The 134,999-nt window shown below is 39.5% G+C and overlaps 4 protein-coding genes and 3 non-coding genes across 16 annotated transcripts in view; 4 read left to right on the forward strand and 3 right to left on the reverse strand.

Annotated features, from left to right (window-relative positions):
• Nucleotides 1–13,323: 13,323 nt before the first annotated feature.
• trnav-cac (transfer RNA valine (anticodon CAC)) lies at nt 13,324–13,396 on the forward strand. Its single transcript has one exon. It is a non-coding gene; the product is annotated as a tRNA-Val (tRNA).
• Nucleotides 13,397–13,556: 160 nt separating this feature from the next.
• On the reverse strand, nt 13,557–13,628 carry trnad-guc (transfer RNA aspartic acid (anticodon GUC)). Its single transcript has one exon. It is a non-coding gene; the product is annotated as a tRNA-Asp (tRNA).
• A 2,769-nt stretch (nt 13,629–16,397) lies between these two features.
• On the forward strand, nt 16,398–16,471 carry trnai-aau (transfer RNA isoleucine (anticodon AAU)). Its single transcript has one exon. It is a non-coding gene; the product is annotated as a tRNA-Ile (tRNA).
• A 10,673-nt stretch (nt 16,472–27,144) lies between these two features.
• Nucleotides 27,145–37,224, reverse strand: suds3 (SDS3 homolog, SIN3A corepressor complex component). Of its 4 annotated transcripts, none has more exons than XM_023277312.3 (12): nt 37,020–37,224; nt 35,325–35,394; nt 35,130–35,185; nt 34,495–34,566; nt 32,776–32,795; nt 32,487–32,643; nt 32,142–32,237; nt 31,840–31,901; nt 31,732–31,753; nt 30,310–30,415; nt 29,348–29,432; nt 27,145–28,033 (listed from the first exon to the last, which is right to left on the reverse strand). In XM_023277312.3, the coding sequence occupies exons 1-12, from the start codon at nt 37,129–37,131 to the stop codon at nt 27,935–27,937; spliced, it is 957 nt and encodes a 318-aa protein (XP_023133080.1). In that variant the 5' UTR covers nt 37,132–37,224; the 3' UTR covers nt 27,145–27,934. The 4 variants fall into 4 exon arrangements, with proteins under 4 accessions (XP_023133080.1, XP_035807355.1, XP_023133081.1 ...); XM_035951462.2 differs by lacking the exon at nt 37,020–37,224 and adding an exon at nt 36,681–36,901; XM_023277313.3 differs by lacking the exon at nt 37,020–37,224 and adding an exon at nt 36,236–36,600.
• Nucleotides 37,225–44,914: 7,690 nt separating this feature from the next.
• On the forward strand, nt 44,915–120,645 carry taok3a (TAO kinase 3a). 7 transcript variants are annotated; one of them, XM_055011648.1, is made up of 22 exons: nt 44,915–45,082; nt 63,447–63,525; nt 73,240–73,366; nt 81,734–81,965; nt 85,880–85,951; nt 86,723–86,824; nt 87,101–87,146; nt 88,763–88,859; nt 89,439–89,552; nt 91,743–91,834; nt 92,045–92,138; nt 94,350–94,431; nt 99,617–99,784; nt 102,073–102,270; nt 104,858–104,995; nt 111,292–111,528; nt 112,532–112,660; nt 113,521–113,724; nt 114,178–114,417; nt 114,898–115,110; nt 115,484–115,666; nt 119,270–120,645. In XM_055011648.1, the coding sequence occupies exons 4-22, from the start codon at nt 81,813–81,815 to the stop codon at nt 119,429–119,431; spliced, it is 2,724 nt and encodes a 907-aa protein (XP_054867623.1). In that variant the 5' UTR covers nt 44,915–45,082; nt 63,447–63,525; nt 73,240–73,366; nt 81,734–81,812; the 3' UTR covers nt 119,432–120,645. The 7 variants fall into 7 exon arrangements, with proteins under 7 accessions (XP_054867623.1, XP_054867626.1, XP_054867622.1 ...); XM_055011651.1 differs by having other exon boundaries at nt 73,245–73,366; XM_055011647.1 differs by lacking the exon at nt 63,447–63,525.
• A 1,598-nt stretch (nt 120,646–122,243) lies between these two features.
• Nucleotides 122,244–124,712, reverse strand: pebp1 (phosphatidylethanolamine binding protein 1). Its single transcript, XM_023276282.3, has 4 exons — nt 124,501–124,712; nt 123,376–123,485; nt 123,098–123,198; nt 122,244–122,689 (listed from the first exon to the last, which is right to left on the reverse strand). Exons 1-4 carry the CDS (start codon nt 124,633–124,635, stop codon nt 122,472–122,474), a joined length of 564 nt encoding a protein of 187 aa, XP_023132050.1. The 5' UTR covers nt 124,636–124,712; the 3' UTR covers nt 122,244–122,471.
• A 3,206-nt stretch (nt 124,713–127,918) lies between these two features.
• The window catches only part of vsig10 (V-set and immunoglobulin domain containing 10), a 14,559-nt gene continuing 7,478 nt past the window's right edge, over nt 127,919–134,999 (forward strand). The window contains exons 1-4 of the mRNA XM_035950995.2: nt 127,919–128,187; nt 128,279–128,584; nt 130,149–130,454; nt 133,365–133,619. Of these exons, the coding sequence (XP_035806888.1) occupies nt 128,133–128,187; nt 128,279–128,584; nt 130,149–130,454; nt 133,365–133,619 (922 nt within the window). The 5' untranslated portion in view covers nt 127,919–128,132. The remainder of the gene's footprint in view (nt 128,188–128,278; nt 128,585–130,148; nt 130,455–133,364; nt 133,620–134,999) is intronic.

Genomic DNA, 134,999 nt, shown 5'->3' on the forward strand with positions numbered 1-134,999 from the left:
AGGTGAGGCCTCCATGGATCAGACTTGTTTGTGCAGCACATCCCACAGATGCTCGATTGGATTAAGATCTGGGGAATTTGGAGGCCAAGTCAACATCTCAAGCTCACTGTTGCTCCTCAAACCATTCCTGAACCATTGTTGTTTTGTGGCATCCTGCTGAAAGAGGCCACAGCCATCAGGGAATACTGTTTCCATGAAAGGTTGTACATGGTCTGCAGCAATGCTTGTGTAGGTGGTACCTACCTACCTACCGTTTTCCATGAAAATTCACACTTTTATCCATGTGCTAACATAACTGCACAAGGGTTTTCTAATCATCAATGAGCCTTTCAACACGATTAGCTAACACAATGTAGCATTAGAACACAGGAGTGATGGTTGCTGGAAATGTTCCTCTGTACCTCTATGGAGATATTCCATTAAAAATCTGCTGTTTCCAGCTACAATAGTCATTTACCACATTGACAATGTCTAGACTGTATTCCTCTTTAATTTAATCAAAAATAAGGACATTTCTAAGTGGCCCCAAACTTCTGAACAGTATATATAATTTTAGTTGTTTATCTTCAGAAACGTTCACTTTTCATAAAGTAACCTGTAACTCTTAGGACTTCAAGAGCTCAAATCATGTTCACATTTCTGTGCTCTCCTTCTTGAAAATTTCATGTAAAACCAACAGTTGGTGTGTTTTATGGGGCGTTTCCTTCGTATGATCTAATGTCTCAGTGGTAATCTTCAGTTGTACAAGTATTTAGTTGGTCTTTTTAGTGTTTTCACTCCTAAAAATATCATGTATGAGATCACCACTGCATATTGTTGCTACAAAGAGGGATAATCTCACCATTTTCTGTGCTCAAAGCTGTGACAGATTGTGCACTTCATAGACCGTTGAGTCATTGTTCAGTAATACTAGTCATTGAGAGGTTTTAAGGATGAAAGGACAAATGAAAGAAGTCACAGATGTTGTTGCAGAGTGGAGGTCTGCATGGATATAATGAGACCTGGACCCGACACGTAGCCTCGTCACTGTGACTCATTCCTCCTCCAAGTCTGACTCATTCCAAATTTGAAACCCGAGTGTGACCCAAATGCAGCCGGACCCCACATTATAGTCCAGTCAGTCGGAGCTGCTGCACAGGAACAGTCAGATTATGATGCTTACGGTGACAGCAGGAAATTTCCTGATAATTTCCATTGAAAATAAACCAAACCTGAACTTGACCAGAGCCTGAAGCAAAATTCACAGCAGCCTGGAACAAAGCCAGCAGCACAGAGGAGATATTCAGAGATTGGCAACGTGTAGCTGGGAACAGGGATTTATCTTGACACACTTACCTAGAAAATGAAGAAAACGGTCACGGATTCTCTTCATTTCTGCATTCAACAACTCAATTAAATAATCCTGGGAGCAAAGGAAAAGAGGCGCCGCTTTACACAGTTCAGAAGAGAAAAGATTGGGTCATTTTTCTTCCAGAAAATGTCAAGCAGCAAATTTCAGAGATCAGTTTTAGCTCTCGCAGACGCAAGACACGACTAATCTGATTCATCAAATAATGTATTCCTAAAGTATTCATTCCCTCTGGGCTGCATCGTAGGTGGGCTGCAAAGTGCTAATTGTCCTTATCAAACATGAAAAGTTATTTGCTCTAATTATGTAATTCATAATGGCATAATTCCACCAGATATTACCATATGCAAAGAATGTCATGATTGGCATGTAGATAGTGGAGCCGGTGCAGCCATGAATGATGGATGATGCACGCACATATTTCCAGGAATCATTTTACATATGATTTAAATATCCCATCATCATTCTTGCTGGCTAAACTCTACGTCAGCGCTGCCCAGCAGCTTAAGCAGGCTACAGACTCTGATATGAACCATTATGTTACCTTTATGTGCCTTTTTAATTGATTTGAACTGACGATTCGTCCTATATTTGAGTTGTCATTGTGAATGAAGCTTAATGCTTTTCATAAATGTAAACCATATCATATATTTATAATGCTACATTATTATTATTTTTTAACATTCATCCATTACTCATAGTTAACAAACTACAGAATCAGTTTGAGCCATTTATCCATATTTCTTAGTGTACAGTTGCATCAGTATTTTAATCATCTGTCACTATTTTTAACTGCACTTTGAGATAAAAAGATAAAATCCTTTAATATATATATATATATATATATATATATATATATATATATATATATATATATATATATATATATATATATATATATATATATATATATATATATATATATATATATATATATATAAAGACTGTTTATAAAAGTCCAGAAAAAATCTGCAAAATAACTGTTGTTTTTTTTTTGCAACATATTAAACAAATTGATCTGCAAAATGATCTTTTTTTAAAATCTGGTTGATTTAGGATATTTTAATTGTATGTCATTTGTCTACCTGTTAGCTGTTCAAGTTTTTTTTTTACTGTGTACTTTAAGCATTTATCTATTTGTTGATCTCTCCACATTACTCCTGGCTGCAAAAATGCACTGTGTGGTATGAGAAGGCCCACTGGTTAATAATCACTGGTGTATATGATAACTAGGATAAAAGTTTTTTAAAGATGTATTTATAGATGGTGAACATTTTCTGACTTTGACAGAAATGTGGAGAAAGAAGGCTGGAGAATGTCCAACTCTTCTCTATGGCGTTTGCACCGAGCAATAAGATAAAAATATTACTGAAAATAAAAATAAGTATGATAAAGTAAGGCTAGAATGAAGAAAGCACTAAATAAACTATAATTAATAAATGAAGTAATACTGGCGATGATTCTGAGCTAGTAAAGTAACGGAACACGATAATGGAAATATTACACATGAAATTGAAAAGTTGCACCTGAAAAATTAAATATTGCACACTGCATTGACATGTTGTATATGAAATTGAAATATTAGTTTTTTTATCCTAAATACTCACCTCATCTAAATTTTCCACCATTTTGCATAGATTATTTAGTCTGTAGATGTCTTAAAGGAGCAAAATTCTCATAACTTATTAAACAAACTACACCTCACTGCACAGTAAGTACAGTTTACCAGACAACACACTGAACATGTGGTCTGGAATGACTGGAATTCTGGCTGTGATCTGTAAACACAAGAACACCAACTGCTGTGATAAAAGTGGATGCCAACCACCAGCTTGCACTGATTATATGTGGCGCACTTTCTGCTGAAAAGGCCAAAAAAGGAGGCAAAAAGGTGGAAAATTTAGGTAAGAACCTGGATGCAGATCCACGGGGCGTAGGAAAAGTGATTCTAAAATGAAGTTAAATCAACATATAGCAGTTTCTTTATTGGTTTGTGTTGCTCTGACAGCACACAAATGATGCATATTGCTAACCGTCACCACCAACTGACACAGTTGCCCAGGTTGTAATCTAATCTCCAACTTAAAGCACGAAACATCAGAAAAAAAAATGGTTTTATTCGGAGTTCGTGTTCATACATCCACCTCCACAAAGCAAAGGTGTTAATACAGATGGTACCATCAAAGTAATGCTGCTTATGTGAACGCACATTAAAGTCATGACTCACTTTTTTCCTCCCCCAACAAAAGCAACAATACTGGGCAATAAAAAACAAAATACCTTCAGTCTTGGAAGCATCTCAATCTGTGAGCCTTGGCGAAAGGAACAAAAAGGTCTGACGAAGGAATTTCTTTTCACAGAAAGGTGAGAAATGTTCCAATAATGCAGCAGCTGTGATTAGCGAGACCTTTGTAGAGTCTCAGTGATGCTATCAGTCCTGCTAAAGCGGAGACAAAGATCCGATAGTGTACTCACTTGGGACTTCTGCAAGGAGGAAAACAAACAGCGTGAGGTTTTATAAGCTTGGAGATGGTGTGTGTGTGTGTGTGTGTGTGTGTGTGTGTGTGTGTGTGTGTGTGTGTGTGTGTGTGTGTGTGTGTGTGTGTGTGTGCCAGGTTGTGCTTATGCATGCATGAAAGTGAACAAGAGTGGCTGCGTGTTTGTCGTAAACCCTTTAATGTAGAGTGGAACTACACCTTGCTGTCCAATAACATCCATCCCTCTTTTATATAGAGTCTGATGGCTGCACATGATGACCTTCTTGGCATTTGTGCTTCATGTTTTTACAGTTTTCGTTTTTTTAAAAAGTGTCAGAGGCCGTGAGACCTCCAGTATGTAAAAACACACGAGACATACAAGGTCCTACTTTGTGTAAGTTCACATACAAAACTTTGTTTTATGTATGAATTGTGATCGCTGCATTTCAATGCTTTACTGCGATTGGCCCCATGGAGGCGGTATAATGAAAGGACAACCTTTACAGACACCAAAAGTCTGATTTGAGAGATAAAACATGCTGGCCTTCATTACACTGGAATGTTTACTGTTGTATCTGTGTTATTTTAGTGCCTGTGATGAATTTAAAATCTGGTGTGTGTTATTAGAGGACTGAATATCACTATCTTATCGTTCTCCACAGGTTGCAATCTTTCTCATGAAGTATTCATGAAGATCTTGGAAAAATTTTAATTTGTCGCTGTCACATTGAAAAATAGCCTTTTTTTTTTTTTTTTTTTTACATTACAATAACTTTAGGCAAGCTGCTGTCACTGTCAGTGCATCACAACTGGGCTTGGTCTTGATTTGCATCTTTTCTTCCATCACTGATTAAATCCTTCCTATTGGGCAGCTTTTCAACATCTGAATTAATACAAACTCTGCAGTGCCTCCTCAGCAGGTTTGGTCCATCTGATTCAGAGGTAGTGCAGTCTGCCAATAGGCCTCACTATAATCATCATTTGGACAGTGAGAGCTTTTACTTGAAATTAGTTTAGAAAGTTTTAGTCCAATAAACATCACTTACTGTTCGGACGAAGAACAGTGGCAGCCTTCCAGTCAGAGATAAGGCACATCTGACTCTCTGAGGTTCTGTACTTTGGCAGGATTTTTGGTTTGGTTGTTACCACTCCTAAACTTTAGATACATTTTTATCTCCATTAGTTTTCCTGATGCCTGTGCAGTCGATTTGCTTGCAATGGATGCAGTCCACACAGTCACAAACTTTGGGTTTCATGCAGACGTCCACAGAAGGGTTCACTGAAACCCTTGCAAGTTTAGGCTCATGATGAAATTTACGCCATGATTCCCTTGTGGACACATGGATGCAGAAAGCATGCACTGGTCTTAAAGAGAGCATAGCATGACACTGGAGCTTAGATTTGAGCTAATTTGTCCCAGTGGCCTTTTGCAATATTGTAACAATAAACTTATTAAAGACATGTCGGTAAAACTGGGGCATTTGTATGGCTTTTGTACCAACTGAAAAAAGCCAGTTCCTGTACACTCATATCAGCCATACTTTGATTTTAAAAAGTCAGTGTTTCGGTCACAAAGGACCTTTCTCAGGATGTGTCAATCAAAGTGACATAGTGCTTAAATACAGCCCATAATTCCACAGTTGTGTTGGAGGTGTGTCCTGCATAGTCAAGATTCCCCCAAAGATCTAGTCATACAACATCTCCAAACCTCTTGAGAAACCAAAACAAGTCAGCAACATATATCTTTTTTTTACAAGACATAGTCCAGATCTACAACATTCAAATACATATAAACCACAAAGAAGTTCAAAATACCATTTACAAGACGATTAAGTCCACCCAAGAGACATATACAGCATATTCGTATCTACTAGCAATATGAACGTAGGCTTTCCCAAGATTACTCACATTATCCAAACCAATTACACAAAAATTTACCAAATAACCAAAAATGTTGACATTTTAATAATTCAGTGTAGAGATGATATGTGTCTGCAGGGACTGACTGTTTTTCAATTAATTGGGTATCTGGGGGATTTGAATTCTTGCAGCACAAAAGACACCGAAAAAGTACATCCATGACAGCAGAGCATTGAGCTAAATGCTAACATCGGCATGCTAACGTGTTCACAATGGCAATGCTAACATACTGATGTTAGACAGGTAGAATAGTCACCATTTCAAGCATTTTAGTGAATGTGTTAGCATGCTAACGTTTACCACTTAGCACAAATACGTATAGATAGGTCTGAGTTTTGCAGATATTAGGTCATACGCCAAAGTATTAAAAACAGAAATTTGGGCCAGGTAAAGCTATTATTGCTGACCAAAGTTACTGTAATGAATGGACAATACATACCAAACTTAATTTAGTAGATTTCACAGAAGGAAAAACATCAACAAGCAATAGCACAAGGCCTCTCTCAGGTAGATTATTTATATGTAATATTTATTACTGGTGAGAAAAAGTTGCAAATGTTAATTATTTCTCTGATAAAATATTGCTTTTTCTACATAAGGCATGTGTACATGTATATTTCAAACTTGAACAATGACCTCGCTAATTTGATTCTTTGATTCTTTCTGGACATCTAGACTCAGGTTTTATGCATGCTTTTGTAAGAACTTTTACCTTTCTCCTTCAGGTATGAGTACCAGTTGTCTTGAAGTCATTGCAATCTAATTTCTGTGGGAAGCAAAGCTGTTCACTCTCCATAATCAACAGCTCTCTGTATACCGACTGCATGTCATGGTTACTTTGCAAAGGGCAGTGTTCAGCCGCTTGTGAAGAAAAGCAGGCCTTGATCCATTCCTCCCACATAATTAACCATATTTCAAAGTTACTTTTTACTTTATACTTGAAAAGCAATTTCAAAGCATATACTTTCTTTTAAGGAAAGTGACATAAGAAGCTTTTAATGGTGGCATAACTGCCCTTCCTGTATGATGGCGATGACTGCAGATGCTACCAGTGCTCTGATCAATTGTTGCTGCATCAAACTGCTGCTCATGATACAATTAAATACAGTATCCTCTTAGATATGTTGAAGTGCTGCTTTGGAACCTCTGTCTCGCCTCTAACCTATAAAATAATCGTCTGTATATCTGTAATCATATCAGAAATCCACAGTTCTATGCACTAATTTAGTCTTTCCTGCTGTTGCATGCACTCACACTGTCACACTTGATTTCCCAGCTGTCTCCCATAGCACAGTGGTGGTACACTATTCACAGTTTTGCAGTGTACTGTTTCAGCAGTTGCTGCACAGTCTAAAGAGTAAATTTAACTTCACTAAGAGCAGAGTTTAGGTCTCCAGCGCCCACAGCAGCGGCTTGTTGTACACGACAACAGACTGCGACATAACAGCAGACGCTAGGCAGCAACTCATCTTCCCAAAGGACTTCATCAGCACCACAATGAGAACAGACCTCCTGGTTTTGTGCAGATCAAGACCATCATAATGTCGGAGCTGGCAGTCTGGTGGGACGAGCACAGGGAGGGAGCAGCAGAAGAATGAGTAGATGAATGCTTGCAGTCTGGAAGATATCTGTTATTGGAGGTGGAACCAGAGGCCTCACAGGACAGAAACTGGGGAGATCGCTTATAAAAGTTGGGATTACAGGTCAGAAACACTGATAGATCTGCACCACAGTCGAAGAAGAAGGCACAACGGAATCGCTGCCTGGCTCAAGGTTGGCCTGATCAATCCAAATTAGTTTTAGGCACAAAAACAACTTTTTTAAGTTTGGATAAAGATAGAAGAACTTCATTGTCCCAGTTCCAATCAAATACAGGAATAAATAGCACTCATGGTTAAAAGTAATGTTGACTGTTGGTTTAAAATGGGATATCAACAATGTTCTCTGCTGTCCAACGCAACCCTGTCTCCAAAAGATTCCATTTCTCTTCAACTAACTGTTGAAAGAAATGGATTTTGCTTTGAAGATGTATTTTCTCACCTGTGACATGGTAGAAAAGGCTTTCAGTTTGAAAGAACCAGAAAATACATGTAAGGAAATTGAAAAAGATAACTTTCAAGTTTGATTTTCATTACTGTTTAGTTTGAAAATATGACATTTTGGTCAGTATTTTTACAGAGATAACTATTTGTAATACACTTTTTTTAAGTTTAGGCACAAAAATTACTTCGTTACATTTAGTAAATTATCCTGGTTTGGGTTAAAAATGCAACACTTTCAAAACATCTTCTCCATTTTGTGTTACCAGGGTGACCAGTCCCACCCCATCTGTTATATTAAACAATATCCCTACTCTAGTGGGATGTTCACTGAACAACTGACCATTTTTTTTAAACATATATTTGAACTATTCACAGTACAAATGCCGGTTCTACTTCCATGAAAGTCGTATAAAAACAAAATTCTGGGGAGACTGGGTTGTCTAAGTCCAATGTTTTGTCAACCTGTCCATCCACCCCAACCTCTTCCCTTCGCAAACTTAGTGGTTTTATAACAAACTGTTACGGCAGGTGCCAGAGGCTCAATAGCAGGGAATGAGAGAGCAGAAAGATTTGCGTTTAAAATACTTTATTTGTAGACTCAAGGAATACATGCATAACAAAAACCGGAACTACAAATCCGAGCCAGAGGTCACCAAGAAAGAACTGAACGTAAACGCCTCTAGAGGTAAGGAGGACTAAAAACAAAACCAAAACCCAAAACTACAATTAACCCACTATTGGTATAACCAAGGCAGGAAAACAACTAAGGAAACCCAACTAATCAAACTCAAAACAAGCAGCAACTGTACTGAAACCCCAAAAGTTCTAACCTAAAAAACCCCAAAGGTTAAGAGCCGACGAAAACAGGTTGGTATAATCTACGTCTGGTGACTCTAGGGCTGGAGAACCTTACTGACACTAGAAGAGGAAGGGGGAATGTCCATGGGGGAATTCATCTCCTCTTGGTTCTTCCTACGAGCCTCCTTTCACTAGGCGGACACGAGGATGGTAGGTATGGCGTCCCAAGCGAGGCAGGAGAAGAGGGAGGTAAGATGGATCTGGACACTCCAGGTGTTGTGGTTGGTGTTATCCTGGTGGTTCTGATGACGGCCAATTTCCTCAATCCAACAGAATCCACAGAGAAGAACGGAGGACCAGATGGCAAACCAGTGAACTGGAGGAATCAGGAACCAACAGCAGGCAGAGATCAGCACGAAACACAAGGAAACAGAATTACTGGTTGAACAAAAAATAACGTGGCTCAGACAGTTCAGCTCACAGCACTGACTGGAGGGACGAAGACGGTCCAGCATCAAACCACGACTGAGCGCAGTCTTTATAGGGACGACACAGAAGCTGATTAGCCGGCCTCCATCCACCTGCACACGATCTGCTGATTGCAGATGGAAAACACCTGGACCTCTCATCAGCATCACACACCTGTAGGGGAGAGAGAGCAAGACCAAGGGAGGAGAGAGTCCTGCCACAGCTCACAGCCTAAGCTGTGGCTGTAACAGAAATACACCTAATTTACTACTTTGCTACTAAATATATTTGTTTATAATCACTTTAACCGCTAGATCGCACAGTTACAATGAAATACAATAAGCTGCTTGCTCAAATGACCAACAGACTCTCCATTTTAGATGTAAATACAACAAGATTCCATAGGACATATTGATGTTACGCTACGTATCATTACCTCACCATCATTTAACGGAACAGGCTGTGAAATTCAAGCATTTGCAGCAGCTTTCCCAGTGTTTTTTTTTTTTTTTTTAATAAACATTTTTTTTGTATATATATTGAATTCTTATTATCTGCCTATATGCTGCAGCGGACAAAATGAGGTGGAGAGGAAGCGTCCGTGATGTTTCATGCCATAAACACAAGGTAGGTGCGTCTGCTGCATACAAATAGCATCATTTCATGCCAACCATCATTACACAGTAGCATCATTAAACAGTGGCTCAGTCAATCAGGCCTCCACAGAGAGCCTCTGGCCAAGGTTTGTAATGCCACAGTGGTTATACTCTCAGACCTGCAGCTGTCTGGGGTCTGCTGGTGGATATTTTTGTCCTTGTCTAGCAGTTACAGATTTAGACTTTTTAAAAAGATAACCGGACAGCGGTTATTTTGACACCGTACAGCATCATGTTCAGAGGATATACAGATTGCTAACATGGTCAAAGATCAAGGTTTTGAAATGATTGCTCCTGAAATGAAATATGTAGCTTTGCAAGCAGCAATTTTTCAACACCTACAGAAAGAATTTACAAAGTGACCTTCTAAACTGCAGTCCTCTTAGTTACTGTTGCTGACCAGCTTTCCATTCTTGCACAGTGTAATTTTACCACAGTCTGTATAAGAAGAAACCGTCTATGAATTTAACACGATAACAAAGGCTGGATTTCCACTTTAATGTTTTTTTTTTGCAGAGATGTGAAAGTGGGTAAAATGTGTTTTTTTTTACTGCAATGTATAATCCTGCTTATATTACTTTGGATGAGGAAACATTTAAAACTATGCAATCTGGTTTGACTGCTTGGCTCACATAATTATATTAAAAAGCCTAACAGTTAAAAAAACATGTCAAAAGTCACATTTTCATTAAGCTGCAGGAATTTGACCCTTTTTGCTTCATGTTTTGTGCAACTCCTTGTTTCCCTGAAGCTACAACAGAAAAGGAGAATGCAAAGTTAGCATCACCAGTGGAGCCACAATAACGGGGAAACAGGGCAGGTTGAAATTAACTGGAATTATCCAGTAGAAGACGCTTGTATAATGAGGACTGAATTAAATTAGGGAACATAAAGGTGTCTTGGGTCAACCTGTGTGGGGTTGCTGAAGAGTAAGCGCCCTATAATCCAATAAAGAGCAGACTAGAGGTGCGAATGTCACCCTAAACTGAATGACATGACATGAAGTGCATCTTGGTTTTGAAAGTATTATTAGATGCAGGTAGTACGTTAGTTAGCTAAGCAGCAGGAAGTATATCTTTTAGAGCAGATAAAGACATTTGGTTTTTGGTTTTGTGAAGGCTCAAAAGAAGAGGTTTAAGGTACAACTGATTGTTTTGTTTCCCCTTTTATCTGAACTAGTGACCAATCAAATGCCATTTTACTCCCATGAAACCTCTACAGCAACGTAATTTTTGGAAGATTTGGTTGGTAAAATGTTTCTAAATCCGAGGTCTCGTCAACCTATCCATCCATCCCAACCTCCTCCCTTCCAGAAACGTCTTTCAAGATTTTTAAAATGGAGGAAATTGCTCTTATTCCCATCCCATGCAGGCCATGAAATCCAAAGTTTGACAGACCTGCCATACTCAGTTATAAGTAAAAAGCCATTTTATGGGAGATGATGTGGCAAATGGTCAACTGAATTACTTCAAAACAAGCTATACCCCCTTCTTCTTTTCAAATTACACAATGCAGCTTGTTAAAGTCTTTATTTTCTGAGCAGTTTTCGTCCCTGAGCTCCCAAATTCAGCAATAAGTTGAGTAAAGTCTGTGTAGACAGCTCCTCAAACAGAGAACTCGAGTCGCTGTGTTGCGATCCTCGGGACAAGAAAGAAAAAAAAATCTTAGATTAAGCGCCACAGCTTGATGTGCTTCCACTGTGAGAGATTATGTGATTGCATTTCACTCTCCAATGAATTGGACATTTTCCCTTTTGCCATTACTCAAGCTGTGGCAGATGGGAAGTGAAGTCATCAGCATGCGACGCCTATAACGCCCGAGCTGGGCTGATGTATTCTGAGACGGGATGCTGCTATAATCGGACCTAAAGGAAACAGATGTTGTGTTCCACAGGACGCGGCATCTCGAGCACAGCATGCCGGCTGCCAGGCGCCTGGTTCATGGGAGACATCGTGCTGCTTTTCATCTCCGCACTTCCTCTCACATCAGAAATAATCTTTTGGGAACAATGTCGTAAATAACAACCCCCAGTCGCTAACTGAGGCAAAGTGCAAACAACAAAGAAGAAGTCCCAAATACATCCTGACTACACATGCACAGGATTCATGTGCATTTTTTTCCTTTTTTTTCTTCTGCACATGCTAGGAAAGAAACAAATTGCCTTTCTCAATAGCCCAGACGTAGCTGCATACAAAATTACCTCTGAAAGGCCAGGGGAGAGGCAAAACAATTTCCTGACAAGTGCAAAAGCAGTGGGAGCAAAAGCGGGGGTTGAGACACAAAGATTATTATGCATAGCCAGCGTGTTGTCTAGGAAACTCTAATTGGAAGTCATTTTGCACTCAGTCCTAATAAAGCTAATGGAAGCAGAGGTATCATATCATGGTTTGGCAAATTTCTCCTTTCATTAGCTTAAATATCTGGAAGCGGGGTGTGTCTATTCACTGGCTGTCAGCAAACACACAAAAAAAAGAAAAAATGCTCCTATAGCTGCAGAAAGACGTCAAGATGGAGCAGAGAGTCACAACTGACCGGCGACAATCAAGCTGATGACGCCCCGACTCTGTCACGAGCCATAAAGGAGGCAGGAGATGGAATCCATTATCTCCTCCTCTTCACTACAAATGAGGCGTCGGCAGGCACTCGAGAGCTCCCCTCAATGTCTCGTGAAGACATCTCACAATCGATGGGCTTTAATCACATCATTTTCTCTCTTTCTTCACCCGCAATAAAGACAAGGAAATGTCTCAAGCTCAATCAGCGCTAATAACGCCGAATGGGAGGCGAAGGGTCATAAGTTCATCATACTGCAATTATCTGTGATGTTCTCATTAGAATACACGCAGTAACTTAGCATTAATTTATAGTCCTGTCCCTGTTTCACCTGATGAATACAAGTTACATTTTGCTTTAGCTTTAATATCAGTATTCTTTACCAGCTAAATGCTAACTAGCCTACAAGCAGTTTGGCTTAGTTCTGCTCACTTGCCATGACTGCAGTTAGCTGGTTTTTATGTTTTGTTTTGTTTTTTGTTTTTTTTTGCAATATATCAATCAATCAATCAGTCACTCAATTTATTTATATAGCATTTTTTAAACAACTGAAATATAACACAACAACATCATGTTATAAATGAAGAATTTAAAAACACAAGGACAAAAAATATCAAGTAATACGCGTTACATTAAATTGACTAAAATAAGTACATAAGTGATTAAATAGAGAAATCAATTGTTTCTAAGAAGAGTAATACACAAGTAAAATCCTTAAAATCAATTAAATCAATCATAAGCCAAACTAAAAAGGTGGGTCTTGAGTTTGTCTTTAAAAAATATCAACACTCTCTGCTGCCCTCAGAGCCTCTGGAAGGTTGCTTCGGAGATGTGACTTTAGGTTTAATTAAAAAAAACAAAAAAAAAAAAACAAAAAAAAAAAACAAAAAAAAAAAACACTAGGGTTCATAAGATGGAAGTAAATCTGATAAATTCTGATAAATACGAAAGAACCAGGTCATTAAGTGCGTTAAAAACCAATAATAACCCATCAACAATTAGATACGCATAGCAGCTGACATAATGTGAGATCTCGGTGATGGCCACACGAACAGCATGTAGTTTCCGTAGTGTAGTGGTCATCACGTTCGCCTCACACGCGAAAGGTCCCCGGTTCGAAACCGGGCGGAAACATATTTATTGGCTCGTATTTATTCTGAATAAAACGATTAATCCTATCAATTAGTGAACGGAAATTATCCAACCCTGTCACAAGAACGATAGCAACAGTAACTTCTGTCGTACTTGTTCAATATTTCTAAAGAAACACACAGCAGATGGTAGAAAATTTTAACTCCCCGTCGGGGAATCGAACCCCGGTCTTCCGCGTGACAGGCGGAGATACTGTCCACTATACTAACGAGGACTGAAGAGAAAGCAGTAATAGTCATATCAAAGTGGTAATAGAATGATTTCATGTTCATGACTAATTGGGAGTAATGTCTTGGCACTTCAGACAGATACTGCACAGAAAAAAACAAACAAAAAAACCCATAAGAAACACAGTGCCTAAAAGTAGAGAGCAATGAGATACAAATATGATGCATTACTGAAATAAAATATGTACGCTAAGACTAGAATGGAAATGTAAAAAGTAATTCTGGCAATTGTACTGAGGTTTCTAACATACTATATACTGTAGTTAAAATAGGCAATATCACACATGATAGTGAAATGATAAAATGAAAATATTGTACATTACATCAGCAGTGTAGTGCATGAAAGTGAATTACTGTACATGTTATAAAAATATTGCAAATGAAAATGAAATGCTACGCATGAAACTGGCTACAAGTAGAAAGAAATCAAAAATGTCTCTTTGGTAGCATGATGAGGTTATATTGCCAAAAATCTGGAAAAAATTGTTGAATTTCTTTGATAATTTTTCTAACAAATAAATAAATAACAGAATCAACATGTACAACATTTTTCCAGGTGTTACCAACAGTGGAAAAAATAGTGACTCCACATATTTTAGTTATTTTGCTACTTAGGTTTTTATTCTGTTTCCATCCTATTTACCTCAGTACTCTCTGTAAACACAAACTGCAGTTCAGGTGAAAAGTCGCTGATTTTTTGTCGTTTTTCTGTTACTTGCAGGTGAATCACTAATGGTATGTTGGTTGCACAAAGAAGTGCAGAATGTTATTTATTTATTTTTTCAGAATACAGAAGATTAAACATGCACCAAACAATATAGTAATTTTGATGAAATATCTAGATTTTAAGCTTTTATTTGAGTAATTTTCTTGATGGAAAAGCATTTCTAACTATGAATGATTAATTCAATATCATCAGAAAGTTGAAAATCCAACACTGCCCCATTGCTTTTACAGTTTCTAGCTGTGATAAAAGTGTAATTTTGGCGATTTAAAACCGGCTGTATTAGGCAACTTTAATTTTTTCTTAGTTCAATGCACAATATGAAAAGCTGAAATATACAATCAATAAAACCAAAACAACAAGCTTAAAGAGGCTTTAAATGGTAGGGATTATGGAGGTTTTCTGAACTCAAATGCAGAACAGATTCAGTTGCACAGTTAAAGGTTTGATCTTAACGAGTCTCTTAGGAACGGGGAGTGAAGCCTGCAGAAAGAGGTGGCTGGCATTGAAATCTTCAAGTGAGTGGTGTTTGATAAACTGCAGGTTACTGAAGGCATCTGAGTGTGGCATTTAGTAAGATAAGATCAACTTTATTGATCTCTCACCCGGGAAATTTACATGTTACAGCAGCTAGATACAAATTAGGCTTGAAGGAAGCAAAACAAGAAATACAAAAGTACAAAAAGGCGATGAATGCATTAAACATGTACAGAGTTTTACATTTTCACAGAATAATAATGGGGCAGAGAAAAATCTGGCAAGAAGTGAACTAATGCATCATGGTTTAAGTGCTGCAGCTGTTGATTAGTGATGAATCTCAGGTGAGTCAAGTGATCGTCCACGAACAGGGACAGGTGGCTGCATCCACATACACAAAAAAGACGAATGTGACAAGCAAAAGACAAACAGAAAACAGTAGAAATGCAAGGAACTGGGGAGAGAAAAGATGGTACCGTGACATATAAAGTCTCCTTAGAGCAGAATCTGGTTTGTCGCCATTATTATTATTATTATTATTATTATTATTATTATTATTATTATTATTATTATTATTATTATTATTATTATTATTATGGTACCTGATAATTAGATTTTTTTTCTTTATTTAAAAAGAAATGATAAATGCATCTTTAAAAATACAACTTTTTATTTTTTAAATTAGTGTCAAAAGGCTCTTTTAAATTTTTCTTCTTGTTTTAACAATGTGTAGAATCCACCTTATTTAGGGCTTTAGGGTAAGGCTTTATTTTTAGGACCTTACCGATGCAGATAATTGGTAATCAAGAAAGACTGATGGCCGATATTTGGACCCAAAAAACATTAAATGTAAAGTTTTAACAGCATGTAGTCACATGCTCAGAGAATCTGTCATTCATAACTGGGCTTCTTCATTAATAAGGGTGATTATAACTGAATATGTAAAACAGAAACGGGAGTGATTAAATTAGGACGCTCTCTGTTTGACTGAGATTGATCAGTTTGTTCCTGCAAGTATGTCTGCTGTTCTTCTCTATTTTATTAATCTTTCACCGTTTTATTGCTTTAATTATCTACTAAGGTCCAGATCTTAAAACACTATTACTTATTGTTTTTTTCAGACTTTGTTTCAGGTTAATCTGTGGCTGCCTTCTAACTTACCTGCTAGCCATTAGCATAGCCTCGCCCTCTGTGAGAGAAGCAAATTTTTTTCTGGTTTGTAGCAACGGTTGGTGTTTTTGTTCAGTTTTTGCTGCTTGAGAGACATTTCTGAGACCACAGATTGATGACAGACAGAGAGAGGAGGCTACATCAGACCTGAAGTATTTAATTTATCAATAATTAGTCAATAAAAATGCTGATAATCATAAAATTGGTGACACGGTACTTGGTCAGGCTGATAAGTGGCCTAGCCCTAGTCTAAAGCCACCACTAGTTCACACCACATATACACTACTGTTCAAAAGTTTGGGGTCACCCAGACCATTTCATGTTTTCCATGTCAACTCACACTTTTATTCATTTAAAAAAAAAAAAAGGCCAATTAGCTCACTGTGGCCGGTTAGCTCAGTTGGTTAGCGCATGGTGCTAATAATGCCAAGGTTGTGGGTTCGAGCCCCATACAGGCCAAGTAAGCCTTTTCTCACATTTCAGTTGTACTACAATGATCCAAATGCTATCAATCACACATGCAGTTTCACTGAGCAATCCAGACCAACATTACCCTCTACTGGGACTCCCATTTCTAAACGACTGGTAAATGTGAGAAAAATAAACCCTTGAGCAAGGCCCTTAACCCTACCTGCTCCAAAATCAGAATTTCCCCTCGTGGGATTAATAAGGGATAATAAAAAAAATGTGCTAACATAACTGCACAAGGGTTTTCTAATCATCAATGAGCCTTTCAACATCATTAGCTAACACAATGTAGCATTAGAACACAGGAGTGATGGTTGCTGGAAATGTTCCTCTGTACCTCTATGTAGATATTCCATTAAAAATCAGCTGTTTCCAGCTACAATAGTCATTTACCACATTAACAATGTCTACACTGGATTTCTGATTAATTCAATGTTATCTTCACTAAAAAAAACAAGCTTTTGAGGACATTTCTAAGTGATTCCAGACTTTTGACCGGTAGTATAAATGAAAGTTCACTGATGTGTTGTTATGATAGAACTCAACTGCAGCAGAAGACAGTAGAATCTAGACAAAAACACCATCAGGCACCATCATCTCAACACAATCAGGCTCGTTTTTCGAATGGTATGCATCTGAGCCACAGCTCCACCATGTTATTCAATGATTAAATCACATTCATCTTTTTCATCTGGCCTCCTCAGTTGCCGGGTTGCAGCTGATTAGTATTCATTTATGAATTTAAATTGAAGATGTGTTTGTCCCTGACTGGTTGCATTGCATGGATTTAGTGAGGACTAGTGGCTTCAGTGCAGTCTATGGTGGTTTAAACTCTGCAAATTTTAAAAAATGAGGAAACATCTTCACCAGTTTGACTTCACCAGATGCAGCTTTTAGATGGAATGAAAGAAAATACAACCAGAAACAGTAAAAGTAGCACAAATAGTTTCAAGGAACATTGTTGTTATTACCATGGTGGCTCATAATGACACTAAAGCCAACGACTGGATAGTATGGTTGGAAAATGACCCCAAATGTGGCTATTTTTGATACAGTTTTCCCTTCCCACTTTGGATCTTTCTTTTTTCGTCTCATGCCTTTGTTTACTGGTGCTGTGTGTCTACTTGTGTGTATTTGTCTTAAGCTGCAGTATGTTAACCTCTCGGGGCCACCATCAAAGTCACATCGCCTCGCATGACTGGAGCAGTTTGAATTTCACTTTGAACACTCGAGCGTTTGCACCTTTAATTTGGTGAGAGCAACACCTCAAGTCAGCTGCCACCCAATAAATGTGTGTTTCTGCAGCGCGCCGTGTAAAAGCCTGACGGCATGTACGAAGGGCTGGAAGTTGCTGCTATCTTGACTGGAGCTCTGATTTATCTGTCTTTTGTGAGTGTGTGTGTGTGTGTGTGTGTGTGTGTGTGTGTGTGTGTGTGTGTGTGTGTGTGTGTGTGTGTGTGTGTGTGTGTGTGTGTGTCGTTATGAAAGTCAAATTTAATGTCTAAGATATCATATTTATTTGCTAGACATACCTTTGAAAAGTCCCATTCTGCTTCATTTACTAGTTCAACATTCTGGGAAATACCTGTAATAGTAAATATGGAGCTAATTAACCCTAAACAAAAATCCAAAATGGTTTTAAGTGGGGTTTTATCCCAAGTTAGCCAAGAAATAGCACAGAAAAACCACAACATATTATTTTACACATTGTTTTTGTTGTGTACAGATACAACAAATGAGATAAAACCTGGTAATTATTGAGTTTTAGACAGCAGTAGAAGTATTTGGAGCATTTATTGAGGAAAAGACCTAATAATGCACTATGAAAACACAGTTTTTACAATACAGGTATAAGTCCTTGATCCAAACGCTTCCTTAAATAGAACTATGCAACCATTGTCAGAAAAATGTACTTAAAATATTAAAGTAAAAGTTAAATAATCCCTGTCCGTATTTTACTCTTATACATGATGTTTTTGGATAAATATTACTGTTGCATTAATGTGTATGCCACATTTAAATTCTCTAGTTAATTACAGTTAAGCTAATTTTAGCTACTTTTATATTGATCGACAGCAATGCATCATATTCTAGAAGATCACGGTTCTCTTAGAAACACAAAAAGTTCAGATAAACAACCCTGTTTTGGTGACAATCATTTTCCAGCAAATCCAAAAAGTTGTTTAAAAATGTATTTAACCAATGAAATAAGACAAATTTTTAAGGTCATTAATGAACATATAATCCTTCAGTTTATGACAAACATTTAAAATCCCCACATTTGGAGATGAGCAGTTTTCATTATAAAGAAAGGGTAGAAAAAAATCTGAAAAATAACTATTAATTAAAGCTGTCAGACAGATATAGTAGATGAAAAAGTACAATATTTAAGTCTGAGATGTGGTAGAAGTATAAAGTTGCATGATATGAAAATACCCAGAGCATAGGTGTCTTGAATTTGTATTTGAGAACAGTACTTCAGCAAATCTACTTGGTTATATTTCACAACTAGCATTAGAAGTGTTGGCAGGTAGCAGAGACAGTATATGAAAGTAAATAAAAACCTACAGGTTTCTTGAAGAGCAGTTTTGCAGCTCTCTGTGATGACTCTGACCACCATCTTGGCGGTATTTGACTCCTTACCTCGTGCCTAATCTAAAAAAAATGAGCAAAGCGGTGGAGCCTGAGTGAAGGTAAGTGTCTCTGAGAGTTAGACTGTTTGTCAGTGGTCACATTAGTAATTAGGTATAACTTTAAGCCTTAATACAATTCAAATGGGTGAGTTATGTACAAATCCCCCCTCTGTACAGTTGTCATTAATGGAGAATTTAGCTAAAGAGACAAAAATCAGTTCTTGTACCAGACTGTAAACATGTTTATTTGTTGCTGTAAAGATGGAGATTTTAACATGGACATCTATGGGGATTGACTCACTTTTGGAGCAGCCTCAAGTGGCCATTTGAGGAACTGCAGTTTTTTGGAAGGCTTTACTTTTGAGGCCTGGAAGTTACCACTAGATTTGGCTAGGTGAATTTTCTCTGCTGTTTCTTTCTGTTTCCAGTCTTTGTGCACAACTAAGCCAACCTCTAGATTAACATTTAAAATGCAGAAATGGGAGATGCATCTGTTTTCTCATGTAACTCTTAGCAAAGAAAAAACCAGGAGTGAGTTTGTCAGATGTGTGAATAGTCTTATATCCACATCTAATAAAACTCAGGACAGCGATGAGCATTATTTTCTGTCCTTCTTAGGTTGCTGCATCAAATAAAACACCAGTCAAAGCAGAGATAAATTGCATAGCCGGCTTCCTCCATATGCCTGCCTGCCTGCCTCTCATGAGGAAAGACGTGATCTGTCTGTTCAAGGCAAGGACCTCTCCAGAGGTGATGGAGCACCTCGTGGAGCCTCTGTGAATGCAGAACTTGCATGACAAACTATTATATACTAGCTATTTACAGAGGAGTGCGTGGTCCATCTCTCAATCTGTAAAAGCTCCCACATTTCCCTTTATCTGCGGACGCTTCTGAATAAAATATGCGGAAAGCCGAGACACCTCTAGGGAGGCTACGGAGAAAGCAAGGTCTTGATTCCTTTGGGGACCTTGTGTGGAGAGGCTGAGATGTCTTTCTAGATACTGTTATCGAAGCAAATCTTATCAGCGGAGGAGTGAGCTCACTTTTCCAACTGGACGCCAAAGTCAGCGTGAAGGTTGTTGCTTAGAGTTCTGAGCAGTTTATCAGAAATATGCTCTCTGTCCAAACAAGAAAATCACAATGGAATTCATTCACAGTTTTCTAAGGTTGTTGTGGGCAAATAGAAAGGAAAAAAGAAAACTGTGTTGTCAACAAATGAATTGAGGTCTGCACAATAGCTGGAATGAGTGAAAGAAATCTCCAAATACGCTCTGACCTTGAAATGACAAAAAGCCAAGGTAACCTTAGACTGTCCGGACTTAAAAGCATCTTGTGGTTTCCAGTAGGATGTTGACCTTCAGAATATGAATTTAAAAGGCGTGACACTAAATGCCACACATGCATTAGTGGTGGCATTCATGCAAACACAGTGCATATATTACATCAGGCTTACATTTTCAAGTCACGGGGCAGCCCATATGAATTCTCTTGATGCTTTCCCCTTTGAATCCTAAACTCTTTGTTACTGTCTCCCCTGCTAAATTATTCATGTCAAGACGACGCAGTGACTCTGTGCCACAAATATCTTGTCTTCTATCGCTTCTTTTGGTAATTACAGCGAGGGAAGCTGATTGGTCAGAGACATGCTGAACATTCCCACAAACTAAAGCATGTCTTCAATAACCAGAATCAGCTCCTATGCTGAATCTGCTGGGATCCAGGGAGCTGCTTTTCTATCTTTCTTGCTTTTGTACCTTTCAAGCTGCACATGGCTTTGTCACTGAAGTATGAAAAAAAAAAATGCCCAAGAGGGAGTTCTTTACAGTGATTATGGCCACTCCGCTACTTGTCTACACAGTGTAGCTGCTAGTTCCACCACTAGTGCCAATAATGGCAGTGGAAAGCTCCCTCCTGGGGATTTTGGCTTTGAAATTGCCTGCCATTCTTTTGCCTTTTCCTTGTGCAAATCACCTGTTCTGTATGTTAAGGACATCCTGGCCTTGACTACTGTCATCTCCTGCTCTCATCCCAATCTGCATGACTATGCATGGAGGTGACAAGGCCCTGACGGAGCAGTTCATGTGCATCATATCCTGGTGAGTTTTTCATAAAGTGGAATAAGTATTCAAACTCTTTATGCAAGTATAGGCAGCAACAGCACACATCTACAACAGCTGAATAAACTTCAAATATAGAACAGAATAGGATTAGATTCACTTTAAAGAGCCCATATTATGCTTTCTGTTTTTCCTTTTGTGTGCTGTATAGTTTTCGTGCATGCAAAAATTCTGAAAAGAGCAACCAAATGGAGTTATTCTTCCTTATATGGGATATTATATAGCCTGAAATGGCTCATCTGCAGTCCAGGGTTTTCTTCTGTTACTTATCGACATCACAATGTAACAAACTTGCATAGTGCCTCCCAATTGGCTAATTTACCATGAGAAGATGTCTTGCAATCCAACATTAATTCCTCACTACGGCCATTTCTATTAGAGCTACAAAACCAGCACTGTCTCACGTCCATCGTGCCAGCTGGCCAATCAGAGCAGACTTTGCTTGTTCGGGAGGGGCGACCTTGAAGGGACAGGAGCTAAAGCGGAGCATTTTATATAAACGGTGAGAAGAGGTGCTGCAGCAAAGTATGATATGAGAAAAATAATGTTATGGGGGGGTTGGAGAACCCAGGCGCAGGCACAGACATGGCAGACAGGTGGTGAATAGGAACAGGTTTTATTTTAACAAAACAGGAACTAAACCAATACAAAAAGAGAAAACCAACCAGGAGAAAACTAAACCAAATCTAATACTAAAAGAAGCTACGCTAGACCTACAAAAACCAAACAGGTATAATTGAACCAGGCAACAAAATGAAGTACTTGCAAAACCGGGGGGGGGGGGGGCAGAACTAATGGGGCCAGGTTGGCAGACAGACAGCTGAAGACAGAGGGGACCGACAGTTATCCGGGAATGAGGGTGACAAAAGTCCAGGTGGGGTTATGGCAGGCTGGAGACTGAAGCAGGTGAGAATCCAGAAGGAGAACTGAGTCCATGTGGGAGAAATCCAGGAGGGGGAGAAACAGAATCCAAGTGGCGATGCAAGTCTATGATCCGACAGGGAGTAAATGACAGAACTGACTTAAATACTGAGAGGTGGAATTGCAAACAGGTGACTAGAGTGAGCTAATTATGACAGCTGATTCACATTGCTGCAATCAGACTGCAGGCAGGTGGAACATTCAGGAAGGAGAGACACAGGAGAGAGGGAGACATGCAGACAGACAGAGGGAGCCAGAGATACAAGACAACGAGAGACAGGAAGAATAGGGAGAGACAGATGACAGGAAAAAAGGAGGGAGACAGAAGGGCAGGGGCTAGAGCAGGAATCATGACAAATAATGTGCTTTTTTCACATTTAAGACTCTAAACATTCCCTTGCAGACACAAAAAATAAACCATGAGCCTGTAAATGTGCATCGGAAACAAATTTGTCACTAAAATTCAGTCAAATAAGAAGTGAAACTAATCATTGTGCAGAAAAATCACAGGAATAATGCATTTGTTATCATCAATCAAGCATCATTTCTGGTTTGTCAAGGTGGAGTAGTTTATGAGTTGTTTTTACTCCACACTAATGCATAATATTACATAAAATTTGAGATCTTTTTGAAGTAAAATACCTCGATATACTAATAACTAAAGTTTGTGTGTTGTAGTAACGTGTGGTATTTCATTCTGAAATGCTGTATTTCTGTTTAGTTTCAGAATATGACAACCACTGATAGTCAGTTCCTGGAAAATCCTGCATGCATAATCTGACTTTAACAACTTTCCCATTGCTCCTTGAATGCAAGTGTATGAGTCAGTCAGTGTCAGTTCAGACAGAATTCAGGAAATATGCTAATTTGCCATCTCATAGTTTACTAATTTGTTATTTGTGAGGTGAAATGAAGGTCTATTACTAGATTTGGTTAAATTTGGAGAAGACGTTTTCAGAGCTGGGAATTTTTGTGATTTCACCCTCAAACTAATATGTTTCCTGTGAGGCCGCTTTCTCCAGAAATATAACTCTGCCATGAATTTTGTTGAGGTCACAGAAAAAAAAAAATGTTTTCTAGCAGATTCAAATAAAAAGTCGGTCAGCTGAGGCCAGAAATGTTGTTATGGACCTTGAAAACTGAAGAATGTGCATAATTTTCAAATGATGATGGCATTAGGTTCCTAGAAAGTTCTTGCAAGTGCATAAATATTTAGATGTGTCCCTATTTCCTACTGAAAATACAGTCTTTGGTCGGCATTTTACCAACTTTGAGGCTTCTAGCATTAGTCAAATTTGATGTGTGGCAAGCAAAGTTTCCAGTTTTGTGCCATTTTGACATGTAAAAACGGTGATGTGGAATCAAAAATTGTATATTCATACGTGCAAAGTTGCTACCATGTTGTTTTTTTGTTGAAATTTACCAACATATGAGGTTTGTTTCTTGTATGTTCCCACAAATATCTTTGAAATGACCACTGAACAGAGAAACTAACAATGTGTAACAGTGAATGAAATTTTTGTTTAGTATTTAAATCAGAATTTGTGATCGTGCCATTAAATTGCATTTGACTAAATTCACTGAGTTATTACACTGTCACCTTCTCATTTTGCTGAAATATTGCTCTCGTTCATAGGTGGTGAAATTAGCTCCAGCAGGAAGTCACACAGAAGGAATCTTACGAGCTTCAAAAGTGAAAGTGAGCTGTGATAACGCTGAATCCTTTAAAACTGGAGGGAAAAGCTGCAAGACACGCCTCATGTCCTCGGAGAGCTAAACATAGAAGGTGTTTAACAGACACCATTAGGCAATCTCTTTGAATTAGCAGAAGGGTTGTGGGGAACAAAAGAAAAAAAAGAACACATTCATACAAGGAGAAGTTTATTTTGTTCACGCTGAACTTTTCCAGGCCTGGAATAAGTGGAGAAAACACAGTAGTTCTAATGGTGAAAAAAAAATGAGGGTAAGAGGTGTTAAATTTTCTTCAGTTTGTTTGCTTCTTTTGTGTTTGGAAGCACTTGAAAAGCAGAGGAGGAAAGTGTGAGTACAGCAGCATTTCTGGCAAAAAATGAAAGAGCCTTTTTCAATACACAAGCAGAATAGTGCTGAGAGTTAAAAACCAAAAACACAACTGATACGATGACCTGATTTTGAAATGAGCAGCGGCTCCTTAACAACACGAATGTTTCTCTCTCAACGATCAGCTCTGCCAAATGATCCAGTGAGGCTGCAACTCTGTTCCATAACCAGGGGTCAAATATCAGCAGTCAAATGAGGAGCTTGTACTGTAAATGAATTTCTCTAACAGTGCAAACCTGCTGCAGAGCGATAAACTTGGCCTAGAAGGGTTGTCAAAGACCTACATCCTCTCCTCAGACCCCCGGAGGCAAATCTAGGTCTGCCTGGATCCCACTCGGTTCCCAGCAGATAGGACAGAGTGAGATGCAGCTCTGCCCTGTAGCCATGTATCGCAGCGCTAACATGCAGTGGAGCGAATGCTCAAATTAGGGGGAAGAGGATGAAAGAGGGAATTTGGTGCTGGAACTGGGGTTGGTGGGAGATTGTGAAGAGGATTTTTTTTTCTCTTATTGATGCCCAAGGTAACTTTTTATGCACACAAGCAACTACCAAAGAGTGTAAGAGCTCCAGCGAGACTCACCAACAAACCCAAACCACAGCCGGGAAGCTGCAACGACTCCTGGTCATGGAAGGCTGCAGATCTTCCTTTTGTTTTGCACATGGTGGGTGTCAGCAGGTGTTTTACACACTCCGGTAAAGAGACAGCGCGCACGAGGAAAATTGATTCATCACCGGGGAGCTGCCTACATGCCTAAGTGCTCCTGCTGGTTCTCTTGCTCACTCAGCATATTGATTTAAGACAATATAAACTGCCACCTCGAGTGAAAGCTCAAGACTGATGCACTCCCAGAGAGCGTGGGTAATTTGAAAGACATAGATGTGGACAAGGGTGGATAAGGGCTGCTGCTTGGTTAAATGGGAAGATTATAAGGCAGTGAAATGGGCCATCAACACACCACTTAAGTGTGCCTAATCTGTATGTGTAAAAAAGACACTGAAGTCAAGTGGGAGTACTTTGAACAGTTCACGAAATTCACTTGGGCAAACTTAAAGCAATTAGCATCTGCTCACAATCTCTGTGGTGATATAATGAAAGCTCTCACTGAAAGCCATTGTTCTTCTTCTTATTGATTATTATAGGTATAGATTATTTATGTAGCATTTTTGTGGTTCAGGAGCAGGACACTCAATCATGCAGTCACTTTGTAAGACTGTGATAATTTTTCTACTCAGTCATTTATAGTGTGTTTTTGATAAGTGTTTTTTAAGTTTGCAACAAACAAACTAAACTCAAGCAACTTGCATGCATATTAATTGTATCAAGACAGCAGCAGAAATCAGAAATGGCTTATAAATGATAAATATATTAAAACTAACAGGCACTAAAAGTGGTGTAATTTAATCTGACTTCTCCAGAGTCTGTAGGCAGCAGGAATCAGGACTAATATCTGAAGGCTAAGTTTGGCATGTATAGTTCAAAAGCTGTCAAGTAGGTACAAGATCTGGTGTCCTTGACCGGCACTCTGTCCTTCCCTGATTCCATATCAGTTAAAATGGCCCATCTGTGACGCCAAAAAAGACTCCCAAGAAGTCCAAACCCTGTAGGTCTCACATTAAGTGCCCAAGTGTATGTTTTTGTGGCCAGACATGCGATGCAATAAAGGGAGCAGACAGCGATCACATTCACTATCAGCCCCATTTCATGTCTTCGCAAGAGACTGAGCAATCACACCTGACGGCTTCTGGACAACAAGCCTTTTCATGATGAGCCTTGCATTTTGTGCAGCATGGCAAAACCGTAATTGCCCTCCTTGTCAGACGGTGTCATTAAGTCAGGCAAAGTGAAACATGCCATCCAGCTAAAGGAATAGGACACACAAGAGAGAAAAGGCAGGGCCACTCGGCTGGCAGAGACCTGCGCTGAATGCCAAATATTTCAGCTGTTTACAAAGTGAAGGGTGGCTGAGAGGAGCTGTGTGAGTGGACTGGAGCTGTGAGGTGACTCGGTCAGGACGATTATATGGAGACGCTGCTGAGTCGATGTGATGTGGAAAAAAAATATTCCCCTACAGATGATTTGAACACTGAGTATGGAGTTCAAAATATCTGAAGCAACTCAAAAGTGTATCTTTGCTGTAACATGCCTCTTCATGATCAATATGTGGCCTGGTTTAACATGTTAAAACTGCACTATGGTAGTCTTCAGTAGCTGGCAAGAGAGCTCGTCTTTGTGGTCCTTGAAGATGTTTCAAATCCCATCCAAGAGGGTTCTTAAACCATCCCAAATCACACAGCTAATGGTGGAACAGCCTGGTGAGGGACGATTCAAGGTGTAAATGGGACTAAAACTATCTGGGGATAGATCCGATATTTGTCACTTATCTTGAAAGAAAAGCACAATGGATCAACTTGTTATACAGTATGTGTTATATAAGTAAGTGTGACGACTTTTTTTTTTTTATAGCTCAGTCTTAACGCTCTCAAACGTGCTCCAGCAGGTGGCAAAAAACAGCCAGTAAATGCTAGCTCTTCAACACAGAATACACAGTTAGCAACTAGATAGTGAGTATTGTGGAGCATTCAGCAGCTAATGCCTGACAATTGCTTCAGACACTGGTAGAGGCCAAAACAGAGCTAAAAATGAGCAAATATCGGACCTAAATTTAATAGGGTTCACCAGAAAAACAACTTGAAATAAACGGTAATGTTCATGATAAGGGCCAGTACTCAAAATAGATTTACAACTGCTGCTTTACAATACCTCAAAGGATGTTGACTTACACATTACAATATGTAAAGTACTCTGATGCACAATATCGGCTTAAGTCCACCCAAAGTCTTTCAAATTCCCGTATGTAATAGTCTTCATGTTAATTTTCTTTTTTAGTTTCAGCAGTCATTAAAACAACAAACCTTTACTTAATAAAGGCAGAAAGCATTTTAATAAAATGGAACACAGTACAAATTAACAGTAATCTTACAATAATACAGTTGAACTCACCCAGATTGTTCACGTGAAGAGGATCATGTAAAATGACAAAAAAAAAACCCAACATATTAACAGTGAACTACCAAAATGTGTCTTTTTTCCCCCCCAAATAAGAACGTAAAGGTTTAACACACAGGACATTTAAACATGTAAAAACCATCAGCATAGCAAGCAGCCCCAGTGCCTTGATGACAGTGCAAAAGGCATATTCTTGAAAATGGCGCGACTTCTTCCGTTTAATGATCTTCAGTTAAACCCGAAGCAGCTTTTTTTTTTGTACTTGCTCGGTCGCATTACACCTGTGAGACATCTGAAAGCCTTCAAGACGGTTTCTATGGGTCAACATGAGGTTGGCTGAGCAAAATAACTTAATGATAAATGTAAATAAAACCGCACAATATAGAAAAGGTCTGTGATGACAGCAAAAATAGGCTTATTTGTAACTGCTTCCACACACATGCCACATAGTGACAAATAATTCTGGAAAACAGTGTCTATGACTGCTTTTACTGTACTGGTACTTGGTTTATGTTAGAAAAATCAGATGGGATATTTTGGCCATGGAAGACTGTATCCGTGTGTATGTTTGTACACTAGGGGGAAGTATATATAAGAATATGAGATGAAAAAGAGGCCACATGTTAAACTCAAATGAGATGCACTGAATAGACAGCGGATGGATGGATAAATAAACAGGTGGGGTTGAGACGATATTTCACGCAGCTGATCGTCGACGAATGACGAACGCTCCCCTCTGCAGCTGCCCCAGGTAGATCCTCATCTTTGTACTGTCGCTCGTCTTTCTGACCCAAATCTGTAAAACACAAAACAACGGAAACCCCTTAATACAGTCATTTACAAATACTGCATTCCGCAGTACAGTAGCTGTCAATGGTAAACCACCACTATCTACTAAAATTCAAGGTTATTCCTGACAAAAAAACCCCCCAAAACATTAAATTACACTTTTAAAGAAGAGCTTTTCTCAAGTGGAGTGATAGTTTTGTTTTGATGGGAAGGAAATTAGCACTTGTAAAAAATCAGTAAAATGCAACTGTAGCTGGTATCTGTTCAGGTTCTACTGCTAGAGAAACACCAAGGGGGGCAGGCAATATTAGTAACGGGGGTGAATATTCAGATCTCAAAATTAATATCCGGATACCACTGTCGACCGAATATTTGGATATTCGGGTCCAGCCCTAGAAAAATACCTCCCACTGCATAACGGACACCAGATTCCCTCACTGAAGGAAAATGGCTCGGATTTCACCTTTAATTTGTCACTTGTTTGTGCATGTGTAGCCGACAAAAGCACTTTCATACAACTGTAACATCACGAACCAACCCTTAGTCACCGGCTAGCAGCTTGCCAACAGCTAGCTACAGGCTAACTATGTAATACACTGTCTGCAGGCAGCAACTGAATGAAATTAAGTAAAGTAGCTTCAGATGTAGTTAACTACTTTTGCCATGATGGTGTAGCTCCACTTGTTACTTTTCTCTGGGGGCAGCTTCAGGCTAGTGAAGCATCATTAACGTAGCGTGACTGCTAGCTTACCTCGCTAAACTTCTCATGTAGCTTATTATTGCAAAAAGCTGGTTGCAAATGTTTAGTTTCATTAAAAGAAAGAAAACAAAAAAGCTCAATTATTTTCTTAAACAACTGTGCCCTGTAGCCAATGCAACTCAACCAGGACTACAGACCATTTTAACTGAGTATTAAGACACGTTGGCATTCACAATCAGAATCTGAATCACATACAAGAAATTCGACTTTTGGTGCATAACAGCAAATGCTGACAAGTAGAGAATTTAAAGAGACATATAAGATTTTTTTTCTAAAAGTGTTGACTATTTTCAGCAGCAGGACAGTGTCTGTGGCGTTCTGCCTGCTAATGAAGCAACGCGCCACCAGTTGCAACAGCGTGGCTCACTGATGTCTTTTTAATGGTTTTTGGACAACAACAGAGCAGAAGAATAAAATAAATCCCGCTTTGCCTGCACAAACGCTCGTCTGTCAGAACAATTCACTCGTCTTCTCGTGGGATTCTTTGACATTAATAAAGAATATTACCAGCAATGTCTTTTAGGCAGTAAACACAGAGCCTGGATGAGAAGTAAAGCTTACCTCATTGGTGCCCACTGAGCTGATGACACAGCTAATCTTTGTGTTGTCCTTTGACTCCAGGTAGATGGCCTGGCTCTTGTGGTACCTGTCAGCAGAAAACAGACGCACGACATCAATTTGACATTCTTGGTTAGGAATGAGGGGCCAGCCTAAGTGTAGACAGGAGAAGGGTTCATTATACATGATTTTACCCAGCTGAATAAACCCCATTCCTCCTGAGACGGCACTAAGTAGATAATTGGACAGGAAAGTCAAAACAAAAAGTCTGTTATTTTTTTAATGGCTCCAAACTGTCAGAGGACAGAACCAACTCTGAGGAGGAGAGACTGGCAACCAAAGCATTTGATCATTAAGGGCCCACTGAAGAATAATGACGCATGTGTCTCCTTGTGGCTTTCAGATGGCTCTCTGGTGGTGGCGTCTTTTCTAGTGATGAATAAATGAGACTTTGCCTTGAAAGAAAAGAGCACATACCTCAGAGCTCGTTCCTTTCAGCTTCTTCTGACTGTACCACAAGCTAATAGGACAGAATTCTATTATTTTTACCCCTCTTGATGACCTTATGTTCTGACAGGTTTGATGCGGAGCTCATCTCTCCAACAGAAAGGGCGGCAGAGCTGTGTCAGGTCAAGGATTTATATTCTCTTTGTATCTGCATCACAGCAGAGTGCCACGTGATTCTAATGCAGACATATTCACTGAATATGTATTTTTACCGGTGGCTTCAAGCACCAGCATATATTCAGTGGCTCATAAGTAATATCTCTTTCTGTAGCCCAGACAAACCGAGGCTGCCATCCAAGTGGCGAGAAAATATCTTCTGAAGATCAACCTCACATCAATGTCATCAAACGCAGGACAATGTGGCCATCTAGTGGTGGCACAAACTGCAGGCAAGCTATGTGGGAACAGGGAGCATGTGAGAGCAACACTTAGATGCCCGTTTCGACAATAAAACTCACCATCTTTTGTCGTAGTAAAGTTTCCCCTCCTCGATGCGAGCCTCGTAACGCTGGGAGGGGTTCTCCATGGGAGCAGAGGGGATGTGCTCTGGAGACGAAGGAGACACTAAAAACAGAAACGTCCAATAAATATCATAGAGCAAAGCAAATGTGTTAAAAATGTATATTATAAGGAAGAGTTTGGGGAAATGTTTGTATGTGTGTGAAGATCAATGCTACTCTCTTATCAGTGTGTTGAATTTAAAGTTATGAACAGCTGATGGTTAGATTGGCATTGTTCATAAAAGAACAGTAAGTCAACATGGTGCAGTGTTGTAGGGGTTACACACTGGAATATTTGTTTGCTGAGAGATTTCCTGACTTTTCTGCTGTAAACCTGATGCCGATGAGTTTTTATTTGTCACATTCCCATACAGTATGTGCAGCAAAATGCAAAGTGTCTATTCTCAAGGCAGTACAATAACAAAAAGACACTATAAAAAGAACAATTCTTTAAAAAACTATAAAAATTTCAAAAAAGCAATGTCACAAACAACAAGAAAAGCACTCAGAGAGCGCAGTATTTCGCCAAGGCTGCTCAATCGTATCATTTCTGACGGCTGAAATCTTGAAAAAATTTGTGGCAGAGCTCATGGCAACATAGAATATGGCCATTTAATATAGATGTACCCACAAACAAAATGACATTGTGCTGAGCACAGGCGTGTGTTATGCATGTGTATGTTATATACGGATTTCCAATCGTGTGACCTAAGTATGTAGCAGCTGGCAGGAATTCATGGGACTCAGAAACACCCCCACAATTTAATCAGTTGTTCCTTGTATCATTTCTGACAGATAAGTCCTGATAAATCTGCAGCAGTGGATTTGTAGTAGGATCACAATCATGTGATGGTCAGCAGGCAGCTGAAATAGTGTTCACTTCTTGTCATAGTTACAGTGACTCTGTGCCGTTAAGCTGCATCACTGACAAAATATAATCATTTGGTCCTTGTGTCATTTCTGACCTTCCCTGAAAATTTCATCCAAATCTGTTGGTCCATTTTTGAGTAATGTTGCTAACAGACAGACAGACAGACCAACAAACCAAAACAATGCCAATCATCACATAACTCCACCGAGGCTACGCCTCCTTGGCTAAGTAATAAGGAGGTAGAGATGCTAATGCTAAAGTGCAGTGTACATTGTGCAAGAGTGCAGTTTTGTGTGTGTATAAGTATGTTATACAGCTAAGCTAAGCGGCTGCTGTCTGCAGCATCATATTTAGCAAACAGACATGAGAGTGAATCAGTCTTCTAGTCTAACTCAGCAATACAGTGAACAAGTGTATTTCTCTCTAAATGACAAACCATTCCTTTAAACTATGAAACTCAGTTTTCAAGACAAGTGGAAATTAACTGCAAAAGGAGAGTGCTGACATACCTGGCCGTTTTGGTGACTTGAGCTGTAAAGAGAAGACGTAAAAATTATAAATATGAATAATTAGAATAATCGTCACGAAATAAAATCAAGAAATTCCAAAACACTTACCTTATTAAGTGTTCTTAGATCTTCCATTATCTGCTCGTCTGTTAACAAATAATTTAGCTGAGGTATGAAGAGTTAAGGAAAGTATGTTTAAAGAGAAATTGGCTGAAGAACGTAATCAGTTATGTAGATTGAAACTAACTCTGGTCTCCCTCTGACTGAAAACAAAACCTCTCCCGCATCATGACAAAGTACAGATACCACCAGTAAAAATGCAACTGATTGATTTACTGCTTTCAAATTCATCTAGTTACGGCTAACTCACAAACAGTACTCAGAGACTCAAAAGTTTCTGTGAAGGATATCTGGTGCAGGTTTTCTTCGTTTGTCTGGTATCGGGACAGGATCGTTGGGCCGCCTCCTTAATTTCCGAGTCATGATAGGTTTTACCTCCATAGAATCTATGAACAACAGAAATAATGACAGAGTGAGATGCGATCAATATAAAAAACAAACACCCTAAACTGGCAATTCAAAAGTTCAGACAAGAACATCTTAACTGTGTCTGAAAGTGCTACTTTTATCAGACAACTTGATAAAGTGTGAAGAGAAAAACTCTTTTCCACCCACATACTTTTTTTTTTAAACCCCATTTCTCTCTCTTCTGCTGAGCAAGTCCCTGATTAATAATCCTGTTCTGGCTCCCTTACCGCCTGTCAGCTCCATTGTTAATTTCTCGTTCTCAATCATCTTCTTTTTCTCCTCCAGCTCTGCAATTAGGTTTTCCTTCAGTTCAACCTTTTTATCATCAAACTCCTTCACCGCTGCCTTCTTCTCCTTGATGTAGTTCCTCTCAACCTGCTCTGTCTGCAGAGGGCACAAAGACAGAAAGGACAGACATAAAAGCAAAAGCATGCTTACCTTGTAATGCCCATAAAGTCACAGTTCTTTTACATAAAGAACATCAGTCAGTTTGGGAATATTATGAACGCCGCTTACCTCAAGCTGGAGGAACAGATCTGTAAAGGGAAAATAAAACATAAAGGGTCACAGTCACATAAAACAAACTTCAGTTCCGTGTCATTTTATCTTCTTTCGTTAGCCTAAAGACTAGAAAAGAGAATGTTGAAGGAGGGGGCCTAGTGCAGGGCTACAAAGAAACAGGGCCTTACAGAGAAAGTGCTAGCAAAGGTCTCTGAACTTAAAAGCCAGAGAGAAAACTTGCCATTAGGAATGCATCTTTTACTGAGTTTTACCCTTTTAACATTTTTATGTTCAGTCGTCAATTAGTCATTTGTGAATGCAACTACTGTCCTTCTTTAGGGATACTGTGGATCTATAACCACAGTCTCTTTTGAAATGGAGTCTGAGTAAAACAAACCTGGCAATTTTGATCAACCAAAAACTGACAGAGTAAAATTCTCACAAAAAGTGGGCAAAAGAAAAAAAACTTGCATATGAAAAGTTACTAATACTAAGTCAACAAAAATAAAATTACAAAAGCACTCAGAGAACGCAGTATTCCGCCAAGGCTGCTTATTCCCCCATATGGCATTGTCAGGAATGCAGTATTTTTTAATTTATTTTTTTTAGAAAAGCAGCATTTGTTTATTAGTTATTGATAATCATAAATCACGGCAACATAGAATGTGTCCATTTAATATAGATGTACCCACAAACAAAATGACCTGGCGCTGAGTACAGGCGTGTGTTATGAATGTGTACGTTATGTACAGATACCGAATGGCGTGACCCAAATATGTAGCGGGCGGCAGGAATTGATGGGACTCAGAAACACCCCCAATAATTTAATCAATTGTTCCTTGTAACATTTCCGACAGACAAGTCCCGATAAATCCGCAGCCATTGATTTGTAGTAGGATCACAGTCATGTGATCATCAGCAGGCAGCTGATGTAGTTTTCACTTGTTGTCATAGTTACAGTGACGTTGTGCCGCTATCTTGCAATGACACAGAAATCTTTAACAAATCCATGGATCCAGACTATAAGCTGCATCACTGCCAAAATCTAATCAGTTGGTCCTTTTGTCATTTCTGACTTTCCCTGAAAATTTCATCCAAATTTCTTAGTCTGTTTTTTAGTAACGCTGCTAAGAGACAGACGGACAAACCAACACCACTTAGTAAATATAACCAAAACAGGCACATGGTGAAAGATAGACAGGATGAGAGCAGATAAGAACAAAGCTCAGCCTTGTGAAACACAAACTAGATTCTTGTTCCTCTAAGTTTGATTAATTTGACCGTGAACTTCCTCATTAATCTGTCAATAACATGACATGTTTTAATCACCCTGTCTGCACATTAAAACTTCTGCCACATCTATGCTTACCCTACACGGTGCTTGCACTGTACTAACATGGAACTCCACTGAAACATAAAACCTATCTGACTGTCACACAGGCCAGATCATTGTTTAGCCAATTAATCAAGCATGGTGACCTGAATGTCACATAAAAACTGATCTGGACAACTTTCTGCTCAGTTGTCAGTTCCTTCCTTCCTGTCAGGCTGACTGCCACATATCAGCATCAAATGTTTGTCCTTCTCTTCTTATTTCCATCATATGGGCTACTTTTCTTTTCCAAGTTCTCCACTCCAAGCTGTTGTTTTGCAGCACTCGTGCTCCCTGCCTAAACAAAACCTAACGAAAGCAGAAAGCGCTCCAAAATCTTAACAATCTCAGTTTGTTCTTGCCTGCATTTCGGAGTCTCTCTTTATACTGCTGGTCCAGCTTCTTCATCCTCTTCTGATACTCCTGCAGTGTACCTGCAAAGACAGAACTGTGACTTGGGTGGTTGTGTAGGATGAGGAGAAGTTATTAAAACTGCAATACAAGCAGTCATCAAAATGCATCATCTTGCTACACATTCTGCTCTCAGCAACCACCCACAGTCTAGACTAGGTTACACTGACATTGCACTCGCATTTGGATTTACAAAACACAACCTATCATGCATCATTCTGAGTGATAAGAGCCATGTGGGACAGCCGGTGGTGTAACAGTACCTTCAAACAGCAACACTCAGCAGTTCGGAAACAGTTTGCATCAGAAAACAAGAGACAGATTATCTAAAATGAGCTGTTCATGGCAGAGGACTGGCTGCTGTCATCTGTTTCTCAGCTGGTTTCTTTTTTTTAGCCAGTAACAACGGCAGCACTTTTAAACTGCCTTTCTGGCCTGATGATGTAACCCCTGTCCACAAACCAGTGAGTAAAAAGTAAGAATTTGGCCGTGATAACAAACCCCACATGATAAAGTGCACCAGTCGTTCACACTACAAGAATTCCAAACACCTCCAATCACAAGAAAAGAACATTACAGTAATTACCTTCCTGTAATTGCTGCAGCTGTCTTTTTAGAGAGGCCAGTTTTTCTTGGTACATCCTGCGAAGAAATAAATCAGAGTTAATGTGACAATCCCTTCACCCTGTGCAGAAATGGGTCAAACACTCAAAACTTTCACTAATTTGTTTCTATAAAAGGTTAGCGAAGCTGATCCGAGCACAGCCAGCAAAACACTCACTGCTCTTTGATTTCCACATAGTCATCCTCGTCATGCTTGGCAAGGTCTGTTTCACTGGCATCCTCAGTGTCTGGAGAAAGGAAAGAGGGCATGGCAGGAGAAGAGCCGATTGAAATGTCAAAACTGTTTCTCAACTACAATTTGAAACTCATTCTGTTTTAAAAATGTACACTTCGCGTGGGTGTCGTTTCAACCTGATTAATAACTCAGATTTTCACGAAGACTCTTGGTGCAATTAGTCCACAGACACCAGAGATCCGTGCAGATCAAACGACGTGCCTGGCACTGGTAAGATAATGGTGCACACCCTGCTTGGGAATGCCCTCCGGCTTGGCAGACTGGTAGATCAGGGGGAAATCCACGTTTGCCACATACACTCGGATTGACATGAGGAAAAGTTGAGCCAGACGAAGCTAAGGTGACACATCTCACAACCGGCGGCTGCGCCTTTGGGGGCTTTTAAGTTCAAATCCGCTGACATTAAAACAAGGAGTTTGCTGTCAAGCGTTTGCCGCATGGTGTGAATAATCAGCACGGTGTCCGGCTAACTTGCTGTCAGTCCAGACAGCAACTCAATCCAAATGACGCTAGCATGTTCCAGCGATGTGGCAAACTCGGGGAAGCAAGTTGAAAGAAGCACCGGCCGACCTCAAGTCATTCGTCTTTTACCTTCAAAAGCCGGAACAGGAGAAGAGAGTAAGGCCCGGCCGGGTTAAGCTGACACAGCAGCTTTCATTTTCGGTTAGCATTAATGCGCTAGCTTAAGTTAGCTCCGTGCGCTGTTAAAAGAGTAACCCGATTCTAGCTTCACGTAGTTGGGAATATCCAGACACATCCGGAGGAGAGAAGAAGAAAAAGAAACAACAAAAGCAGCTGCTCGCTCGGTAGTCAATGTCAGGAGACTAGCTAACCTTGTAGTGCTGTCATCGCCTTTTCTCCTCTTGCCTTTCTTTCTCCTTTCACTGCAATCCGTGCTGTCTCGCTGGTTAGTGTGAAAAGGGCAGTGCAGTCAGTGGACACAGCAGCGCAGGGTTTCGCCTGCCTGCCGACCTGTCAGTGCTCGGCGCTAACGTTACGTAGCTAGTTGGCTAATTAACGTTGTGTACTCCATTTGGGGGTAGCATTAATTACAATAGCTGATGCGGTTTGGAACGGTGTGTAAAGTTAGTTTAGCTTACAGTTATGTTTGGTGGGCGACATTTTGTGCACAATAACAGTCTGACCAATGAAAATGTACTCAAAGCTGCCGACGCGGTTAGAGCTGAAATGCTAGTGAGTTAGCATGTAAATAAGTTTGAAATAGGTGGCTCAGTTTGCGACAAGCACTGGAAATGTTCAACAGTGTACCCGGTTTACCTAACACACATCCTCTGGTCCTGAGACCGAGCACAGGTTGGGCTGGGAGTAGTCTCGTAGCTTTCTGAATGTAGCTCGTAAGCTAACTGCGTGCGACTAGAACTCGCATTGGACTAGCTTAACCACTTTTCACAAACTTTAATTTAGACTTAACGACTGCTATAATAGCGCATATCGCATTGTACAAGAAAACTGTTTCCATTTGGGGTAAATACATATAGCTTCAACTGCCGCTTTGGGAAAAATAGCTACATTTACGCAATAACCCGCGCGTTTCTGTTTGTTTCCCAACAAGTAGACAGAGCCCGACGGTCAGGGAGCTTTGGGTGAATTCGTTACCTTCTTCCGAATCTCTTCCTCTAAAACTCCGATCGTCGTCGTCGTCCACGCTGTCCAGTTCCTCCTCGTCGTTGTAATAATCCACCATGGGTGATAGCAAAGTGGAAGCCATTTGTTCGCTTTGCAAATGTAAACAAACACAAAATAAACAATCAATCGGTGTTTTGCAGCCTGCTTGGAACAGCGCCTACAACTGGCAGGACCTCTGCTCGTCGAGCTGTCTGACCATATGCCTGTACACAATGTTTGCAGTGTTAACGTGTAGTATGTGTATAATACAATTAGTGTCGATTTTCAACTAATTAAAACAAAGACTTTGAGATAATGGGCACCACTCAATAACAAGCACGTTTTTTCTTGACATATAAAAGTTTACGGTAAAATATTTAAGCAGGCATATTTCCGGGCACAAAAGGAGTAGTTGGGGTCTCTGTAGCTCCATTGTTGACTCGCTTATATTAAATGTGTTTTGTGTTTTTCTGCGCTCAGAAGACAGAGTTCAGTAGGTTACTGGTGAAATCCTGTGTTTTTTCAGTTAAGCCACTATTGGTTAAGATCTTTTTCGCCTCCACCCTGTGTTCCATTGGTTAGACATCATGATCAAGCAGTAGTTCATCCTCACTTCTCATCCCAGTACATATTGTAAATATTATTACTACTATTTTATTATTATTTTATTACTATGGTTATTGCTACATAAGCTGCTGTAACAATATGAATTTCTCCTGGCGTGGAGAGAAATGAGGGACTATCTTATCTTAAACCGAATCAATCCTAAAACATTTTAAACTAGTAGCCACCAAAAGAGCTGTAACTTGTCTTCTTTTGTGAACAATTTGCCAGATATTCCTAACATTGTAGTGTTAGGCTTCCCCATACTGTCAGGAACTGAATACTAAATCTGTCTATTTTTGTCAGACTCATCCTAAAAACCTTTACTACTTGTAAGTGTGACCTGCAGAGTGACAATTAGAGGATGTAAAAACTTATTACGGTTATTCTTTCTCACATTATTAGAAATAATGTGGAGGGCATACCATACCTTGTTTGTCCTCTGAGGTAGCAATAACCCATTGAAAGGTTTTGCCAGTATAGTCACAAATTAAAACACAAAAAAACCTTGAATATGGAATGTTTCCCTACAATTTAAACTAGACTGATTTTCTATTTTGCAGCCTTCCTATGAAAGCTGCAACTGCAGATTTTAAAATCAGCTGTATCAGTAGATTGACTGCAGGCATCAACAAACAACTCAGCATTTGGTCTTAACATGTAGGCAACATGCTTTCCAGCATATAACCCACAGGGAAGCATAAACTCTAACTTAAAGTCAGACTGCTTATACAACTACCACAAAGGTTCCAGTTGGTTTCAGTTTACTTTTTCTCACTGCACTCAGTTTCACCGCTTCCTAGTGAGTCCTTTTTATACATTATGGCTTTTTGTAGAGACACGATCGGTCTATTGTTAAACTATTTGATGATTAACTGTTTTTAAACAAAATAAAAATTATGACAAAAAAAATCATCCCTGGTTCTTTCTTTTTAAATACAGATATTTGATGTATTTCTTAGAATTATGTGACAGAAAACAGCTATCTGACTGTTAGACAAAACAGCATAGATGGTCTGAAACTGTAAGAGGCGTTTTTCACCTCATCTGACATTTCATAGTCCAATGCAACTACTCTGCTGTCTGTGCTACAATGAACAACATCAGACATACACTGGACACTTTTATGACTCCCTGATTCTAGGGTGTCCGTAAAGTCTGGACACATACAAAAATTTAATTAACAAAAATCTTTTTTTTCCCTCACATCAGTGGGCTGGGAGGGTGAGGAGAGGTGGACATTTTCAAATGTCAGGTCCAGAGAGATTAACAGACTCCCTCCAACATCCTCCAGTCTCACATTCTGGAGTCATTCTTTTCTCTCTGCAGAGGAAGTTTTAAATGTTGGAGGAGAGAGGAAAGTCTGAGTTAGAGCTCCAAATGTTAAAATACGCTCTGAAAAGTCATTAAAAGTCCAAGTTTATGTTAAAATATGAACAGAAAAGTCATCAGTTTAGGTTGAAATGCAAACAGAAAAGTCACCAAAAGTCTCAGTTTATGTTAAAATACAAACAGAACAGTCATCAAAATCTGAGTTTATGTTAAAATACGCTCTGAAAAGTCACCAAAAGTCTCTCTGTTCGTGGATTTAACACTGAATCTAACGATTTGAAGCCACCAGCCACCAATCAGACACCAATACTTCAAATTAGATTTGTGGGGGTTCTTTGTTTCCGAAGTTATTTACATCTAATAGAATTTATACAATGAATTGTGTTTTACAAAAACCTATGGCGCAACACATTAGTAGAAATATGACAAACTAGCAAACTAGTTTAGCAATGACACATCTGGCCAGGTCATCATTGTAAAGGAGAAAATGTTCTCATCTGATCTTACCTGGTAAAATAAAGTTTAAAAAAAGATCCACTTTCAGCCATAATAAGTAACTTTTTCATGGAGGACCTGGAAACCAAAGCCATCCCCGCTCTGCAGACCCACACTCTGGAGAAGATACGTCCACGACATCCTGGAAATAATAAAATCTGGACACACACAAGAACTCACTGATCATCTGAACAACATGGACGACACGGGAAACATACAATCCACACACGAAGAGGAAATAAACCGGACCATTTCATTCCTGGACATGAACATTCACCACAGAGAAGACAGCAGCATCAAAATAACAGTTTACAGGAAACCCACACACACGGACCAGAACCTCCTCTGGACATCAGAACATCCACAGAACACAAACTACCAGTTAGAACACTATTAGAACAGACCAGCATCATAACAGACGATAAAGACAGACAGGAGGAGGAAAAACACATCAGAACTCACTCACACACTACCAATATCCCATATGGGCCATAAACAAAGGAAAACAACAAGCCATAAACAAAGAGAAAAAACTAAAACAAACAAAAACAAAACATACACAAAAAACAGACAATAAAAATAAAGACATAATCAGCATTCCATATATCCGAGGGACACCAGAACCCATACATCCCATAATGAGGAAACACAACATCAACACAGCAGTAGAACCACATTGAAAACTCCAGCAGCTATTAGTCCATCCAAAACACAAAAAATGCAACATCATATATGAAACTCCGTGTAAATCATGCGATAAAACATACACTGGAGAAACTGGAAGATCATTCAACACAAGAAGAAAGGAACAGCAGACAGAATAAAGGAAACAGCTGGACGACTCACAAGAACACAAAAAGAAAAAGCAGATGAAGAAAACAAAAAATCAGCCATCAGAGACCACTGTAAAAGAAACAACCACATCATGGACTGGGACAGGGGGAGGATTTAGCATCAGAGATCAACAAACACAAACCATGGATTAAGGAGGCCTTAGAGACCAGGAAGTGAGGGAGCTGTTAAATGAACCGGGAAACCTGGACTCCATCCTCCAGAGACCACCGGATGGCGTGATCAGTCTGACAGATTCTGACACATCTGTTAGACCGATCATGTGATAAAAAGGACATCAACACGCCATCAACACGCCATCAACACGCCATGATCACGTCATCAACACGCCATCAACACGCCATCAACACGTCATCAACACGCCATCAACACGCCATCAAAACGTCATCAACACACCATCAACACGTCATGAGCACGTCATCAACACACCATCAACACGCCATTAACATGTCATCAACATGCCATCAACACGTCATCGTCATCAACACGCCATCAACACGCCATCACACATCATTAACCCGCCATCAACACGCCATCAACATGCCATCAACACGTTCTCTGATGCTCTGAAGACTGCAGATGCAGCAGAAACATGTCAGCAAGATAAAACCATCCTTTCCTTATTGAGTTGTCGGATTAAAAGTAATGCTATTCTATAGATCATGTAAAAGGTTCAAACTGAGTTCATCACCAGACAGAAACTACTTTAAACTCCCACTAAATGGACTAGATGGTTTCATGTTTGTTTCTAGAGAACCACACCAGACAGGAAAGAACTGTAGCCATCAGTTAAACGTCATTATCTACACCTGGTTAGACACAAACCAAATCAGAACACATCAAACACAAAAACATCTCAAACACACAAGTCCATTTAGTCAACAGATACAGAAAAGACAAATTCTATTTCAGTGTCCTGATGGTGACACTAAAAGCTTCTTAATTAAAGAAGGAAAAAATCCAAATAATGTCAGCTCAAGAAATGATCAGTTCATTTCAGTTCAGTTTGAAGGTTTGGGTGAGTTAATGTGAGGAGTGAGAGTGTAAAGGAGTGTAAATTAGTGTAGGTGAGGAGCTGAGGAGGGCAGGAGAGGCTAATGTGAGGATTATGCAGCCTAAAGTCTGGAGATTTGGACAGAAAAAAAATACTAAACTTACCTCCACCAGGGTCCAAGAGAAGGTGCAGACATCCCAACAGCTGAAGAGGTGGAATCTCCTGTCCTGGGATCAGTTCATATCCAGCAGGTGGTTCAAGAGCAGGAAAAAGCTGCTTCTGGATTTTAAATCTACTCCGTTTATTCCAGACTGCTCACTTTACTTTAATATATCACACTTTAGAACAGAACTGACCACAATCTGGGAAGTTCCTCCTGAAATCTCCTGGTTCCTCCCAGTGCTCTCACTCATCTCCTTTGTTCTCCAGACTTCTTTCATTAGCAGCAGCTCACAGGTGTATCTGCTTCATGACATCACTTCCTCCCTGCACTTCTTGCCAGGTAGAAATAAAAGGCTATTCTGTCCATTTTCTTTCTGTTGCCAAGTTTCCTGCATTTCCTGCAGTTGATTTATTCATTTTTAAAAGGTCAAAAGAGGCTACAGTGTAGAAAAAAGTCATTTTCTCATTCAGAATCATGTTTCTTGTGTCATACAGGTTCTGAATTATTCTGCACATGTTCAGAAGTTTAGAGAGTCTAAACATACGACCAATAAGAACGCTGTAGAAGATCCACTGTCCAGTTCTCTGGTGATGCAACTAGATTTATGGTTCTGAAACAGCAGCCTCCCCTGTTACAGACTCATGCTACTACCTTAAAACCAAGACTTTTTAGCTACATACTATTTAGTTTAAATAAACCTTTAAAACTATCAGTACTTGAACAGAAACCAGCATTTTGGGTTGGCTAGAAAGTACAGCCTGAGTGAAACAAAAGCTTTAAAATTATAGGAACTTTGACAGAAAGATGTATTTTGGGTGGAATATGTGAAGTTTAGGGTGTTTTGGACCCAATCACAGGACAGAGAGTATATTGTATAAGGTGAATTTATTAACAAAAACAGTCGTTGAAGGAAGCACTGGTGGCTTAGGGCTGGCTGGGTGAAGACGATTAGCAGGTAGCGGTACGAAGAGCTCAGTGTGGAAGTCAAGGCTTGAACAGGTGAAACAGCAGTTGGCAATTAGGCACACGGGAGGATCTGTACATGAAAGTACAATGGATCGGAAAAGTTGCAAACAAGAAACACTGCTCAGCTGGTTCACAGGTAAAGGCCAGACACTTCCTCTGACAGTACAAAAGTTGTGGAACAATCTAGCACTGGAGATCTGAAAGAGTCAGGGTTTTCTAGAGCACTTGATGAGGTGAGATGAGCTGCAGGTGTGCCTCATCAGCCAGTTCCATAAAGCTGAGCCACACGCTCAGACACACACTGAAAGGGAATAAGGTAAAGAGAGAGAGAGAGAGAGAGGAGGGTAAAAAACAAAATCAGAAAACAACCTGAACACAGAACATGACAACAAAACCTTTAAAACCATGATTTGTTAGAACGATTTGAGTGAAATAAACATTCAAAACTATAGTACTTGGACAGAAAGTAGTAATTTGGGTGGTATAAACCTTTAAAGCCAGTAAAACATTAGCTAGAAAGTACTATTTGAGTGGAATAGACCTTTAAATTACTTGAACAGAATGTATTATTTATATGGAATAACTTTTAAAGTGTCTGGACAAAAAGTAGTACTTTTGGTAAAATACAGCTTTAAAACCAGAACCCATTAGGCCTGTTGGTTAGAATATACTATTTAGAGTACTTGGACAGAAAATAGTATTTTGCGTGGAATAAACCATTTAGCCCATAACTTGTTAATGAGAAAGTACTATCTGCGTAGTCCCAGGTGCTTCAGAAAAAAGCAACTGGACTTTTCAATAAACCTTTAAAACTATGAGAGATTGAACAGAAAGTAATACTGGGACAAAGCTTTGGAAGATAAGCCTCACACTTTAATGATCATCCAACTGACAAACAAAGGTCTTAGACGTGTGGTCCACAAACTGCTGTCTACTATTTGGGTGAAATAAACAGTATAAAACAAAAACTGTAAGTACCAGGACAGAAAGTAGTATTTTCATCGGAACAAATCTTTAAAGCCACAACTCGTTTGTTAAAAGGTAATATCTGAGTGGATTAAACCCTTAAAATTAAATGTACTTTGACAGAGTATTATTTTAGATGAAATAAAATCTTTAAAAATTATAAGTACTTGGAACTAAAGTACTATTTAGTGGAATAAACCTTTCAAACAAGGAGCCTGACACTTTAATAATGACCATCCAATTGATAAACAAAGGTACTTACTGCAAGAGCATCTTCTTGAAACTGAGGTCCTGAAGCTAAGGCCTAATATTTGGGTGAAGTAAACATTTAAAACTACAGAAAGTAGTGTGATGGGTGGAATAAATCTTTAAAACCACAACGTGTTTGTTAGAAATTACTATTTGAGTGGAATAGAAAAAATTACTAAAAAAAATTAAAATAAAATTACTTGAACAGAACGTAAAAAAACTTTAAAAATTATAAGTACTTGAACTAAAGTACTATTTGAATGGGATAGACCTTTAAAACTATACACACTTGAACAGCAAGTATTTTTTATGTGGAATAAACTTTGTACAAAAAGTAGCATTTTTGGTAAAATACACCTATAAAACCAGAATTTGGGTGGAATATACCTTTAAAACTATATGTACTGTGACAGAGTATTATTTTGGATGTAATAAAATCTTTTTAAAAATATATAAGGTACTATTTGGGTGGAATAAACCTTTCAAACAATGAGCCCGACACTTTAATAACGACCATCCAATTGATAAACAAGGATACTTACTGCAAGAGCATCTTCCTGAAACCTGAGGTCCTGAAGCTTAGTAATAAACGTTTAAAACTACAGAAAGTAGTGCTTTGGGTGGAACAAGTCTTTGAGAACACAATGTGTTAGAAAGTACTATTTCAGTGGAAAAGACCATTAAAACTGTTCATCAGAAGCATTTAGTATTATTAATATGGAATAAACGTTGTCTGGACAAAAAGTAGCATTTTTGGTAAAATACACCTTTCAAACCAGAATTTGGGTGGAATAAACCTTTAAAACGACGAGCCTGCCACTTCAACGATCATCCAGTTGTTAAAGGGTCCTGGAAATGTGGTCCTGAAACTCCAGCTTCTGCTGCTGCTGCAGCCATACAACATCAGATATTATTGGGTTTTTACTATAATGTGAAGTCCGAAAACACAGCAGCAGGTGGCAGCATTGTACTGAGTATATCCAGCACGGACTGGTTCGGCATCGGTGAAGTTGCAACACAATTGGGATGACTCAGTCCATGCATCTTTAATGATTTGCAAAGGAAATAAGGCATTGGATTGTTTTGTTTATACCCGCATTTTTAATTTAAAGCAGCGCTGCTAAAAAACAAAACACTTAATTCTTAGAAAATGTTGTTTTTTTTTCTTTACGCACTGGATTTGGGTAAACGGATTGCAAAAAGAATCATTTCTGGTTGTCGTTTGGTGTAAAAACGGGCGAGAAAGTTTGCGACCCAACTTTATCTTCCGGCTGTCTGTCAAAGTAGCTGTCAAACGGAGCCGGAGAGAGGGGCCGTGCTCCCGCTGCTCCGTCATTCAGGAAGTCTACACCAACTGACAGCACTTCGACAAGTCGCGGCGACAGCTCCGGAGCCGGACTAAATACTCCCGAAGTTAGACAACACAAGAAAAAGGTAAGCTGCTTTAAAAAAAATATATATATTTTTTTTTTTTCGTCTGTGTTCTTGTCGCTGCTGTCACCGTTCCTCCTCCTCCTCCTCGTTTAACGGCTAACACGCTACCAGCCCGTCTAACTGAAATGACACTTCCTCTTGGCTCAACGGCTAAAAGCTACTCAAGCTAGCGGTGACAGAGAGAGAGAGAAAAGTGTATAGAAACGGTTCGACTGCACCTGAAGTTGGGCAAAAAAATGACCAACGTCGCCTGGTTTCGACGTTGTTCGGCTTGTTTCAACGCCAGTCCGCTCAGAGGTTACTGAGAGCCGCAACGCTGATATAAAGTGCGTAGTTTTTTGGGCTATTTTTTTAACGTTTTTTTTTTATGTGCACGCACCTGCTGATTTTGAAATTCGGGGTATTTACGTTGAAGAAGATTCGCCGTATTTTTTTATTTGGTTCCGTCCTCCCCGGGGGTGAGTAGTGCCGATACATGACAGGTTGTAGTGGAGTAGGAATGTTATTTAATCTATAATTTTTATAAAAACACACGACACGAGCGAGCTGCGTGTTAAACTTGTCTTGTTATTTTTTAGCATTGTCACGCCGTGTGTGTGCTGTCAGTGTGCGTGGAGTGTGTCACATCCACCGTGGTACCGTCCGTTGCATCTTACATTGTTGTGAGTGAGATTTTACTATGAAAGCGCAGTCACAATGGCTTTCGGTTCCACTACACATGACCCGAACCCCATTTTTACAGTTTTTTAAATTATTTTTTTTTTTGCTACTCTCTGTGCAGCATTCAGATTGTAGTATCTGCAAAACGCTAAATACAACAACCGTGCGTCATTCATGTTTTTGACAAGAAGGTCATCACCTGCGTGCAAGGCAAGACAGTGCATTTGGTTAAATAAGCAGCGTTACAAAACAACAAAAAAGTGAATGTAGGCTATCATGACGCGGTTAGAAATGGCAGATGTAGATAGCAAGCTGAGCACTAAAACCCAAGCTGACCCAACATGATGTCATCTCTTCTGTGTGGAGAGCGCATGAGTGAGAGGCAGCAGACCCGTGTTCCATCCACTGCTAAACTGTGTCATTTGTAAAGATTTATTTTAAGAAGCCTGCCCACGCAATTTCAGCCACGGATCACCAGGATTTTAATCCCATATTATGACATTGCACCTGCATGCCATTCAGACTCGATTTTTGCAGTGAGCTGCAGGGGAAAAGGATGTAGTGTCTCACATTTGTTTTGCAGTTCCTGCAGAGAGTGTGTTGTCAAGTGTTTGTGCTTTTCTTTGCACTCTCTGTGTCCCCAGTCAGAGAGTTTCAGTGCCCTGATTCAGTTTTGTTTGAAAGACGCACCGCTGTTGTGCAAGTCCTCTCTTATTCCCCCTTATCTATTAGGCTCATCGGCCACCTATTGACTGTCCAGCTGAGGAGGAGAACAAAAAGTGACATGCTTTCTAATTAGTGATGCTATCTGGGGCAGTTCATTATTTATGATTTTGCTTTGATTGGGCCATTTTCTGGTAAATGCTTCATTCATCCAGGCTAATATCATGCACAGGTTATCATATGCCAAGTGCTTGTTTACGGAGAGTCACATCTGGAGAAGTAAATGCGTAAGCGTGCACAGTAAGTAGTTTCAGCATCAATACAGCGATGTGCGCACGCGCAATACTCCCGTTGCAGGAGGTATGATGTCAGGTTTATCTGAGGCACCAAGTGGTGGTTATGGCTTTCCATAGCTCATCTGTCTGATATGACATTATTTACTCCAATTTAAGGGCCCACAAAACAACGTTTGTTGACATTTACAGCAAAATGAGTGAAGAACAGGAGAGAGGCACTTAAAAGGAAGATTTGGTTGCAAAGAGAAACAAACGGAATTTTTTCAGCGACAGAAAGGATGACGTTGATCAAAAACAGGTACTCTGTCATGTAACTTTCAGTACCACATGAGGCAGCATGACTAATTTTTTTTAACCATTTAAGTCAACATCACAAAGCCACTACAAAAGAGTTTTTCCAGTCATCTGGTGAAATCTCCTCTGTTTATTTTTGTTTGTTTTGCAGAAAAACTAAATATCTCAATTCCATTTCCAGTGCTTGTTGTAAGAATTTAAAGCCCAACGGCCAAAAATGTAAGAGATTCAAGTGCATAATCAATACACTTATGTCCTACTTTCATTTGGCCTTTGTTAACCACAGGATTACGCAGGTCTATATGTAATGTGACAACAAGCCTACTCTAGCCAGGGGTCTTCTCATGAATTTGCACAAATCTCTTTGAGCACCAGTGCTGTGTGTGTATGTGTGCGTGCTGATGGATGCATTGGGAAAGGACACATCAGCTGCTCTTGACAATTGGCTGATGTCGCTGTCAGAGACGGGATGATGGGGTCGGGGGTGTGAGCCAGACATGATCGCACTGAGGCCATGTTTGCACCAAAGGCAGTCGCACGTTTGCACATGGGACTGGTTTATAGTGGGATCAAGCTCAAGTCAAATGCAGTTTTTTGGGGGGATGACTGGCAACACGATAGAGGAAGACTGTGTCACATCAGCTTTTGTTTTTATATTTACCAAGCCTTCACAAATATAGCACTTAATTCAGTTAAATGTTATTTTCACCACTGGCTCTCTATGATTACTTACAATATACGGTATTGGATCTTATTAGTGAAACCCTGGGCCTCATGCAAGAAATTTTTTTTTTAATTGTTGCAATCTACAGTATTCATGAGGTGAGGCATGTGGCATTTATTATAACGTAATTTTTCAGTTTCATTCACAAAAATCCGACCTAAAAGTAAAAGTAAGACATGCTGAGTCATGGTTCTTCCTTTAGAAATCAGCAAACAAAAAAGTAACAAATTCAGTGTCGTGTTAGTGAACTGAAGCAATAAGAAATTATTAATAATATAAGTGCTAAAGATGTGTCATCTGAATAGTACTGTGGTTTGGCAGACGTAAAAAAAAAATAGTTCGACATAAATTTGATGCTAAAAATGCCTTTCTAAACCAGAATGAGAGACACTAATATGAGAGGCAGTCAAGGGGCAGTCATTGAGGTATTGGATGAGGATTTTATAGGCCATAATATGTGCTGTTACACTGTCAGGTGGAAAAGAGGATAATCTTGGACAGCGACTCGTATAAAGACCCTGAGGCAGAGAGTCAGTGAATGATCCTTACAGCTATTGGACAGTGAAAGTTCCAGTGCCAAAACATACCAATAAAAATATAAAAAGCACCTCAGTAAATTGACAGCTGTGATGATCATCATTATATGATGACCTGCATGTTGATTTTGTACTTTATTTTAGCTCATTCCTGCTAAAAAAAAAAATCAATAACACAGAGGTATTAAGGTATCTTAAGTCAAACAAATTGAAGGTAGACCATCCATAAGTTGTCTATTCAATAGTAATTTTATCTGTACGTAAAAGACGATATTTTATATACTCAAAACTATGCAAATTTTCTTAAACCATTTGTTTGTGCTTTTTAAACACAAATTTATTTGTATCAGCGGTTTGTGCATGAGGCCTACTGTATTCAGTTTTCTATTGATAACTGAACTGCAGTTGAAAGCTCAAAAATAGCAAGGACATGGGCCTCGAGGTGAGATTGTTTGACTTCCACACAATGTAGTCGATCCGACGGACACATTTTTAGTTTCTGTTGTCAGACAGCTGATCATGAATAAAATATCAAGGTGACCAATAACTCCTAGCTTCGTGTATTGAGTATGCTGCTGGTTAATAAAACCGAGGTAATATCAAAACCTGTATAATGTTCCATTTTTTTTGGCTGAGAAAAAGGTGTTGGTTCCTTTTCATTGTTTTGTACCGTTTCAGAAAGAATGAATTGACCTTCGGTTTACATGACCTGACATTACCAAATAAATTTACAAGTGTAAAGCAGAACAAGAGGTAGATGATGCTTCTCGCCAACTCCTCACCTCCAAAATCTCCACGAGGACTGTCATGAAGTAGTTACACTGCATTAACACTGGCATTTGTGGCAGGAAAAGGTCATCAGTGTGCTCACTGAGTAAGTCACTCAGTTAGAAGCGTTTTGATTATATAGTAAAAAGGCATGGCATAGAACAGAGGGAAAGAGCCCCAAATTTAGTGACCAAATTCAAACCATGTGTGAAGCGTTTAAAATGCTGCAGAGTGTTCAAGAAAGACCGAGTGTTAGCGTACTGTAAGTCTGAGGATCCTGATGACAGAATTTGTCCTTGTGGGAGCTTTAAATGAATACATTAGCTTCTCAGAGAGGAAATGGCCTTACCGAAATGGAAAGCTCAGTTCCAACTCCTTAATGACAGACAGAGTTGCATGTTTTTTTCTGGGTGCCTGTCCTCATGTCACTGGGATGTACTAAAGGCTGCGGCAGATTATCTCTACAACAAATAGTCAATGCTACCCTGTAAAACAGGCTACAGTAGTTGTAATGGTTGTCATGAACTCGATGTGGCTTTTATAGCTCTTCTAATATGCTGCGCTGCCTAATGCAGTCTGTTTGAGTTAAATCCTGACTGAACACCTAGAAAGCGCAGAGGCCCATTTGTGTCCTTACAGAATCTGGGCCTTTACTGTCGCACTGACAGTCACAACCTCCACTGTCTCTGCTGTAATCTACTAAGTGATTCTGAGGGTGTATGAACGTCAGCCCCTATGTGGATGTCAAAATAAACAAGTTTACCTGTTCTTCTGTTAATGAGTTTACAGGCTGTGTACCTGGTCAGCTCCACATATCTGTGAGAATCCATTATGATATTTCCCAGTAGTTTAAACCCTTGATGTAGTTGTATTGTTTTGCATCTAGGGCAACCTGTTGAAGTGAAAAGTTCCTTCTACTTCCATGTAATGGAAGGAAGACTTTTGAAAAATGTATTACAGAATTGTCAGTTCAGTTGGTGTTGCAGCAGTTTGGTGGTTTATGCTACAGTACCAGAGCACATCAATATTAATGTGCTGCTGTCAGGCTTAATGTTCTGCAGTGATCTGGTTTAGCATGTCTAATATAGGAATGCTGTCTCAGATGACGAGGAGCATTATGCCCTCTCTACCCCCACCTCTCTTCAATGAACAGATCTCTTCATGCATACTGCTTTTAATGATGATTTCAAAAGACGGCGAAGCTCTGCACTGCTGCAAAATCATGGTCTTGTGAAGCCAACAAGAGATAGTACCAGTACAGATATTTGGTAACAGGGTTAATGCACGGTAGAAGTAGCACTTTATTTAATTAGCCAATCGTATAAGGACTACATACACAAGCACATGTTCACAGCGGGTGCATCCCTAAGTCTTCCTCTGGTGGGCGTCAAGGGAGACTCAATCATCTTTCTTCCTCATTTAATTGAATGTGTGTGTTTGAACAAAACATGTGAAGATCTTTAGTCCCTCTTAGCAAAAGGTCTTTATTTATAATCCATCTGTTGATTCATGTCCACAAAGGCCAGCTCACAACCAGAAACTCTTTCATCTCCATTTACTTCTGGATTTAATGGAAACAGTGTATTTGCACCACTGACCATGATAGGAGTCACAGGGAAAAATGTGAAATGGATCTAGTCATGGCCTAGCAGCTGGTGCAGACCTGAGTCATGGCCTTGGTCTACTGAAAGCTGTCTCAGAGGGGAGGAAGTCACGGCCCAACAGATGTCTCATCAACAAATGCCTCCCCAGTGATGGTGCCACTTCTGCTGTTCACTCACCTCCTTGCGTTGCTGAAAACTGTCTTGGTCGGCTTTAAATTTCGGTGAGCAGTAATGGATCGAGCTGTCAGCCATTGAAGTTTCCACAATGAAAATATTTCACACATCAAAAGGCATTTATTGCAGTGTTTTATATGTAAGCCTGTCTGAAGGCACGTGACCGCCTTCATTCAACTGGTATTCACAGACTCTCCACTAGCATCTGGCTAAACTTGTTCTCTGCACCGATATCACATGTTATATACCATAATACAGAACAGATTGGTTGTTAAATACGTCATTCTTTCTTGTTCATTGCATGTTCTATTCTTTTCCCCTTTGTTTTTCTCAAGCATACTAAAGCCTGTGTCATAAGAGAGGCATTTTGGCAAGTCAGCCTCGGTGGGTGTGGGAGGTTAGCACGAGTGACTTGATTACAGCCCTTTATTAGAAGTGCGCCTCCAATCCTCTGGCGAGGTTGCAGCTGTGACCATGAGTTAGCCCCTCCACCCACCCACCTTCTTTTCAACCCTCATTATGTCCAGCTACATCTGTCTCCAGCTCTCCTGTGAAATCTGCAAGCCTCTATCTGCTCTCCTATGACTAGGTCAAGTTGAAGTGCTGGGGAATTATGAGCAGCCATCACCATCACCCAAAGAGACATCGCCATTGCTGATGGCTGGCTTGTCTTATCTCTGCCCACCACCACCCCTCCTGGGTTTAGGGCTTAATTTAGCTTGGCAGAATAGAGGAAAAGGCTCAGACAGGAGTATTTTTAGAATGACATCGTTCACTGTAATAGGGGTCTTTAAAAAATTGAAAGCGTCATGTCATAGGCCTAGAATTTGCATCTGTTCTGCTGACTTTCCCCTGCATGCAAGCGGCTGGGAAAACTCCAGTGTACTGTGCATCCAGTGCATCCTAGCAGAGAGGGATATGTCAGCAAGGCTTAGGATGCACGGATGTGATGGACACGTTTGCTGATGTGAGTGGGGGTGAGGTAATACACTGCACAACACTGGTCTATTTTGGGAGCTTCCTTTGCCTGCCCAAAGCGTTTTTTGTATCTTGCAGTTATACATCATAATTTTTACTCAGCACCTTTTCAGACATGTGGTCGAACTTGTCTTTCATTTCTTTTTGAGTGTCTTTGCAAAGCACTTTTGTGTCAGCATGCTGTGGCTAGCAGTGGCATCATTCACTGATAGTTGATATGCTTTTATCACAAATGATTCAGAAGTTTTGAAGGTGATGTTGCCTGTAAAGATGGCACTGAACTTTTTTGGTCTCCCTGCTGCCGAACCTGCCTCAGATGCTTGATAACTCCTCATCTGTTGGGATACCAGAGTGTGTGCCAAACCCACCCCATCCCCCCAGTCCCAAGAGAATCTAGGCCTCTGCCCAAGCTCTGTGCATCCGTAATGCTGTGACTGGATAGCCTCCATTGGGTCAAGTGGAGATTTGCCTCATGATGAATCTGGGGGAGATTGCGTTGTGCTCTCGCCAGCCAGCAATGTATCAGGATAAATGTGACTTTTATTTTTAATTTTTTTTTACTTAACTCTGTGTCTCAGCCAAGCAGGATATTTTTTAGCAGGATTCCCCCGCTGGTGATTTAAAACACAAGACAGCATCCAGGGCTGACAAATTATGGAGCTTACACTGTTTCTGCTGCAAGTATCTCTCTTACTGAGCTCTTTTTTAGCTAACCCCTGATTCATCAGACTGGATGTGAATGTTGTGTCATATTGCATGAGGGAACATAGGAGTTTCTCATGAAGAAAAAGAATGCAATACAAGCCAAAGTAAGTAGTTCCACCACCCTTTTCTTGCCTAATAGTCCGTACTAGGACGGCTTTGCATGCTTTTGTGAACCCAGAGAGCCTCGAGGTTAAGCTGAACAATTGTCCAATTAAACTGTGACTTGGAGGAAACTCTGCCAGTCGACACCCCACCCCACTGCTTCACTCTCTCATTCTCGTTTCCTCTCTCGCTCACACACAAGCTCTTGTCATACACTAACACAAATGAACCAGATGTGCAACGCTGCAAAGGCACAAGGCTGTGAATCTTAGGATAATTGCAGGGATGATACTGTCCCAGAGGGCAAATGAGGAAGTAGTTAAATTATCAAGTTGTCAGGGTATCAAAGAATTCAATGCATGCACACACCCTTCCTGATTTATTTATTTTTTTTATAGATGGCAACCTGCCTGACCCGTGTCCAGCTATTGTTTCCTGCTATGATTCCGGGGTCATGTCCGAGAGGAAAGCTTTTTGTGCATTCTTAACCAGTTCAAAGCGAAAGATCAGGAATCAGGCCAATTTCACAGCCAGATTAGGTTTCAGAGTTCAAGCTGCTTGTCCAAGTGGTGAGAACACACAAGATAACTAAGCAATATTTCATTGATAAGCTTTAAAAACTCGTGATAGTGTCTAGGTCTAAAATGTAACATTAGTAGTGTCTGATAATCTGCCGCATTGTAGGAAAGTCAAATGAGCTGTGGCTGAAAACACATATCCCAGCACACATGACTGTTCAGGTCATAAAAATGATTGAGCCATAATACAACAGCAAGCAGGGCTACCAGATCTGACACACCTTGACATTCATCTAGTGTAAGAGCTTTTCTCTATCTATCACCGCTTTCTATTCCTTCTCAAACATTAATACATATGCTCTCTCTCACTCTGCTTTATTGAGCTCTGTGTTATAAATAAAGGGTCCCTGTTATTAATTTATGTCCTTTCCTTGTTTTCTTGACAAATATTTGAAATATAAAGGTTTACCTGATTAATTATTGATCGGCAAAACACAAAGGACCACAGTGTTTTTTGTGGACTGGAGGGTCATGGCGTCTGATCTATGTGTACAAGCGATATCGCACTGCACAGTTAAAGTAGAAGATGTCTGATCTAGAGGCCGCTCTCTTATCCCAAAGAGACAGAGTGTGAGAGAGTTGTAGAAAATAATAAATCCCACCAGGAACAGCAAGCCTTGACCAACAGCGAATGTTAAAAAGGGAAGAAAAACAGCTAAATGTGTTTTTTTTAAAATAGCAACAGAGCAGTGTACTGATTGGAGAGCGAATGTTCTCAAGCGTATGGTTATGAGCATTAGTCAGATTTAGGCCATCAGGTTTACACTTGTGAGCATGTCTTTTCAACCTGACTCCATTCAACAGAAAATTCAAACTAAATAATTAAAATCAAATCATGGAAACATTTTAGTAACTTTGCATCATTTAAAGAATTTGTCAAGCAGAGAGCTAAAACCCATTCATGTTCTAGCATTGATCTAGTGTAACTTACTGTTTTAAATGTCTACAAACTGAAGGTCATTTGGATCTTAACTGCTGGTTAGAGAGGGAGAGAGCGAGAGAGAGAGAGGAAAACAACAAGCACTTTGCTCTTTGAGTGGCAAGAAGATTTTGAGTGTTTTTTTGAGTCTTTGGCAATATAAAGTTCTGCACCTCTATGGAAACGGCACAACCATGGCTAGAAAATAATGCCATTAATCAGTAAAATGAAAAAAAAAACCACTAAAGATGAATTTTTAAAATTAATTCTTTTTCAAAAATAAAAAATTATCCTGTGATAAACATACACATCGGTTTTTGAGGTACCTGCAGGTGTTACAAATACTGGGGGGAAAAACATCTACATCCTCAGGACAGGATTCGGCGGTCTTCCTTCACCTCAAGGAAGAGGGACACTCATTTCAGGACACCAATGTTCAGATTTTGGACAGGGAGGACAGATGGTTTGAGAGAGGCGTGAAAGAAGCCATCCATGTCAAAGTGGAGAAGCCATCTCTGAACAGGGGGGGTGGTCTGCGACGTCATCTTTCACTATTTTACAATCAGGTCCTTTCAAAACTCCCCAAAAGAACTACTCGGCAGAATGACTCAGGTGAGGTGGCTCATGCTAACGACCCCGATTAGCATACGAGGGCTCGGTGAAACTCGCATTTCAACGACCCCCTTTGTGTCACTCCCTGGCTCCCAACGACCATCGTTGAGGAGCCAGGTGGGCCTTGGCAATGGTCGTCGGAATGTGAATAACACTGACCACACCTCACAGGGGTTATAAGCCGAGGCAACATCAACCACCACCAGAACTGAAGAAGCCTCTTGGATGAGAGGTGAAACGTCTTCAAGGAACCTTCTTAAAGTCCAGTTGGATTGATTTAAACAACTTTAGATAACCATGACCTGGATGAATGAGAAACTACACGGACATTATTGGACATAGTTTCACAAACAATTGTTTAACACAACCCATCAATATTTAAGTGCCCAGGGTTTTAATGATGCAACACTTTACAGTTGATGCTTATCGATTCTTCTTATGTAATTAGCTTGACCACTTGCAGTTGTTTCATACACAGAGACAAGTGGTCTTTAATGTTATTAACAAACATGTAATACACTGACATGTAGCAGCTGTAACACTGGTGCTACCTTAAAGTTATTTGTCTGGATAAAATGTGTCCTCCACAGGGCAGATATTTCATTTCTTTTTTACCCCCATTTCTCTTTTTTTCTCTCTGTGAGTAAAAGAGGGTTGGATGAATCAGTACAGATCTAAAAGAGGAAGGGGGAGGCTAAGTTCTGAGCCTAAATTAATTCCCAAACTAATTGCAGGCAGACTTTACAGGGGATAAAAAGCTGAAATCCTAAAGCTTAAAACCCATGGGCCCTCTCCCACTCTCCGTAAACCCCAGTGATGATGTACATAATTTATACTGTCAGTGTATATTTGAAAAAGAAGAGGAAGAAGCAAAACACAAGGGAAATGACTCAGTGGCCTAGATGCATGTTTCCTTTTTGGAGTTTCCTCTGCTTAATTTCCTCCCGCTGTCTTTCTCTTTCAGTTTATCTGCTCATTCTCTCTTCCTTTAAAAAGGCAATCGAGGCAAGAAAGGTTATAGGTTAGTGTGCTTAGTCTTAGTATGTCCTGATGCCTTTGAGACATAAGAACCACGAGTCTTCTTATCAAGGTATTTTCGTGTTGACTTTGACACACTGCTGCTCTACAGTCATCTAGAGAAAACAATTGGGGCACTGTGTCACGTAAGCAGTCGGTGAGCAAGACAAAGTTTGCGGTGTTTGTCTGAAACTACTTGCAGACTTCGACGCATCTCTTGTGACCCCACCCCAATCTTTCTCGTCTGTTCACGGTCAACAGAAAAGCCACAGGCTGCTTCAGAAAATGGCTCCCTGTGATACAATAGTGGTTGCAGGACATTTTTATTCAGTCTGTTATGAAGCTGACAGCTCTGGGAGTCCAACCCAGAAATGTATAACCGTGAATCACAACATCCCCCGCCATCTCATGAGGTCTGGTTGAATGACTGCATGACATCATCGCTTTTTTTTTTTCCCTCCAAGAACACAGCCTTCAAGAAAGTCAAAGAGGGCGTCTCATCCGCCCAGCATAGTTGTCTTACATGGAATCCATTCACCGAGCTGGGAGATTTACAGTAGACTCATGTTCATCGCTTCAGCTTTGTCTAGAGGACAGTCGGCATTGCTCTGATTTCGGCACACCATGGTTGGCAGATTAAGGAAACAAGGCCGTTGAAAAGATTAAGACACTTCCTCAGGCAAAGAATCTGAATCTCTGTTCTCAGTCTGTTGCACCAGATCACCAAATAAACCTGATTCACTCAGTCTGTCTGAGAAAAGTGGACTTATTCAAGGACAGTAGTAGCTTGACTCTACCGCTCATGGCACTGAAGCATCAGTCACTCCTCTGAACTGCTAATAGCAGCTAAACCTGCCTGTTAAATTTCAGCCCCTCTTTAATATTTCATAATGAATAAAACTGAAGAGCCGAATGCATGTCCTACTCACTGTAATAATTTCTCTCATGCACCGCTTTCACTATGGAGCATTCAGTAGGCCTCTATTAATCTTTCTGCTGCTCTTGATTGGAAAATCCTGTTGGGCTTTAGAGTAGCACTTCACTCAACTCTCAGCCTTCCTCTTCTACACACGCACACACACACGCACGCACGCACGCACGCACGCACGCACGCACGCACACACACACACACACACACACACACACTTGGAGCAGAAACTAGAGCAGCTGGTGTGTACTTCCACAAGTTGAAGTCCCTGTGTGTGTGTGTGTGTGTGTGTGTGTGTGTGTGTGTCAATGTGCCCTGCTGATTAAATGACTGTAGCACTTCATGTAATGATTACATGCATTCTGTGTGTGTGTGTGTGTGTGTGTGTGTGTGTGTGTGTGTGTGTGTGTGTGTGTGTGTGTGTGTGTGTGTGTGTGTGTGTGTGTGTGTGTGTGTGTGTGTGTTTGTGTGTGTGTGTGTGTGTGTGGCTGTGTACATGTGATAAGCCTATGTGTATCTGCACATTTTCTCTCATATGTTGAAACTCATGTATTTTGCATGGCCTTTGGGGAAAGCAGAATGGGGCTACAGCACATGGATGACTCACAGGCCGGTGGAGACATTTGACCACTGGCACTTGTTACAGTGGTGTCGGGGCCATGGCTAGGACTCTCTCAGCATGCATGTCTTCTCTAAGACACACATGCAAAGCGTGTTTGAGTCTTTGAAGAGTGAGAATGGCTGATGTGGGGGCGATAGCCGGCCTCAGTCATGGCACAGTGGGTATAATTCATAAGTTATCTATATAGGCTGTCATGTGGCCTTGATGTCCAACAGACTGAGACTGATTGCTCTCGGTTTGACATGCTGTCATGCATGTGTGTGTGTGTTATCAGCTGAATATTTGTTCATAGTGGAAAAAAAAAGCATGACATGTGCTTCAGTATGCTTGCATAGTATTGTGTTTCTTTTTGATTCCACTGCTGTCGTGTTTGGGTGTGCAACTGAAGAACACTTTTACAGCCACAATGAAATCAATACAGCTGGGAATTGATAGTGTCATAAACAGGCCCGGGGTTATTGCCTCGTCGATACGATCCTTCTAGTCTCCTCAGTCCTAGCTGAGCCTGTAGATGTGGCCAATGGCAGTGAGTGTTACACACAATGACGAAAACACTCATCAAATGCACCGCATTGTCTCTTCCACACCAGTTTAGCGCCAGAAGCAGTTCGATGTGGGTCACCCAGGGTCAATAACAATCTGGCGCCCAAAGGCTACGACCTCACCAACCAAATCTAATTGACATTTGCCTTTAATTGTTCTCTGTCACCTTCTCTTCCCTTTTTTTGTGAATTGACAATAGGAATATAATAGTGCTTTTCCCACAGAGGAAGCTGCTGAATATTATGCCCTATAGTATTGACATTTAACTGCCACATATGTATGAATTTTTGTGGAAACTGTCAACTTTGGATATGAATCAAAAATGCTTTTGAAGTAAGTATTTTAAATGCATTTCCCATAGCAGTTTGTGATGTGAGCCTGGAGTTATGTGAAATAGAAACTTAATGTCTTTCTTGTTTTGTCTTTCTTTGTTTTGCTTGAAGTGTAAATGGATAGAAAGGTGGTAATCAGAGCCTTTTTCTTTCTTTAGGCCACTAGGTATTGATCCATCAGCTTCTGTAACTAAGCCTCTCTATACTAGCCCTTCTTGGTGAGAAATAAAACCAAGCTGTGTCTCACGATTGCTCTTTCACTCATCCATAGCAGTAGACAGGCCTATTTTGTCCTAGTTTTTGTGTACTTAACAAATTTAAATCTTCATAAACACCTTTATTTACATTGAATTTCCTTCAAATTGTTCTCCGGCTGAGAATAATTTGTGACATTTATGTGACTGTGCTATTTTGGAGTAGGCTTTTATGGTGCAAACATGCAAAAGCAGGAGGAAAGTCCCAGAGGGAAAAGAGTCTAAAAGTTGAATAATTATTTATTTTGTTATCCTTAGATTGTGTTTTTTTCTTTTCCCTGGTGTAGTCTTAGAGTATTAAAATTGTAGTACCCAGAGTCAAAATTTTTCCCATGTGTCAGAGCTAGATTTTTGTTACAACCTTGAACATTATGCATAGCTTTACTTTAGTATTTTTATGCTTGGAGGTAATGAATTTAACTGATTTTTACATTTTGATATTCAGACTTAAAATGTAATCAGCCATTGATATGAACGTTCAGATGATGTCTTGAAAGGTTGCTGTCTTGAGCTCTCTAAGTATTTAAAATTCAGTATGTGAGTGCAGATGCCAAACCATGTTACCTCCTGATTCAAATCTAAATTTTTCAAGTAAATACACAGATACGAAAAAACATCATTGGCTCTGTGAGTGTGTTCGTTTTGAAGTTGAAGGTGGGTGTCATGAAGCTGAGCTGGTTTAAACAGATTCTGACAGATTCTCTGCTGAACCGGGTGACCCAGGGTCAGCTTTATGGATTAAATTTGGCTCGTGTGCGGGCGAATGCAATGCAGATTACACCCTGTTAACCCTCGGATTGAATGGTCTCCAGTCACCCATCCCGTCATTTACCCGTGATACAGACTCATTAGCCAGCAGGACCACCACCTGAGCAGGCCACTGCAAATTTGAAGGCTGTAGAGGTAGCAGAGTCATGCCTGACTTGATCTCTGACTTCTTGATGATGATAGGATTTACATCTACAGGACATGCTTTGTGTTGTTTTGAGACCATATCCACTCCAGCTGGTGGAATTCAGTGATGGTGGCTTCTAATTGCAGTGAGCGGGAGATGACTTTAGGATTCAGAAGTCATTAAAGATGTTCCAAAATATAAAGAATGCTCATGCAAGGGGAACGGTGGGATTAAATAAATCATGGCTAGAATCACAATGTGATTCTAGCCATGATTCGTCGAGATGGAAGACCAACCATGGCTAGAATTAGCCACTATAGCAGTGGTTTGGAGTCATAGTTTCTATATTGTTAATAAAAGTTTTTTTTGTTCCTTGGCCTTCAATAGTGTGTCAGAGATGTAGTGTTTTTTGACCAAGAACCTTTAAATGAAACAATGCTTGGTTGACTGCACCAAATGGAATTGGAATAATGGTGAACAGCTCAACAGTTGCCCTTCACTAAACTAAATTTAGAGTTCACCAGAGTACACCAGATTTTGGGGGGGTTAAATGCTCTTCTCGTTTATCAAAAGTAAATTTTGTCACAATTTTTTTGCCTTTTTATGATTTAAGCTGGCATGATAGTTGCAGTTTTGAATGTGATTCTTGTCTGGTTCAGGATTTAAAGACCCTTTTCTACTGAAAAGCAGGTCCTTGATCATCCACATATTTTATAATGACATATTCAGTCATTTTCTGATTGGATGTTTTCTATCAGCAGGTATGTTTGGTTCTGTTTGGGGAAAGATTGCGGTATTTCATAAATAAACACTTTGCCAAGGTTAGGAAAACATTGTGATTTTCATTATAAAGATAAGTTTGTTTTGATCTGTATTCAAACATAATCGTACTTTAACATATTAGTCACGATCAAAAGCAGTCTCCTTTCTTAAAGTTCAGTGTTTGTGTTGACTCCTCTATCCACTATGACCACCTCCTAATACGGACTTTGTCATTGTATAATAAAGTCGCCTTCTTCCTTTCAAATAGAGCTGCTAGAGGGCTTTGTCAGTTCAGGATAAACAGATGTTTTTTGGGCTCTTGCTGAAACGACTGATGCTGTTGTTCTTTTCAGGATCACAGCCTCCTACAGAGGCAAAGATCATGCTTCTTGAACACCCCCCACACTTTGACCTTGTTTCCTCGTTTTCCTCCTCAAGATGACAAAATCAGTGGAAAAGTTAAATTAGTTCAGTTCAATTTTTATTTCTCTTTCAAGCCAAACATCTCAACCAGCCCACATAGGATCACAACACTTTGAAATTTAACAAAACATACTCCTGCTCATACAAATACAAAAGCAAAAAGTGAACTGTTCACAGTGTGGAACTGTTACAGCTGATACTGACAAAGGGTTTATCAAAGTAATGTGTTAATGATAAGTTTGTACAGAAGCTGCTTTTACTGTGACCTACGCTCCTACTTAGTCTCCTGGAGCTATTGTGTGTTTACTATCTATTTCCAGATATCCTTATTTGTCACAGCAGGAAAAGCACAAGTGTAACTAATTGCATTAATGACAGCTTTGTTTCTTTTTATTGTTCCACTGTTGCAGTCATTTTATTAATTACACCTATGATTGTTTTGCTGTGACATCAAAAGCTGCCATAAAAAGGCAGTGATGGTAAAAGGAATTTATTTCAAGTCAAAACACTGGGGAACCACAAGGATAAATTCAAGCGGTAACCTCCAGTACTGAAAAATGAAGGCCCAAATGAGTCTGCAAGCAGTTTGGGAGGTTTTAGACTGGATCTGTAAACCCCTCATATGACCAACAAATCTGGGAACATTTCTCTTCCGATTATTGGAAGGAGCAAAATGGGGTTAATTGGACTAAAACTCTTGTAATGTGAGCCAAGCTTGAGGACAAGTCAAGCACTGAAAAAGTGTTGGTTTCAAAACCACTGTTCAGGAAACCTATGAGTGGCGTACAGAGGTCTCGTCCACCTTTATATACAGTATGTGGTTAAAACCTATAGACGTTTCTAAAATTTTCATCACCATTCCTTTTAAAAATGTTTGCTGTGAAAAATGTCATTTCTAACCAATTCTAATGACACACACACACACACACACACACACACACACACACACACACACACACACACACACACACACACACATATATAAATTTTACACTATCAACTGGATCACTTTCTGTTCAGTAAATTTTTACGTTTCTGTGGATGACAGTGGGTCATGTGACAAACTATATAAGCAGGGATAGACATTCATTAATCTCAATCTGTTTCAGTTTGTGTAGGTCACGTTTCTCAGTCCTTATTTCTCTTCCTCTTACTGCTTTTTCTTTGTCTTCAGTTTTTTTCTTTTTCGTCGCCTCTTCATGACTTCTTTGTCTCTTTCTCTTCTTTATTCAAAATATGCCTTATTAGCCCTAATACATACAATACACTCATATAGAAAATTCTAGTACTGTACATACTCTTACTGACACACAGCCAGAAGCCAAGCTACTGTAGGATTTTTGTCCAAGTTAGAAAGAGAAGATCTAGGTTAGTGTGAGCCCTAGAGTGATTCAAGTGTTATTTTATGTTTGTACTTTTTTATATTTATTTACATCAACTTCTCCAGGGGACAGTGACTAAGGCATCACTGCTAAGGTGCGCATATGCAGTCCCTGCAAATCACTTCAGATTAATTGAATGGTTTTTGGACATAATTTGCATAAAATCCAGCATGTGCATGTTGGTGTTTGTTCAGTGAGTCAGCTTAGAGGAGGTGGCGCTGGTGGAGGCGTGCTTTTAAAATAATGAACCGGCACTGTGCGGGGCCTACAAGGGTTTTCGAAAAAGAGTTTGGCCAGAATGATTGCCCGGGAGAAAAGAAATTACATAAACATAAAACTCCCACATTTAGGCATGTTTTCCTGCAGGCACGTCATAGAAGATGAGAGATACACCAGGAAGCTGTCATGATGCAGCAACAAATATTTAAAAAGTAAAGCAAATGTTTTTACTAAGCTGCCTTTTCGATTTGAGTATAATTCAAAAGGCTTTTGATATCTGTACTAGGTCTTTTGGGTGTTTTGGCAAAAAATGGCTTTGTCCTCTTCAAAATCAGGTGTTTTGAAAGTTAAGTTTGTTTAAGAAATTGGAAACGTCTTTATTGTTAGAGCCTTAGTGCTTTTAAACCCTCAATTTAGTTTTAAATCCTAAAAAAAGTTACTTAAGATTTTTATTTCACAAGAAATAAAATTGCAAACACGCACATTGTCTTTGTCCTGTGTCCTTGTCTTTGTCTGAGAGCTACCAACCATAGAAACTGAGGTATTTAATCCATTTAAAAATAGAACAAAGGTGTGTTTGAGATCAAAGTTCACTCAGTTTACTGCCTCATTTATAGTGCTTTTTCTAGTTTCAGTTTGCTGATTGGGTACTTTCCAGGTTTTCTTTTCTGTCCTCCCAGTTCTCTTTGCAACCTGTCTTCAACACAAATCCTAAAGTTAAACATTCATCAGTGATCTTAAGTTTGATTTTTGGAGTGTACAGCAATTACAGAAAAAACTGAAACCTCATTGTGCTTAAACTTCATGACAACGACGATGATGTAATTTCTTGCACTTTGAAATAAAAGTGCAGCAGCTTTCTTCCTGTCACTTCTCTAAAGCCACCGAGAGGGGAAATAGTCACCACATGTACAGATTTACAGTTTATAGATAAAACACACATCCGGAAATGTTTCATTTTGGTCTACAGTAGGGCTGAAAAAGTAAAATATTATTGAAATCTCAGTATGGCCAAGTACACTATTCAAATCCCAATTTTAATTTATTTTTTTTTAATAATGGTCAAATGTATCACAACATGTAATTAGAAAATAAGCTTTTGGATGTTATGGAAATGCCCGGCCTACAAAATCATATTTTCTAATATAAGGGAACAGGACTGTTTGGTAGAGAAGGCAGCAAAAGTGAAATCATCCATCCATCTATCCATTATCTATACACCGCGTGATCCTCATTAGGGTCGTGGGGGGTTCACCTGGTCAGGTCAACAGTCTATCACAGGGCTACACATAGAGACAAACAGTCACACTCACATTCACACCTCTGGACAATATTAGAGTTACCAATTAACCTCAACATGTTTTTGGATTGTAGGAGGAACTCGGAGAAAACCCACGCATGCATGGGGAGAACATGCAAACTCCATGCGAACCGGGGATCTTCTAACAGCAAGGTGAAAATGCTAACCACCAAGCCACTGTGCAGCCCAAAGTCAAATCACTGTTTTCAATTTCTTTCAGTGGAAAAGAAATGCAGAAACTACTATTCCCACTGAAATTGTAACTTATATCACAATGTCTGTCAAAATATTCCCCAACGAAAAATTCCCAAACTAAAGCACTTTATCCATTTTATTCCAAGCAGTCAGGTAATTTTTTTTCCAAATTACTTACACTGACCAAACACCCCTGAAATATGACATCAGTGTCTCCTAAAGTATAGAAACCCATAGAAATGATTGCTTCAGTGGCAAAACCACTCTTCTCCTGCTCTTCAGCTCTCTATCCTGTTCAATAAGTGTGTGTATGAGTGTAACCTGTTGATCCTCACAACACGCAACCCCCACTAGTGGTACCCACGTACAACCCCCTTGCTCTTCATCCTTTACCTTCTCTGATGTGCAAAATTGTCTGTGAGGGACTGTTGAATAATTTAACATGCCGGTGACGGAGCTCTGTGACAGTGCACTTAGTGTGTCTGCTTGCTTCATTCTGTGTCTGTGTGTGTGTGTATGTGTTTGTGTTTATTTAAAGACGACGGGTCTGAAAAAAGACAGTTCAGAGATTGATTTGTTTGTGTGTGAGAGAGACCGTGGTTTTGGAAAAAAGCAAGACAGTCAGACCACACACACTATTGACCGGGTTGGAGGGAAAAAAAAATCTTTGCTGAAAGGGTGCTAGCTGGCTCTGATAGTTGCCAGAGAGGATGAATGGCTTTAATAGAGAAAACTCCAGGCTTCGCTCCAAAGGGACGGACGCACACACCAACCCCGCTGGATTCATAGGATTTTTCTGAAAAAGCTTTCACACTGAATGAGGGATGGTCTTTGTGTGGCAGAGCGAGTGTGACCAATGCTTTGCATGTGTGTGTGTGTGTGTGTGTGTGTGTGTGTGTATATATATGTGTGTGTGTGTGCTTGTATGTGTAAGTATCTGTATATTTTATGACCTTTTAGACAAGTACAGATGTGTCCAATGCAGAAAGCATACTGGTAATGCTTTAATTGATGGCTCTGTGAGATAACCATGCAGCTTCACCCAGCGCTTGCCCTCAATCTCAGAGATCTCAGTCTTCTCTCTATTTATGGGAAGGTTTAGGTACTGTGAATTTATATTTTTAAGCCTCCAAATTGGGAGAGAACACTTCTGTAGCTTCCTGAGTAGAGAGTATTTTTAGGCCAACTCAAAATAAGTACAGTGTGTAGTCCAGTGGTCATTGATTGCTTGTCTCCTCTGAACTTTCAGGTCTGGGAAAGAACTTTTCCAAAGCAATCCTTTTATACACTGAGACTTATGTTAGATCATCTGGTAGATTTTGATTTGACTGGAATTAACTTTTTATGTTTTCTTACCATTGATGAGAAATGGATGGAGAGGGTAGATGCAGATTTTCCAGTGCAAGCAATATGAAAGAATGAATTTTTATTTTGAGCTGAACAATATCTAGCTGGACAGTAATCTGTTGCTTTCATTTATTATCTTAACTCTTCCTTTGTTTGGGAAAATCTCAAGAAATATGATCAGTTCTTAATTGATAAAGAGAAGTTAATATCTATTTTTTAAGGGAAAAAAGCAACTGTTATTCATTTTGCAGTTATTTTCTGAAACAATTAATTGTTTGATCTTATAACATATGTAATTACCAATCATAAAAGAAGACAAGCAAACCAGATTTTTTCTCCCATTTTCTTTTAAAACCATAGTCTTGTTGATTCATTTTGCAGTTATTTTCTCAATCAGTTAGTTCCCCCAATTCTCATCACACGTGTTGTTTTATCTCACAAGAAGACCAAAGATGTGGAATTGTCTATCATGAAAGAAGAAAAGTAACCAGATAGTATTTTTTTTCTTAACTTTCTCTCAGTGATTCGTTTTGTAGTTATTTTCTCAGTTAATTGTGTGATCTTTAAATTTTCTCCCAATTCTCATCCCATGCTTTGTTTTGTCTCACTAAGAGACCAAAGATATGGAATTACCTACAATAAAAGAAGACAAACAAACCTGAAACTATTGCTATTATTTTATTTATTTTTTTGGCCACTTTTCTTTTAAAAATGTATTTTTTACAATTAATATTTAAACTGCAGACTAACTGATTAATCGACTGATCATTTCAGCTCTAAAAAAATAACTACAGGCATATCCAGTTATATGAATAAAAAATTTATCCAAAGTATTGCATGTGCATTTGTTTTGGTTGGGTGAGTGATGAAACTATAAGTGTTGTGACATCAAAGGCTCAAATAGTGACAGTGCATTAGTCCACCACAGGCAGCTCTTCACAATAGAGAGATTATCTTTCCCCCACAGGCCACTGGCTACTCCCAAACACCTTGCAAAAGCCAGAGGCCAGCTTAATATTGTATAGCTGCCACTTCGCACACAGATCCTACATATGGACACGTGTGAGGGGAACAAGTAGTGTGAAAATCTTTCTCACGTGTGAAGGCTTTCATGTGTCATTGGTTGTACCACCCCCATTATATAACACCCTGTAAGGCTGCATCATGGCAAGTGGCTTTTCTACATCAATATGGAGATTAAGATTGATATCGACCTAAAGCTGTAGGGCAAAAAATGGAGCCATACTGCTCTGCTTAGTCACCAGTGTGAGCGACGTGGCCCGGCACTATTGAGAGCTAATCTGCTTTAATGGACATGTCTGTAGTGGCGGGGTCAGTGTGGGTCATGCACTTTTAACATGCACATTGACACATGGCTTAAAGGTTGCAAGCATTTAACCATTTAAAGTTTTCATAATGTATTGTGATGACTCTGGTGGTCAGGAAACTAATGAACATTTAAATTAAAAACTCCCCTCTAGCATTTAGGCTGCATTCTGTCACAACCACAGCTTGGACCAGAGTTTTTTTGCGGTGAAATAACAAAATAGCTGCGTGTTTGAGAGACAGTCAAGAACATGGTGGTACACCAACTAGGTGTAACGCTACAGTCGTGTTTCTAAACCTGTTAGGCATACTGGTCTGGATCTTTGTATTTAAACTTTCTCAGCATTTAAGTTTAGTTATACAATAACGAACCATATGACAGTATGGTGTTCTAGATCTGCCATTTATCCATAGCCTTGACATCACAAAACTGTAAGTCTTTAAAAATTTTTATATGCTTTGTTAGAACTTTTTCCACTTACTACTACTACTGAAACAGTGCAGAGATGTGTTACAGAATTAAGATCAAACCCTGAATGTTTATGCATTTGCTTACAAGGTGTCCCAATACTAATACTGTTTAAGAATAGAAAGAAAGTGAGAATGAAAACTGATTTAATTTACTAGCATTATTAATATAAATTAGATTTTTTTTTGTACTTTATCTCTAACGATCATTTTTATGCTGGGTTTAGCTAAACTTTTGCTCAGTGCAGTGGTTTGATCAAACTCTGTGTCCTTTGACCCTAATTTTACTACTGATAATTCAATTTTCTGAAGTCGTTTAAAGAAATTATTTGACATTTTTGAAAATTATTTGCTTTCTTGCAGAGAGTTTGATGATTGTGGCTGTGCATTAACTATCAAGCTAGATCCAGCATCTTAGCTTAGCATATACTTGAGACAAGAGGAGCTATTAGCTAGCCTAGCTCGGTCAGGCTTTTTACCTCTGTTTTCCACCTTGATGCTGAGCAAAGCTAACTGCTGACTGAAAACTGTCTTGGACTCTTGGCAAATTAAATAGGTCAATATTTCTCGAAAAATTTTCACAAGTGGTGGTACATGGTAGATTTCAAAAGCAGCTCCAGTGTTACTTTTGTGAGGAGTAAGGTCACTGCTCAAAAGTTTTCTCTACAGTCCTTTCCCCTGTCATGTCTGGAAAGACAAAAACACATTGCTGATAAAGTGGCAGAATACGTTTTTTGTTTAAGCAGGAATTAAAAGCTCCCAAGCTCATCTTTTTTCAGTGGTTCATCCTCAGAGTGATTGAGTAAGATGAATATGTAGAGGACCGTGAAAGTAAAGTTGTGCCAAATTCAACTTTAAACATCCACAACACAAGTAAAGTAGCCCCTGTGAGGATTTGAGCTGTTGCTGCTTTAGGGCAACAAGAGGAAATCACTTCAAATAAACTACAGATTAAGAATCGGCCCAGGTAGGGTTTTAGGTCGGTGGATAGGGCACTTATTTGTCTCTTATTTGTCCCTCAATCCACCAATGCCCACATTTATGTTGGCATTAGCCTTAAAACTAATCTGAGAAGGTAAAAGTCCTTGGTGTGTGTGTGTGTGTGTGTGTGTGTGTGTGTGTGTGTGTGTGTGTGTGTGTGTGTGTGTGCGCGTGTGTGTGTGTGTTCGTGCGTGCGTGCGTGCGTTTGTGTTCATATGCATGCATGTCTCAGTAGTGTCACTAAGCTCCTGAGATGAGAGCTGCCCCGAAGTCTCCAAATCCTGCTTTAGAGCGTCGAGTATATATGTGTGTATGTGTGTATTCTTCACTCTGTGAAAATGAGTCACTGCTATAAAAATCCACACCATGCCACCCTGGCAGGATAATCAGAACATAATGTTTAGTTTCTTTCTATCTCACTGGATTAGTTTATTTTCATCCGGGGAGAATTTTCTGTATTGTGAAAATCGCCCCGTATTTGGTTCCCTCAGCTTTATTTAAAGCAGCATGCCACTATGGGACACGATTTCAAGCACACCTACCTCCAAGCATGACTCATCAAAAGCCCACCTCAGTCGTCATCAGCCACACTGGGAATCATTGAGAGTTAAATATGCGAACTTTCAGTCTAAGTAGCTTTGATTAAATTTAGGCAAAGTTGTAATAAAGACAGATAACGAGTTGTAACCTGCACAGAGTTTGAGATTTGCCAAAGCTGCTCTTCATATTTTAAAGGTAGTCAGTTGAACTTTATATTCTACTAATGGCAAGTGAGTATTTTTTATTTCTTGAAGACCTGCCTGACTAGTGACATGCTCTGCAATGCTTGATGCCACAAAAATCCCCAGGTTTACATCCAGGTAGTGATGTCATTGCGGTTACCTGCTGCAGCCTGTTCACATTCTCAGAATCCCTGGAATTATGCACATGGAAAAAACTGAAAAGGAAATAGGCATGAACTTGGCCAAAGTCCATATTTTCTACCCGATATCACGTCCAGCTTGATGAATTGTTTGGCCAGTATCTCCGAAAGCTGTTCAACTGGATTGTTTTGCCCAAGAACAGAAATACAGTACAGTTACTGTGGCCAAGTTGTGCCTCGGAAATTGATGGCTTGTGACTCAGAATTTATGATTCATATCCCAATGTGGGTCTTGTAACAAGAGGAGTGGACAGTAAGATGTGAGTATCAGGATTTTGACTATTAGCCAGAGCACTAATGAACTTTGTCAGAAATGTATGGCAAAGATCAACATTTCTAGTAATGGTGGCATTTGTAAAGCACATTCCAATTACGGGCCTTAAAATCAGGAATTTGTCAAACCAATTGTCACTGTCTTTAACTCTCTCATTTTCTGTGACACGCACTCTTTATCTTTCTTTTAATCTCCTTTCATGTCATTACTGTTTAACACATTATTACATCCTCTCTGTCAGCTGTTTTCTCTCTTTGTTCAACAGATTACACCATGTCAAGCCTCAACTGGCCCCCTAACCTTTGTAACCTATTCTTTTCTTTAAACACAAAAACTCGTGCGCACACACACACACACACACACACACATTGAATTCACCATCTCAGTAACACTTAACATTGCAGTTGCAGTATATGGTATACCTCCTAACCACGAGGCCACCAGACACCCCAGCTGTTCTCTTTAGTTATTTAATGCAGCCTTTTGTCCCACTTGCATTAAATGTGCAAAGACATGTAGTTGCAAATATTTACTGTACAACAAAAAGTGAAATTACAGAAGCACAATAGCATCATTTTATAATTTGACTTTTGCAAGTCAATCCACTTAACCCTTTTTTTCTTTTTTAATTGCACTGTGCATAAAATATGTGTTGCCAAACTGTTTCTGCTGCTGAAACTCACAGATTGTTTTAGGGAGGCCCAAACTTTGCTGTGCTTTGCTTGGAGAAGAAAAAAGTATGTATTCCAGATTAGATGAGCGACCTTGAAAAAAAAAAGCTCCTGTGAAGCTCGATGCTGATCAGGTAAATGTAGAAAGGCAGGAAGCCCCATTTTTTTTTTGTCTTAGTTGATAAATTTGCCATATAAGCTAACATAAGAAACCTCCATTTCCTGCTTGCTCATAGAACTGCAGCTAGGTTCAGTAAGTGCTGTGTGTCATTGTTTAATGTCACTTAGAGTTAACATGGCAGTCGAAGACACTTTATGTTAACAGACAGTGTTATATTACTTCTCAAAATCAGGTGGCTTTGCACATAGTCTTATCCTGTACAAGATGAGTCTAGCCTTGTTATCATTACTCCATTAAATGATGAGGCAATCAATAGAAAATGAATCAGCACTGAACAATCCTTGCTCTGTGGTTGCAGCTTTAGCAATGTAGGGATATGCAGCTTTTCCTTGCACTATAAAACATTTGAAGAGGATGTCAGATGTTTTGTAAGTCTAAATCCTGATACTCTGACTAAACAGGGCACTAGAAGATGTCTTGGGCCCTGGCAGGCCTTTTTCATTAATTATTTACTTTTTGTAAACTTAATTAAATATGATGATTTTGTTTGACTTCATGTGTATCCATCCAGTTACTTTTGAAACACTAACCTTTGGGCACTTTCGGTTTAAAGTGCTATATCTCCCACATAGTTACTTCTAGTATATATTAACTTAAATCTTCTAAAATTACTGCTGATATTTGAAGTCTGAGGAACCAAAAACGTGTAGCTGTCCAAATACTTACTGTATTATCAGATCGATCTTTGATATTAAATAAATTTAAAATGGTCTTGTAGAAGAACTTGAATATAACACACTGCAACCTTTTTTTCTTTCACTCCTTATGCTATATATCTATATCTCTATATTCTCTTGTTGGTGGGTCATGAATGGCAAGGAGGGTGGAGCGAGCAGTGAGGAGGAGAAGTGTAGCCACAACTTTCCCAGAGGCTCATGCAAGCGTCAGTTTGTGTTATAAATCATTCAGGGACACTCAGAAGGGGCACAATACATTTTTATCCCTCTTCTCTCATCTCTCCATCCTCTCGCCCTGTTTTATTATTGAATGCGGTTCCTCTGAGCACCCAATCTGCCACTCGGCACCATCAAAAAGAGAAAGAGGGTTGTTGGGGTTAACCAAGGAGACAAGAGAGAATGTTAAAAATGAATTAAATGTAAGAAGTGGAGCCATTCCTGTTAGATCACACATAAAGAAAAGGTCACAGGGTCATTTATGTACTGAATAATGGATCTGCTGTTCTTTCTGATTGCCAAGTTGCTTGAAGATGGTAGTTTGGTGTTATTGTGTGCTGGTTGTGTAAATGACCCTGTGTGGAGTTAAGGGTCGGGTTATGTTCACTGGTAACGCTGTGGCTCCTGCACCACCTGCTTGTCAGAACAAAACGCAGCGCTGTAGCTGACAGCGCTCTGCTGTCAGAACAACTCCCTCACATTTGATGTGTATGGGTGAATATACTCTGTGTCCATGTGCGCATGTGTGGATAAAAGCAAAATATTGTGCTTCTGCTTGCTTGTGGGTGTGCGTGCGAAAGCTTGTGTTTGTCTTGTGTGCTGTGTCCTTGAACTTATGTATTTGAAAGAGGAAGAGGGAAGATGTGTTGGCTGCAAAAAGGAGACATTTCCCTTGTATGAAATGCCAAGACATTTAGTTTTAGAGATGCTGTCCACCCTCTGATGTCTGGGATTGGGCTCCTGGTGACCCTGAAAATGGACAGACGGGTGTAGAAAATCATGCGAAAGGAAATGATACTTGCAGACCTCTGAACTCCAAGCAGTTTCTGGTTGTTCTTTGCTCCTGTGACGTTTTTTACTCACTGTGGGCTCATTTTTCACTGCAATATAAAACCCTGTATCTCTATGTAACAGCACAACTATGTGTAGAAGTACAGAGAACTGAAATGAAAATGGAATTTCTTTGATCATTACCTTTAAAAATAAATTACAAAAACCTGACCTGGAATCACCATGTACAATATTTTTGCAAGTACCCACATTTGTTATAAGATACTCGAACAAAAAGGGGACTCTACAAACATCCATCCATCCATCATCTATACACCGCTTGATCCTCATTAGGGGGTTGTGGGGGGGCTGGAATCTATCCCAGCTGACTTGGGGCGAAGGCAGGGGACACCCTGGACAGATCGCCAGTCCATCGCAGTGCCACATATACAGACAAACAATCATACTCACATTCACACCTATGGGCAATTTAGGATCATCAGTTAACCTCAGCATGTTTCTGGACTGTGGGAGGAAACCGGAGTACCCGGGGAAAACCCACACATGCACAGGGAGAATATACAAACTCAATGTAGAAAGATCCCGGGAAAGCCGGGACGCAAACCAGGGATCTTCTCACTGCAAGGCGAAAGTGCTAACCACTACACCACTGTGCAGCCCCTCTACAAACATACTACAGATATTTTACTACACTTTTTATTTCAGCATCTTTCCATGCTTGTCTCCTGTCTCCTCTGTGTAAACACTGCTGAGTCGCTAGTATTAGTTTAATATTAGCAAAATCTCTTCCTTTTTTTCAGAACTAGATTCATGCAAATAGTTCATTTTTAGAGAATTTTTAAAGGCAGACTAAAGGGCTTTTGATGAAATATGATTTTAAGCTTGGATTTGGTAAAATTTTCTAATGGAATGGCACATTACAGATTAGTAGTTCAAGAGCTGTTGAAAGTTGAAAGTGTGATCATTCTTTCTGTTTTTACACTTTGTACCTGATAAATGGAGTGATTTTGGCGATTTCTTTAAATATAATATGCTTTTCAAACCCTACGGCAGGCTTTGGGGCCCAAAGGATTGAGAGAGCCGCACTAGGTGCAGGTTTTTGTTGTTTTTTTATCACCACCTCACTAAGATAACAAAACACATTTGTTTTATAACAGCCTTTCTTTTTTTGTTGTGTTGGTTACTCTGTCATGTTTCCTGAAGCTGTTGAAATAAGGGATCATTGCTGTGAATCCTTGGAGTTGTTGAGAGGATAATAGCCGACAATCATTAAAGAGATTTTCTGTTTAGTCATTCGACCATCTGCTATTGTGAGGACATTTTAAAGCTTTGCCTCTGTTTGTACAAGGCGAGCATCACCTTCCTCTAGCTCATCTTCAGTTTTATGAGCAAAACAATGACCTTTGTTGTGTAAGGAACATGGTATAAAATGCAGTCCAGATGCTTGTGGAGACTGTAGAGCCTTTTGTTTGGTAATATATCAGTTAAAAAAAGATTAAAATACAAGCATAAAGTTGCACTCAGCTGAAAATTGCACCAGATCACTATCAGACACAAGGTACAAGAGAAACTGCAGTATAAGAATAGAGAGGTTCGTATAGTAGTTGCCATTTACTGCAATTAATGATGATTTTTATCAAAAAGTGATCAAACTGTCAAACATTTCTGAATGTATCTAGCAAGTGTTTGGTGTATAAAGTGTCAAAAAGTCGGAAATCATTTCACAATTTTATAATGTATTAACCTTGTAATGATTTAATTGTAATCCAACCATCTAACCTTTTATTTTTTGGTTTCTTTCCCTTGTCTGTCTCCAGTACAGTCTTATTCCAGTCATGAAGAAAGCTGCAAAAAGGCAACCCTGGACTTAAACTGAGAAGTTCGAAGGAAGAGAGAGAGGAAGACAGAGGATAGTCCAACATCCCCTTTACACATTTCCTACAGGTAGGTTATAGATAGAGCCGAGGCAGAGGTATGTGTTCTGTGCTGTTTGTATGTTTGCCAAGGCAAACGTATGTTTTTTCTGCTGCTTGTTTGTCTGTGTGTGTGTTTGTCTACCCAGTTGAACTTGGTAGAGAAGTGGTCTATTAAATTTTGATGTGGATCCAGATCACCTTCTTTAAAGTCTCTGTCTGGTCATTAATTTAACTCCTAAAAGCTGATCTTTGTAAATCAAAGTTATTTATTTAGAATATTTTTTTCAATGAAAATAATCCCTTTTTGTCTTAAAATGACCTGTAAAGTCACTGTAAAGTTACTCTGTGCCACGAAATGACACATTGTAATATTAGAGAAAATCTACCATGCATGTTCTAGTGGGAAACCGAGTCAGAAGAGGAGGAATGATACCAAAAGCCACTGTGTGAGGAAACAGTAAAAATTATATACTGCAGTTCACTGCTCTGGATGACAGTGGCCTTGTAATGGAGATTTTTGCTTTTATGAATCCGCTGTCTTTAAATTACGTCTTTTCTTTGCTTTATTTTGTTTTGAAATGTTTTGTATAAAGTTGTTTTGCTCGGGCATCACTAAGCTGTAGTGATTGAAGCAAGCCTGAGGTTTGTCTGTGGTTTGGAGTCTTTTATGAATTGGGCAGTAATGTAAATCCTTCCATCAACTTGTCATCATCTCACAGGGAGCCAACAGCACTCATTAGATGCAGTGGAAAGTCAGACGCGTGTGTCTAAGTGTACATTCTTGCCGTGGGCAAAGATTGCTACTGAGTCACACCCTGATTGGGAAAACAGCTTGTGGGTATTGGGTGTGGTAGAAGGAAATTATTTGGGTTACAGAATCTGTGAGAGAGATGAAAAGTGATTTCTAATATCTGGACTTCCCCACACTTGTAGACTCAAGGGCAGACTAGCCAGAGCTGTCCTGTTCCACAATCAAATACATAAGAAGACTCTCTTTCACTGAATTAAATAGTCACTGGTCAGTTTTTTTTTATTACCTTGTTTTATATGCTGAAAGACACATCATGAGTGAAATAAGCAGTCAACGCCATGGCTGAGCATTTCCACCTTGACACTACAGTGTACCAACAACAGTCTCATATAGTGTTTGTGCAGGGTTGTAGGTGAGCTGGTGTGCTCAAACTGCAGTGAGTTGGGAGGGTTGAGTGGAGAAAGAGGGGAAGACTGCACATTCTGGAGGGAGCAATGATGTAGAGTTATTTTAAAGTAGGAAATGATTGGTTTTAATGAAAAAAAACCTTCTAATTATGTAACTTTGAAACCCAGAAATGAGTTTTTAGGGGCTTAATTAATAACCAAAGAGGAACTTTAAATGTTGAGTATGAAGATCTTCATCTGAGGGTTTCATTTGAGAATATTAACAATGCTATAATACTCATTTGCAGAAAGAATTATCATTTACTATATTACTTTATGTAGGCCTGTCTTGGTTTTACTTTTCATACATCTTTGCGAGTGTGGACACGATTTTGAAAAGAATCAAACATAACATAATAACTGTGAGCCCTTCAGACACATCTGTTCACTCAATGTGACTGAGTGCCCAGTCTGCACTTTGGAGAATTGACATTTGAATTAAGCTATTGTGCTACTGAGGCCATGCCAGTGTATCTGCATTCATTGATAGTGATACTCTCTCCATAGATTACCATGTGCATTGATTCAGAGCGTACACTCCACAGGAGGAAAAGCCACTCGTGATTTTCCATTGATAAGAAGCAACCTTATCATATTCAGCCTTTAAATTGGCAAGTCATCACCACACCACCCGGCACTGAGCATTTAGAAACAGCTCTTTATTATTCATACAGTAAAGAGGTTGACCCATTTAATGACATGCACGAGGCATACATGCATGTCACACATACGATTGCAGCACTCTCAGGGGACCATACACCCTGGTTAAATGTGAGCCTCATGCTATTTCTTTGATTTATTTATTTTTTGACAGCACTACTGAAGTGTAGTGACGTTAATTTTTTCACAAGAGTGTGCGTGATCCATTTTTTCTTGCTCACTCATACATACATGCGTATCTTAACACACAACTCCAAAGCTCTAAGCCCCTCTATAATGTCAGGATGGGAGTTAAACGGACTGGATTATTGCGTAATTCTTATTCTTTCTCTCGTATGCACACACATACACACACACTGTGCTCACACTGAAACGCACAGTTTGGTGGATTTACCATTTCTTCTTTTTTTCCCCGTTTCTGATTAGGAGCTGGTGATTTGAATCCCAGTAAGAATTCCCATAGTCTGTCTAATTCCTGTGCCTGTCTAAAGCTGGGAGGCGGGCTAGTAAGCTGCTAAAGCCCCCTGGTTATTCACACACAAACTGACACACACATATGGACACTTCAGCACCCTCACTGATATATTTATTATCATTATTGCTGTTTTTACACAGTTTTGGGGCATTTTTATGCTTTTTTTTAATTATGTTGGGGCAATTAAAAGAGGGTAGTGAAATGAAATCTGGCCAATGGTCTCCAAACCAGGGACTCACTGCACCCGTGTGGTTTAGACCCTATCCACTTGGGTATATTTATATTTTTGTGCACACTATACATTTGTATATATATAAAACTATGGACATACCCTTTCACATCCTTTACTGTGCATTTGTCACACACAACCTGAGATGCATGTACGTAACTTGCATTCTTATAAGAGTTGAGATAAAATACAGGCAAACTCAAGAGACTAAGTGCAAAATGAATAATGAGAAAATCCTATTTTCTTCCTTATCAAAGCTTTTCTTTTAAAAGTGGGGATTGATTGAAGAGGAATGGAGTTGCAAAGCGAAATGAAAAGTGCAGCAATAGATAAAGTGAAGGAGTTAGGAGACAAGACAGAGCAGGTAGAATAAGTTTGATCTACTTTAAAAACAGAAGTAACTTTGTATCTTTGTGAGGAAATTGTATCAAACACAGTCCAACACTGATGCAAAAAAAACCTAAAAAAAAATCATTAAGACATGCATCAGTATTGTCCACAAAGGCAAATAATGTCATGTTCATCTAATATTCTTCTATTCTGTGGTGATAACCCTGCTAAATCCTGGAGCATTGCACTTGGAAGCATCATTGCAAAGTAAATCAACCTTGATTTATTTGCAAGAATGTCAGTCTTTTCAATCCAAAGTTAAAATAAATAAATAAATAATTGAAAAGATTTTCTGTGCTTAATATCTATTGAAAACTCAACTATAGCTTCTATGGATTCAGTTTGACATGCTCTACAATGTAGTTTTGGTGAATTAAAAGAAGTTTTTAAGCCCACTATAAATGCATATCAGTCAAGATCAATATTTTACATTCACACTTTACGTTCCATTTCTGGTCCATTTTTATGGTGCAATAGCTTATATTCTTGTATATATTTGGTCTAGAGTTGACAATGTGATGTCCCATTTAAATATGTCTATTGCAGCACGAGGTACGAAGTCATATCCACCGTGCTTGATTGACTTGGTCGTGTAACAACATGCTGGCGTATGAATTAGTCATAGCAACGACCAACAAGGGGCCCGGGGGTGGGAGTGTGTATGTGTTTGTTTGTGTGTTTCTGCTTGCGTGTAAGCATATTTAATTTTGACTCATTTTGTATGCTTTCATGTATATGTGTACATACACTATATAACCACTGGAGACTTCCCAGAATAGGTTGTGTAGATATCTATTACACTGCACTGGCTGACTTTATAATGAATCGTATTATTGGCTGAGGTGTCCCTGTTGACATAGTTTTCAAGAATGAAAGATGCTAATTTTTAAACTTCTATCCTGGCAAAACTTGGTCGATAAATCCTTTTAATTGCTCTCCGAAAACATGATGAATCATAGTGTCTTCAGCTATGTGTGTGTGTTACTTTGTAGATCAGATTAACATGAATCATATAATCTCTTTAATACATAATTTGAATTTATGAAGTATAATTTATGATATACAGTAAATCCTTTAGTCTAATTACCCACCCCCACTTTAATCCACTCCCCACACGTTTCATTGACTCACTTAGACACTACTGCAAAGTGTATACGTTTGTCCTGCGCTCTAATGCACACCTGCACCGATGCACAGTGTCATGCAGTGGTGTGTGACAGTGCACATGTAGTAAAGAATTCACGCACACTAAGCCTTTAATCTATCTAAGCCACTTGCCTAATCAGCTCTCTCAGAACAATACCATTCATAGATCCATAGAAACCACACACACACACACACACACACACACACACACACACACACACACACACACACACACACACACTGAGCGGACTGTCCAAACAGTGGGCTTTGCTGAACTAGTAACAGCTTTACCAAACCCCCCCCGTGTTACAACCTGTTGTTGCCACGTTGCGTCACTTCACACATCTTAGGAAAAGGAGGAGGAGGAGGAGTGGAAATGAGTGTGAGAGGGAGGTATGCAGTCTCTAGAGTGATCACATGACTTCAGTGTTCATTTGCTCCATTTTTATCTGTCTTGTACTCATCTACTGACTCTTTCCATCATTGCAGTTTAGATCTGCTTTCAAAGCACTGTCACATGGGGTAAAGCTCACTCACTCTCAGCAGGTCTTTTTTTAATCTGTCTGTCTGTCAAACATTCCTTCTCAAATTTTCTTACGCCGTCTTTCCCCAAATTTTTTGTTTTTCTGTATTATTTAGTAACCTTTTCCTTCTTGTGTCAGATTTTTTGTTATGAAAGCAGCGCAGTCATACTATTTATACGTGTAGATGTGTGTGCTTGTGCTGTGGGTGTGTCTTTGATGGGATGAGAGAGTTGAAATGGAGGTTGTGTCAGGCTTTATTTCAGTAGAGCTCAAGCATGAGAGATGAGAGGAAGACGGGGCTGATGCAACCAGGAGACACAAATACACAATCGCTACCACACATGGACATGCACAGGTTCTTATTGTAGGTCAGTAGTTAGACAACAGATGTGCACACAGTGAAAAAAACAATAAAATATAGGCAAGGACCCACATAGGCGTGCAAAGATACCCACAGATGTAAACACAAACATAGAATACACACAAATAAGACAATGTATGCTTTTGTTTTCCTGCCTGATATTGGGATTATGTAATTGACGTTGTCTAGGTTATGATTTCTATCTTAAATAGTGTTTTAATGTTGGAATTAGATTAACATGCACATTAATGAAAAAGCAGATTGAGTATTCTTAAGAGCCAGATTCACACAACGCTTCCAAGAATGCTCGATAGCAGTTTAAATTAGTGTTTTCATTGAACTGATGGTAACCATGAATAGTATATACAGGAATCTACAGCTTCTAGGTTGTATGCATCCAATTACATCACCACGCTGTACACAGTTCATTCATCATTCGTCACACCTTTGTTGTAGTCATGGGGAGCTCAGCTTAGGGTCTCATGCTTTTCAGAAAAGTCACTACAACCAACAGATGCCTTTAGGGGAATGAGCTCTTAAGCCCACATATGTGATCTTTCACATTATGTAAGCAGGTAAACTGTCTGTTCTTCATGTGAAAATCCGTGGTTGTTTCCAAGAATGTTTTGGAGCATTCTTAGAGAGAAATCAAGGCTAAATGCCATGAAATTGATTTCAGTCGGGCAACGGCACAACTGGCTTTCCCAACGCTGAGATGTTAGGGAAGCTTTGTGAATAGCAGCATGCTGTCACGGTGCTTCAGGAGACCTTTCTATATACAGAAGGTTACAAGAAGCAGCCTCATTGCTGCAGTTTTCTTGGCTTACACTCTACTCTCACTTCCTACTGGGATAGTAGTGTGAAAAAAAATCCCTGATTATACAGTGTCAACATGAAGGTTCAACAATGCAAGGCGGGTTTATTGATGTAGCACTGCTTAGGCTGAAATGAAACCAAAACTCTTATAGTTAGTTGTATTATCGTAGTGTTATCTCACCATGGTTTATATTGAAAACATACATAAAATTACCAAACATTAACCCCCAGAATCTCAACACCTTTAGGAGACAGTTATCATTAAGAAAATGCCAAGATTGCAACCGTTATTAGAGCCGGAAAACTAAAATTGAAATAATCATCGGACTAACTGCCAGTGAACTGGTCATCTTTAATGTGCCGTCATGTCCAGTCAGGATGATTAACCAAATGTAAGCTTCAAATCCTGACATTTAATCAAAATCAATTCATACTACATGTCTTGTTAAACAATTCTCCAAAAATATACTGTTTGCCGAAACCAGATTCTGTACAAACTAAAAATTCTTGGTATAACTAAGAAGTTGTGATGGACTATGACCAACAGTTGCGTAACTCAGCTACTTTTTAGCTGAAATGAGTCAAGTTTTTCATAATATGGCAATAAAACACACTCGTCGTTATAGTTCAAATTTGAAATATTAAATGTTTGAATGTTTACTGCTTTACAGAGCCATAGAAATACATATTTATCTTATTGGAAAGCCACAGCAAATAGTAATATTTAAGCCTTGATTTAAATGAGCTGACGGTTTTATGGACCTCAGTTATTCAGGAAACTTGTTCCACAGGCGAGGAACACAGAAACTAAAAGCTGCTTCACCCTGTTTAGTTTTAAAACTGGGAACACTCAGTAAGCCTGTCCCAGATGAACCGAGGGGTCGGGATACTTAATAATGTACAAGTCCTCCAGACGTTTTTTAGGCCTGAGATTATTTAGTGCTTTATAGACAAGTTGTAGGATTTTATAATCTATTCAATGGCACAGAGGGAAGCAGTGCAGTGATTTATGGACTGGTGTAATGCACTCCACTTTGTTATTGAGGATTCAGGCAGCAGCATTTTGGTTGAGTTGCAGCTGTCTGGTTGATTTTCTTTTTAATAAGACTTATGCAGTAGTCTAGCCTGCTTACAATTAATGCATAACAAATTTTCTTTGTAGCTTTTTTAGATGGAAATTCTTCAAATTGTGCTATGTTTGTGGAGTGTTCATAGGCTACATTTGATATTGTTTTAAATTGGCTGTTAAATTTTAAGTTTGACCTCATAACTATACAGTAAACACCCCACTAACTGCTGCTAAAAAGCCTTGGGAAAATGACTTTAGGCAAATTCGAAGATAAATAATCACCTACTTCTTCTGTGATTGCTGCAGAAATGCTTTCAGGTGCCTTAAACCTTGTGTTTTGAGGCCAAACTAGAGACCTTAAATATTAATGACCCCATCTTGGTAAAGTTTTGTTCGAAAAGACAGCGGAAAGCTGTGATTGGGTTATTTTACCAAACACATCGAAATAGCAAAATGTAGCCACTCACTTTTCACTGAACAGTTGCAACCTTAGATTCCCATACTGTACAGAAAGTAATCTAACCCAAATCCTCAATGCTGCCACCGTCATGCATCTGGTGCCATGGAACAGAGGGCACAAGACTTTGCCTTTAAGACTGATATTTTTGGAGTGGGTGTGATGGCTTAGATCCCTTTAAGAGCAGGGGGATTAGGATGATGCTGATGCTTAGTGTCTTGGCCTGGGTGCCTGTGTGTCTTGCTGCCTATGCCTGTATGTCAGCGTCCTCTGTGTGGGGCCGGCCTTTGGAGCCAGATTTGCTTGCTGCATCTGGCTGATGTGCACAGAGATTTCATGGTACACAGAAAAAGAGAGAGAGACAGAAAAAGAGACGCTGGAATCAGCAGAGACGGTGTGTGACTGTGCACATGAGTTAGAATGTGTGTTGCATGTGCAGCGAAGCTAACTGGAGCAGGGTGTCCAGGATGCGTACACGCTTGACAGCCCGGTTGCAGCCTTGTGATGCAAACCATTCGGTATCGCTGTGTCTGTCTGCACGCACAGGGGCAACTGTTACACTTGTGTGCATGTGTGGAAATGATGCATCCGTGACTCAACTTCAGCTGTCAAGCGTGTGCGTGCGTGCGTGCGTGCGTGCGTGCGTGCGTGCGTGCGTGCGTGCGTGCGTGCGTGCGTGCGTGCGTGCGTGTGTGTGGTTGTGCGTGTGTGTTCATAAGAGTGACTGTGACTTGGATGAGCAGCAGGACTAGACAGCTAGTCGTCGTCATCATATGAGTGCCTTTTTCCTGCCGCGTCACCTATCAACTGTCAGTGAGACATAAAATGTGAACGCTCAAAGAAAGGCCTACACACACTACATGCACACAAACACATATGTGATGTGTGGATGTTCTACAAAGGGACTGTCAGGTAAAATTAGATCAAACAATGTCTAGATGTTCCCAGATAGCACTAACTAACTAACCTAAATTGTGTGTGCATTGGCGTGCTGGCATGAAAAAATCTCGCGGTCTTGTCCCGTGCGCTGCACAGCTCATCGTCTGCTGTCTCGACTGTTCTTTCTCCTAGGTTCTAGCTGGCCAATGCCGGGCCCGTCGTGGACATCTGGTGGCGGTAGTAGCAGTAGTGTGTATGTGAGTGTGGCCCCATGTCCCATGTCCAACCTATAATGCCGTCGTCCACACGGAAAGGAGTGCCGAAGGACCCCGAGCTGGCCGACCTGTTCTTCAAAGATGACCCAGAGGACGTCTTCTGTGACCTGCACGAGATCGGACATGGCAGCTTTGGGGCCGTCTACTTTGTAAGTGCCAATTCACTATTTTGTACTTCACAGTGTTCGAGCAAGTTTTGACCGCACATTTAAAGACTTGACCCTCTGAGCTCCAAAGGTTCAAATTCCTAAATGACACCATTTATCATTGTCAGAAACTGTACAAACTTTCTAGCTCTCAGCTTTCCAATGGTTCTTCAACTAATCAAGCGTGACGCGGCGTTCTGTCAGAAAACTTAACCAAATCTAATCGTAAAATCATGTCTCGTGTAATAAATTGACAAAAGCAAGCTGTTTGTTGTAATCAGATTCTGTGAAAAAACTAAAAAGAAATCTACCTCCTCTGCATCCTCCTCTCCTCTGAATCCTTATTAACATAACTGTGACTAACAGTTGTGTGACTAAAAAATCAGAGACCTGTTTTTCTGACCTCAGCTGAACTGCAGACTGTGTAGACACAGAGCAGATAGGGAACAATTATAGACACAAATTAAGAATGTAAGTAGTAGAACAAGTGAGATAGTTTATGTTGACGTTAACTTTTGATTCTTTTATCTGATCATCCATATTGATCTATATCCATATTTTAAAAAAATGTTTCATCTATCACAATGTAATTGGGTACCAGATCTTATAACAGCTACAGTTTGTGTGTCTCATCCTTGTCCTCTAAGTTTGCAATTGTAAACAAAAGTTTACATATATTTGTGAAGACCATGTATGCCACGACAGTCTTGAGTTTCTAGTGAGTCCTGCAGCTCTTAATTTTCTTTGATGGAAAGGTTGAAACATGCATCTTTGTCATGGAAGAGAAAATCCTGCATTTTGGTTATTATGTAGTGATATGTTTTATTAAAGTGGGCACTTGCAAAAATGTTGTACATGTAGATTGCATATTTGTAATTTTTTTGTAAACTAGATAATACAGTAAACTTTATTTTGCTGTACAAAAGACATTTTTGAATCCTCTTTTCTTCTAGTCATAGTTGTGCTGTTTCTATTGAGGTGCAGGATTTTATATTGGAGTAAAAAATGAGCCCACATTGAGTGAAAATGACAAAAATGCCCCAAAACAGCCCTTGGTTTAGATGATCACGCTAAACTGTAATTTTTCATGTCCTGTTTTATAACTAATTTCTGTTCAGACCTGGTTTGCATATTTTATATTTTAGAAAATGACAAGAGTGATGCTGTTAGTGGTGGAATTTATTGGCTTAAGTTTCATTAAGGCCAGAAAGGAAGACAGCATGACAGGACTGGCTCATTTAAGAAGACATATTAACACCTTTGGCCCTATACCACATGGTGATTTTTTTAATGCACAAATATAGCTTGAATTTATTAATCATTTATCCTACACATTCTTTTATTAACTCGGTGATTTGTACATGCTGTAAATGCAGTCCGCTACGTGATGGCTCTTTGAATGCAATTAAGTGGAGATGGATCCCCTCTCAGCACATTCTCTGTAGCCTTTCTTATTAATCTCATCATCGCTAATTACTCATCAAGCCTTTGATTCTAAAGCTGCATGGGTGAGGAGGAGGGGGTGAAAGCATGCTGCATCTCTCTGCTCCCTCTTCACTTCTTCTTCTCTTTCTCCATCTCCTCTTTCCTCCTCCTCCTCCAGATGCAGGGCTAGGGGCGATAAGCCTCCTCCCTGCCTCGTAAGACAGCTGTTCTCTTGGTACAGAAAAACTGAGAAGCTGTCGATAGCGGGGCAGGATTTTCTTGGCTGCCAGGGTTTTACTATCCCCTTCTATCCCATGTCATAGACACTCACACACAGACACAGACACACACACACAGCCCCAATACAACATCACTAGTAGCCTTGGTGCCATGTCTGTCTGGCTAACAGGCTCCAGTGTGTGTCTAAATCCTGCCCTGATGCCAGTGCTGTGCTCACTGACACACTTATGCTGTCTGCATTACAACTGGTACACTGCTAGCTGTTAGCCAGAGCAGATTTTGTAAATGTAGTCCTGTAGTAGCTCTTTCGCCAGATAAAGGTGTTCATTTCCTTCAAAGTTCAACTCCTAAAATCACTGATCTCCTCCCAAATATGAATTATTTTTGTGTATTTTTATATACATAGCAAAAAATTAAACCAGTAATTATGCAAGTGCAATACAAACAATACACAGTAATGCAAAAGTACCTTAAAGTTGTGCTAAAATGTTCAGAGCAACCAAAGTGTGTCCTTCACCCCTGGATAGTTTCATCTAACACATTCTTCTTCTCAAAAAGTGTCCTGCATTTGACTTGAGAGATAAAACTAAAAAGCTGCCAGTCAGTCGCTGCGACCCGTTCGGCTTATTGCTAATAATTGATGGCAGTTCACATGAGCATATCAATATTTATAAAAATCAGAGCTTCTCTCATCTGGATTTTAGAAGTTGGACAGTCAAAGGACACAGAAATTTCAGAAAGCAAATCAAAGTGCATCTGTAAAAGTTTCCTCTCATTCCCAGCGGAAATTCAGCCCTCACATACTACCCCCTGTAGGACGAAAGACACTGGAAGAACATGCAAAGCCATACTTTGATTTAGTTGTGGTGTCTAACATTTAAGAAGTGAATGCCTGCAGCTACAAGTTTGATGCATGATAGAAGGGAATAGTGCAGCAGCTACCACCATAAATGCGTGCATATTCTGTAGCTTATTACTATATATGCATGCAGAGTCGAGTAAATGTATGCAACTGTGTGTGCATTTGCAGTTCATGCATGTAAAGTCTAAGAAGAACCTCCATTACAGAAGAGAACATGGGGAAATCCCCTGCTGAGCGTGCAGGCACATCACCAAGGGCTTTAAACGCACACCAAAATAATGTATGCTGAATGAATTAGACAATTGTAATTACTGATATATCCCCCTTCTTCTGCGATGACAATTAGCCTGAATGTATTTCAATATTTTAAAGTTACATGATTTTTATTTCCTCCCATGTCGCCGTACCAGGGCACAGAGGGAACAGCTATTATGCACAAACTGACAGGAAATCATAGGGATCAAATTAATCTGAAAAAACTCAAATGGGAATACTCTGTAGCCTGCTGTTACTGTAATTCCATTTGGACCAGAACATGAAATTCCCATTCATTTGTAAGTGGGCTGAAGCTGAGATAAGGGCTTAGGCTGAGCTGCAGTGTAGCTGTCCCCGAGGCCAAATGCCTCCAAGGTTAACACCATGGGTTTAACATGGGCATGTGGATGTGGACACAAAACTCAAACTCCTACAGTAGCTACACAGTAAACCACACCGCACTCACCTGCACACTTCCCCAATTTATAGTGTTGAGTGCTGTGATCAAGTGGATATTTGCTTAGATTCAAATAACACAGTCTGTTATTGCTGAATCACTTTGCGGATGTTTTACTTTTTGCATGCATGATGATGTTTTGCACACAGCAGATTTATCTGGTTCACTCTGGATTCCCCTTGAGGCAATACATAAGTTACTGTCCAGTGAAACCCCCTTCCTTTTTAAAAAAAAAATAAAGTATTTGTTTGTATCACTCTGTTGTCTAGTACCACACTACATGTGGTGTTGTTGTTTCTTCTAGCCTTTATAATGTTTGTGATGACCTTAATAGTAATGTTAAATAGAAGACCAGAGGGGTATACTATGAAACAAGTTTTATTCATTCATTTATTCAATCGTTATTTATACTTGGAGCACATTGGGGTTTGAAAAAAAAAAAAAGACACACAAATAAGATGTTCTAAATAAATTATAGTGTTTTATACCAATGTGTCCTAGTGATTGATGCCAAGTTCTTTTTATAGCGCTTTATGACCAGGGGACAAAAACAACATTAAAAAGTCCTGTGATATCTTGTGGTGGAATTATTATTCATGGGAGCGGTCTTTGCTGAAGTTTTACACTTCAAGTTTAAAGACTTTAAAAGATCGTTGTCTCTTCCATTTTCTCTTTCAGGCACGTAACTCCTACTCCAACGAGGTGGTGGCCATCAAAAAGATGTCCTATAATGGCAAGCAGACTACCGAAGTAAGAATCGCACACACACAGGAGCACACAGACACGACACAAGTCATGTGAATGCATCACCACAGCGTCTCTAAACCACATCATAAAAAAAAATCCTCAAGGTCGGGTGGGCATTTGGTTTGGTCAGATCACGTTTATTTCTCTGCTGTGGGAGTGAGAGCCGTTGCTCAAAATGAAATTACGTCAGCCAACTGATGATTCACACAAAGCGTGATGCTCGTGAATTTGTGAGGTGTCTCATGTGGTGGTTAGTTACTCAGAAAGAACAGAAATAATGTGAATATAATGGAATCTACAGCAAGTACTCACCAGTAGATTCAAAGCATGTGTCTGCCTCAAGCAATCTAAAAGTGTTTAGGCATATGTATTTCAGAAAACGTCCTGTGTGATCACAGCTTACACTTCAGCTGAACTCGAGCCCACATCTCTGTGGTTTAGTAAACTTTCTTCCTTCTTTTTATAAACTAGTGAGGGATGGTTTTGTATGAGGGCTCTTGCACAACATTCTCAGTCTGTTCCTAGCTAGCTGAGGCAGAGCTTTCACTTTCAGTTCATTATTTATGTTGATTCCTGTGCTGTAAAAGCTTCCCTGTGTGTCAATATCCAAAAGTAAGAAATGTATAAAAGCAGTAATAGCCACGCTAGAGTTTACTTCAGTTAGCAGAGCACAGCTGTGCCACTGCAGTCAAAGCCACAGCAATACCCACTCAAGTGATACTGTGATCGCACCTGCAGTGTCTAACCGTCTATGTGTCTGAATATGTTTGGCAGAAGTGGCAGGACATCATTAAGGAAGTCAAGTTTTTGGGACAGCTGCGGCACCCAAACACGATTGAGTACAAAGGCTGCTACTTGAAAGACAACACTGCCTGGGTAAGTGGCTTCTGCACATCATCTTCAGTTCTAATTTCCCTCGTTTTCAGTCTTGTAGCATTTTTAGTTTGTCTCTTTTTCTCCCCTTATCCTTCTCTGATTGTTTTCATCTTTGTCTTTATTTCTTTTCTTGCCCTACTGTTTGTGTAGTTTCTCTCTATATGATGTAATCAGTACCACCTCTATTGCACTCTTCATGCTGTCATCAGCTTTGTATTTGGATATTTTCTGATGGTTAGCATGCACAATGTAAATGATACGTATTTTCCATTTCAGCTGGTGATGGAGTACTGCCTGGGCTCCGCGTCAGATTTACTAGAGGGTAAGGATATTTAAATTTTATCAATATTAGGGTGTTAATCTTTACATTTTTCCTGGAGGTCGCTGAGAAGAAATATTCCAGTACCTGTCATGAAACCAAAATTTGTCATTATTGCGATTCGATTATCATACATATTAAACAAAAGAGATAGAATGTGTTAATTAGTGAGATTCACAGGTGTTGGTTAGTGTTTTTTTTATACCTTTGGGATGAAAAACAGTCCAGGTGTTTTCTCCTGTTTGCTGTCTTTGTTTTAAACCTCTGAACCCCAAGCAGTTTCTGGGCATTTTTTGGTCCTGTCACATTTTTGCTCACTTGGCTCATTTTTTACTGCAATATAAAGTCCTGCACGTCTATGGAAACAGCACAGCTATGGCTGGAAGTGGAGACAGCTAGAGATGCAGCTCGCAGTTCAGCAGGTTCACCAGAATAGTCTCTGAATTTCTGTCGCTGGACTGTTGGTTGCAGCTACGTCACCCATGGCTTCCTGATTGTGGCAGGGCCTGCAGAATTTTTTTGCTAGAGTGAAGGGTTTATTTTTAGATTTTTTAAATCCGGCATTCAAAGTAAAGGGGTTTTGACGAAATATTGCAATTTTAAGCTCAGATTTAGTTACTTTTTTGATGAAAAGACATGTTGCAGATAAGTTAAAAGACTATTGGAAAAAATGAAAATTTGGTAGCTGATATTTTAACTTCGCTTATGTTTTTTTTGGTACACAGCACTACATTTAAGTCTTCGCATAGTAGTCTGCAATGAACTATGATCTTTAGCTAATTTAACCTGTCTACAGTGCAGTAGCTGACTATGAACATTAGTCCAGATGACTCTTAGACCTTCATGAGGATTTACAAGACTGCAAGACATGAGGAACTGCCTGCACTCATCTTTTACACCCATAAACCCTCATATTTGCTGGTTATTTCTTCTGTTTTCATTTTGCCAAGTGAACCTTTTAAATAAACATTGTAAATGTGTAAATGTAGAATCTACACACTTAGAATTGTTCCTGTGATGTAAATATCAATATTTACTCTAAAAACACGAGATACATAGATGGATTTTGTGTGTAGCTTGCTTGCTTTTTGCAGAGACCAAAGCATTTTTTCCAGTTTTCAAAGCGTGGACCTCCTGAACCACTCACCCTCCAACCATTCTTGACCTGAAACTAATGTGTTATTTAAAGCACCTATGTGTGTACTCAGGACTGACGTAGAGTACACGGTCGTGACAGTTGGCCCTGGCCTGCTTTTGGGACTTTAGCTTTTATGAAATTTCTCAGTCATATTTCTGCTGTGAACTTTTGCCTTGGCACCTATTTTCACAGTTGTAGCATCAGTCCACAGGGAGTCGGCTTTGAAACACTGAACTATTTACATGTTATCTATATTTTGCAGTTGCTGCAGTGTTTCAGCAAATTGGAACTTTTTTTAATTGTAATTGTAGTCGTTATATTATAGTTTCCAGAGCCTTGATTGGTCATGGAGCCTGCATTCTGACTGCAGATTCTTATTTAATATGGAGGCTTTTGTTTAGAACTGTATCCTGCTCATTATTATATCATTCAAGTCTTCAGAGGGCTCCTACTCATTTCCACTGTATTATTTCTCCCCAAGTTCATAAGAAACCACTCCAAGAGGTGGAAATTGCTGCCATTACCCACGGTGCCTTGCTAGGACTGGCTTACCTACATTCCCATAATATGATTCACAGGTGAGCAGTTTATTTCCATGTTTCCAACATTTCCCAACAGGTTTACCCAGTCAGTTTAGCAAAAGACATGACAAGAATAGTCGAGGCACTCATACTTTATTGTTTTTTTTCTTAATTAAGCTGTAAAACTTCATGTGTTTCCTCCCTATTTAATACTTCTTTAACACCGCTGTTTGGAGATAACTTTCCTCCCTCACACTGTCCACAATATTTTCCTTTATGGGAAAATGATATGATGGGCATCCAACTACTTCACTGTTCTGTGTCAACACAGGTTATATTGCATTTTAAAATGGCAATAAACCCATTAAAATAATCACAACATCTATAAATACACCAGTTTGTTGAAACTGGGGCAAAAGAACACTCTGATCTTCATTCACAGACATGAATCACATTCGATGGAGGCTAACTGGTGTCACGTTTAGCATTTTAACTCTGCTTTACATCGCATATAGTTGACCAGTGTATATGCATAATTCATAACAGAATCCTGGTGCTGACGTTTTCTCTCATGGCTGCTTCACCTTCAGTTTCTCTTCATGTGCTCACTGCCTTCATGTCCTTCTCTCTGTCCAGAGATGTGAAAGCTGGTAACATCCTGCTGACTGAGCTGGGTCAAGTCAAACTGGCCGACTTTGGCTCCGCCTCCATTGCCTCACCTGCCAACTCCTTTGTGGGAACACCTTACTGGTCAGTATGCACAAGACAAGACGCAAAACAAAACACGGTACTAAGAGCAAGAGGAACTAGATCAGCTTCATTGGTGAATTTTTTTTTCACCTTTGCTTTCTTTTGCATAGAAATTAAGAATTTTTTTAGCACAAGTTAGCTGCTTTTTTTTTTTTGGCATTTTCTCCTTTATTAGGTAGATACAGTGAAGAGAGACAGGGAATGACTTGCAGTCAGAGTCTAAGCCAGCAATCAGTTATATTTTTTTGTGTGTCTGTGTAAAAATTTAAGTTGTGGCCATGTTCATATCATGGATTTTTGATTTTTGACTCTTGAAGCCAAGTTTTGCTGGCACACCAACATAAATTAGTCTTTAGTCCCTTTCAGATTTGTTCCAAGTTACATAAACATGGTGGCACTTTCACATGCTTCATGTGCCTAAATAAGTAAATGACTGGCCCTTACAAAAAAACTCAGCTTATCAGCTCAACCCTAAAAACTCTCATGATGAGTTTAATTAGAAAGTTATCACTGTGTGCCACGTGATCATCACTGATGTAGTCTGTGGGAGAACTGACAGCAGTTTTCAACCCACTGGTGTTCTCGAGCAACAGTGTCAATACTCCCTCTTGCACACCTGTTGAGCCTTCTGTCTGAAGGACAGCACTTTAACAGCTTAATGAAATAACAATATTACATATTCAACTTCTGTAAAAGATTCTCATTTCTGTCTCAGCACAGCCAATCAATTATATGTTGTTATAGACTGAAGTTACTGTTGTATTCTTGTGTTTCACTTAAAAACAGTAATTATATGATGATGATAATAATAATAATAATAATAATAATAATAATAATAATAATAATAATAATAATAATAATAATAATAATAATAATAATAATAATAATAATAATAATAGATTTATTTGCACATCAATTATTAAATCCAGCAACACAGAAAAATCCCACAATAAAATACACTGTCATGTAAAAGACAGATAAAATTCAAAACCAGTGGATGATACAAAACCAGAAAATATACCACAAGTGATAACACATAGAAACTATAGGCTGATTTTAAGTTCAAATAGGGCAATGAAAGATTTAAATGCAACTTCAACAAGAAAAGTCACTGAACTCCACATTTAGGAACAAATGTACAAGTAAAACTTAACCCTCTGAGCCCTAAACAGTTTCTGAGCACTGTGAGCTCATTTTTTACTACAATGTAAAATACGCTTGTGGAATTATAGTTATGTTATGAATATTAATTATGCCATAAATTTGAGATAAAAAACAACAAAAAAAACAAGTTAAATTCATTTGATTATTTCCAAAAAAATTTGACAAACCTGTGTAAAGTGTAACATATTTTCAAGTGCCCACAAGTGCTAGGAATACTGGAAAAAAAAGTATGTGGTCTACATGCTGTATGTTATTAGTTAAATTTTTTATTTGTTTCCATACTTTCCATGTGCTCTGTTGTGTCAACACAGCCTGCAGTTCAGCCAAAAACTCTGTTGTTTTTTGTCAGATGACTATTGGTTGCGATTGAGTCAGTCAAAGTTTGTTGGTTGTTTGTAAGAGCACAGAATTATTTGTTTTTTACAGAATCTGTTTGATGAATATGCTTTATTTTTGGGACTTTTTAAAAATGAAACATGTAGGATAAATAGATTTTAATGAAATATCACAATTTGAAGCTTTGACACAATGACATGTCACTGGTCAGTTTTTACAGTTTCTGGCTCTAAAATGATGTGATAATGGCAATTATTTGTTTATTTTAACCCAACATGCCTTTCAAATCTGCTGTCAGGTTTTGGGGTTTATGTGGTTAAAAGTTCAATTCTTAAACCAATATGCAGCCATTTAAAATCAGTGTAGTGTTTTCACTTTTCTTTGTGTTTGGAGTCAAAATCAACAGCTGCACCTGACACCAAAATATCCACTCATTATCTCGTCAGCTTTGGTGCTGAATATGAATAATCACATAAACAGCTGGACTAGCGTTGTAGTCACACGCAGGAAAGTTGTCACACAGCACATTTACAGAAACACACATAGATTCCAAAAAACTGAGCTGCTATCACAGCATACCAGAGTCTTTAAAAGCTCTGAGAAGCTTAGCAGATTAAAACATTTTCATGGATTTTTTTCCACACATATTTAATAGTCTGTGTGCATTTGCATTTACGTCTCTGTCCTCAGGATGGCCCCAGAAGTGATCCTAGCCATGGACGAGGGTCAGTACGAGGGAAAAGTGGACATCTGGTCCCTGGGGATCACCTGTATTGAACTGGGTGAGCACACAATTACCTTCTCTGGGCAATTAACACATTTATTAGCCCATAAAATCAGGAATTCAGCAGATTGAAGCTGAAAATGATGCAGAAAACCAAAAAAAGTACATGTAATATTTTGCTGTCTTTCAAGGAACTGATTGTGAAAACTCTGACATTGAAACACCACTCATCGTCTACTTCTGACTCTTCCATCTTCTCTCATTTTAGCGGAGCGTAAACCACCCTTGTTCAACATGAATGCCATGAGTGCCTTATATCACATCGCCCAGAACGACTCTCCCACACTGCAGTCAAATGAGTGGTGAGTCCAAAGTTTGATTCCCTGATATTTACCATTCACTTTGTGATTGTTCTTCAGTTTCTTTTTTAATCATTTTAATTAAAACAAACACACTGTTTGCAAAATTCTACCCAATTTTGGCCAGTGTGTAATGGTATCTCCCTGTGGTACTCCTGATCCAATGCCTCCACTCAACTGTGAATATTAAAATCCAATCCGGTCTGGGCTCAGCCAGTGTAAGACATCCCTTTGTTAATCTGCCTGACCTGTGATCCCTGTGGCCAGCCTTGTGCAAGGTCAGACTCTTAAGTCTATTATGTAATTACCTGGGAAACCTCGACTAAAGACACGCTGTGTAACTACCCACACCGTTTCTGCTGGGCTGTGAGGCAAAGTTTTAATGTGTCAAAACAAAGCAGCATGAATATTCTAATATTATTCCAGTCATTAATACTCACTTTTTAGGTTTGCTTTACTAACTAACACATTCCTCCGTGTAGAGATGAGGTGTTCTAGATGTAATATGGGAAAACAGCCTGGCTTATGCATTATTTTATGCAGCTTTCAGCCTCACAACTGTGGATGCTAATAGATTCTCTGGGGACTGTCCTTCCTGACATCAAAAAAGTTAGGCAATTTAATTTAGGCCAGCAGCCTATACAGCTCTTTTTGCAACAACATCACAACCTTCATTGTTAGAAAAAGAACTTTTCAGTCAAGGCCAATGGTGCTAACAGATGAAGTATAGTTTATCTCATGAATTAAGAAATTGTGTGTGAAATTGCAGATTACTAATGCTTTTTACATAAAGAAATAAAAGTGATTTGGTTATGTTGCTAAATTGCTATGTTAAAAAACATTTATTTTTGCTTAGAGGGCTTAAAGAAGAGTCATTAATCTGTAAAAAAAAAAATAAATAAATAAATAAATAAAAGCAAGCGCCTTTATACAATTGCTAATTATTTTGTGTAATTACTAGCACTATAAACTAGTTACCTGGTGATTATTTTTCATGCACATGTGCTTGGCATTGACTGGCACAAACTTGGAGGTAAAAGTGGAGGGAACGGAAGGATTTAGTATGAATTAAGGTAACCTTAGGAGCAGCCGAAAAGAGGATTCATATTCAGGAGTATGTATGCACATGAAGTAGGTGATCTAAATTGGTGAAAAAGATGCAAGAAGATACACATGCTCCTCTGCGTTGCTGTTACCACTGCGTGAGGTGCGACTGTCAATGATGGAACAGCACTCACATTAAATATTAACCCTATGTTTGATGTTCTCCCTGCAATTTACCTTTTCTATCACTGCCATGGTATGAAAGTGGTGTATGTGAGGTCCTGGGCATGCAGAGTCGTGCAGATGTCAGTTCCTTGAAATATGTTGCAAGATTTTTTCTCTTCTGCTCAGCTCCTCAGGGGTAAAGAAAAAAAAAAGGAGTCGGAAGCAGGTCATAGGAAAAATAAGGCAAGAAGAGTCCTTCAAGTTCAAATTTACTGCCTGTGACCGTGCACAGAGAACGCCTGTTGTAAAATTAGCACGGGTTTCTCGCATCGTGCTGAGGCGGGCGATTGTGTGGGACAGCGCAGGGTTGTGGTATTTTTGGAGGAGATCCAGCAGCCCGAGGCGTCAGCAACATCCCGCCAGATGAGACGAGCGGAGACATCAGCTCCATAGTGTTCAGTACACAAGGCTGTACGCACTGGCATGGAGTAAAGTCGTCACCCTGAGTAGTGGAAGCACCATGTACAGAGGAGAGGTGGAGGTTTAAGTGGAGATAGGTGGTAGAAAGGTGCCAGGATGCTGCATTGACCCTACAGTGACCCTAAATGCACAAACTGATTTAATTTAAACCATAAGTAACCACGTGGTGCTGCATATACTGTAGTGTGTTATCAGGAGCCTATTTTTAGATCAGAGTTCTAAAGCTCCAGTGGCCTATGTTTTTATTGCTCCACATATTTACATAATCCATATATAGTTCATATTCAGCTCTATACTAAATGATTACAAGGGATTGTTCTGGCTTAAGTCACCGATATGATAAACACAGCACGGAAGGAGAGATTTATCTTCCTTATATGTTAAACATTCATTGACAGTCAGTACATTACATGTGGCTGAAGGCAGACTATCTTTAGATTCTCACTTTTATTTCTGCTCCTCTGATTTAAACATGTTTAAAGAAGGGGCATCATTGACCTCCATCTCACTTTCCTCTTTACCCAGGTCCGACCCCTTCCGGAGCTTTGTTGACTACTGCCTACTGAAAATTCCTCAGGACAGACCCTCGTCAGGGGAGCTGCTACGAGTGAGTGGGCTTCATCTGTAATCCCTCCAGCTGTGACCTCACTTCCTGTCTCAGTCAGTCCCTGAGCCGTGATGATGAGTCACTCCCACCCACCCACCGCTGCCTAATACACAAGCATATACACAGTGTCTTCTTCAAGCACACGAATCAAGCACCCCACTGAGAATCGCTTATTCTCTCATTCCCTATTTTTCTTTTATCATTGCTCCACTTCCTGGGCCGCGCCTTGTAGCTACACTCTTTAAATACTCCGCAGAGATCATGTGTGTTTGCTGCTTCCACACGTCTTTGATTAGAGTACAACTGACATTGGTTATTAGATACGGTTTCTCTCCGTTATGTATGCAGTGTTGCACTGTTTTGTTTTTTTGCATGCCAGAAAATTTCAAAATTGGAAGCATTCCAGAATTTCTTCAAAGTGTTTTTCTTTGTATTTTGGAGGTATTTTTTGCCTTTAGTGATAATTTAGTCCCATAGCAAAGAGATGAGAGGAATTGAGGGGAGAAACCAAAAAAGCAAAAGTCCTATGCTCGACTGGAGACATAGTTGGTGCCAACCCCTGCGCTGCAAGAGTGCCTCTTCTTTTCTGTTTTATACAAGTTTGAGCTTATTTTATTTTATTTTTATAAACTTAGTCTTATTTTTACAGTCGATAAAGTGCTGTAAGTGGACTAGAAAAAAATAAGTACTGAAAAGTGAGCTTTACCTCTCTCAACCCCTAAAGACATGTTATCTTTTTAAAAAACTCCAATATTGCATAATTAATCAGAGCCAGAAACAAGAGAGTTGTTAGATTTTAAACTTTCCAGTAGTCCTTGACCTAATTATCCAAGATGTGTGATACTGTATTTCACCCAAATCGCCTTTTTTCTACATGTCACCAAAAGTCTTCTGTTTACTTGTACCAGATTCTGTAAAATAACATGAAATTCTGCGGAGAGCTATGATTGAATCAGCTGTGACCAGCAGTCACATCACAAAAATTCAATGACTAGTTGGCTTAACTACACAATATCCTTTAACAGAACAGATAAGAGACAAGAATGGAAACAAATTGAAAATATTTATGTAGAGAAGTATGTAGAGTCACCATTTTCCAGTGTTCACTTCCAGTGCACTTTTTGTACATATTAAGTTTAGGTTTTTAAAATTTTTGAAAATAGGTAGTCAAAGTTTTTCATTTTCATGATTAATGGAATTGTAACTGTGTCATTTTGCACAAAATATATATTTTAAGTCCCCCATACTTATAACCATGCTCTGTTTCCATAGAGGTGCAGGACTTTATACTATCATTAAAATTTAACCCACAGTGAGCAAACATGTGACAGGTGCAAAAAACACCCAAAAACTACATGGGGTATAAAGGGTTGGAAAGATGAAATTTTAGGAAGTATTCCCAAGGTCAAGAATGAACCTTCAAGCCAGACATCTAGATAATGTTAACACATGTCCGCATTGTCAACTAAAAGCAAAATGATCCCAAAAAACAAAATTTTAACAATGAAAATTGCACGTTAAATAGCCATCCTGCCTAATGCTCCTACATACACTAACACAATGAACGTACATGGTTGTAATCCATGTATGTCCATTGAGGAGTTGATCTTTTTGTTTGTGCGACCAACAGGTAATCCTATTGGCTCCGCTAAGAGTTTTATGTTCTTGCTGATCACGCTGAATGGCGCTGGAGGACTTTTCACACCTGCCTCACATTAGGGAGGATGACGGGAAGGTGCGAGGTTAGGTCGAGGTTAAATCACTGGCTCTGGATTGTCAGCTGGATAGGATTGAGATTTGGACTGGAATTCTCCCTCTTCCCAATACCGCTGACCCAAATCCTGGCTGAAAAAACCATTAAAGAGGGATGAGTACCAAACAGACTTTGGATCAGTGTCGAAGGGCCTGCTTTATAGTGAAGGGCTTGGGGGGTTGGGGTGTTAGTTTATGATTAATACCCCACTTTCTCTTCTCAGAGACACACACACACACACACGCACGCACGCACACACACACACACACACACACACACACACACACACACACACACACACACGCACGCACACAAATTCACTCTTCCTTTGAGTGCACACACAGTCACACAGACACACACCCCTCCAAGCTCTTTAAAAGGGAAAATCAGGTCACTAATCTGTGGGCCTTGAGCTATCAGTGTTCTGGCTTCAGGTTAAATGTGCTCTCTCCCTGTATACCTCATTTAGAGTAATATTAATTATATAAATGATAAATTAATAACCGCCCATTGACCTCCCTCTATAAGTACTCATCGTTTAAGCGTAAATACTCTTTGAGCAGTTAAAAATAGCTGTGTGTGTTGTTTGGCTTTGGGGGTATTTTTTAAATCCTGTAAATTAAATGGCTAACCACAGATATTTTCAGTGAAGCAACAGTTTCCCAGAGCTTCAGAGGATGCGTTCAAATTAAATTTCTGGTCTGACCCACAACCTAAAACTTGAACATACTATAGAATCAAACAGAAAAGCAGGAAATCTTCACTTCTGAGGAGCTGGAACCAGTTGGTGTTCGGCCTTTTTCCATGATGACATTGGTGATTAATTCTCCATTCAGTTCTCCACTGCAATTTATCTGTTCACAGCTGAGAGTCAGATGTGAATATTCACGTTGTCTAGAAGGGTGTTATGTAGCCACAAGCTGGTTAGCTTTGTCCAAAGTTTTAAAAAAACACCTGTAAAATTCCTGTGTAAAACAACAAATGCATTTTCAGACCACTTTTCAATTTTTTGCATGGTTTTTCAAAAAAATATATGTGACATTAGCAAGAGGCAACCTTCAGGACGGAGAGATGAAGCAACACTGTAGTTCCTTAAAAGGCCACTTGAGGCTGGCTCCAAAACTGAGTAAAATGCCATAGACCCCCATGTTAACATGTTCAACTTTGCAAGAAAAATGAACATGTTTGTAGCCTGGTACAGAAAATGCCTTTGATCTCTATTCATGACAACTGTACAGGGAGAGGATTTTTATATGAGCAACCATTTAAATTGTGTTAAGACTTAAAGTTATGCAGCCAGAGCCACCACACTGAGTTGTCCAGGTTATACACAGTCAATGGATATACGGTGTTGATTAGTGACCTTTAGAAGGACTTTGAGGCAGATTTTGTTATCTTTGTTTAAAGCCAGTGTAGCTGTTTTCCCTTTTTTCCTGCTTTTATGTAAAGCTGAGCTAACTGACTGCTGAAGTCATAGTGATGCCAGTGTTCTCATCTAACCCATGCCAAGAAAGATAAAAACACATTTCCCAAAAATGTTTAACTATTCCTTTAAGAATCAAACATGTTATACTTGTTCTCTCGGACTCTTCACTGCTGAAATTGCAGTAAAGCAAGGAAATCACACCAAAAACTTCACAATATTTGGTTATACCATGCATTTCACACCACAATTTGGTGATACCTTACAGAGTATATTTCTTTGGATGGATCAGTACTTCTAGTTGAAGACACTACAGTATAGATACCAGGAAAGCAATATAGGTGCCACTTCTTCTTCACAATAACCTTATAATGAGAACGAATGCAGAAGATAACTTCTGGCTGGTGGATGCTATGGGGGTGTCCAACCACACAGATTCTGGTGCAAGTCCGTCAGAAAACGGGACAAATCACTCTCATCTCTATTTTCAGAGTGTGATGTCATTCCCCTGTGTCCTGACTAACCCATTACACCAGCATCTGTCACATGGAGAGGAAGGTGTGCAGAGTGAGAGAGAGGAGGCTATAAATAGACCTACAAAAATATAGTTATTCATACAGTATATATATATATTCTAGTCTAGAACTCGTAGGTTGCAAGCATTTCAACCATTTAAGCACTCAATATTTTATGAATGAGAGTGACTAAGAGGAGCTGTGAATGTATGTGTCTGTGTGGTGTAGTGGGTGGAAGCACTGGGATGAAATTACTTGTTCTTGATGTCAGTACAGTAAAAAAATTACAAAAAAAATAAGGCATGAATTCAGAATAACCCTTCACACACACTGTAGGCCTCATTCTTACCTCCAACCCATCAGCCCCACCCACCTCCCACTCTGACCTGCTGGTTATGTAATGAAAAATAAATAATTACATAAATGCATAATGCCTCAACCTCCACTAAATGACACCTCCATTAAGTTACAGAGGTTCTATACACTAGAACCAGTCAGGTGTATCATGTCAGAATGTGGCCTAACTGAGTTTCAGCCATCAGTAAAGTGGAAAACTGCATTAGAAACCTTTCAATAATCACGTTTTTATAAAGAAAATATAACCATTTATGAAATGTTAATGCTGCAGGGATGTAACTTTCCTACTGTAGGAATTTTGACTGAGTCCTATTTATTTTCAGTCCCTCTGATACTGTTTTTAAATTATTAATCTCTCTTAAATATTTTTTTCTTTCCAGACATTTTTAAGTTATTATAGGCATTCTAATACACAAAATATAATAAAAGTCCACACAGAAAGACTTCTCAATTAATTATCAGCATATTACTCAGTGGCTGTTTTTTGTGTCCCAGTATGGTCTAATTGAAGTTGTCATTAGCTTGGTGCCAAGGCAAATACATTTCATTTCATGTATTGAAATGAAAAGGATTAAGAGTATTTATGAAAATCGATTTTTATGGGCAATCTTTCTAGGATCCCATGTAATGAGTGTATCAGAGGATGTAGTGTGATGGGACTCCCAGGACTGGCTGAGCAACCTACAGGCGCCCTCTAGTGATCGTCTTGGTCGTGGTACTCATTGAAATAAAATGAAACGGAATAAATGATGTACAATTAAGTTCTGAAATCCAAACATAATACCAAGATCGTGAACAAAAATGAACAGCTAATCTTATATCATTTAAATTTCCTAAATGATTCCAACACCGCTTGTTTCATTTGACATTATTTCCCTAGTAAATATGTATTGCTTACTGTAAATCTTTAAATATATCCTGAATTGATTTAACTTATAACATGTCACATTAAAGAGTCCATTTCAAATTTGCAGTTTGTTTTTTTTTTTAAAAAGACATTAGCGTTACCTGAAATTACCCATTTAAAATCCATAAATGTAACTGAAATTAAAAACTGCATTAGAAATGTTATATTTAAAGACTTGTTTTTGTTTACGTTTTCTTTGCTCTGACTAACTTACTTTTTTTTCTGCCCAGCATGATTTTGTGCGACGAGAACGCTCACCGCGCATTCTCATCGACCTCATCCAGAGGACCAAGGATGCAGTGCGAGAGCTGGACAACCTGCAGTATCGCAAGATGAAGAAGATCCTCTACCAGGAGAAACACAACGGGCCCATGGGGGAGAGCCAGGAGGAGGAAGAGGTGGGAGGAACAGGGAGAAGGGAAGGGTAAAAAGATAAGAAGCAGAAACAAAAACACAGAGTTTATTTGGGGTAACAGTCAAAACAAGAAAGTGGAGCACAAAGCATTAAAGACATGAAACCGGTTGAGTTTACATTCTGACTTCTACCTGTAAGAGAAATGTCTTGATAGTTTTTAGTTGTTCATGGGTTTGGTGTAAATTCACATTAAGTTCATTTTGTCTTCACAGAAGAAACTTTTCTATAAAACTGACAAATTCCAAAAACACAGTGTACATATAATGACAAGAAAGAACAGCAGAAACAGTAACAGAGCCAATTAAGACAACAGTTGATAAGGTAGAGATGAATAATAACCGGTTAAGACAATCTAAAAATGTTTATGATCTGTTAAACTGCTTATTATTGTCCAGCTTCGTATCACTGCCACACCACAAAAAGAAAAACGCATCAATATCATGGCACTACATGAAAAGTTTATGCTTTTTTTCTCATAATAAGATAGAATAATGTTTTCACAAGATATTTTCATGCTATGATTAATAGTTACGACTTGTTATACCAATATACTATTTATCTTGGTAAAAAATTAAACATTCCACATTAAAACATGATAACTTTAATTGTTATAAAGTAAAACGTGTTTTAATGTGCGAGAACACAGTTTTATTGAGTTCTGCTTCATGCTTAGGTTGAGACATGGTGAGATTCTGGAGTTACATACACAAAAAATGATTTTAACATACATGTAGCTGTACAGAAGTAAAAGTTGAAGTCCAACTAAATGAAATTGTGTACATGATACATGTTCCTCAAGTTATCATTACTATTACAATATTCATTTTATAATATTGTTATAATAATATAAATATTACATTGTACTAGTAAGTTTCTCATTAGAACATGATGACCATGTGTTACATAACACATAAATATCTTGTTAAGAATGAAAATATCTTGTTAAAAAATGAAAATCTCTTATTATATCAATACATTTTTCAAGTTATAATGTGAAACTTATCCATTTTTCTTTTTCTGGTATGGCAGCAATACGCTTCCACATTATTAACTACTTGTTCGGCTTTCAAACACCAGAAAATACTGACAAACACCAGTCACAACTTCCTAGAATGTAAATTCACATCTTAAACTTCAAAGGAACCACTGAGAATTCCAGTTTGAAATGAGATGTCTGCCTGCAAATCAGTGTCAACTTTTAAAACATTCCGTTTATAATGGTATTAAACAGACAGAATTGGAAATCTTTACATCTGACAAGCTGGAACTAACAGTTACTCACATTTTTGTTTAAAAACCAACTACAACAATAACAAAAATCCTTCTGACCATCGACTAATCCATTGATTGATTGACCTTGTTATCTCTCCATGAATGTATAGATTTCTTCTTGTAATTGAGCTCTTCTTTTTCACTGGAGTGCGAGCGCTTTTCATGTCAATATACCTCTCTTGTCTCTATCTGGACCTCAGACAAAGGCTGAGGACAGGATAGTTTGTTTGAAGTGATGTTAAGAAACCATAAGAAGGCATTTCAATCTCAAAGAGGGAGAAAACAGATACAGACACCTTTGTCCAAAATGGCCTTCGTAACTGACTCAGTTCTCATGAGGTTCAAAACAAAAACAAAACTCAGAAATATACTGAATGGTTGCCTTGTAACACACTTGACATCACAACAAATGAGAGTCTTCCTCCTGCAGCCGCCGTAGCCTGACATTGAGCTGACCTGGTCCTGAGGTAAAGTGAACAGGCATGAACAGCCTGTAGCTACAGTCATGTCACCCTACACCACATGGTATAATTCAGAGCAGCCACCAGACCTCACTGCAACAAGACACCACTGGAGGCTTTACTGAGAAAACCTGCTGCATCAAGCCTCCTTTACTGGTTTCATGTGCAAAGATTGATGAAACATCCTGTTCTGAATCGGCTTTTTCTTCTAAAATTTTACACATTTTACACAGAGTTGACTTCATATCTGAAGACATCTCAGTCTTGACCGTTGTCCATTAGAATATGCACAGGTGGATGACACACACACACACTCACACATATTAACAATTAGAGCTTAATAGGCAATTTACCGTGACTTTGACTCTAATGCGATCTAGAGGGCATCCGTTATGTTCCGCGCGCTGAGGTGACTGCGTTTAATGACACCATTTTGAGCTGTATAATTAGGTGAAGGACACAGGAGTCTATGTGTCTATGTTTCAGCTGCACGTGTGTTTATTTGTGTCCATGAACATGCTTGGATGTCCGCTTGCAGGACAGCGAGGCGGCCAGCTGCAAGATGAACAGCCTGGGCAGCAACCACTCCATCCCCAGCACCTCGGTCAGCACGGGTAGCCAGAGCAGCAGCGTGAACAGCATGCAGGAGGTGCTGGATGACAGCTGCTCCGACATGACCATGATGCACCCCCAGGACTACAGCAGCACCCTGGACTCCTCCCCACACACCAAGAAGGTAAAGGTCAGGGGTGAGGATGGGAGAATCACACAGGGCTGAACCACAGCTGGAAACTGGAAAGCAGCATGAGCCAGTGGTTCTTTAAATCTTTCTGCTTGATTAGATGAGCTCAAGCACTCCTTCGTTAACACCACCCATCATGTGCCAAACATGCTCATCTGATTATATTTTAAACTTATTTTAATTAATTATATAACAGCAGAAATTCTTGCTAATACTTTCACTCCTCCAAGTAATCTTCTCTATAAAGTCCCCTTCAGATGTGCACTCTTTTAAGTTAATCTGATGGCATCTGAATTAGCAACCCGGTCATTTCAATCAACATTTCTGTGTCACTTTCAACTCCACACAAATCTGAACTGAACATTATCTCATCGAGGGATAGTCACACACATTTACTTACAGTTGTATGAGGCATTTTAGAGAATGATTTTTAGCACCAAAAATGCTCCAAAAAATTCACAAACAGAGCAAAAGATACTGTTTGCGTGCCAAAATCATAAAGCAAATTTGGATCTGTTACAAATTGAAATGTCCATAAAAATGAAACTTTTCTGCAATGAAGACAGAACAGGTTAGATTATTGAGACTCCCTGACAGTTGATGTTAACAGAAGCAGAATTTCAGTTTGCTGCTTCCAGCTGTTTGTAGAAGTATTTCCCCTGACTATATTAAATACCTGCAGCATCAGACAGCAGCAGGATCCATATAAGATGCACACATTTACACTTGTGCAACATCTGCATAATGTTATTAATTACTGTTACATAGCAGCCGTCCTCAGATTGAGTCCTGAGCTCCATCACAGCTGTCAGGATATTTTTATTTTAATGTCTGTAAAGGAGTAGTTAGATTCTTTTTACACATCGACAGAATTTAGGAGAAAGTGATGCGAATAATTAAAAAGTGTTTTGGAAATCGTAAATAAATGCGCCTATTGGGTATATCAACAGTTTAATAAACTTCCTATGAGCTTATGTTTACAGTTTAGTTATTATGCATCATTGGAAATACTGTCCAATCTAGCATGACTTGTAAAATTGTGAGCACATGTGGCTCTCACTGACACTGTGGTGGGTATGTTTGTGTGAAACCATGAGGAATGTTGATATAAAAGTGACCTGTATCGGAATGAAAGAAAGCCATCACTTTAACAGTCTAACAAAGCCAACAATGTTACATATCCTCTGACTGAAAGAGGCCACTGATACCCCTGTGTTAGGATTAAGGTTTTATCATGACAAGACAAAGAATTTATCAAATGTCTGAAATCCAGATTAACACAAAATTCTAATTCAGTTATCTTAGATCTGTCTGTCCACCTAATTGTCCCTTGATTTCCAGTCATGTTTTTGAGATGTCCTGCTGATACAGAGAGACAAAGGAACAAATTAACACCAGCACAATTCTAACATCCATATTGTGGCTCAACCTATGATTAAGGACAGCAAGGACAACTTTCTACCTTTCCAGTAATTGCCCTCCTTGATCAAACACCACTCTCACAGTAGGAAGCACTTGTTCCAAAATGGCATGTTTAGTGTTACAAGTACAAAGACAGCAAGCATAATCAAGTAATGTCTCAAACAGTGGCATATTTGAGTTGTTCCAAGAACAATCACTTTATTTCTGAGGTAAAAACTCCACAGTTCATAAATGAAAAGGAAACACGGCTCCTTGCAAACGTCTTCTGGTTTCTCTCACTGTTTTCAAGAGTATGTGTGATCCCCTCCCCCCAAGAAACCATGGAAACCATTGACACAGTCCTCAATGTTTGCAGATTGCTTCAAGTTCATCACTGACACCATTCACACTTTGAGAACAAAGGCTGCATACACATGTCAACAAGCGGCGCACACACTCCTCACAAATTCTCCACTTACATCTGTCATCCTGCACACACACGCACACATGCACGCACGCACGCACGCACGCACGCACACACACACACACACACACAGGTCAACACAATGTCTGACATTCTCGTAGAATATCTCATATGACTAAAAATGTGTGAAGAGAGGGCTGTCACTTCTCTGTCAGTCTCTTTCTTCATTTGCTCTTTGTATTTCGACAGTGCATGAATAAGGTTGTCACTTCGCGAACAGACAGTCAATGTGTTGTTTCAAGTTCAGGGGCTGAGCGGAGAACAATTGAAAGTGACACATATTGTTTTCAGATGCTGATGAAGTTCCCTCCTCACATGAATCAACTCTTCGGTCCCCGAGCTGCCGGAGATGTTCAGACAGTTTTTAAAGGGGGGATTGAGTGTTGACGTTTCATCATGTTTCACAAGGTTACAGTTGACACAGTTTTAGCAAATGCTTTCAATTCCTTTTGAAATTTTGAAAGCTATATGAGTGAAACCAGTGGGGAGTTTTGTTATTTACAAAGCCACAGAATTACAGTGAAGAATTTAAATACTGGTACACTTTATAGTGAGTTAAATTCTGTCAAGTTTCCTGCAGTGCTGCACAGTTTTCACCTTCATGTCAGTGTTGTTTACTCTTTTATTATCTAGAAATACTTTAAAAAGCTAACTTTGCAACTTAAGTCATATTTGTCCACTCTGTGTTTTACACAGGACCATCAGTACAACTGGGATGATGGGATCCACAGAGACCATCGACCAGAGCTGAGGCCAGTCTCTTTGGACAAGAGCAGCCATGCCCAGAACTACAAAAACCAGGGCCGCTTTGCCACCATAAAGTCAGCCTCACTGGTAAGATTAAACCAAAGGCTTTACTCTTCTACTTTTGTTTTCTTTTTGATGTCCTAAAACAAGCTTTCTAGAGCTGGACGGGCTTCAGGATTGTTAATTTGTTAAATATTGACCCTGAAGGTTGTGTTACTTTAAGATCTAAAAAATGAATTCCAGGTGGATGCATAGTGTGCTGCACAAACTGTGATATTCAGTGGAAGTTGCTTGGACGTTGCCATGACAGTGTAAAGATAAAACATGAGGCATGAATAATCACAATTAACCCTCTGAACTCCAAAACCCTCCTGTGGAATTAAAATTCCCAAAGTTACAATTACAGAAAAAAAAAAGGAAATTGTAAAAATAACAAGAATGTGTGGTGTGTTGTTCCTTCATAACACTTAACCAAAACTAAACTTAAAATAATGAATCAGTATCACTTTATTGTCCCATTTTGAATTGAATTTCTTGATCTATCAATCATTCATTCAAAACCCAACTAAAAATTAACTGTTTGCTCTAGACAGATGTCTCTTGACACAACCGTGAAGAAATTAGCGATTCAGCTGTGACCAACAGTCGTGTGACATGAATTCAGGGACTTTTTGGTTGAATTGCAGGCAGTGTTTCCAGAGCAGATGGGAGACAACTATGGAAACAGATTAAAGATGAAACTAGTAAAATATCTATAGTATGTGGAGCGACCAATCCATTTTTTTTCTGTATTTATAACAAGTGTGGTCACCTGAAAAATGTTGCACATGTTTATTCCAGTTTTGTTAATTTTTAAAAATAAATTATCAAAGAAATTACTTTTTTTCATTTTTTTAAAAAACACATTTCTGAGCTCTTTCCAAGGTTGTGCAGCTTCCATAAAGGTACAGCACTTTATCTTTCACTAAAAAAAATCAGTCCACAATGAGTAAAAATGTGACATTAGACAAAAACACCAAGAAGCTGCTTGGGGTTCAGACGGTTAAAACAAACTCATAAATAATATCTATGAGTTAAAAACCATTAAGACAATAAATTAATTGAAACCAACAACTGACCAGTAATAACAGATTACTTGGTACAGACGCCAAGGTCCTCTTTAGAGCGTTTTGTTTACACTGCAGCAGCATATGAAGGCACAGAAGGACATTCTTTTGTTTCTCTCTGTTAAAACCTGTCTGTGAATGTGGCGCTGAATGTCTCCACGCTGAAGAAATGCGCTCCATGCTCGAACAAGCTGATGTTTTGTAAATGCTGCATGAAGAGCAGGTCTTCGCTCACATCTCTTTTCCACCTATTTGATCTTTATTCAATCATTTTTCTCCACATCAGTCCGTCTTTTGGGTCGTCTCTACAGTTTCGGCACTATTCTCCGCCACATATCTCTCCACTGTAGTTTCCCTTTAATTCACCTCGCTCCTTTTGTTTCCTCCTGTTGTACTACGCTCGGTGTTACCACTCCCCTCCCTCCATCCCCTCCTTTATTTCTTCCTCTCCTACATTTGATAATACATCATTCTCAGATCCGACTCAATATTCTGAGTTGAAGGGGTTGCAATGCTTTTTCTCTCTCTCCGTCTTTCTGTGTCACTCTACCACTCTCTCCCTCCCTGTCTGTTGTCATGGAAACCGGCCCTAGTAACTAGAAAGTAGTTGTGGTGTTGCGTGCATGTGTGTGCGTGTGCGCGCATGTGTGTGTGTTTACCCATCCATGACCCACTGGTTTTAATTGTGATTCCCTTCTGCTATCAGGTCTTAGACCAGACATCAGCGAACATGAGCCGGGAAGGTGTGTGTGTGTGTGTGTGTGTGTGTGCGTGTGTGCGTGTGTGCGTGTGTGCGTGTGCGCGTGTGCGCGTGTGCGTATGTGCGTGCGTGCGTGTGTGTGTATGTGTGTGTGTGTGTGTTTGTGTATGTGTGGCAGAGTGTGTGTCCTCATGCTGTCCTTGACCAGAGCACGAACCACCAATAATCCGGGGATGTTTTTGTGTTGACCGCCATTGTTTTTTGTCCGTACTCACAAATAACAGGAGGTCTTCTTGTTTTTATTTCTCCAATACTGGAATTGTCTCATGATTTCAAGTAACACAGACAGTAATACGAGTCCAGTTAGTTTCCAAGGTGCATCATTAAAGTTTGACGGTTGGCAACCCAAAACACACCACTTTTAAGCAAAATAGTAAAATCATAATGTCTCAAAATCTAGTATGAGACAATAGAAGAAAACATAGAATCCACAGTAAAGCATCTATTTCTCAAAATACTTTTCATTTAATACATACGTACATACATAATTCATACATACGATGAATGTTAACTAATGTTGGATCACAGTGCATTGGTGTCCGTTTTAAACATGTATCCCACACTGTGGAAAATATTATCCTCGGATAACCGTTCATTAATGCTTCTGTTGCTGCTATTTCAGAACAAAGAAGCTTTTTTTCATTCTTGTTTGTTAAAGCGAAGAGTTTTTCTGATTCCTTATTGTACCATAATCACAATTTACCTCAGCATACCCCATTATGACATATTGTGTGAAGATACAAAGGCACACTTGCACATCCTTCCAAGAAGACTGCCATGTCCTCACTTTACACATGCAAGTAAACTGTAACAAGGGTTATCTGAAAAATAAGTTTGAGATTTATATCCTGTGTCCTCTAATCGCATTTTTCATCTCCTAACCTTTTCATCAACTGCTTTTCCTTTTGTTTATCTGTTAAAGACCCAAGTTTAGAGTTCTATTTTAAAACAATAGGAGGCAGCCGAGGTAGCGGTGCACTCTCTGCCTGTCTTAAAAAGAGGCAGCATCGTATAAACCACAGCGTCTCTGTTGTGTGATAGCACCAGCGCTGCCCGCCGGCGCTGAAAGAGGATGACATCATCTCTTTCTGCCGAGCGCAGCCGTCCTCAGATCGGCCTCGACTCGCTGAGGCTGGAATCAGCAGGTAGACAAAGAGAGGGAGAGAAGAATGGGGGGTCCAGATGGTGAGGGGTGACGGATCGCCAGAGAAGGGAGGAAGAAGTGAGATAACGTTACCAAGAAGGAATGATTAAAAAGGGAAGATTAAAGAAAAAAAATGCACGTTGCCGGTAATAAATTTGCAAAAACACAAGTTTGCAAATGACTAAGTGACAAATTTCTTGTGAGAAATCTACTCATATTCAAAAGACAAAACATGAGGAGATTGGAAGAGATTAAAGGGTGAGCAAAATGAAAAAAGCAAGGTGACGGGAGAAGGTAAAGACGCGGTGGAGGACACAGATGGCAGATATCAGGGAGATAAGAAGGACAGACAGAAGAAAGGATGGATAAACAAGCAGAGGTGAGACAAAAGAGCAGCAGTGACAAAGAAGGACAACAAAACCCGTCACACTCTTTGGTGGCACGAAGTCCAAAAACATGCCGCATGAAAGAAGAATGAAGAGAAGGAGAAGAAGTGAGCACAGGATGTAAAATTATCAAGGGAGATGTATAGAAAAGGGATGAGGGAGGTTGAAAGAAATGGATGCAAAGCGAGACATAAGTAGTGAGTGAAAAGGGAGGGCAGGGGTTATTATAGGTTAGATGAAGTCACTGGCTTGAAGCTCAAGGCGGTGTGAGAGACGGCAAAAAATATTTCACTTCATCTGCTGCTCAGCTCATCTTCAGCTGCTGGTTGCAGGTTATAACCTGACAGACTGCACGCCGGCGGCAGATTACAGTCGAGTTTATAAGACGCATCAAAACATGCACCTTCCCCGTCAGCCAGCTCTCTGCGGTGACAGTTTGAGCTTATAACTTGGGGCTGTGTGCTTTATTGGTATCTTCTGTGTAGTTAGATATTGAAAAAGTATTTCAAAGACTCAATTCACAGGTAAAGTCGAAGGTTGTGGTTAAACTAGATGCACTTATTTTGCATTTGCTTCACATTTGTGGCCCAGAGGGCACAGAGGGCCCACATTTCTGTATCTACAGGAAACACTAACAAAGACACTAAACAAGAGTCTTTAGAGGCTTTTTGCTTCCTCTCAGTCAGATGACTTCGCCATATGTTACTATACATCTGTAGCAACATTCAGTTCAAGTGCAGCCTCCTCTTCTATACCTGACAAAGAGCCACGTCTGGCTTGAAGTATATTTTTCTTAATGTGATGATGAAGAGCACTACCGAGTTTTAGAAGAGGGAATACTCTTCTTTTATTCTCCAGTGAAATATTACATTCATAAATACAGAAAACCAAAAACTGCTCACTTCATTATTATATTCTGATGTAAAACTACTTAAATGTTTTGCAGAGACAAGGGTTTAACCAGCTCGACTAATTGCCCTTTCAGTGTCGTACCTGCCAATAGCACTAACATTTCTGTCTTTTGCCTTTTCTCGATATTAGGTGTTATGAGAAATTCACAATTGTGCTGGTTCTGATTGGCTGTTTAGGAGCTGAGCTGGAGTCAGTTCACACTCACTTACTGTCTTCATGCAGCTATGTTTGTATAAAATTAATAGAAATAGCACAAACATAGCTTGAGCTTTGTGTGTGGTGTCAGTGAATATGAAATGACCCCAGCTCTGCTCCTAAATAACCAATCAGGACCAGCACAACTGTGAAATTCTCATAACACCAACTCTCATAAACAAAATGCAAAAGACAGAAACATATGTGCTCCTGGCAGATCAAACACTGAAAAAAAATTAGTCAAGCTGGTTTCTTAATTTTAACAATGATTTGATTTGATTAGAAACACTTTTCTCTGCAACATTTGAATAATTATAAGAATGCATTCATGCAAGAGAGCGTTGGAGACTAGAAGTGCACTCCTTCCAAAACCAGCACAGCATTTCTTCCGTTCAACAAATCATGTCCAACATAAAAATTTCTTGAAGACAGACCCACCTTAATCTGTGAAATGAGCAAAATAAATACGGTTCAGCTGCTCGGTTCCCACTGATCTCATTGGAACATTCACCTTTAGCCTGCATGCCGCCCTCCCCTCCCTGAATATGATCTCCTTTCCAGTCCCAGAGCCTTGTGTGAAAGAGGCCGTCACATGACGTGACTTGGCCCTTTGTGGCAGCATGCAGTGGCAGTGAAGCAAGTGACTGGGATTGGGAGGCTCTATTACAGTAGGGGTATTGATTCAGCACAGATTAAGGAGAAAGCAGAGTTCAGCCTCCACCTATATCCACGCCAACAACCCCCACCGCCACCACTGCCTCCACCCCGGCTTTCGCTGTAGATGCTCTTATTTTACTCCTTATTATTACCATTTCTTCGTGTGTGTGTCCCCCCCCCCCTTTAACTCTCTCCCAGTCACTCTCCATCTGCTGTTACTCCTTTGCAATCACCCTCCCTCCTCTCTAACCACGACCCCCCCCCCCCAACCCCCTCTCCAACTTCTCTCACTCTTTCTCAATGAGGTATTCATGTGACCCACCTGCTGTCCGCCGCTTAGCGTTAGCCCGACTAAAGAGCGGCTCTGTGCTCGTGTTGGCCCGCAGAGTCGGCCTGCCTCATTCACAGTTCACACGTCTGCCTCGGCCGGAGAGGGAGGGGGGCTCAACGTCCAGTAACAGGGGAGGGAGGGTGGTCTTGGGGTGGCATCGGAGCTCAGGCAGGATTCTGTCGGGGGGCATAGGATGCTCCACAAGGTTCCTGGATGCTGGTGCACTTGGCTAAAGTCGCCATCATGTTTGGCCTGAGGAGTTCAGGTGGAAGCTATGAGAAGATGCGGAGCGAGTACTATCTAGATGTGGAGAACCCCTTCTGTGCTCAGGTTGGTGTGATAGGTGTAGGTTTTTGGATAAAGGACAAAAAAAAAGTATGTTGAGGCATGACAGTGTGCTCCTAATATTAGCTTCAATTTAGTTGTGTAGCAGCTGTTTAATATTGTTTGTACAACTTTTTCCTTGCTCCATCTGGCTTGAACACATTTGAGATCTTTTGTCGTTGTCTGACCCGTGCAGCGGCTCTGCGATGGTCAGATAAAAGAGCTTTTGTTGGGCTGTCATGGTGGATTTCACAGTATTTCTTTTTTAATACCTTAATTTCTCATCATTTGTTGAACTTTTTGCCTCTGTAAAACCGACAAGTGTTGCTGATTGCAGCTGTGATGCTTCACAGTATTGAATGAATTTTGTTTTCAGTTCCTCTTGGAAAAGATAATCCAGAAAACTCTGTATTTACAAGATGACAGGTGACATGCTAAACCTTATTGGGTGGGTGCACCCCGTACTTAAATACCCTTTCATTTGTGGTGAATGCATGAAATAATTAACTCTTTGGTCTCCCTGAAAAAATCCGATTTTGCCGCGCTCACAACTTCTCTTTCTCCACAGGTGACCAAACAGATCCACGAACATGAGCAGGAAAGCGAGCTGCGGGAACAGATGTCGGGCTACAAGCGCATGCGGCGGCAGCACCAGAAGCAGCTGATCGCCCTGGAGAACAAGCTAAAGGCCGAGATGGACGAGCACCGGCTCAAGCTGCAGAAGGAGGTGGAGACGCAGGCCAACAACGCCTACATCGAGCTGGAGAAGCTGGCAAAGCGCCACGCCGTGCAAAGCGAGAAAGAGGTGGGATTTGCGCGTCGTGTTGGGGGTTATAGGACATGAGTAGAAAGGCATGAGCGGATGCAGTAACTCCTAAGTTATTTCACAGATGATCACGCCGACCTACACGCACCATGCAACAGTTGGCTGGGGGACGAGATCTGCTTTGGAAAAACAGGGGAGGACATGATATTGAAGTTAAACTTATTCTGTAGCCACTGGAGAAGAGCTTGTGGGAAAGTTCAGCGCTGTTTAAGAAATGTTTTGAAGAAACTCAGTCTTCCATTGAGGGATTTTTTTTGCCATAACTTTACACACTGCTGCCACCCAATCATACATACGATGAACCACAAGGGCAGAAGTGGGCCACAGAATGTCATGCTCTGAAAAACAAGCTGCATACCTCTCTGATTAGCACACAGTGTGCTGGACCAGACAGACAGATAATATATCTATTCATGTAGCAAGCTTGTTCACCTTAAGAGCTTCATAAACATATAAGTACATTACATGCCAATCAGGTAAACCAACAGGTTACCACATATCTGATTAGATACAAATAAACTGCACACTCTTGTCTCAAATTAGGTTGTTTTAGCATTGAAGACAACCATTTCTTGGATCTTTTTATGCAAAGTTTGACCTCCAACTATAACCTTGTCTAACCAAGCATCTTTTTCAAATATGTGAAAACCGTCTGTTCAATGACACCGAAACGGTTTCTTCAAATGTCTTGTTTTGTTTGACCTGCAGTTAAAAGCCAAAGAAATTCAGTTTACAATGATATTAAACATAGAAAAACTCTCATTGGAGAAGCTGGGATCAGAGAATGTTTGATGTTTTTGCTTGAAAAAGGGCAGATGTCAGTAACTGAGTATCAAGGCAATTCCAGTTATTTTTAAAAACTCTAGATTTTAGTCAGTATCATACAAGCCCATGATTACACACTAAATACACAGCTTGGTGCTGAACATGTAGGCTGAACTCTAACATCCGTTCACACTTGTTTTCATCCTGGTTCCTCCAGATGAAGACGGCTTTGACAGACGAGAAGAAGTTCCAGCAGCAGATCATGGCCCAGCAGAAGAAGGAGCTCACCACTTTTCTGGATAATCAAAAAAAGCAGTACAAACTCTGCAAGGAGAAGATTAAGGAGGTGCGCAGCACATTTGTTGGTTTCCTGTTTTTTCCTCAGGCGAGCTCCTTTGTACGCCTCTCTCATGTGTGACACACAGTGATGTGCACTGTTTACTGTTTGAATCAGCCCTCCTACACACTAACGTGCACATTCAGTACCTCCAAATTGGCCTTTTGGAAGTTGTGTTGAGTCACTCAGCCTACTTATTATGTACCTACATATGTATATACGCAACAAACATGGAAAGCCATGGATCCATATGCACAGTGGAGCATTTGTGTGCCTCCATAACCTTGAAAACAGAAGTCCAGAGAGCACTCCTGTGGGTTGGGAGTGTGATACGCTGTGTTTTCAGTTACAAGATAAGTGACCAAATTTAGGTCAGCACAGTTAAAAGAAAGCATCGCTGGCAGGGAGAGATATTTCCCACCAACTGAGGGCTATAACAGAATTAGACACCACAGAGAGCAGGGATCAGGCTCATGTGTTAAGTGTATTAGTGCGAGTTGTAGATTACCTTAAAGCCCATGAAAGAGAAAGAGAACTCATACTGAGAAGGGATAGATGTGGCTGAGTTTTACTTATTTTTTTCAACCTTCCTCTGGCTATAGAAGTCATTTGTAGTTCAGAATGAAAGGTCAGCTGCAGTTGGCCATATGCTTTCACTTCAAGGCTTTGTCTTAACATTCAAAACATGCTTATATATTCACATAATTTAGAAATCTGCTTTTTTAGACTATGTTTGCTTTCATATATTCACTAGTATCCCAAACTAGACAGCTCGTCACCCACTTCCCATAATAGATTCTCTGATATTTACCCGTTGTTTTTATTTTATCAGTAATATTAACCATTTATTGGCTTCATTTCCTTCTCAGGAGATGAATGAGGACCACAGCACACCCAAGAAGGAGAAGCAGGAGCGACTGTCAAAGCACAAGGAGAACATGCAGCATTCCCAGGCCGAAGAGGAGGCTCATCTCCTGGCCCAGCAGAGGGTTTTCTACGATCGAAACTGCCGCGCCTTCAAGCGTAAAGTCATGATAAAGAGGCACGACTTGGAGCAGGAGCAGATCCGAGAGGTGCAGAGGATCTTTTCATAACATCACATGCATTCAAGTGAATCAAAAATGGGTTTGATTGTTCAATTAATTGGTAAATCTTCAATTTATCCTCAGGAAGCCTTTGTTTGTTAGCTGTCATTGTTTGTGATATTGATGGAAAAAAGGCCCAATGTGATTTTTTTTTTTCACAGCAAACAGCATGTTTGGAATAATTACACCCATTGTTCTTCAGATCAGTGAGGTGTTTTTTATTAACGATAAGAAGATTATTAGAGAGCAAAGCAAGCCAGCAATGTGATAATCTGAAAAGCTCTTGTGGGAAAATGCACAATTCTCAGGACATGTTTAAATGGAAAATTTAATGTGATTGATTTTTAAGATGTTGAAAATGACATTAAATGCTATAAGCCTCAAAAAAAGAAACATGAAAATTGATTTCTACAAGTAAAAATGTCCCCTTGGTTCACTTAGGAGCTGAACAAGAAGAAGACCCAGAAAGAGATGGAGCACGCCATGCTGATCCGCCATGACGAGTCCACGCAGGAGCTGGAGCAGAGGCAGCTGAAGACCCTGCAGAAGCTCCGGATGGACCTGATCCGCCTGCAGCACCAGACAGAGCTGGAGAACCAGATCGAGTACAACAACAGACGTGAGCGCGAGCTCCACCGCAAGCACGTTCTGGAGCTCCGGCAGCAGCCCAAGAACCTCAAAGTGAGTCGCAATCCAGGATTTTTAGGGTTCAGGTGATGGTTGTTGTATGGATTCAGGTACTTGAAATGCAGGGCTGATGGTTAAAAAACAACCAGAAAAGGTTTTAGGAATTCTTTAGTTTACGTCAGTTGTCTTTGAAAAGACGAGTGGGATCCACCTCTAAGATGGCGCAAGCAATGAGCAACATCTTTTGTGTTGTGGGTAGTTTTTGATAAAACACTGATGCAACATGAATGTAACAAATTAATTTGGAAAAGTGGTGTAGGAACATATGAAATGTGTTATCTCAGAGTTTGATTTCATTTTAATTTGCTTCGCGGGGGGGGACGCAAAGACTGGAACTATGGTTTTCGCCTGTGGCTGTATTAGACCTTTAACCTTTAGCAGCCTAATTCTCTCACAAGTTTAATGCAGAGAGTAGCAACAACAGGCTTTAACTCTTTGTCCTCTACTCTGCCATTGTTGTGTTTTTTAATCCAGGCGTTGGAGCTGCAGATCAAGAAGCAGTTCCAGGACACATGTAAGGTGCAGACCAAACAGTACAAGGCCCTGCGCCACCACCAGATGGAAGTTACGCCCAAGGCCGAGCACAAGACGGTGCTCAAGGCCCTGAAGGACGAGCAGACACGCAAGCTGGCCATCCTGGCTGAGCAATACGAGCAGAGCATCAACGAGATGATGGCCTCGCAGGCGGTGAGCGGAGCCACATTAACATTATTTGTGGAAAATCATTTAGAAATTCAGGAAGATTGGTTTTTGAATGAGATTATGACGTCTTTCTTTCCACCTGTTGCTTCTTCTTTGATGTTTTCTCCTCCTTGTTTGTCCACATCTCTTGTCTTTCTCACCTTACTCCCTCACTGTCTCCTTTCATGTCTTTGCCTAACTTTCCCTGTCTTTCCACTGTCCTTTCTGTCCCTGTCGTCCTTCCATTTCCTCCTCTCTCCTCCTTTCTGTCTCTGTTGTACCCCCTCTGACTCTCTCTCTCCCCCTTCATCTCCCCTTCTCTCCCTGTCTCTTTGTACGTCCCTCTCTCCATGTTGCGGTCCGTGGTCGGCTGTGTCAGCTGCGTCTGGACGAGGCCCAGGAAGCCGAGTGCCAGGCCCTGAGGCAGCAGCTGCAGCAGGAGATGGAGCTGCTCAATGCCTACCAGAGCAAGATCAAGATGCAGACCGAGGCGCAGCACGAGCGCGAGCAGCAGAAGCTGGAGCAGAAGGTGTCGCTGCGCCGGGCTCACCTGGAACAAAAGGTGTAGTGAAGGAAACACTCAGGACACACAGGTTTTTTTGCTGACATTATTGGGCAATACAGTCAGGAGACTGTTTACAAAAGAAGGAATGAATTCCTCAAATAGTTCAAGACACGCTCCTTCTTAAAAGTACAAAAAACTGCCAAAGCCGAGAAGCAGAGATTTTCTTCTGGCTCAGGTATAACAAATGATCTTCTGGCCTTAGGCTGGTGATAAACTTAAAATAACCCCACTAATTTAAGATTTCTCCAATCCTCCCTGCTACTCTCTTCAATTTTTAACAAAACACGCTTTATCCAATGTGCAGCGAAAACCCTGAAACAAGAGAACAAATCAAAAATGTATTCCTGACAGAATTTATCAGACAACAAGGAGAGGAGAGGCAACCTAAGGCTTCATCAGAAATAAAATACAAACAGAAAATTAGGTTAGGCTCAGTTTAAGGCCATTGAGTGTGTTGAATAATTGAATAGTTGGTGAACGTTCCGATTTTAAAATTGTATGATATTGTTGAGTCAATTTAGAACATTTAATTCAAACGTTCTTCAACACTCTGAATACCTTTGAGGAGAGAATGTCAGAAAATGTGTATTTGCAGGACATTAAAATACATATAAATGTGATTCCAACAGCTTTGATTAAATTGTACTGAACTTTGGAGGCATTTTAGGTTCATAAGTCTCCTTGTAGACTTCATTAAAAGAGCAGTGGCAGTGGAAGAAACAAAACAGCGAAAATGAGGAAATCTGGCCGTCTTTGCTAAAGCCTAAACTAAAGTCTTCATAACTGGTATTGCATTCTTTTCTCCAGCACGGCATTAATACAAGACGTAGGGAAACCTTTAAACGATCTGAAGCAAGTGTGTGTGGACAAACACCAGCAGGCGGCAATTTGTTGAGCTACAACCAGTCCACATCGGCGCTCGTGTGGATCCACATTTGCATCCACATCAGCAGGCAGTGCGGGCATGAAAGGCGACCCAGACAGACATCCACAAGTTCACACAGACGCACACACAGATTTCCTTCACCACAGGTGGTGATGACACTGGCATGCCTTCCTGCGGGGTGCAGACAACCATTTCTCTCCCACACACTCCCAGCGTTAATGAAACCTCCAGACCTCAGTGTTTTACTACGGCATTTTCTTCAGCCTCTGTTTATTACAGTTTCACTCATTATTAAAGGTGTGTGTAAAATCTTCAATGTGGCTAAAATCACTCCACTGTAAACTTTTTATTATTCTCAATTAAAAGGTATTAATTATGACATCTGCAGCTGAAGGTTGGCAGTTTGTTATAATTTCACACAGATTCGACAGTTGTATCAGTCTTCACCCTGTAATGTGGCTCCAGCACACTCCAGTTAGAGACATCTGTCATTTTTAATGTGATGATTCAGGCGCCCTGTCATGTATACCAACGACATGCGACATGAGAGCGTCCGCCTCCTTCCGAAGTGGCCTACGTCATCGCCACAGTCTAGTAGACAGCACTCCGACAACAAAGGGAGAGACGTTTGAAATGCCGCCCTGATCCAGTTCTGTTGGTCCGGCGTAGCCCTGAACGAGCCGCGGTGGTCTGTTGCCACCTCCTGGCGGCGTCCGAACACTGCACACCGGCACCGAGGGGATGATGTCATGGTTTTTCAGAAGCACTATTGTCCTCCAGTTCGGTTCATGGTCAGAGTCTGGAGTTTTCTGTGCATGCTCAGTAGTTGGCCAGATTGCCGTATTGCGCCATGCAGTGCTTTGTCTGCACCTGTGGATGTGTGTGTGTCTATTAATGTGCTGACAGATTCAGCAACTCCTGCCACGAGAGCAACTCGACGCACTCGTACCTTCAGTGCAACAACAAGCCCATCAGAGTCTGCATCCAGTCGCACCTTTCAGAGTATCACAGATCGTTATCGTTGTTCACTGAGAACTTAAAACTACAGAGAGAAAGCTCTGCAGTACAAACATCTACAGCTTCTGTAAAGGTGACGTGTTGGTTTCAGGCTGCATTTTCTACTGCAGTGCAATAAAAACTGCCATTATAATGCGGTTTTTATCCACATAAGCCAATTCCAATGACAGAAATTAAACATTACATGCTATATCTGAAGATTAACACACCTAAACACCCGTCACACACAACCACAAGTTATTTTTACTTATGATGTTGATTAGATCCTCCAGCAATCTCTCACTTTGTTGGAACAGAGCAAATAATATTGACTAGTGACGATAACTGATTTAATTTGAAATGTGTGGGTTTGTGACTGCCATGTCTTCCTGAGACACTTAAATGAAGAAAAAACATCTTTCATGTTATCAGATCACAACTTTTCATTCTTTTCCAAATCAAACTGTGCTCGGCTTCTTAAAATAAGAAGAATATTTTGGTAAAACATAAACTGATAAAGTTTTAATAGTTTCAGTTATTTTTGAATTTATGTCTTTGCACGCTTGAAAAAAGTCCTTTCAAGTTTTGCATTTTTCTTATTGCTGTTTATTCGGGTAGTGTAGGGTTGTTTTATGAAAGACTTGAGTTCATAACTGTAATAATGGACAGAGGATGGCCTACACTGTAAAAGGTGTGTTCATTCTGTAGTTGAAGCAAAGTATGGTTTCAAAATAATCTCATCTAGCTTTCTGCTGTAGTTATCTCTCTGGATTCAACCTGAAATTCTTCTTTGTCCCTTGAAACTGGTATTATAATTACGGCGAAAGTGCGAAAAGTCGGTTTATTCCTCCCTCTGCATTGTGTTCTGACATCCATGCTTCTTCAGATTTTTCTTAAACTCTTTAAAATGGGCTTAGAGAGTTAAGAGAAGCAAAGAAAATTCTGTCCTTTTTTGGCTTAAAGGCTAGATCTGAACTGATCGATATAGTATTTTACTTTATGCTCAAAACGACTAAAGTCAGACAAAAAAAAAGACAAAAACCAACAAAAACAAGACAAAATATTACAAAAACGACACACAAAACGGCCGAAGCGAGAAACAAAATGACAGAAAATGAGACAAATGACACGAAACAAAACTAAAAATTTGCCAAAAAAGTTTCAAAGCAACAAAAAATGGACAAATGACAAAAACGAGACAAAGAATTTCACAAATGACAGAAACAAGACAAAAAGTGACAAAAGCGAGAAACAGAACACCAAACAATAGACAAACAACACAAGCGAGACAAAAAACACAAAACGAGAAAAGCAATATGCAAAACAATGAATAAAGCAAAACACAAAATGACAAACATAAGACAAAAAACACAAACCGACAATCAAAACAATGAATAAAGCAAAACACAAAACGACAAAAGCAGGAACCAAAACGACAAAAACAGGAAATAAAACAACAAAAACATTACAAAATATTGCAAAAATGAGACACAAAATGACAAAAGAACAATGAGCAATGTAGTATTTTACTTTATGATTAAAACGACTTGTCAAGATCTAGAAATTATTTTAATTTCATAGTTTTACTAATTTACAATTTACAGTTCATGTCTTCTCTGTAATTTTTATACTTTGCAAATATGTCCGCAGGCGGGATGCCTCATGTTTGACACCTCTGGTTTAAACTAAACTCCAGCTGTTGCTGTTTCTTGCTGCAGATTGAAGAGGAGCTGGTTTCCCTTCAGAAGGAGCGAACCGACCGGATCAAACACCTGCTGGAGCGCCAGGAGCGGGAGACCGACAGCTTCGACATGGAGAGTTTGCGTCTGGGCTTCGGCAACCTGGGAACCCTGGACTTTCCCAAGGACGACTACAGATGAGGGGAGGACCGCCGCCGTCTACCCCCGCCGTCTCTCGTAGTCCCCCCCCCCGGGCGTCCGTCTGCCTCAGATCAACCCTCCTCTCCTCCGACCTGCCCCGACCCGACGGTGCAGGTGTTCACAGCTGCTCAAACACACATGGAACACAACAACACAACCAGCTCCAGTGTGCTCTCTGGGCCGCTCAGACAGGCTCCACAGCAGGTTTTAATAAATACAAACCCCACGTAAACTTCCTCCCCCTCCTTTGCCTCTCGTGGTGTCACAAGATGACAAAAAAATGATGCTGGATAACTTCCTGTAGTTGTCATGTTTTTGTAATGATACCATAGTCACCGTGTTTCTCGTTTCTTGTGCAATGATGACACTTTTGGTGTGACTAAAAGTGGAAGCCGAGAGAAGGAGGGAGAGAAAAATGAGGGCAGTTCAGTGAGCAAAGATTGCTCCACAACCATGCATTTCCAGAGGCGATTACTCCTTTTATTAGTTTTTTTTTCTTTTAATCTCAACCACTGCAAAAAAATAAATCTCTCGGAGCGATAAATCAAACTGCCGATCCTTCCGCAGCTCTGTGCTGCTTTTTCAACACCTTTTTTGGTATTTATTCATCAGGACATTTTTAGGACAAATTTGAAATAATTTGATACTTTGAGAGCAAAAAACATCACAATGTACATAAAACAGATACGCTTCTAATAAATGTGATTCCTCCGGGTGTGTTTGATTACTGAAGGGTGGGCGGATCATGGTACTCGACGTGTATCGTACTGATTTCTCTGCACTGGCAGTCAATGTGAAAAATAATACATGTGACATGTGAACTCCCAGCTAGCACAAAGGGCTTCATGGGGAGGGCAGGGGGACTTGTACTTTGTGTATAGAAGGATTTATGGAGAGCTTTTACTTATTTTCATATTGTATTTTAACTGTCAACTCCAATCAGAAAAGAATTTTTAAAGGCGCTTTTTTTTCCTCCCCCCTCCTCAGATTGTGTTTGAGGTCCAGTCATCTATCAATGGGATTCTCATTTGATTTCTTTTGTTTTCTTTCGCTTCACACAACTCTCTGTGAGCTGTGTAGTTTCTTATCAACCAGACCAGTATGATGCTTTATTATTGCATGCACTTTAATTTTTTTTCCAGGTTAAAAGAAAGCATGAATCTGTCAGAGCTTTTAATTATATTTGTAAATAAAGTGCTCATCACACAAAACAAGGACATATTGGATTTGAATTCCTCATGACCCTTTTTTAACATGTAAAAAAGGGAATTCCAGTCAGTAGATGTCATTCTAAATCTTCTCTAGCTGATTATTTACAGTAAGATGAGGATTTTTTTTTATATATATATATGTATGTATGTATGTATGTATGTATGTATGTATGTATGTATGTATGTATGTATATATATATATATATATATATATATATATATATATATATATATATATATATATAAAAAATAAATTAAAAATCAAAAATTACTGTCAACAACCAGAAAAAAAGATCAGTTTTCAGAATTAGATGTTCCATAAATCAGGCTAGGAATGATACATGAACAAACCACAAAACTGTAAATGCCGCTAAAGGGGAGATTTTTGGCCTAAAGTACAAGAAAAAAGTGATTTTGACTCGAATGTCCTTTAAAGATATGCATTATAGTTATAATCTACAGACACAAATAGACTAAATGTAGTAAAATAAGAACCTAAATGTGTGTTTTGGATGTTTTCTCTCCACTAGTCTGAACAAAGACATATTATAGAACCAAAATATCTGAAATTTCCTTACCAACCAGTGCTTTTTTTTTTTTTTTTTGAACCAATGATTTTGCCTGTTGCGTCTCGTCTATAGCGTCTGATTTATATTTGCGACAGTTTGAAGATTCAGTGTTCAGAGCTGGAAGTGTTTCAGCTTGGCTTAGTTTTAAACTGTCCACCTGAAGCTTCTTTGTGCATATTCCACCTGTGTAGCATCTACTGCAGTTAAATTAGATGGTAATTTCAATCTGTCAGGCTGCTGCGTTGCAAAAACGAAGTCCACAGTGAAAAAATTAGAAACCCATTTTTTAGCAGGAACAAAGGTTACTAAAAATGTGCTGGACTAAATACAAAAACAAGAAAAGTTCATGATAGTTTGTTCTCTCTGCAGTCCTCTTACTGCTGCTCTTTCTGCAGTGAAAACAACAACAAAATGCTCTTAGTTGTAATCATTTAGGGCAGGGATGTGAAACATACGGCCCGTGGGCTAAAACTGACCCGCCAGAGGGTCCAATCCAGTCTGCAAGACAACTTTGCAAAATGTAAAAATTACAGAGATCAACTGCAAATTGTAAATTTTAAATAATTTCTAGATCTTAACAAGTTTTGATCTTACAGTAAAATACTAGATATTCAGTTCCAGAAACCTGTGACTGAATGTTTCGTGCCTTTGAAGACTCTGTAGTGTGTAAATGATAAACTGATGCATAATATTGTTGAAATTGAACTTAATTTTAAGAAATTTCACTTTGTTCATAACGTTTTGTAAAAAGATGGTTCCTTCACTGTGAACATTTTCAGAATGTACTTTTTTTTGCACTAAAACAAAAGGAAACGTTTTGAGTAGTGGTTATTATGTTATGATTTTACAGGTCCAGCCCACTTGAAATCTAATTGGAATGTATGCAGGATTTAAACTAAAATGAGTTTGACACCTCTGGTTTAGGGGTTCAGTTCCTCACGTTTACAGTAATTTATCATCACAATATGACTAATATGTGGTGCAGAAGGATGCAGTCTGCTGGAATAAGTCTTTAGAAAACATTACAACCACTTCAGTGCGTGGAACAGATTTATTGCAGGTGAGAACAGGTCACAGTAAGAGGAAGCTGTTCATTTTGTCACAGATTGTTTAGGCAACAGTGGGAAAACAAAATTACTTTTAGTGGCACAAAAAAAAAACAAAAAAGCTTTGTTCCTGTTGGGGTTTGCTTGTTGCAATAGCGGGAATTTCCAGTGGGAACTCCTAGTGCCGAATGCTTTAGAGTCGAGTCTTTTTTTCTTATTTTCCAGCCAGCTGCTCGTACAGTTTGGGGACGTAGTCGTCCCACTCGGCCTGGTAGCAGGTTCCTGCCACCGGGGCTCCCAGGTTGTATTTCTGCCTGAAGCTCTGGATCTTGAATTTTCCGCGGCCGTCTCCGGAGCGGTTGGTGAGGACGGTCTCGGTGCAGGACAAGCTGCAGGGCTGCTCGTACACCAGCCACACATACCTGTGCAGACCTGAGGTGGCAAATAGGGAGGGTTTTAAATGCTGCGCTACACTGCAGGAGGAAAACACTGCAACAGACATACGGTTTACATTTAACATTACAGTTAATAGTTTTATTTCAGCTAGTTAGTGTATTTTCCAAATGAAAAAGACAGTTTTGGGAAATAAAAAGCATGGATGTCTGGATCGATTTGCATTCATATTTTAAATGGAAACACTCTGTAAGTATTAGTAAGATATGTCTTTAAGGCTTTCAGTCCAACTTAATACATAAACTCATTTAAATTTAACTCCAAAAATGGAATATTTTGCACACATCTAATCATGCATTGGTAAAATATACAGTTTCACCAGTCAAGCTGTTACAACAACCATCTGTGTCCGTTGATAATGCGTCTCTGAGATTAATCTTCTCTTACCGGTGTCTTTGGGAGGACCGGAGCCGACGTAGTCCGACATGATGCAGCCGGAGGAGACGTCATTCCCCTTCATGTTGACCACCAGGAAGTGGTGCCACTCCCTTTAGCGAAAAACACAACAAATGGCCGTTATTTCTCGAGGCTCTGACAGAAAGAAACCCCTAATCCGAATATTCCTAAAACTAATCTAATTACCAGACTTTTCTAACACAACACTGTAACCCTCTTTGATTAGTTTCTAGTAAGTTTGGACAATGATTTCTGGGGGATTTTCTCACCTGAACTTGGGATCTTTCCTGCTGGGTGCGTCGGGGTCGGTCAGGGCCAAAGTGTAAAGTTTGCTGGGGTCACATCCTTCCCACTCGATGCAGGTCGGTCGATTCTGCACCTGAGGAGGTACAAGAAGCAAAATCAGTCATCAAGTCAAGCTGCCATCATTTACAGAGCATGTTTAAAACAACAGATGTTGGGCCAAAGTGCTTTCCAACATTAATCTAAGACGAAGGCTACAGAAGAGAAAGAATTTAAACATTAATCTTATCGACTCAAACATAACGGTTAATATAAGCATAGCATTTACCTGACTAACTTGAATATTTTGGTTGAAAAAATGCTAACATGTTATATTTTATTCACATTTACATAACAATTAGATGTTAAGTTTAATGATATTAAAATATAGATTGACCAGATTAATATGAATATTGAGGTTGAGAACGTACAATATAATTTAGATAATAGAAATGTACCCAAGTACCTCAAATATTAAGATTAAAACTTCAAAATGTTATATATGTTATACAAATTAAGAGTATTGTATGCATTACAAATTTACTTGATTAACCTAAATATTAAGTTGTAGACATAAATTTACCTGAAAATGATTTAAATATTTAAGTTAAAACCCTAAAATACTAACTTACGCATACATACATACATACACACATACATACATACACACACATACACACACACACACACACACACACACACACACACATATATATGCGAATTTATACTACTATTTTAGATATGTTGGAGTTAATAACCTACAATATTATTTATCCAACAGAAGTTTATGTGACTAACTTCATATTAACGTTAAAATCCAATAACCGTGAACTTTGAGCAGCTGTTAGCATCTCTTTAGCCCGTCTGGGGGCGCTGTTCACCGTCTGACACAGCTGCAGACACGCTGCTGGACTCATTATGTAACCCGATTCATTGTTAGCAAACATTTGCAAACACCCTGAACCCAAATAATTCACTGAAAATCGATCATATGTGGAGAAACAGATACCGGCACGATGCTCGCTAGTTAGCATTCTAAGCTAACAAACGCACACAACGCTACGGTTAGCTGACTGTTAGCTGTGTTAGCCTGCACTAGTTAGCCAGCTAACCTGCGTCGGAGTGAGCACTTTTCCCAGCTCGTCGATCTCCACGGAGCCGTATTTGATGGTCAGCGGCTGTGCGGGCTTTTCCTCGACCTGTTGCAGCTCCAAAGCTCCGTTCCACTGGCTCACATCTGCGGGCATTTTTCACCTGTAGTCCGCTAACAGACGCTGCTGACTGAGCCTGTGCTGGGAGGTAACACGCACTTGCCGAAAGTGTTGCATTCATGTTCCAGCAGAAGATGTGGGAAGTTGGAACGACTGGGCGCTTTGAGACAACAAATTGAACCATACGAATCCAAAATGTGAGTTTTAATTGATGTAAACTAAATTCTAAACAAAACAAAGCCAAAATCTGTGGGTGTTAAGTTAATTTATTTGTGTTTTGATTTATACCTAAATTTGTTATCGGCATTAGTTGATAATTTTTACAATTTTGTTGCCCGTTTGCACATATTAGGTTCGCATTTGTAGCGCTAAATGCTGATATTTCTTGGCATATATTACAAAACCTCAAATGTTAGGTAAATTGCCTCACTGGTGCTTCTTATTTTCTGCACAGTGCTCGTAAAGTATGTTTTTCCCAGTATTTTGACGACATTGAACGACACAAACACCTCCAGCTATAAGCAACCACCAGGAGGCGCTCTCTCCCGCAGAACACGTGGGTTGTTAGTTAAACTTTCTGTCTGTCAGTCAGATCATCCGTCCCCAGCGAGTCCTTCCTCCAGCATCACACGCTCCATTAACACACTTTCTGTTTCCAGACATCCCATTTTTAGAAACTGAGATCGGACTATGAGAGGAATGTTCGACTGAGTTTGGAAATTTAAGAATATTTTGTCCTTTTTCAAGCACTGAAGGTCTATTATTCACATTCATCCTCCCTATTTAGGCGCATTGTTATTTCTATGGATATCTGCTAAGTATTTAAGTTGCAGTGTAATACATATATGCCTTAAAACACACACATGGAACACGGATTAGTTCAAATGTGATATGTTTTTCATCCATTTCTTGACATTGGGTTGGACCTGAATTACACATAAACACTCTAATGTTGTCACCATCATGTATCTTCTAAACCAGTTTCTTGCAGATAGTAGTTTTTGATTTGCTCATCCAGAGTGTGCGGTGTGTTTTACATGTTATATCTGAATTACAGATTTATTGAAGATAACAATAACTGTATTTTAAACCAGTACACACAGCATGATATTTTTATCTCTTTAGCCATAATATAAGGAGCATTTCAGTCAGTCCCCAGCTCAAAGTTGATGACAGTATACTCAAGTTAATCCTGTGGAAACTGCATTTCTAGAATCCCTTGTTTTTGATTAACTTTTTTTTGGCCCAAATAATGTGACAACCATTTGCGTTTTCAAATGGGAAGCTACACTGTCCTGCCAAACAAAAAGTCGCACACTCTAATATTTCATTGGGCCACCTTTAGCTCTGAGAATGACACATTCGCTATGGCACTGTTTCGATGAGCTTGTGCAATGTCACCGCATTAATTTCTGTCCAGTGTTGCATTAATTTTCTACCAAGATCTTATATTGATGATGGGAGAGTCGGACCGCTGTGCAAAGTCTTCTCCAGGACATCCCAAAGGTTCTCAGTTCGACTGAGGTCTGGACTCTGTGGAGGACAATCCATCTCATGCTTCCTGATCATCATCATCATCATCATCATCATCATCTTGGAACATGTCCATGTCATCAGGGAAGAAAACCTCCACTGATGGAAAGACCTGGTCATTCAGTATATTCAGGTATCAGCTGACCTCATTCTTTGAGAACATAATGTTGCTGAACCTGACCAACCCCAGATCATAACTCTAACCCCCACAGGCTGGTAGGCACTAGCCATGATGAGGGCATCACTTCATCCACCTCTCTTCTTACCCTGATGCCCCCATCACTCTGGAACAGGGTAAATCTGGACTCATCAGTCCACATGACCTTCTTCCATTGCTCCAGAGTCCAATCTTTATACTCCCTAGCAAACTGAAGCCTTTTTTTCCATTTAGCCTCACTGATCAGTGGTTTTCTTAGAACTACAGCTGTTTAGTCCCAATTCCTTGAGTTCCCTTCGCATTGTGTGTGTGGGAATGCTCTTACTTTACTATTAAACATAGCTGTGAGTTCTACTGTTGATTTCCTATGATCATCTAAGAGTTTGTTCCTTGAAGATGATGGTTTTCCACTATCCTTCAGGTTTTAATGATGACGGTTCTTAACCTGATTTTAGTAGTTTCAGAAATCTCTTTAGTTGTTTTCTTTGCTTGATGCAGGCCAATAATTTGACCCTTCTGAGACAGATTAACATCCTTTCTATGACCACAGGATATGTCTTCCAACATGGTTGTTGGAAGAAATGAGAAGCTCCTCACAGCAACAGCTAGAGTTAAAGAAGTTGTTTCCTGCTGAAACATATTCATCACTGCAGTAATTATCCAATGGAAGACTCTTACCTATTTGCTTAGTTAAATCCAAGTGGTGACTCTTTTTTGGACAGGCAGTGTAGTTTTTCTAGTCCACAAACACTGGCTAAAACATGAAGTATACACAGTCTGGGTGTAGTAAAACCTTTTAAACCATAAGCAGCCATTTTGGGTGGAATAAACCTTTTAAAACCATAAGTTGGACACTTTAGCCATCATCCAATTTGGCAAGAGGTGCTGTAACGACAAACAAGGCTCCTAGAGCAAAAAGAACTAATAATATGGGCACATCAATAGAATAAAAAATAAATAGACATAAGCACTGTTGATATTGTACAGATTCTCCTAGAGAGATATATAAATCAGATATGTTGAATGCAGAGAACAATATTGTACAGAGTTATTGTGTCTTCAGAAAGATAATAATATTGCACTGGTAGAGATTAGTGAAATTACATGTCCTGTTTAATTATTACAGTTTCATTACATTATTCATATAGCACATTTAAAACAGTTTTAAACTTTACACATTTATACAAGACAAAAAAGTTTGACCAGTCTATCCTTAGAAGCTACGATTCAAATTACAACATCAAATAAACAGACATCACTCTGGGGATACAAACACACGAAAATATGCAACAGATTTTAATGCAACATGATGACACTGTTGGACAAGTTTTCCCAAATAACTTAAATATTACACAATAATATATATGATACAAATTTACCTCATTTAAATATTAAGGACCAATAATATAAAATGTGAAATGTACCTTACTAATGCAAAAGTTAATTACAACATTATATATAATACAAATTTACCTGACAAACTTGAATATTAAGGTTGAATAAAGGTCTAATAAATGTGATATATAATAATACTAATAATGATAATAGTCATTAACCTGAGATAAAACGTGTTACTGCACCTTTAAGCAGGTGAGTTCAGGGTGTGGTTTATTCCAGACTAAGTTTCCGGATCAGCATTTTGGAGTAAACAAAGCTCGTCCTGAAGCAGCAGCTCAGAGCAGAACATCTCCACCCTGGTCTGGTTCCTGCTGCTGTGTTCTGGGCTCCATAATGGTTCCCAGTGAGAGTCGGAGTGTCTCCTACTGGTTCCCACAGGTGGACTAGTCAGACTGGTCTGGACCGGAAACCTTTTTCTTCACTTTTCCCTCATGTAGGAACAGCAATGATGCGGAGAGTGTTGTCCGCAGCGCTGCTACACCTGTGTTTCTGCTGGACAGGTGAGTTCTAGCAGCATCCAGGTAACACAGGTGAGGCTGAAAAACTACTTCTGCTTATTGATTTTTTTTCCCCCTCCTCTGCTCTGAAAAGCTTCAGTTTCGGTCGCCGACTACACCGAAACGACAGCAGCACCGGGAGACGTCGCTCTGCTTCCGTGTTACACCTCCGGTAACGTGACACCGGAGCTAACAACGTGGGTGAAGAACGGGCTGGAGGTCGGGAGGCGCGGCGAGGATTCACCGGGTCCACCTGACGACGGCGGGCGGCTCGCCGTGCTGCATGACGGGAGTCTGAACATCCGGGGGGTGCTACCGGGAGACGAGGGCAGCTACCTGTGCAGCTCCACATTACCGGGAAACCGAAGCTTCCAGGCACGTGTGCTGCTGCAGGTGGCCAGTAAGTGAAGCTCAGACCAGTGGGAGACCAGTAGGAGACCAGTGTGTGGATAAAAACTGGGTGTTGTTCACTGATCCTCCATGAAACCACAGATCTGTTCAACTGGTTCTGCAGCATAACGACTGGTCACATAACAACAGCTGTGAAAATGTGCTTCAGTGGGCTTTAGTTTTTAGATTTTGAAGAATTACATAATTAACAACAATTACAATTAACCCAAAACCAATAAGCATGCCTTACTGAAGGAAATCTGCAGAGGAAAAATAAGGAAAGACCATCATTTAAATGTCAAGGGTAACACCCACCAGTAATAGTTATACAAGCTTTCTGGACTACCTTAAAATATTGTGATTAAGGCCTTATATTATTATATATGATACAGATTTACCTAAATATATCAGACAAATGTTCCGTACTAATGCAAATGTTAGGGTTAAGTTACAATATTATAGATAATACAACTTAACCCTGTAAGACCCAAATATAGGGAAAAATGAGCAATAAAGTTAAAAATAGAATTAAACAAAACAATTCATATATATATATATATATATATATATATATATATATATATATATATATATATATATATATATATATATATATATATACAAATAATCCCAGCCGCCGCTCCTTCAAATTCCTTTCTTTTTTTTTTGTTTTTTTAATCGTCGCAAATACTCCACCACCGCCGCATGTCTCCACCTTCACAGCAGTCCTGCACTGTGTCGGGTACTCACGAGTACTGAGGTAATCTACAGATAACTATCCTGCTCAGTCTCTACTCTTTGATACGTTGGGTTAATATGACGTTAATTACTCGCGGGAGCGCAGCCTTGAAAGTGACGTCACGTCCAGCATCCCGGCAGCAGGTCAGAGTCAGAGGAGGTTCGTCTTGGAAAATAGCGACTTACCGAAGAAAAGTTATTAGCTTCAGATAACTTATAATAGATTTTACAAGTTAAACAGACATTCTCTAAATACTGATGTCCAGCTAACGGTACTTAACATATCGGTAGCTTCAGTTAATTGTTCCGGTACCAACTCAGTGTCGCTAACGTGAGTAAACTATTGATAGCATTAAGCTAATATCTACACACCATGTATGAGTAACTGCTGACTGCATTTTCAGATGAGCTTGTTCAAATATTTTTTTTTATTTTAACATTCAGCCTTTAAAAAGCCATTTTCAACTGGCCATTAAATAAATAGAATGAACAAGTAAAATCTGCAGTCAAATGTCATTTGTTTACGTCGCCACAGCTCCCTGGGAGCCTGCAGCCGCTGCTGGAAAAAATCCTAGAGGAAACACACTTTATTTATTTTTATATATATATATATATGTGTGTGTGTGTGTGTGTGTGTGTGTGTGTGTGTGTGTGTGTGTGTGTGTGTGTGTGTGTGTATATATATACACACATACGTACGTCTTTCCACATTTTCAAACTTTAGAACGGGTCAATTTTGACCCGCAGGATGACACGGGGGTTAATACATTACAAGTGTGCATCAATGCTAGATGAGATGATGCACAGTTGTAAATCCCTGCACACATTTGTTTCAGGTGGACCAGAAAATGTCTCCACGTCCGTCAGTCCTGCCACCTCACTCTCCAATGGGACACTGTTCGCCGTCCGGGGTTCCTTGGTCACTTTTAACTGCTCCGCCTCATCCTACCCGTCTCAGCAGCTCACCTGGGGCTTCACCGGGGCGTCTTCCAGCAACGCCTCGCTGGTCTCCAGCTCTGGATCCTGGCTGGACCTCAGGATAGACGACATTCAACCAAGCGCTCAGGGAGTTTACAGCTGCAGCGCCAGAAACAACGTCTCCCAGCAGACGGTGAATAGGAGCTCCGAGCTGCTGGTCTACTGTGAGTATGAGGAGAAGAATACTTCACTGTGACTGTAGATGTGATGCAGGGCAATGTTTAGGATTTCATGGCTTCATTTAGATGCACATTTGAAACAGAAGCTTCAGCTTTGACTCAATGATGCCAAAATTTTGAAAAATTTGGTTACCATCAAAGCAAGGAATTGGGTCAAACTTCTTCCTACCTGTTTCAATATAAAGCATTTTTTTAAACACAAACATTTTTCTTAGAGTATACCACACATCTCAGTGCATCAGTGTTAAAGTATTGAATATTTTATGAACATAAGCAGCTACACAAGAAATTTTCCCAAATTAAAAGACATATTTGAGCAAAAACAGGAGATATACATGAAAAACAAACAAGTTAAGAGTATGCAATGATTAATTTTTAAATCCCCTCTACAATAGAAACAGGCTTTACAATCTGCATTTACTCTCCTGCTCTTTGGAATATCAGTTATTTTTTAATATATTTCTTCATGTTTTAGGTTTTCATTTTGTTAAAACTGTCAACAGTAACATTAATATACAACTTGCACTGAAGGAAAACATGTTTTGTGTGTTTTGTGTCCTTCGACACGGCACCATCTTATTAGCTCTCAGTCAACACATTTTAGTTTTCCTAATTTGCTTCCTAGATTTGAGTACACCTAATGCAACTAAGGAAAAAAATATCCAAGCTAACCAATTTAAAAGAGATGAGACAAAAGCATATACAGGCAAAAAATCTTAACCATCATCTGCTAACATTAAGGTTCATTATTTGAATTCTAAACTTGTTTTCTTGCAGCCACTCTTGCATAAACAAAATCTCAAGGATGTCGGATAAATTATTCTGCTGCAGAAACAGTGTAGCGCAAACAGTTAATTTGTTGCTGTGTTCTTCTAAACTGACCCATTTGGAATTAACGTATGAAGTTTAAAGTGCACCAAAATGGTTATTTTACTACATGTGGTGGGTGTGTTTGATGTTTAAGGGCTCTACTTGCTGGCATGTTTATCGCAGTGATTTGAATTTAATTGCAGTTTAATTTCCTGGAACTTTTCTCAACTTTCCGTTACAAGTAAAGCAAAAAATCAGGCCCATAATTCAGTTTGGCAACACATCACCGGATTCAAAGTGAATAGGAGGTGACACAGATAAAGCCTGAAACACATAAGTGTGAATTTAACCACAGAGATTAAAGGATTGTGGTCAGAAAAGCTGCATTAAATCTCCTTTTATTCAAAGTTTTAGGAGTTAAAAGCCTCTCTGAGCATAAACAATTGACTCATTTAAAGAAATTTGTGGCCTACTGTCTACCAAATTAGTGCTAAATGTGTTGACAAGTGGAGCCGTTTGATTGTAATGTAGACGGAAAACAACAGAGACTGAACAAGATAGAACAAAATGCGTATTTGTTGGGATGGGAAGGAAAAATGCTGAGTCCTCTACCAGAAACCTTGAAATGAGTGAAATCTGCAGAAGATAAGATAAGATAAGATAAGATAAAGTTCTTTATTTCTCCCCACGCCAGGGGAAATTTACATTGTTACAGCAGCTTATGTAACAGTAGACATAGTGATAAGAATAAAATAATAATAGAACAATAGTAATAATATTTACAATATATACAAGGGTGAGAGATGAGGATAAAGTGGCTTAACAGAAAAAATAAAAATAAAAATAAAGTTTAAAAGTGCAAAGATGTGCAGTGCAAGAATGTCTGTGCAAATTTTATGGTTTGATGAAAACGTTACTCTCAGATGTTGCTCAATTCATCAGCAGTGTTTCACTGTGAAGCTGCAGTAGTTTCACGTCCGTTATGAAAAGAACAATATTATCTGCAGGGTTGTGAGGTCGTCTTGCGGTAACGATAACGAGACGTTGAATGAACTTCCTCAGTTCTCAACACAGACGGCTTCTTCTGGTGTTTTTGTTGACTTCCTGCAATTGACGGTAAACTGCGAACATTTTCTCCCAGATTTCTGCTTCAAAACCTGTTTAGACATTAAATTTGGTTTGTTTTATAAAAGAGGCACAGCTTTATGTTACACATTTCACAGGTTAGGTAGGATTTAATAGATCCAGCACTTAGTTTAAATGTATTAGGAGAAACATCTGATATGTAAATATATGCAGAGTGGAGACTCGGCTCAACTGCTGCACGTCCACTTATGCAAATTATTTCAGTCAGTGCTCAGCAAATTCAGGTGAACATACAAACGTTTGTTAACAGGCAGGAAAGCAGCTCAGAATCCTGTGTTTTAAGAATAAAGAAATATAACAAATTAATCTTCATTTATAGAAGTTTTTAGGGTTTTTTTTTAAAGGAAAATTCATCGTAAGAACATAATAAATCTTAATAACTTCAACTAAAGATAAGTGATTCCACTCAACAGTTTTTTCAGAATATTTCCTGATTGTCTATACATACATTTTTTAAATTTATTTATTTATTTATTTTTTAACTTATTTTATCGCAGGATACTTGTTATGAAATTAGATCTCTTCAAGATGAAGTTTTTCTGCCTTTTCATTTATTTATATATTTTGTCCAGAAATTTTATTTAGCAGAAGTTCACAATTAAGGAACTAAACCTTCACACAAGGAGAATTTCAACAGAATTTAAATGTGGAACAAAAGCAGGCAAAGTACTAAACAAGATGTTATTCATGAGATTTATTTTGTTTGTTTTAGTTTTAAAAATACCTGTGCATTTGTTGTATCTGTGAGTCACATCAAAAATGTGTTCTGTTTTTTATGCAAACCTTGAAATAATCAGGAACTTTAAGGACTTAGAGACATTTAATTTTGTCTTCTGATGTGAATATCCTCTGCACATAGAGGGTTAATGGTCTTAAACCAGCTGGATACAGTCGTGGTTCAGATTTTCCTTCCTCACAGATGTTTTTTATCCTACTCAGACGTCCCAGACCAACACCCTGACTGCATGTGGGCTCTTGCTCAGGATCCGTCCAGCGTCCAGTTCAACTGCAGCTGGTTTGGAGCGTACCCGACCCCGAGGCTCCGCTGGAGGGACGACGACGACTTCCAGGTGACGGACAGTCTGTCGGTGACGTTTAACCGCTCGCTGCTGTCCGACGGCCAAACCGTGAAGTGCAGCGCCCAACACCAGCTGCTCAGACCGGGGGAGGAGAAGCAGTGTTCGTTTACTCTCAGTAAGCATGTTGCAGTGGTGAAATGAGCTTCTAACAATCCGGAGATGCACAAGTGTTGAATTTTTTATGTACTTTAGAGGCCACTTAGACTCCTCACTGTAACGATTGTTGACAATATTCCTCTGCAGTTAGTGTTTCTAGTACTTAATTTAAAGATAAAATCAAATTAATAAAAACAAATGTCTAAATTACCATTGATTGAATGTAGCTGTGCATTTAGTAGATAAAAAAGTAGATTAAAACAGCAAGAAATCTAAATAAAAACATTGATTGAGGGACACAAACCACACAGACAGTTCTGGACATTGGGGTTGACAGGAATTTAATTTACTAAAGTTCTGAAATATATGAGATTTCTGCCCCAGCAGTTAAAACTAAGCAAAAAAATCCAGTGATATAAACATTATGTGATGGAAATAAAGCCTCAAACATGAGGTGTCTTGATATATTTAGTGCCAAACTACACGTTTCTTTTCAAGTGACTTTTTAAACTGATAATCTGTCAGATAAAATGTAATTATGAGAGTATTAAGAATGAAAGATGGTGTAAAAATGGTTGATGCCAATGATGATACTATGAAGTTTATGAAGCCACATTTCAGTAAAAATCAGCAGATATTGTTCCTACAGAATTGGAATTATACAGAATGCAAAGGAGAGTATGTTTTCTCTATAAAAACTGGATTTTTTGCTAAGCTCACAGAAAAAATACAACTTTTAAAAGAAGTTCTCTCTATTATTAGACCACTGTATTTACAGAAATCCTTGTTCTATTCCCTTATTAATTTAATATTATCTTGAATATCACAATAGCGTAGCTGCATTTAAGAGAAATCCCTCACATCATCATCCTTTGCTAATCAAAATGTTAAATAAATGTCATGCTGGATTTCTATAAAATAGTGGCCAAAAAAAGCAAAACCACCAGCAGCTATTGCAAGCTATTATGTGACAAAAGCAGCAAAAGAACATTCTTAATCATGTTTTACTCGCTAATCAACTGCACCTCCTCTGAGTCATTCCTGTCGTAAATTCCAGTCACAGTTCATATTATCTGCTGTGTTTACAAACAGAGAGGAGCTGATTAACTGCTCATGTTTACAGAAATGTAGCTAAAAATTGCCATTTATTCCATGTTTTACTTCATTAACATCATTAAGATCAAGCTTTTCATACCACGTTTGTTTAACTCAGCATTAACATTCTCATAATTTGATTTTAGACGCTGCTGTGAATTCAAACACAGTCCAGAGTCGACTCGTGAGTCCCTGAGTCACTCGGTGTAAAGTTTATTATCACAGGAAGCCTTATTCAAACAATGACATAATGCAAAAGTGTGTGAAAGTTTAAGTTGCTGTTTAATCTCATCAGCTTTCTTTG

This window comes from Amphiprion ocellaris, chromosome 6, assembly GCF_022539595.1.
Source record: "Amphiprion ocellaris isolate individual 3 ecotype Okinawa chromosome 6, ASM2253959v1, whole genome shotgun sequence".
Classification (NCBI taxonomy): domain Eukaryota; kingdom Metazoa; phylum Chordata; class Actinopteri; family Pomacentridae; genus Amphiprion; species Amphiprion ocellaris.

Excerpts from the sequence above, each read along its gene's own strand:
- suds3 (XM_023277312.3), bottom strand. The coding sequence starts at position 37,131 with ATGGCTTCCACTTTGCTATCACCCATGGTGGATTATTACAACGACGAG. Across the intron at positions 35,186-35,324 it reads TATGTGGAAATCAAAGAGCA|GATGTACCAAGAAAAACTGG; the intron begins GTGAGTGTTTTG and ends ATTTCTTCGCAG. Across the intron at positions 31,754-31,839 it reads ATCTAAGAACACTTAATAAG|CTCAAGTCACCAAAACGGCC; the intron begins GTAAGTGTTTTG and ends TTCTCTTTACAG.
- taok3a (XM_055011648.1), top strand. The coding sequence starts at position 81,813 with ATGTCCCATGTCCAACCTATAATGCCGTCGTCCACACGGAAAGGAGTG. Across the intron at positions 87,147-88,762 it reads CGCGTCAGATTTACTAGAGG|TTCATAAGAAACCACTCCAA; the intron begins GTAAGGATATTT and ends TTTCTCCCCAAG. Across the intron at positions 94,432-99,616 it reads CGTCAGGGGAGCTGCTACGA|CATGATTTTGTGCGACGAGA; the intron begins GTGAGTGGGCTT and ends TTTTCTGCCCAG.
- pebp1 (XM_023276282.3), bottom strand. The coding sequence starts at position 124,635 with ATGCCCGCAGATGTGAGCCAGTGGAACGGAGCTTTGGAGCTGCAACAG. Across the intron at positions 123,486-124,500 it reads AAGTGCTCACTCCGACGCAG|GTGCAGAATCGACCGACCTG; the intron begins GTTAGCTGGCTA and ends GTACCTCCTCAG. Across the intron at positions 123,199-123,375 it reads AGGAAAGATCCCAAGTTCAG|GGAGTGGCACCACTTCCTGG; the intron begins GTGAGAAAATCC and ends TTTTCGCTAAAG.